This window comes from Pristiophorus japonicus, unplaced genomic scaffold (genome assembly GCF_044704955.1).
Source record: "Pristiophorus japonicus isolate sPriJap1 unplaced genomic scaffold, sPriJap1.hap1 HAP1_SCAFFOLD_458, whole genome shotgun sequence".
NCBI lineage: Eukaryota > Metazoa > Chordata > Chondrichthyes > Pristiophoridae > Pristiophorus > Pristiophorus japonicus.
Window position 1 is genome coordinate 34,642 of NW_027254361.1, and position 144,179 is coordinate 178,820.

The 144,179-nt window shown below is 46.9% G+C and overlaps 1 pseudogene; it reads left to right on the forward strand.

Moving 5' to 3' along the window:
- Nucleotides 1-50,559: 50,559 nt before the first annotated feature.
- On the forward strand, nt 50,560-117,486 carry LOC139252346 (equilibrative nucleobase transporter 1-like; annotated as a pseudogene).
- Nucleotides 117,487-144,179: the final 26,693 nt, after the last annotated feature.

Here is a 144,179-nt window from a genome sequence, read left to right on the forward strand (position 1 = left end):
CAACATTCAGGAAGGATAGAATAAAAGGAAAAGGAGGTGGGATAGCATTGCTGGTTAAGGAGGAGATTAATGCAATAGTTAGGAAGGACATTAGCTTGGATGATGTGGAATCTATATAGGTAGAGCTGCAGAACACCAAAGGGCAAAATACGTTAGTGGGAGTTGTGTACAGACCTCCAAACAGTAGTAGTGATGTTGGGGAGGGCATCAAACATGAAATTAGGAGTGCATGCAATAAAGGTGCAGCAGTTATAATGGGTGACTTTAATATGCACATAGATTAGACGAACCAAACTGGAAGCAATACGGTGGAGGAGGATTTCCTGGAGTGCATAAGGGATGGTTTTCTAGACCAATATGTCGAGGAACCAACTAGGGGGGACGCCATCTTCAACTGGGTGTTGTGTAATGAGAGAGGATTTATTAGCAATCTTATTGTGCGAGGCCCCTTGGGGAAGAGTGACCATAATATGGTGGAATTCTGCATTAGGATGGAGAATGAAACAGTTGATTCAGAGACCAAGGTCCAGAACTTAAAGAAGGGTAACTTTGAAGGTATGAGACGTGAATTGGCTAGGATAGATTGGCGAATGATACTTAAGGGGTTGACTGTGGATGGGCAATGGCAGACATTTAGAGACCGCATGGATGAACTACAACAATTGTACATTCCTGTCTGGCGTAAAAATAAAAAAGGGAAGGTGGCTCAACCATGGCTATCAAGTGAAATCAGGGAGAGTATTAAAGCCAAGGAAGTGGCATACAATTTGGCCAGAAATAGCAGCGAACCCAGGGACTGGGAGAAATTTAGAACTCAGCAGAGGAGGACAAAGGGTTTGATTAGGGCAGGGAAAATGGAGTACGAGAAGAAGCTTGCAGGGAGAACATTAAGACGGATTGCAAAAGTTTCTATCGATATGTAAAGAGAAAAAGGTTAGTAAAGACAAACATAGGTCCCCTGCAGTCAGAATCAGGGGAAGTCATATCGGGGAACAAAGAAATGGCAGACCAATTGAACAAGTACTTTGGTTCGGTATTCACTAAGGAGGACACAAACAACCTTCCGGATATAAAAGGGGTCAGAGGGTCTAGTAAGGAGGAGCAACTGAGGAAAATCCTTATTCGTCGGGAAATTGTGTTGGGGAAATTGATGGGATTGAAGGCCGATAAATCCCCAGGGCCTGATGGACTGCATCCCAGAGTACTTAAGGAGGTGGCCTTGGAAATGGCGGATGCATTGACAGTCATTTTCCAACATTCCATTGACTCTGGATCAGTTCCTATCGAGTGGAGGGTAGCCAATGTAAACCCATTTTTTTAAAAAGGAGGGAGAGAGACAACAGGGAATTATGGACTGGTCAGCCTGACCTGAGTAGTGGATAAAATGATGGAATTAATTATTTAGGATGTCATAGAAGCGCATTTGGAAAGAGGTGACATGATAGGTCCAAGTCAGCATGGATTTGTGAAAGGGAAATCATGCTTGACAAATCTTCTGGAATTTTTTGAGGATGTTTCCAGTAGAGTGGACAAGGGAGAACCAGTTGATGTGGTATATTTGGACTTTGAGAAGGCTTTTGACAAGGTTCCACACAAGAGATTAATGTGCAAAGTTAAAGCACATGGGATTGGGGGTAGTGTGCTGACATGGATTGAGAACTGGTTGGCAGACAGGAAGCAAAGAGTAGGAGTAAATGGGTACTTTTCAGAATGGCAGTCAGTGACTAGTGGGGTAACGCAAGGTTCTGTGCTGGGGCCCCAGCTGTTTACACTGTACATTAATGATTTAGACGACGGGATTAAATGTAGTATCTCCAAATTTGCGGATGACACTAAGTTGGGTGGCAGTGTGAGCTGCGAGGAGGATGCTATGAGGCTGCAGAGTGACTTGGATAGGTTAGGTGAGTGGGCAAATGCATGGCAGATGAAGTATAATGTGGATAAATGTGAGGTTATCCACTTTGATGGTAAAAACAGAGAGACAGACAATTGTCTGAATGGTGACAGATTAGGAAAAGGAGAGATGTAACGAGACCTGGGTGTCATGGTACATCAGTCATTGAAGGTTGGCATGCAGGTACAGCAGGCGGTTAAGAAACCAAATGGCATGTTGGCCTTCATAGCGAGGGGATTTGAGTAGAGGGGCAGGGAGGTGTTACTACAGTTGTACAGGGCCTTGGTGAGGCCACACCTAGAGTATTGTGTACAGTTATGGTCTCCTAACTTGAGGAAGGACATTCTTGCTATTGAGGGAGTGCAGCGAAGGTTCACCAGACTGATTCCTGGGATGGCGTGACTGACCTATCAAGAAAGACTGGATCAACTGGGCTTGTATTCACTGGAGTTCAGAAGAATGAGAGGGGATCTCATAGAAACGTTTAAAATTCTGATGGGTTTTGACAGGTTCGATGCAGGAAGAATGTTCCCAATGTTGGGGAAGTCCAGAACCAGGGGTCACAGTCTAAGGATAAGGGGTAAGCCATTTAGGACCGAGATGAGGAGAAACTTCTTCACCCAGAGAGTGGTGAACCTGTGGAATTCTCTACCACAGAAAGTTGTTGAGGCCAATTCACTAAATATATTCAAAAAGGAGTTAGATGAAGTCCTTACTACTCGGGGGATCAAGGGGTATGGCGAGAAAGCAGGAATGGGGTACTGAAGTTGCATGTTCAGCCATGAACTCATTGAATGGCGGTGCAGGCTAGAAGGGCCGAGTGGCCTACTCCTGCACCTATTTTCTATGTCTATGTCTATGTCTAAGATCATGGCTGATATTCTACCTTCCTACACTATCCACATATCCCTTGATTCCCTGAATATTCAAATATCTATCAACCTCGGTCTTGAATATACTCAACTACTGAGCCTCCATAGCCCTCTGGGGTAGAGAATTCCAAAGATTTACCACCCTCGGAGTGAAGAGATTTCTCCTCATCTCAGTCCAAAATGGCCAACCCGTTACTCTGAGACGGTGACCCCTGTTTCTAGACTCCCCAACCAGGGGAAACATGCTCCCTGCATCTACCCTGTCAAGTCCTGCAATAATTTTTTATGTTTCAATGAAATCCCCTTTCATTCTTCTCGAGAATATAGGTCGAGCGTACTCAATCTCTCTGCATAGGACAATCCCCCCATCCCAGGAGTCAGTCTGGTAAACCATTGTTGCACTCCCTCTAAGGGAAATATATACTTCCTTCAGTAAGGAGATCCAGGGGGCAAAATTGTCCTCCGACCGAAAGGGTTCGCACTCACTGATCTTGAAGTCGAACGAAATTCAGTTCTTTGATTTTTTTTCTGGTTGGGGTGGTTTTTGGGGCAGCTGCGGGGCGGAAGTACACTTGGAGCAGAGCGGACATCACTCAAAGTCATCAGTGTTGTGTTGATGCGTCACAACGTCCCTCCCCTTCAGTTAAAGGGGAAGGCCGCTGTGAGCTCTGCACTAAGTTTAATTTGGCCCATTGGGCCACCAGGGAGGGTTCTGGCCGGGCCAGCCGCCCGGTACCCAAGAGGGTTGCCGGGCTGCCTGCTGGAGGCCCGGCCAAACCCGTGGCTGCCATTGTCGGGCCGAACTTGTAATCGGCCGACAATTGAAATAAAATGGCGGCAGTGGCAGAACGCCCTCCCCTTTAAGGGTGGACGCACTGCCCAGCCACACTCAGCTTCCTGGAGGAGAACGCTGTCGGGGGCATCGAGCGATGACCGATCCGCTCCTGCGGACAATTTCCCGCCGGGCAATTACCCACGTGGGGTGGAAAAGGGTTGCTGCCGGTGGGTGGGGTTTGGAGTGGACCAACACCGCTGGTAAACAAATGGAGGGCAATTTCATAAATGTAGTTGAATCCTTGCCCACGAGGCGGTGAGTCCTTACTGACCCACGGCCGCCTCTTCAATGTGATCATGTCTCAAAGAAAAGGGACAATTTCAGCCCCAAAACATAGAAACATGGAAAGTAGATGCAGGAGTAGGCCATTCGGACCTTCGAGCCTACACCACCATTCAATAAGATCATGGCTGATCATTCACCTCAGTAGCCCTTTCTTGCTTTCGCTCCATACCCCTTATTCTCTTCAGACCGAAGAGCCATATCTAACTCCCTCTTGAAAATATCCAATGAACTGGCATCAACAACTCTCTGCGGTAGGGAATTCCACAGGTTAACAACTCTCTGAGTGCAGAAGTTTCTCCTTATCTTCGTCCTAAATGGCCGACCCCTTATCCTTCGACTGTGTCCCCTGGTTCTGGACTTCCCCAACATCGGGAACATTCTTCCTGCATCTAACCTGTCCAGTCCCGTCAGAATTTTATATATTTCTATGAGATCCCCTCTCATCCTTCTAAACTCCAGTGAATACAGACCCAGTTTATCCAATCTCTCCTCATATGTCAGTCCTGCCATCCAGGGAATCAGTCTGGGAGCCTTCGCTGCACTCCCTCAATAGCAAGAAGGTCCTTCCTCAGATTAGGAGACCAAAACTGAACAAAATATTCCAGGTGAGGCCTCACCAAGGCCCTGCACAACTACAGTAAGACCTCCCTGCTCCTATACTCAAATCCCCTATCTATGAAGGCCAACATACCATTTGCCTTCTTCACCGCCTGCTGTACCTGCATGCCCACTTTCAATGATTGATGTACCATGACACCCAGGTCTCGTTGCACCTCCCCTTTTCCGAATCTGCTGCCATACAGATAATATTCTGCCTTCGTGTTTTTGCCACCAAATTGGATAACCTCACATTTATCCACATTATACTACATCTGCTATGCATTTGCCCACTCACCTAACCTGTCCAAGTCACCCTGCAGCCTCTTAGCATCCTCCTCACAGCTCACACCGCCACCCATCTTAGTGTCATCTCCAAACTTGGAGATATTACACTCAATTCCTCCATCTAAAATCATTGATGTATATTGTAAATAGCTGGTGGCACCCCACTAGTTATTGCCTGCCATTCTGAAAAGAACCCGTTTATCCCGACTGTCTGCTTCCTGTCTGCCAACGAGTTCTCTATCCACGTCAGTACATTACCCCCAATACCATGTGCTTTAATTTTGCGCACCAATCTCTTGTCAGGACCTTGTCAAAAGCCTTTTGAAAGTCCAAATACACTACATCCACTGGTTCTCCTTTGTCCACTCTACTAGTTACATCCTCAAAAAATTCTAGAACATTTGTCAAGCATGATTTCCCTTTTATAAATCCATGCCAACTTGGACCGATCCTGTCGCTGCTTTCCAAATGCGCTTCTATTTCATCTTTAATAATTGTTTCCAACATTTTCCCCACTACTGATGTCAGGCTAACCGATCTATAATTCCCCGTTTTCTCTCACTACTTTTTAAAAAAGTGATGTTATGTTAGCTACCCTCCAATCCATAGGAACTGATCCAGAGTCGATAGATTGTTGGAAAATGATCAACAATGCATCCACTATTTCTCGGGCCACTTCCTTAAGTACTCTCGGATGCAGACTATTAGGCCCCGGTGATTTATCGGTGTTCAATCCCATCAATTTCCCCAACACAATTCCCCACCGAATAAGGATTCCCTTCAGTTCCTTCTTCTCTCTAGACCCTCGGTCCCCTAGTATTTCTGGAAGGTTATTTGTGTCTTCCTTTGTGAAGACAGAACCAAAGTATTTGTTCAACTGGTCTGCCATTTCTTTGTTCCCCATTATAAATTCACCTGAATCTGACTGCAAGGGACCTACGTTTGTCTTCACTAATCTTTTTCTCTTCACATATCTATAGAATCTTTTGCAGTCATTTTCTATGTTGCCAGCAAGCTTCCTCTCATACTCTATTTTCCCCCTCCTAATTAAACCCTTTGTCCTCCTCTTCTGAATTCTAAATTTCTCCCAGTCATCAGGTTTGCTGCTTTACCTGGCCAATTTATATGCCTCTTCCTTGGATTTAATACAATCCTTAATTTCCCTTGTTGCCACGGTTGAGCCACCTTCCCCATTTTACTTTTACTCCAGACAGGGATGTACAATTGTTGACAATTAAAACTGTACACAATGCTCCAGGTGCCGTCTCACCAGGGCCCTATATAATTGTAGTAAGATGTCTAGCCAACATAACATTTGCTTTTTTAATTGCTTCCTGTACCTGCAGGTGAACTCTCTGTGATCCGTGTACAAGGAGACCCAGGTCCCTCTGAACACCAACATTTCTCAATCTCTCACCATTTAAAAAATACTCTGCTTTTCTATTTTTCCTACCAAAGTGGATAATTTTGCATATCACCACAATTGTGGCAAATGTACTGCCATTCAATACTGTCTTACTTTCTCTCTCCTTTCTTTCTCTCTCACTCTCTCCCTCCCTTTGTCTCTCCCTCACTTTCTTTTTCTCTCTCTCTCTCACTACCCATATCACTTTTGCTGAAATACAGAACATTCGGTGGAGCTATCGAAAACATGAACGAGAGACGATAAAAATATAACACAGCTCATTAATGCTGAAAGCTACTGGGCCCCACAGATGAAAATATTTGTCATATTACTTTTGCAAAACTTCCTTAAGATTCAAATAAATTCCCTTCCCAAAATAGTGATATTCCAACCCCAACCGCCCATATAACCGCCCGTGCATTGCTGCACTGATGCAGAGGCAGTACTGAGGGAGTGCTGCACTGTCGGAGGGGCAGTACTGAGGGAGTGCTGCACTGTCAGAGGGGCAGCACTGAGGGAGAACTGCACAGTCGGAGGGGCAGTACTGAGGGAGAGTTCCACTGTCGGCGGTGCTGTACTGAGGGAGCGCTGCACAGTCAGAGGGGCAGTACTGAGGGAGCGCTGCACTGTCGGAGGGGCAGTACTGAAGGAGTGCTGCACTGTCAGAGGGGCAGTACTGAGGAAGCGCTGCACTGTTGGTGGGACAGAACTGAGGGAGTGCTGCACTGTTGGTGGGACAGTACTGAGGGAGTGCTGCACTGTTGGTGGGACAGTACTGAGGGAGTGCTGCACTCTCTCCCTTTATCCCTCTCCCTTCCTCTCTGTCCCTCTCCCTCTCGCTTCTTCCTTCTCTCTCTCTCTTCATCTCGCTTGTCCTCATGCTTGATTTCTCTCTCTCTCTCTCTCTCTCCCTCCCTCCATCTGTTGATCGCTCCCACTCTCACTCTTGCACTTTTTCCTTGCGTTCGTTCTCGCTCTCCCTCACTCCCCCACCGCAACCCCTCCCTGGACACTCTCTGGTGCCATCCCTCGCTTTGGGGTTGCTGGAGTTGTGCAGTGGGATACAGACATTGGAGAAATATTCATCCTTCTTCAGTATGAAGACAAGCCCAGCCAAAGATCACGACCGTGAAGTTGATACACTCGAAGAGCACAGTGGTGGCTAAGGTCAAATACCGATTAATCCTCTCATTCAGTGGGCCCATTCACCCAAAGTCCACGAGTGATTCACGCCCGTGTGCGTTCCTTCCCCTTCCTATATTAGGCTTAAGCTAATCCCTTCTCCTGTGGGAAACCAGCCAATCTATCAACACTGTTATCTCCATACCTTTAACTGGTGCCCACCCAGGGACACCAATGTTAGTGAGTTTCTCCGTGGTTACCTTCACAACAAACGGTTGTTAGTCTGACCACAGTAACTCTGTTAATGCTTCACGCACCTGTGGTTTTCAGAATAACAAGCTTTATTACAGTGACAGATTTGATCTTCTAATTTTATGAAATGTATATTTTTTAATTAATTCCTGGAATGTGGGTGTTGCCCGTCTCTAATTGCCCTTGAGAAGGTGGTGCTGAGCTGCAGTCCTTCATTTAAAAAGTCAATCTATTCCAGCATCTCTTTCTTTTAGCATTTTTCATCATGGAGCAAATGTGAGAGAATGGAACTTAATCTTGACTCCAGACATGAACAACAGGACGAGGGAACAGGAGGAAGGTTTGGCCTAACCACTTACTGTACTATAAACAAAGCTTGTAGCATAGGGGCAAAGTGTGAAAAGATTAGAAGCTGCAGCCTCGGCCAAGCGTACAACCTACATATTGCGTAAGCACAGGCCAAGGTTGTATTACAGTATAAGAATAGAACCAGGAGGATGGGAGCTGATCAACCCAGGACTTGTGTTTTTCTCTGAGATCAGAGAGTGTTGTCGGAGATAGTCGGAGCCTGGGAACCAGGTTTTATTATTTGCATATCATTTATTATAAACGGAAGGACAAATGAGTCATTGTAATAAAGTTGTTATGATAAAATCACAGAAAAGCAGAAAGTAAATTTGAAAGACAGAGGAAACAAGGGCTGGAAAATAGACAACAAGTGAGTTAGGCACCAGTAAATGTTATATACTTCAGTGCAAGGAGTATAGGGAATAAAGCAGATGTCCTGAGAGCAAAGATTGACACTTGGGAGTACGATATTATAGCTATTACTGAGACATGGCTGAAAGAATGGTAGGTATGGCAGCTCAACATTCCTGGTTACAGGGTTTTCAGCTGGGATAGAGAGGGGGAATAAAAAAAGGCAATATTAATTAAAGAAACAATTACATCTGTGAGAAGGAATGATATGTTAGAGGGGTCATCAAATGAGACCATATGTGTAGAATTGACGAACAAAAAAGGGGTGATCACACTACTGGGAGTATACTATAGACCCCCAAACAGTCAGAGGGAGATAAAAGAACAAATATGTGGGCAAATGGCTGCAAAGTGCAAAAACTATAGAGCTGTAATAGTGGAGGATTTCAACTACCCGAATATTAACCGGGAAAAAAGTAGTGTGAATGGTACAGAAGGTGCAGAATTCCTAAAATGCATTCAGGAGAAATTCTTTAGCCAGTATGTAACAAGCCCAACAAGGGAAGGGCAGTTCTGGACTTAGTTTTGGGGAATGAAGAGAGGCAGGTGGAAGGGCTATCAGCGGGAGAGCATTTTAGTGCCAGTGATCATAATTCAGTAAGATTTAGGGCAGTTATGGAAAAGGACAAAGGTGGTCCAGAAATAAAAGTTCTCAATTGGGTTAAAGCCAATTTTGCTGAGCTGAGATGGGATTTGGCCAAAGTGGACTGGAAATGGCTACTTGATGGTAAATCAGTGTCAGAGCAATGGGAGGCATTCAAGGAGGATATCCTGAGGGTAGAGAGCAAGTATGTTCTCCTAAACAAAAAGAGGGTGGGGCTAACAAATCTAGAGTCCTCTTGATGTCAAGGGACATGCATGGTAAGATAAAGAAAAGCAAGGAAACTTATGACAGATAGCGAGAAATCAATACTGCAGAAACTCTAGCGGAGTATAAGAAGTGCAGGGGTGAAATTCAAAAATATATCAGGAAAGTAAAGAGAGAGCATGAAAGAATGTTGGCAAGTAAAATCAGGGAAAATCCAAAGATGGTTTATAAATACATTAAGAGCAAGAGGATAACTAAAGAAAGAGTGGGGCCTATTAGAGAACATAAAGGAAATCTGTGTGTCGATGCAGAAGATGTGGGGATGGTTCTTAATGAACACTGTGCATCTGTTTTCACAAAGGAGAGGGGCGATGCAGACTTTCCAATGAGGGAGGAGGGGTGTGAAATATTAGCTGAGTTAAACCTAGTGGGAGAGGAAGTGTTGCAGGGCTTAGCAGCTTTGAAAGTGTATACATCCCCGGCCCGGATTAAATGTATCCCAGGCTGTTGAGAAGCAAAAGAGGAAATAGCAGAGACTCTGACCATCATTTTCCAGTCCTCTCTGGCAACAGGTGTGGAGCCAGAGGACTGGAGGACTGCTAATGTTGTACCTTTGTTTAAAAAGGGAGAAAGAGATAGACCGAGTAATTACATGCCAGTCAGTGATGGGAAAATTATTGGAAAAAATCCTGAGGGACAGGATAAATCTTCATTTGGAAAGATATGGATTAATCAAGGACATTCAGCATGGATTTGTGAAGAGAAGGTCGTGTCTGACAAACTTGATTGAATTTTTGGAGGAGATAACCAGTCGGGTCGATGAGGGCAGTGCATATGATGTAGTGTATATGGATTTTAGCAAAGCTTTTGATAAGGTCCCGCATGGCAGACTGGTCATGAAACTAAAAGCTCATGGGATCCAGGGCAAAGTGGCAAGTTCGATCCAAAATTGGCTTTGAGGCAGGAAGCAAAGGGTAATGTTTGATGGGTGCTTTTTTGACTGGAAGGCTGTATTCAGCAGCGTTCCGCAGGGCTCATGTCTGGGTCCCTTGCTTTTTGTGATATATATCAATGGTTTGGAATGAAATGTTGGGGGTATGATTAAGAAGTTTGCAGATGAAACTAAAATAAGCTGTATGGTTGATAATGAAGAAGAAAGCTGCCGACGGCAGGAAGATATCAATACACTGGTCAGGTGGGCAGAACAGTGGCAAATGGAATTCAATCCAGATAAGTGTGAGGCAATGCATTTGAGGAGGGCAAATTAAGGAAAGGGGAAATATATTAAATGGTACAACATTGAGAAATGTAGAAGAACAGAGGGAACTTGGAGTGCAGGTCCACAGATCCCTGAAGGTAGCAGACCAGGTAGATAAGGTGGTTAAGAAGGCATATGGAATACTTGCCTTTATAAGTTGAGGCATGGAATATAAGAGCAAGGAGGGGTTGCAATAACTGGTTAGGCCACAGCTGGAGTACCGTGTGCAGTTCTGGCCACCACATTACAGGAAAGATGTGATTTCACTGGAAAGGGTGCAGAGAAGATTAACCAGAATGTTGTCAGTACTGGAGAATTTTGGCTGTGAGGAAATATTGGAGATGCTGGATCTGTTTTCTTTGGAACAGGGTAGGCTGAGCAGAGACCTGATTGATGTGTATAAAATTATGAGGGGCCTGGATAGAGTGGATAGGAAGGACCTGATTCCCTTGGCAGAGGGGTCAACAACCAGAGGGCATAGATTTAAAGTAATTGTGGGGAGGTTCAGAGGAGGAAAGCAGGAAACTATAGACCAGTTAGCCTAAAATCAGTCGTTGGGAAAATGCTGGACTCCATTATTAAGGAAGCAGTATCAGGACATTTGGAAAAGCATGATTGTATGAAAGGCAAATCATATTTGACAAATTTGTTGGAGTTCTGTGAGGATGAAATGAGCAGGGTGGATAAGGGCGAACCAGTGGATGTGGTGTATTTGGATTTCCAGAAGGCATTCGATAAGGTGCCACATAAGAGGTTACTGCACAAGATAAAAGCTCATGGGGTTGGGGTAATATATCAGCATGGATAGAGGATTGGCTAACTAACAGAAAGTAGAGAGTCGGGATAAATGGATCATTTTCCAGTTGACAAACAATAACTAGTGGGGTGCCGCAGGGATCGGTGCTGGGGCCTCTATAATTTACAATCTATATTAATGACTTGGATGAAGGGGCCGACTGTAATGTAACCAAGTTTGCTGATGATACAAAGACGGGTGGGAAAGCAATTTGTAGGGAGGACACAAAAAATCTGCAAAGGGATATAGACAGGCTAAGTGAGTGGGCAACAATTTGGCAGATGGAGTATAATGTGGGAAAATGTGAGATTATCCACTTTGGCAGAAATAATAGAAAAGCAAATGTAAATAAATGGAGAAAAATTGCAAAGTGCTGCAGTACAGAGAGACTTGGGGTTCCTTGTGCATGAAACACAAAAAGTTAGTATGCAGGTACAGCAAATAATCAGGAAGGCAAATGGAATGTTGGCCTTTATTGCAAGGAGGATAGAGTATAAAAGCAGAGAAGTCCTCCTACAACTGTACATGGTATTGGTGAGGCCACACCTGGAGTAATGCGTACAGTTTTGGTCTCCGTATTTAAGGAAGGATATACTTGCATTGGAGGCTGTTGAGAGAAGGTTCAGTAGGTTCATTCTGGAGATAAGGGGGTTGGCTTATGATGATAAGTTGAGTAGGTTGGGCCTACACACATTGGAGTTCAGCAGAATGAGGTGATCTTATTGAAACATACACGATAATGAGGGGGCTCGACAAGTTGGATGCAGAGAGGATATTTTCACACATAGGGGAAACTAAAACTAGGGGACATAATCTCAGAATAAGGGGCTGCCCATTTAAAACTGAGATGCGGAGAAATTTCTTCTCTGAGAGTTGTAAATCTATGGAATTTTCTGCCCCAGAGAGCTGTGGAGGCTGTGTCATTGAATATATTTAAGGCGGAGATAGACAGATTTTTCAGCGATAAGGGAGTAAAGGATTATGGGGAGCAGGCAGGGAAGTGGAGCTGAGTCCATGATCAGATCAGCCATGATCTTATTGAATGGCGGAGCAGGCTCGATGGGCTAAATGGCTGACTCATGGTCCTATTTCTTATGTTTTTATGTTCTTATGTTCTTATGTTCTCGGAAATAAGAGGGATAATCTCTTCACACAGAGGGTGGTGGGGGTCTGGAACTCACTACCTGAAAGAGTGGTAGAGGCAGAAAGTCTCAACGCATTAAAAAAATACTTCGAGGTGCACTTAAAGTGCCGTGACCTACAGGGCTACGGACAAAGAGCTGGAAAGTGGGATTAGTCTGGATAGCTCTTCATCAGCCGGCGCGGACACGATTGGCCAAAATGGCCTACTTCCTGCTGTAAGTTTCTATGTTTCTATGACTCAAGGAAGTTATGATGAACATTATAAAACACTGGTTCGACTTCAACTGGATTATTGTGTCCAATTCTGGGCAGCACACTTTTGGAAGGATGTGAATGCCTTAGAGAGGCTGCAGAACAGATTTACGAGAATGGTTCCAGGGATGAGGAACTTAGTTACGTGGATAGACTGGAGAAGCTAAGGTTGTTCTCTTTACAGCAGAGAAGGTTGAGAGGAGATCTGATAGAGGTATTCAAAATCATGATGGGTCTAGACATAGTACATACTGTTCCCATTGGTGAAAGAGTTGAGAACCAGAGGACACAGATTTAAGGTGATTGGCGAAAGAACCAAAGGCGAAATGAGGAAAAACCTTTTTTTGCAGAGAGTAGTTAGGATCTGGAATGCACTGCCTGAAATGATGGTGGAGACAGACTCAATCATGGCTTTCAAAAGGGAATTGGATAAGAACCCGAAGGAAAAGAAATTGCAGGACTACGGAGAAAGGGTGTGGGAGTGGGACTAGCTGAAGTGCTCCTGCAGGGAGCCAGCACCGGCTCGATGGGCTGAATGGCCTATTTCTGTGCTGTGACCATTCTATGATTCTATGACGTCAGACCAGTGATCAAGGTTAGTGAATGCATTTTCAAAAACCGTCTCCTGCCAACTGCACCACTTGCCTCACGCACTGCTCAATGCACGACTCCCCCACCCCTCACTCCAACTCAGCTCCCCATCTCTCACTGACCAGCAATCTCCACCAAACATGAGGGACCCCTCACATTCTTAGCTTCACCTTACCCCTTGGAGGAGACAACGTGGCCATTTTTGGCAGGGGAATGGCTGAGCCCTTGGCCAGCAATGGGCCTGAATAAATACAAGATGCTTGCATCCTGATATCCTCTTTCTCACGTTCCACTTCCCACTCATCCCACAATATCTTCTGATGTACAAGCTGCGCATGGTGTAAGCATGTATCCCTTGCTTTCTCACCCTCCCCGATTCAATGACGGATCGGAGCCGCCGATCCCTCCAGGTTGTTAATTCACCTCAGAATTGTTTTTTTAAAATAACAAGTACGACTGTGCAGCTTTCGCTTTTGCAAACGGAACGAGATTTAAGTATCTGCTTTTCTTTGAAGGAGAGTTTTTAAAATATGTATAAATATATAAACACACATATATTGGAGGCCACAGGAGGTGCAGCACATATGGATTGGTTAATGGGGTAAGTCGAGCGATTCCTGATTAATTCGCTCTTGTTTTGAGTTTTAATCTATTTTGCAAGAACAGCGCAACGAACCGGAAGCATTCTGCGCTTACACACTGCCGGCTCATCACGGGATCTGGTTCGGTGAAAAAATTAAAAAGCCAGGAAGGGAAGGGGCTGGTGAGAAAAGGCCAGAAAGGGAAAGGGCTGGTGAGAAAAGGCCAGAAAGGGAATGGAAGGGGCTGATGAGAATAGGCCAGGAAGGGAAGGGGCTGGTGAGAATAGGCCAGGAAGGGAAGGGGCTGGTGAGAATAGGCCAGGAAGGGAAGGGGCTGGTGAGAATAGGCCAGGAAGGGAAGGGGCTGGTGAGAATAGGCCAGGAAGGGAAGGGAAGGGACTGATGAGAATAGGCCAGGAAGGGAAGGGGCTGGTGAGAATAGGCCAGGAAGGGAAGGGGCTGGTGAGAATAGGCCAGAAAGGGAATGGAAGGGAAGGGACTGGTGAGAATAGGCCAGGAAGGGAATGGAAGGGGCTGATGAGAATAGGCCAGGAAGGGAAGGGGCTGGTGAGAATAGGCCAGGAAGGGAAGGGGCTGGTGAGAATAGGCCAGAAAGGGAATGGAAGGGGCTGATGAGAATAGGCCAGGAAGGGAAGGGGCTGATGAGAATAGGCCAGAAAGGGAAGGGGCTGGTGAGAATAGGCCAGGAAGGGAAGGGGTTGGTGAGAATAGGCCAGGAAGGGAAGGGGCTGGTGAGAATAGGCCAGGAAGGGAAAGGGCTGGTGAGAATAGGCCAGAAAGGGAAGGGGCTGGTGAGAATAGGCCAGGAAGGGAAGGGAAGGGGCTGGTGAGAATAGGCCAGGAAGGGAAGGGGTTGGTAAGAATAGGCCAGGAAGGGAAGGGGCTGGTGAGAATAGGCCAGGAAGGGAAGGGGCTGGTGAGAATAGGCCAGAAAGGGAAGGGGCTGGTGAGAATAGGCCAGGAATGGAAGGGAAGGGACTGGTGAGAAAAAGCCAGTAAGGGAAGCTGGAAATTGAAATAAAGACAGAATGCTGGAAATACTCAGCAGGTCAGGCAACATCTCGAGCCATTTAGGACTGAGATGAGGAGAAACTTCTTCACCCAGAGAGTGGTGAACCTGTGGAATTCTCTACCACAGAAAGTTGTTGAGGCCAATTCACTAAATATATTCAAAAAGGAGTTAGATATAGTCCTTACTACTAGGGGGATCAAGGGGTATGGCGAGAAAGCAGGAATGGGGTACTGAGGTTGCATGTTCAGCCATGAACTCATTGAATGGCGGTGCAGGCTCGAAGGGCTGAATGGCCTACTCCTGCATCTATTTTCTATGTTTCTATGTTTCTAAACACTAACTCTGTTTCTCTCTCCACAGATGCTGCCTGACCTGTTGAGTATTTGGAGCATTTATTTTCTTATCCGAGCCCTTCATTTACCATTCAAAGCTTTGCGAGCATTAAGTCACACTCCCTTCACACTTTAACAACATCTTAAATGTATTGCACCAAACAGCAACTTGAATAAAATTCAAAGAAACACTCCATAATCTGAAATCGCACTTACTAGAAAGCCATGTGTGTCCCTTTAAGAAGTGCTCACAGTCGCACTGCAGTTCTTCAATACGTGGTTAATACAGGGTGTTGTGGCATGCCTCGAGTTCAAAATCACAGTCTTGCATCAATCAGGTGTTGCACTCCGATCTACCCTTTTGAATTTGAGAGATGAATGCTGGCGATGCCCGCCACTACAGATCAAGAGTTACTTAAACTATGTTGATGTTCCTTGGGCAGTAAACTGTATGACATGTATGACTTGTAAACTCATAACCATTATAGGGAATTCATACTTTAAGGTGGATAAGAGCAAATAAGGATTGAATAATTGAGTGTGATTAAGGTACCTGTGGTGTGTTATGATGACAGCGTGAATATGGTTGTTAAGCTCATATTAATGACAGAATGGTGTCCCCAGTAATAAGAGATTTAAGGAAAACTTTTGTGCTTTAATGAAAAGAGTTTGGACATTTTAAATTAAAGAGACTGGTGTGGATTTATCTTGACGGACGTTTACATTCTACCACTGTTGAAATACACAATTTTTAAAAAAAATGGATAAAAAGCAGCTTTGGAGAATTACAAAGTTACAATTTGAACAGTTAATACACGTTTTTAATTTCACTCCTGCCCAGCTTCAGGGGTTTTCACAGTGAACAAGTAATCAATTTCTTACTTCTATTTGCTACATTGGATTGCTGAAAGTAAAGACAGGCTGTATTTGGTTTTTAAGTATCAGCTCGAAGCGATACCGTGATGCTCACTACTGCAAAAGTTCTTGTTAAGCAAGTTCTTTCGCGGTGGGGAGTTCAAGGTGATAGACAGTGATAATGGAGCGTGACTTGTGGGCTCGGTCTTGAACAGAATAAATAGGCGGTCAAGAAATGTTGTATCAGAACAAAAAACATAATAAGGAACAACTGATTTCAAAGGCAATTACATGTTTTATGATTAGAGGTTTTTAATTAATCAGATCAAAACGGGGTTCAATGATTGGTTCCCAAATTTTATATTAGACCAACAAATGAAAATCTGGAAATCAACTGGGAATATGGTTTGGTGTAAGGATCAACGATTCCGATTGGTGTATGATGCCAGAAAGCCTTGCAAACAACGGGACATTATTTCGGAGAGAGTAAAATTCCGTTTCCTGATACACATCACTAATTACGGGAATTATTGCTGAGATAATTTACTGATGGGACTGTATCTAGCCTCTACTTTAATGGACAAGCAGGAATGTATTTATCAATAATTTTAAAGTTAATTTTTGGAACAGAAGATAGATTTTAATATAATTTCTTAAAGCATGTTTTTATGCCCTCTGTAAAACACAACTCAAATGTTTCGACAAGATACAAAACCAATCGTGATTATCAAATGAGCTCTGACAAAATATCTTTCTGTCTCTTAGTGACAAAAGTAAAATGAGCTGGCACAAACAAGGCAGCAAACAGTGGCTATATTTACTTTGAATTCAATGGTGCCTGAGGGCTCAAGGCACTAAACTTCATGACTGAAATCAGCCATTTCATGATCTGCTCCTGTTCCCCATTTAGAAGCTGGATTAGGACAGACAGAGTTAAGCAATGACCTGTAATCTAGGTGCCCACTCCGATCACTGTTGAACGGACTGAATGACTCTCAGCATCTTCAGGTGGATCTGTAGTCGAAGCAGCGAGTTCAGATCATTTTATAATGTTTTCTGAAAATGTTTTTAATACATTAGACAGGAACACAAAACTTAAAAAAAAACAGCAACTAATTGATCCTGGAATTGTTTCTTCGTTCCAGCATTGTGATGGATTTAGAAATCATGAACTCTCTGAGTGTCGGCTCCAGGGAAGTCTGAACACCCGGGGCAGCTATTGTTTAATGATTCCAGCTCTCACACTGTAAGGCTGATAAATTCCCCAGTAGTACAGGTTTGTATTCATGACATAGAATTACATAACATGGACAGCACAGGATCATACCATTCAGTCCAATAGGTCTATGCCAGTGTTTATCCTCCTCTCAGCCCTACTCAACAAATGCACCAACGTCAGATTTCTCGTTCAGGCCAACATCCCCAGCATGAAGCACTGACCACGCGCAATCAGCTCTGTTGGGTGGGCCACATCGTCCACAAGCCTGACAGGAGACTCCCAAAGCAAGTGCTCTACGTGGATCTTTGACACGGCAGGCAAGCCCAGAGGTGGGCGGAGAAAACATTTCAAGGACATCCTCAAAGCCTTCTTGACAAAGTGCAACATCCCCACTGACTCCCAGGAATCCCTGACCCAAGACCGCCCAAAGTGGAGGAAGAGCATCCGGGAGGGTACTGTGCACCTCGAGTCCCACTGCTGAGAACAAGCAGAAAACAAGCGTAAACAGCGGAAGGAGCATGCATCAATCCAGGCTCCCCACCCATTCTTTCCTTCAACCACTATCTGCCCCACCTGTGACAGAGACTGTAGGTCCTGCATTGGACTCCTCAGTCACCTGAGACCTCGCTTTTAGAGTCATCTACTCCGAGGGACTGCCTATGATGATGATGATGATTCACCTACCCCTGTCAGCATAACCATCAACTCCTTTCTCCCTCATGTGTTTGTATAGCTTCCCCTGAAATGCATCAATGCTATTCCCCAAAACCAGTCCTTGTGGTAGCGAGTGCCACATTTGAATTATGTTGAATGGGTTCTGAGTACAGAAAATGCTCTGGGAAATACTTCACTGTTTCAGGGAAGTATATGAATCTGTTCTAGGAAGGTATACTGGAAAGTAAATGAATGTGGTATGTTAAAGTGATCCGATCCTCGGAGGTCGATCCAGGGCGGTCCGCTCCCTGACCCCGGGGAGTGGGAAGTATCTGATCCGGGGCGGTCCGCTCCCTATCCCCGGGGAGTGGGAAGTATCTGATCCGGGGCAGTCTGACCCCTGACCCCGGGGAGTGGGAAGTATCTGATCCAGGGCGGTCTGATCCCTGACCCCGAGGGGGGAGGGTATTTCCGATCCTGGGAGGTCGATCCGGGGTGGTCCGATCACTGACCCTGAGCGGGGGAGGGGGGGGAGCGGGGTGTGGTGATCCGGGAGGGTCTGATCCCTGACCCCGGGGAGCGGGTGATCCAATCCTGGTGGGTCGATCCAGGGCGGTCAGATCTCCAACTCGAGGGTCTTTGTATTGGAGCTGGGTCTGATGAGGGGGGGCTTGTGGAGATGGGGTGAAGCACTCCTGCTCCTCCTGGCCCACAAGCAGTGCTGTAAAGGCACTTTGGCCTCGATTTTCCACATTCACAATTTCTGGCGCCCACATACGACACCGTACATTTTTTTCCCCCCGTTTGTGTAAAAACTCGCACTTTCCACAAAGCAGACGTTATTTTTAGCACCATGCTACCCTATGACAATTCTGGGGCGGAGCTTGTGGTGTGCGCTGAAAAATCACTGCGCATGCGCTGGGGAAAAAAATCACTTTCTGCATGAGACGGGTCTACCTGGTCTGGATCACCAGTGGGAACCCACTGCTGGCAGAGGTGGATTTGCAGATTGAACCAAGTTGCAGTCGAGTTAATGCATTGCCCATTACCCCGAGAAGCCGCGCACAGCTCAAAAGGAAGTGGCATGTCCTTGAACCTTGGAGTGGCAATAATTAATATTTTTATTTAAATTGATTTAAATTTAGATTTATATTTATGCACTGCAATAACATTTGTAAATGTGACTAATGTGTGTATGTATGTGCAGCAAGACCCTCTCTTAAAATGTTCTATTTTCATCTTTGCAGAAGATGGTGTCACAGATCATCCGAGAACGGTCAAAAACTGGAGGAGGTCCGGCAAGTATGCTGCAACTAAAGCCGTGCGACAGAGGATCGCTGATCTGATTAAACCCCACAGGAGACGATCAGCAACCAACGTGGAAGCTGGGTCCAGATTACCAAGAGAGGGTAAGCCCTGCAAATTGCACAGTCTGGGTTGGCTAAATGTTAAGTACTGACTGGGCTGGCTACACTTCCGCTTCCTCCCCTGCTGCTAACCAAACATCTGCTCTGTTATGTTTTGCAGATGTTGAGCATCAGGAAGAGACAGAAGATGCACCTGAAGTAGAAGAGCATGATCAGGAAGCTGTCAGTCCAGATATTGTTCATCCTAGTGAGTGGGCAAAACGTTGGCGGATTGAGTATAATGTTGGAAAGTGTGAGGTCATGCACTTTGGCAGAAAAAAAAAATCAAAGAGCAAGTTATTATTTAAATGGAGAAAGATTGCAAAGTGCTGCAGTACAGTGGGACCTGAGGGTACTTGTGCATGAAACATAAAACGATAGTATGCCGGTACAGCAAGTGATCAGGAAGGCCAATGGAATCTTGGCCTTTATTGCAAAGGGGATGGAGTATAAAATCAGGGAAGTCTTGCTGCAGTTGTACAGGGTATTGGTGAGGCCACACCTGGAATACTGCGTGCAGTTTTGGTCTCCATATTTAAGAAAGGGTATACTTGCTGTGGAGGCATTTCAGAGAAGGTTCACTAGGTTCATCCCGGGGATGAGGGGGTTGACTTATGAGGAAAGGTTGAGTAGATTGGGCCTCTATTCATTGGAATTCAGGAGAATGAGAGGTGATCTTATCGAAAAGTATAAGATTATGAGGGAGCTTGACAAGGTGGATGCAGAGAGGATGTTTCCACTGACAGGGGAGACAAGAACTAGAGGGCATAATCTTAGAATAAGGGGTTGCCCATTTAAAACTGAGATGAGGAAAAATTTCTTCTCTCAGAGGTTTGTGGATCTGTGGAATTCACTGCCTCAGAGAGCGGTGGAAGCTGGGACATTGAATAAATTTAAGACAGAAATAGACAGTTTCTTAAACAATAAGGGAATAAGGGGTTATGGAGAGCAGGCAGGGAAATGGACCTGAGTCCATGATCGGATCAGCCATGATCGTATTAAATGGTGGAGCAGGCTCGATGGGCCATATGACCTTCTCCTGCTCCTATTTCTTATGTTCTTATATACATCAGGAGAATGAAGGGCGGCAGGAAGACCCCGATACTGAGATGGTTACACTGGAACTGGAGCTGGTGAACCCCTCGAGGATTCCAAGTTCTTTCCTGAGCGAATCAACCGACACGACATTTCAAAGTATACTGTTTGAGGCTGCGGGTCACAGTGTGTCGAAGCAAACCACACCTGAGAGACGACAGAGGAGGGCGGGAGGGAGAGCTGAACCTGAAATAGAGGATGCAGGGAACATAGGACAGCTTGTGGGGATGAGTGGGGAGAGCGAACGAGATTGCTTCTGCACATCATGGATGGGGTGAGGGTAGAATTAGCAGGACTAGCACTTGAAGTAGCAACACTGGCTGGAGGAATGGGTCGGGTGAGGGGAGAATTAGCGGGACTAGCACTTGAAGTAGCAACACTGGCTGGAGGAATGGGTCGGGTGAGGGGAGAATTAGCGGGACTAGCACTTGAAGTAGCAACACTGGCTGGAGGAATGGGTCGGGTGAGGGGAGAAATTGTGGGACTGTCATTAGAGGTAGCAACACTGTTGGGACAGATGAGGGAGGGGATGTCAGAGGTAGTAGCAGCAATAAGGGGGCACACCCAGACTGTCATTGCGACCACTAACATTCTAACTCCCAGACCAAAGTCAGGGGTTGGTCCACAGGCTGAAGAAGAGTGCGAAGAGGAACCCGGCCCTTCCACAATGACGTCAGCCAGCTCTGTCCCTGTCAGAGCCCACCAACAACAATCACGCTGTCGGAAAGTAAACAGAAAATACCTCGGGGTCGGGAATGGTGGGGGTGGGGGGTGCGAGTGGGGTGTGGGGGGGGGAGAGGAAGCCTGAAAAAACGGGCATGGGACAGGGTAGAGGCAACAACAAGGGCAGGAGTGGTGCACAGCGCTAAGGGGGAGGAGAGATGGCTTGTTTGTTGGTTTGTTGTTTCTTCATTGAAAAGGTATTAAAGTTATTAAAGTTAAAAGTTAAGTTAAGTACAACTGTACTGTACAAACGTTTAATAAATTATTTGTTTTTTACATTTAACCAAATCCTATACATTATTTTTTGAATACAACACCAGAAAATCTTTCTTGATTTTGTCACTGATTTCACAGGACACATGGACTCCTTCTGTGTTATAACCACCCTGGGTAAAGTTCAGGAAACTATTTCATTAACTTGAGCAGCTTGAGTCATCTTTACAAGACACGTTTTAGAAACATAGAAACATAGAAAATAGTTGCAGGAGTAGGCCATTTGGCCCTTAGAGCCTGCACCACCATTCACTAAGATTATAGAAACATAGAAACATAGAAAATAGGTGCAGGAGTAGGCCATTCGGCCCTTCGAGACTGCACCATCATTCAATATGATCATGGCTGATCATTCCCTCAGTACCCTTTCCTGCTTTCTCTCCATACCCTTTGATCCCCTTAGCCGTATGGGCCATATCTAACTCCCTCTTGAATAAGTCACTCCACAGCCTCTTAGCGTCCTCCTCACAGCTCACACCACCACCCAGTTTAGTGTCATCTGCAAACTTGGAGATATTATACTCAATTCCTTCATCTAAGTCATAATGTACATTGTAAATAGCTGGGGTCCCAGCACTGAGCCTGCAGCTCTCCACTAGTCACTGCCTGCTATTCTGAAAAGGACCCATTTATCCTAACTCTCTGCTTCCTGTCTGCCAACCAGTTCTCTATCCACATCAGTATATTACCCCCATTACCATGTGCTTTGATTTTGCACACCATTTTCTTGTGTGGGACCTTGTCAAAAGCCTTTTGAAAGTCCAAATACACCACATCCACTGGTTTTCCCTTGACCACTCTACTAGTTACATCCTCAAAAAATTTGAGAAGATTTGTCAAGCATGATTTCCCTTTCATAAATCCATGCTGACTTGGACAGATCCTGTCACTGCTTTCCAAATACACTGCTATTTCATCCTTAATAATTGATTCCAACATTTTCCCCACCACTGATGTCAGGCTCACCGGTATATAATTACCCACTTTCGCTCTTCCCCCCTTTCTTTCTCTCTCCCTCCCTTTTACTATGGCTGATCATTCACCTCAGTACCCCTTTCCTGCTTTCTCTCCATACCTCTTGATCACTTTAATCATAAAGGCCATATCTAACTCCCTCTTGAATATATCCAATCAACTGGCATCAACAACTCTCTGCGGTAGGGAATTCCACAGGTTAACAACTCTCTGAGTGAAGAAGTTTCTCCTCATCTCAGTCCTAAATGGCTTACCCCTTATCCTTAGACTGTGTCCCCTGGTCCTGGACTTCCCCAACATCAGGAACATTCTTCCTGCATCTATCCTGTCCAGTCCCGTCAGAATTTTATATGTTTCTATGAGATCCCCTCTCATCCTGCTAAACTCCAGTGAATACAGGCCCAGTCGATCCAGTCTCTCCTCATATGTCAGTCCTGCCATCCTGGCAATCAGTCTGGTGAATCCTTGCTGCACTCCCTCAATAGCAAGAATGTCCTTCCTCAGATTAGGAGACCAAAACTGAACACAATATTCCAGATGTGGCCTCACCAAGGCCCTGTACAACTGCAGTAAGACTTCCCTGCTGCTATATTCAAAACGCTAGCTATGAAGGCCAACATACCATTTGCCTTCTTTACTGCCTGCTGTACCTGCATGCCAACTTTCAATGATTGATGTACCATGACACCCAGGTCTCGTTGCACCTCCCCTTTTCCTAATCTGCCAACATTCAGATAATATTCTGCCTTCGTGATTTTCCCACCAAAAGTGGATAACCTCACATTTATCCACATTATACTGCATCTGCCATGCGTTGCCCACTCATCTAACCTGTCCAAATCACCCTGCAGCCTTTTTGCGTCCTACTCACAGCTCACACCACCTCCCAGCTTAATGTCATCTGCAAACTTGGAGATATTACACTCAATTCCTTCATCCAAATCATTAATGTATATTATAAATAGCTGGGGTCCCAGCACTGAGCCCTGCAGCACCCCACTAGTCACTGCCTGCCGTTCTGAAAAGGACCCATTTATCCCGAATCTCTGCTTCCTGTCTGCCAACCAGTTCTCTCTCCATGTCAGTACATTACCCCCAATATCATGCGATTTGATTTTGCACACCAATCTCTTGTGTGGGACCTTGTCAAAGGCCTTTTGAAAGTCCAAATACACCACATCCACTGGTACTGCCTTGTCCCCTCTACCAGTTACATCCTCAAAAAATTCTAGAAGATTTGTCAAGCATGATTTCCCTTTCATAAATCCATGCTGACTTGGACCAATCCCATCACTGCTTTCCAAATGTGCTGCTATTTCATCTTAATAATTGATTCCAACCTATTCCCCACTACTGATGTCAGGCTAACCGGTCTATAATTACTCGTTTTCTCTCTCCCTCCTTTCTTAAAAAGTGGTGTTACATTAGCTACCCTCCAGTCCAATGGAACCAATCCAGAGTCGATAGACTGTTGGAAAATGATCACCAATGCATCCACTATTTCTAGGGCTACTTCCTTAAGTACTCTGGGATGCAGACTATCAGGCCCCAGGGATTTATCGGCCTTCAATCCCATCAATTTCCCGAACACAATTTCCTGCCTAATAAGGATTTCTTTCAGTTCCTCCTTCTCACTAGACCCTCGGTCCCCTAGTATTTCCGGAAGATTATTTGTGTCTTCCTTCTTGAAGACAGAACCAAACTATTTGTTTAACTGGTCTAGCCAATTCATGCCTCATACCATCAAAGTTATCTTTCCTTAAGTTCAGGACCCTAGTCTCTGAATTAACTGTGTCACTCTTCATCTCAATAAAGAATTCTACCATATTATGGTTGCTCTTCCCCAAGGGGCCTCGCACAACAAGATTGTTAATTAGTCCTTTCTCATTACACATCACCCAGTCTAGGATGGCCAGCCCTCTAGTTGGTTTCTCGACATATTGGTCTCGGAACCTATCCCTAATACACTGCAGGAAATCCTCCTCCATCGTATTGCTACCCGTTTGTTTAGCCCAATCAATATGTATATTAAAGTTGCCCATGATAACTGCTGTACCTTTATTGCACGCACCTAATTTCTTGTTTGATGCTGTCCCCAACCTCACTCCTACTTTGGTGGTCTGTACACAACTCCCACTAGCGTTTTCTGCCCTTTGGTATTCTGCAGCTCCACCCATACCGATTCCACATCAGCCAAGCTAATGTCCTTCCTTACTATTGCATTAATTTCCTCTTTAACCAGCAACGCCATCCCATCTCCTTTTCCTTTCTGTCTATCCTTCCTGAATGTTGAATACCCCTGGATGTTGAGTTCCCAGCCTTGGACACCCTGGAGCCATGTCTCCGTGATGCCAATTACATCATATCCGTTAACTGATATCTGCACAGTTAATTCGTCCACCTTATTACGAATACCCCTCGCATTGAGGCACCGTTTTCTGGCATATTTCCAGAGTTACTCCTGTTTTTCTAGGCCGGAAATGCACCAGAAATATTTTGCCAAAGTTTCCACGATGTATAATTGGAATTTGGCACCATGCAGCGTGTCCAGTTACCTTGGGGTGTGGAGCCTGCCGTCTGTGCCAAAAAACAAAGCTGCATCTTCTGCGCATGCGCAGAAAAAAAAGTTACATTTTTGACGTTCGTTCCAATGGACGCACATGCTCAGTACAGCTCGGATTTGGCAATTGGCCATTTTTAAAGAGCCAGTTGTGTGTGTGAGAAGGACTGCTGTATAAGAGCATTGGGAAAATCACAGCTGGAGCAGTACAAGATGCAACGCAGTACAAGGACCAAGAATTTCTTGCAGGAAGAAGCAGAGACACTAGTTACTGTGATTGAGAACAGATGGCTGAAGCTGGACACCAGCACAAGTCACATAAAGGTTCCACCCAAAGAAATTATGAAATGCTGGAACCAATTTTGTCGGGGGTGGTGTGGGGGTCAGGTTCACTTCTGATCTTCTGAGTGGTTCGAATTGCTCCCACTCCCTCGATTCTGACTTTGGATTTATTTAGGGATGTGACAAAGTGCAGAAGACAACTGGTTTTGGTGCAAGAAACTTTGATTTTATTCAAGAAAGAAAAATACAATATTTAATGTATTGTCAAAATCTTACAATCTCAAAATAGGGAACACTTTAATACACACACAAGAAGAGATAGAGCAGAAGAACACCTCCCACCTCCCACTCCTTATATCTAGCTAAATTAGACTCTAGGGCAACAGGGATAATGCTCACTAATCCTTCCTTTGATAATTAGGGCTGTTTCACGGTTTCGGGGTTCACTGGGTTTTGTTGGTTCTGCTTGCTGTACCCCGAACTTAGTAGAGGACTTCTGGCTGTGTTTTCATCAGTTGGGGTGTGTCCGCCGATGCGGTAGGGCACATTTTGGATCTATGGGGTAAGTACCCACTTTTCTCTTGCAGAGGTAGGGTTTCGGGTTACTTTAGGTAAAGTTTTGCCTGTTTGTAGGTCAGGAACAGATTGTAGATTGGAAAACTTTTGAATCTCAGGTTTTCTTCCGAGTTGGTTCTGGTCGAAATCTGTCGGTTGCGGTGGCTCAATATTACCAAGTTGGTTGTTGGTAATGGTTTGTTGATAGTTTCGTGAGGCTCTTGTTGCTGTGATGTGTCCGATGATGTCTGGGGTCACTGAAGACTGACTTCTTCTGCCTTGGCTGTGAAGATCTGTGGTAACCTACTGACCGTAAAACCGGACCTCAATTATACTTTGAGAGGCCTCCTAATCTGTGCGCCAAATCAAGCCCGGTTCTCTGTTTAAGTTTTGGCGGGCTCGTTAATTTTGGTGGACCCGTTAATGGTAACTCAATTAAAAATGTGTTAATTGTTGAAATTATCTTTTGGTTTCGAGTCACAATTGTTAAAGTTAGTTTTTGGTGTCGAGTTGTCTGCCTGGGTCCGAGCTTTCTATGCAGGCCGGAAAGGTGATTAGCATTATGCATGAGTTGGATGGGTTCTGTGCTTGTACTGAAACTGTACTTCCTTGGGTCGATTGTTGAAATGTTAATGTCTTCTAGGGGGCAGGTTTGAGGGTAAACAGTTCCCCAGCCAATTTGATTAGCTCCAATATCCCCAGACAGCTTGATTAGCTCCAATATCCAAACTGGCATTACAGAGTTTGAACACACCCCTGGTCTTGCAGCCGTTTCCTCACAGACCCAACATGCACCTTTTAAAATCCCAAAGTTTATTTTAAAAGAGTCCAAAAATGATCCTTCCTGAGGGTTTCTTCAAGCATGGGGGAATCTTTGAATTTTGAGAAAACTTACAGTCCCCCCTGTGACACTCTACATGCTCGAGTGTCATGCTGAGTGAGCAAAATTCCTGATTCCTGAGAGCCAACATTCCCCTGTAACATACCTAGCTAAACCCAAACGTATATTCCCCTCTGAAATGTATTGCTGTTTATAGGTAAATTCAGTCATAAGTTACATTACAGCATAGAGGGGGTCCAACGCCCCTCCATGACTCCAATTTATAAAAATACACAGTAAAACACACCAAGTTCAAACTTTTTAACACTTGACCTCTGTGTTTTACAGCAGGTGGAATCTAAACCGGACCTCACTGGGTGACTGTGATTTTTCTGCAGTGTCCTATCATATTTTGTGTTTCCCTCCATGATACAATCCTCAAGTTCAGCTTGGGCTCGTCCAGCACCCTCTGGTGCCGGAGCCGGCGACCTCTGCCTCTCACCCTGCAGGTAGTACACCATAGATAAAGAGTAATCGCGAGCTGGCAGATAACTAAAATGTGGGAAGCTATTCTAATTCCGGCAGGGCCCTCTACATTCTGAAAATATCCCACCAGGGTGGAACTGTGATCTCCAAAATCTTGCCCCCTATCTCAACTGTTTTTTGTTCTTGAGTATAGAAATGTTTCCGTGATACTTCTACAGCTTTCAGTAGGGCGGGAAGATGTTTGGGTAGAGGGGGGATTTCGTAATCAAAATGTGTAACACAATCCTGCAGGTTTGTGATGTTTTCACTCACAGTGAGGTGAACAGTGGAGGGTTCAGGAATGGGGACAATCCGTTCCTGGGCCACTTGAACTTCTGCCTCAGGTTTAAAGCAGAAACTGCTGTCACTTACCGGACACCAGAAGTGTTGTCCATGTTGGTAGTGAGGCGCACTTGTGGTGACACAATATGTCCCACCCCCTATGTATGCTACCTGTGGAGGGACCTGGTCTTGTGTCATTACCTCCATGGTACAGTTGATAGGCTGTGCACCAGCAGCTTTAAACCCGCACTGTGGCTTGGAATAGGCATTCAAGTGCTGGGGGCACAGTATTATGTGTGCACCCCGGCTCCGGCACCCGGAGATGTCAGTACCTGTCATAGCGTGCTCCCACTTTATGACATAGAGTGGGACCGCTGTGAAATAAACATGTGCACTCCCTTGAATGACCCCAATGTTCTCCACCCTGTATAATGGTGCGGGTCGGGCTGTCCCACCCATGACTGGCATCCTCACTGCTATTCCCATGATAGTGTGATTGGAACGCCTACAATCCACTGGGACAGGGTAGGTTTCAGAAGCTAGATGGAGCTGACACGGGTTTAGAGAATTAAGGGGGTGGAGAGCTGCGAGTTGCTTGTTGCAGGAGGGGACCAAATCTTGCTTTAAATCCTCCAGCTTGTTACGGCCCTTGCCCAATAACCATGCCCCGTACAGCACACACACCTCATTCCTCGTAGCCTGATCTGAGGCATTCCTATCCTCCCGTATAAGTGCATTTACTGTCTTTCCAGCTCAGCAATAATCTCCTTTAAATGGACCGTCATAACCTGATGCTCATGTAGTTCTGAGCCTACCACTATCTCTTCCCTTAGGACCTTCTGTAGTTGTTTTTTTTCGATCATTTATTTGCGTTTGCAGTTCTATATTGTTCATGCTATTTATCACAGATGATCCTGTATTATATGCAGTAAAAATGTTGTTCCAGGTTCCCCTCCTTTGTCTCCCCATGCCCATAGTGTTCCCAGCGCATAGGGTGTATAGATCTGCTTTGTCTACGTTGCCGAAATCTAACTCGTAAAATTTCTTCAACATTTCTCTGAGTGGGGCCTGGTATAGCTGCTCCATTTCCTTCGGGTACCATGTAGGTAAGTGTACTTCTGTAAGGTTTAAGATGACACGAAGCTACTGCATAGTGTACCCTCTGGGATCGATGTCACCTCTGTGACCCAGACTCATCCCCATGATAGCTCTGGCACTCGAGTGTTCCTCGGACTCCCTGAGGTCTGCCTCCAGTGACTCGACTTACATAAGAACATAAGAACATAAGAATTAGGAACAGGAGTAGGCCATCTAGCCCGTCGAGCCTGCTCCGCCATTCAATAAGATCATGGCTGATCTGGCCGTGGACTCAGCTCCACTTACCCGCCCTCTCCCCGTAACCCTTAATTCCCTTATTGGTTAAAAATCTATCTATCTGTGATTTGAATACATTCAATGAGCTAGCCTCAACTGCTTCCTTGGGCAGAGAATTCCACAGATTCACAACCCTCTGGGAGAAGAAATTCCTTCTCAACTCGGACTTTCTTGTCCAATTGCTGGATCTATCGGTGTAAGCAGACTAACCATATTGCTTTCTCCACAGAGCGCTTACGGTCCTTACTCTCAGTCCATTTGGCTGCAGCGTCCAGAGGACGCTCAGCGCACAATAGGTTCAGAACCCATTTCCTTGTTATACTGACTTACTTGAATATGTAAGAGGAAATTGTCTCTTCCATTTTGCTTCTTTCCTCAAAAACAGTGTCTACTGCATCGCACCCTTTTGACCACGCTCCTACCTGGCTCGCCATTGTGGGGGGTGGTGGGTCTGTCAGCTTGCCTTCCTGACCCACAGCGATTGCGAGTCGCTCCCACTCCCTGGTTCTCGAGCTTGGATTTATTAATCAGGATGTGATAAAGTGCAGCAGACAATCATTTTGTACAAAGAAATGTATGGTTTTTATTCAAGAAGAATGAATACACCTTTTATTAAAACTGAGAAAACTTATCACGTTAAATGAGAGAAAACTTATCACTGTAATGGGGAATCCTTTACTAAAACACAAGAGAATACACAGCAGTACAACACCTCCCACCTCCCAATTCCCCTATCTAACTAAGTTAGGCTCTGGGGCTTCAGGGACAATGCTCACCAATCCTTTCTTGACAGTTGGTAAAGGGACGCGGTTTCAGGGTTCGTTGGATTTGGTCGATTCTGCTAGCCGTACCCCGAACGTAGGAGGGGACTTCTTGCTGCATGTTCCTCAGTTGGGTGGTACGGCGCGTATTACCTCTATGGGGTAAGTACCCACTTTCTTCCTTCAGCAGTAGGTTTTAAAGTTCTTTTAGGTAATGTTTTACCCGTTGGTAGCTCAGGGATAGCTTGTAGAGTGGAAACAGCTTGCGAGTCTTCGGGTTTTCATCGAGTTAACTTTGGTTTTGAAATCGTTGGTCACGGTGGCTCAATATTACCAATTTGGTTGCTGGTAATATCTCTGTGATTGCTTCGTGAGCCTCTTGCTGCCATGGCGTGCTTGGTGTCCTGGTCACTGGCGATACTGTCTTGCTTGATGTTCTGAGGAATCGGGTTAATGAAGCTGGTGTGCTGATCTTGAAGTCTGCCAGGTCTGAAGCATACAAAGCTGGTGTAGAAGCAAAGTATAGTCCTGACTGTAAAACAGGCCTCAATTATACCCATAGAGGCTTCCTTATCTGCGCGCCAAATCAACCTTGGTTCTTTGTTTAAGTTTTGGTGGGCTCGTTACTGGTAACTGGATTGAAAATGTGTCAATTGCTGGAATTATCTGTGGGTTTCGAGTCACAATTGTTAAAGTTAGTTTCTGGTGTTGAGCTTCCTGCCTGGGTCCCAGCTTTCTATGCAGACCGGACAAGTGATAAGCATTATGATGTGTTGGATGGGTTTTGTGCTTGGATTTGAAAATGTACTTCCTTGGGTCGATTGTTGAAATGTAAATGTCTTCTAGGGGCAGGTTTTGAGGGTAAAACAGTTCCCCAGACAATTTAATTCACTCAAATGTCCCCAGACAGCTTGATTAGCTCCAATATCCAAACTGGCCTTTTAGAGGTTGAACCCACCCCTTTTCTTGCAGCCCTTTTCTCACAGACCCAACATTCACCTTAAAAATCCCAAACTTGGTTAAAACTCGTAGATTTCTTCCATAAGCATTTTAGGATCCCAAACTTTCTGCTTAATAGACCCAAATCGAATTTCCTTTTCAATGAGTCCAAACACTGGGGGGCGGTTCCACAAATTTTGGAATCTTGCAGTGGCATCATACACCAATTGGAATCTTCGCCCCTTACAACAAACCATATTCCCAGTTGATTTCCAGATTTTCATTTGTTGGCTGAATATAAAATTTGGGAACCAATCATTGAACCCCTTTATGATCTGATTAATTAAAAATCTCCAATCATACAACATGTAATTGCCTTTGAGATCAATTGTTCTTTGTAGTCTTTGTTGTTCTGACATAATGTCTCCTGTCTGCCTATTTATTCCGTTCATGACCAAGCCCACAAGTCACGTTCCATTATCACTATCGATCACCTTGAACTCCCCACCTCGAAAGAACTTGTTCAACAAGAACTTTTGCAGTAGTGAGCATCACGGTGTCGCTTCGAGCTGATACTTAAAAACCAAATACAGCCTGTCTTTACATTCAGCAATCCAATGTGGCAAATAGAAGTAAGGAGTTAATTACCCACTTTCTTCCTTCAGCAGTAGGTTTTAAAGTTCTTTTCGATAATGTTTTATCCGTTGGTAGCTCAGGGATAGCTTGTCGAGTGGAAACAGCTTGCGAGTCTTCGGGTTTTCATCGAGTTAACTTTGGTTTTGAAATCGTTGGTCGTGGTAGCTCAATATTACCAATTTGGTTGCTGGTAATATCTCGGTGATTGTTTCGTGAGCCTCTTGCTGCCATGGCTGTGAATATCCCTGAAGCTGGGCAGGAGTGAACAAGAACAAGTCAAATTAAAAACGTGTATTAACTGTTCAAATTGTAACTTTGCAATTCTCCAAAGCTGCTTTTTATCCACTTTTTTAAAAATTGTGTATTTCAACAGTGGTAGAATGTAAATGTCCATCAAGATAAATCCATACCAGTCTCTTTAATTTAAAATGTCCAAACTCTTTTCATTAAAGCACAAAAGTTTTCCTTAAATCTCTTATTACTGGGGACACCATTCTGACATTATTATGAGCTTAACAGCCATATTCACGCTGTCATCATAACACACCACAGGTACCTGAATCACATTCAATCATTCAATCCTTTTTTGCTCTTATCCACCTTAAAGAATGAATTCCCTGTAATGCTTATGAGTTCACAAGTCATACGACCAAGGATCATAAACATAGTTTAACTAATTCTCCATCTGCAGGGGCGGGCATTCATCTCTCAAATTCAAATGGGCAGATCGGAGTGCAACACCTGATTGATGCAAGACTGTAATTTTGAACTCGAGGCATGCCACAACACCCTGTATTAACCACGTATTGAAGAACTGCACTGCTGCTGTGAGCACTTCTTAAAGGGACACACATGGCTTTCAGGTAAGTGCGATTTCAGTTATTGCAGTGTTTCTTTGTATTTTATTGAAGTTGCTGTTTGGTGCAATACATTTCAAATGTTGTTAAAGTGTGAAGGGAGTGCGACTAGATGTTCGCAAGGCTTTGGATGGTAAATGAATACCTCGGATAAGAAAATAAATGCTCCAAATATTCAACAGGTCAGGCAGCATCGATGGAGAGAGAAACAGAGTTAGTGTTTCAGGTCGAGATGTTGCCTGACCTGCTGAGTATTTCCAGCATTCTGTCTTTATTTAAATTTCTAGCATCCAGTCCTGGCCTTTTCTCACCAGCCCCTTCCCTTCCCTTCCTGGCTTTTTCTCACCAGCCCGCTCCCTTCCCGGTTTTTTAATTTTTTCACCGGACCAGATCCCGTGATGAGCCGGGGACACCATTCTGACATTAATATGAGCTTAACAACCATATTCATGCTGTCATCATAACACACCACAGGTACCTTGATCCAGTCTTTCTTGATATGTTAGTTCCGCCATCCCGGGAATCAGTCTGGTGAACCTTCGATGCACTCCCTCAAAAGCAACAACGTCCTTCCTCAAGATAAGAGACCAATACTCCAGGTGTGGCCTCACCAAGGCCCTGTACAACTGTAGTAACACCTCCCTGCCCCTGTACACAAATCCCCTTGCTATGAAGGCCAACATGCCATTTGCTTTCTTAAGCGCCTGCTGTACCTGCATGCCAACCTTCAATGACAGATGTACCATGACACCCAGGTCTCGTTGCACCTCCCCTTTTCCTAATCTGTCACAATTCAGATAATAGTCTGGCTCTTTGTTTTTACCACCAAAGTTGATAACCTCACATTATCTACATTATACTTCATCTGCCATGCATTTTCCCACTCACCTAACCTATCCAAGTCACTCTGCAGCCTCATAGCATCGTCCTCGCAGCTCACACTGCCACACAACTTAGAGTCATCCACAAATTGGAGATACTACATTTAATCCCCTCGTCTAAATTATTAATGTACAATGTAAACAGTTGGGGCCCCAGCACAGAACCTTGCGTTACCCCACTAGTCACTGACTGCCATTCTGAAAAGTACCCATTTACTCCTACTCTTTGCTTCCTGTCTGCCAACCAGTTCTCAATCCACGTCAGTACACTAACCCCAATCCCATGTGCTTTAACTTTGCACATTAATCTCTTGTGTGGGACCTTGTCGAAAGCCTTCTGAAAGTCCAAATACACCACATCAACTGGTTCTCCCTTGTCCACTCTACTGGAAACATCCTCAAAAAATTCCAGAAGATTTGTCAAGCATGATTTCCCTTTCACAAATCCATGCTGACTTGCACCTATCATGTCACCTCTTTCCAAATGAGCTGCTATGACATCCTTAATAATTGATTCCATCGTTTTACCCACTACCGATGTCAGGCTGACCGATCTATAATTCCCTGGTTTCTCTCTCCCTCCTTTTTCAAAAAGTGGGCTTACATTGGCTACCCTCCACTTGATAGGAACTGATCCAGAGTCTGTGGATTGTTGGAAAATGATTGTCAATGAAAGCGCTATTTCCAACGCCATCTCTTTAAGTACTCTGGGATGCAGACCATCAGGCCCTGGGAATTTATGGGTCTTCAGTCCCATCAATTTCCCCAACATAATTTACCAACTAATAAGGATAACCCTCAGTTCCTCCTTCTGACTAGACCCTTTGACCCCTTTTATGTCCTCTTTAGTGAATAACGAACCAAAGTACTTGTTCAATTGGTCTGCCATTTCTTTGTTCCCAGTTATGACATCCCCTGATTCTGACTGCAGGGGACCTACATTTGTCTTTACTAACCTTTTTCTCTTTACATATCTATAGAAGCTTTTGCAGTCCATTTTAATGTTCCCTGCAAGCTTCCTCTCGTACTCTATTTTCCCTGCCCTAATCAAACCCTTCGTCCTCCTCTGCTGAGTTAAAGTCAACCATGATAACTGCTGCACTTTTTTGCATGCACCCCTAATTTCCTGTTTGATGCCCTCCCCAACATCACTACTACTGTTTGGAGGTCTGTACACAACTCCCACTAGCGTTTTCTGCCCCTTGGTATTCCGTTGCTCCACCCATACCGATTCCACATCATCCAAGCTAATGTCTTTCCTTACAATTGCCTTAATTTCCTCTTTAACCAGCAATGCCACCCCGCCTCCTTTTCCTTTCTGTCTATCCTTCCTAAATGTTGAGTACCCTTGGATGTTTAGTTCCCAGCCTTGGTCACCCTGGAGCCATGTCTCCGTGATGCCAACCACATCGTATCCGTTAACTGCTATCTGCACAGTTAATTCGTCCAACTTATTCCGAATACTCCTCGCATTGAGGCACAGAGCCTTCAGGCTTGCCTTTTTAACACACTTAGACTCTTTAGAATTTTGCTGCAAAGTGGCCCTTCTTGTTTTTTGCCTTGGGTTTCTCTGCCCTCCACTTTTACTCATCTCCTTTCTGTCTTTTGCTTCTGTCTCCAATTTGTTTCCCTCTGTCTCCCTGCATTGGTTCCCATCCCCCTGCCATATCAGTTTAAATCCTCCCCAACAGCACTAGCAAACATTCCTGCTTGGACATTGGTGCCGGTCCTGCCGAGGTGCAGACCATCCGGTTTGTACTGGTCCCACCTCCCCCAGAACCGGTTCCAATGCCCCAAGAATTTGAATCCCTCCCTGCTGCACTACTGCTCAAGCTATCCTGCGATTCCTACTCTGACTAGCACGTGGCACTGGTAGCAATCCCGAGATTACTACTTTTGATGTCCTACTTTTTAATTTAGCTCCTAGTTCCTTAAATTCATCTTGTAGGACCTCATCCCATTTTTTACCTATATCGTTGGTACCAATGTGCACCACGACAACTGGCTGTCCACCCTTCCTTTTCAGAATGTCCTGCACCCGCTACGAGACATCCATGACCCTTGCACCAGGGAGGCAACATACCATCCTGGAGTCTCGGTTGCGGCCGCAGAATCACCTATCTATTCCCCTTACAATTGAATCCCCTATCACTATCGCTCTCCCACTCTTTTTCCTGCCCTCCTGTGCAGCAGAGCCAGCCACAGTGCCATGAACTTGGCTGCTGCTGCCCTCCCCTGATGAGTCAACCCCTCAACAGTACCCAAAGCCACTGTTCTGCCCACCTGACCAGTATATTCTTATCTTCCTGCAGTCTGCAGCTTTCTTCTTCATTATCAACCACACAGCTTATTTTAGTGTCATCTGTCAACTTCTTAATCATACCCCCAACATTCTATTCCAAGTCGTTGATATATATCACAAAAAGCAAGGAACCCAGCATTGAGCCCTGTGGAATGCTACTGGATACAGCCTTCCAGTCAAAAAAGCACCCATCAACCATTACCCTTTGCTTCCTGCCTCTAAGCCAATTTTGGATTGAACTTGCCACTTTGCCCTGGATCCCATGGGCTTTTACTTTCATGACGAGTCTGCCATGTGGGACCTTATCAAAAGCTTTGCTACAATCCATATACACTACATCATATGCACTGCGCTCATCAACCCTCCTTGTTATCTCCTCGAAAAATTCAATCAAGTTCGTCAGACAGGACCTTCTCTTAACAAATCTATGCTGAATATCCTTGATTAATCCATATCTTTCCAAATGAAGATTTATCCTGTCCCTCAGGATATTTTCCAATACATTTCCCACCACTGACTGGCCTGTAATTACTCGGTCTATCCCTTTCTCCCTTTTTAAACAAAGGTACAACATTAGAAGTCCTCCAGTCCTCTGGCTCCACACGTGTAGCCAAAGAGGACTGGAAAATGATGGTCAGAACGTCTGCTATTTCCTCTTTTGCTTCTCAACAGCCTGGGCTACATTTCATCTGGGCCTAGGGATTTATACACTTTCAAAGCTGCTAAGCCCTGCAATACTTCCTCTCTCACTATGTTTATCTTATCTAATATTTCACACTCCTCCTCCCTCATTGGAAAGTCTGCATCACCCCTCTCCTTTGTGAAAACAGATGCAAAGTATTCATTAAGAACCATCCCCACATCTTCTGCCTCTACACATAGATTTCCTTTATGGTCTCTAATAGGCCCCACTCTTTCTCTAATTATAGAAACATAGAAACATAGAAAATAGGTGCAGGAGTAGGCCATTCGGCCCTTCTAGCCTGCACCGCCATTCAATGAGTTCTTGGCTGAACATGCAACTTTAGTACCCCATTCCTGCTTTCTCACCATACCTCTTGATTCCCCTAGTAGTAAGGACTTCATCGAACTCCTTTTTGAATATATTTAGTGAATTGGCCTCAACAACTTTCTGTGGTAGAGAATTCCAAGGTTCACCACTCTCTGGGTGAAGAAATTCCTCCTCATCTCGGTCCTAAATGGCTTTCCCCTTATTCTTAGACTGTGTCCCCTGGTTCTGGACTTCCCCAACATTGGGAACATTCTTCCTGCATCTAACCTGTCTAACCCCGTCAGAATTTTAAACGTTTCTATGAGGTCCCCTCTCATTCTTCTGAACTCCAGTGAATACAAGCCCAGTTGATCCAGTCTTTTTTGATAGGTCAGTCCCGCCATCCCGGGAATCAGTCTGAAGAACCTTCGCTGCACACCCTCAATAGCAAGAATGTCCTTCCTCAGGTTAGGAGACCAACACTGTACACAGTACTCCAGGTGTGGCCTCACCAAGGCCCTGTACAACTGTAGCAACACCTCCCTGCCCCTATACACAAATCCCCTAGCTATGAAGGCCAACATGCCATTTGCCTTCTTCACCGCCTGCTGTACCTGCTTGCCAACTTTCAATGACTGATTTACCATGACACCCGTGTCTCGTTGCACCTCTCCTTTTCCTAATCTGCCGCCATTTAGATAATATTCTGCCTTCACGTTTTTGCCAACAAAGTGGATAACCTCACATTTATCCACATTATACTGCATCTGCCATACATTTGCCCACTCACGTAACCTGACCAAGTCACCTTGCAGCCCCTTAGCATCCCCCTCACAGCTCACACCACCATCCAGCTTAGTGTCATCTGCAAACTTGAAGATAATACACTCAATTCCTTCATCCAAATCATTGATGCATATTGTAAATAGCTGGGGTCCCAGCACTGAGCCCTGCAACACTCCACTAGTCACTGCCTGCCATTCTGAAATGTAACCATTTATCCCGACTCTCTGCTTCCTGTCTGCCAACCAGTTCTCTATCCGCGTCTGTACATTACCCCCAATGCCATGTGATTTAATTTTGCACAACAATCTCTTGTGTGGGACCTTGTTAAAAGCCTTTTGAAATTCCAAGTACACCACATCCACTGGTTCTCCCTTGTCCAATCTACTAGTTACATCCTCAAAAAATTCTAAAAGATTTGTCACGCATGATTTACCTTTCATAAATCCATGCTGACTTGGACTGATCATATCACTGCTTTCCAAATGCACTGCTATTTCATCTTTAATAATTGATTCCAACATTTTCCTCAGTACCGATGTAACGCTAACCAGTGTATAATTCCCCGTTTTCTCTCTCCCTCCTTTTTTAAAAAGAGGTGTTACATTAGCTACCCAGCAGTCCATAGGTACTGATCCAGATTCGATAGCCTGTCGGAAAATGACCATCAATGCATCCACTATTTCTAGGGCCCCTTCTTTAAGTACTCTGGGATGCAGACTATCAGGCCCTGGCGAATTATCGGCGTTCAATCCCATCAATTTCCCGAAGACAATATCCTGACTAATAAGGATTTCCTTCAGTTCTTCTCGCTAGATCCTCTGTCCCCTAGTATTTCCAGAAGGTTAATTGTGTCTTCCTTCGTGAAGACAGAGCCAAAGTATTTGTTCAATTGGTCTGCCATTTTTCTGTTCCCCATTATAAATTCACCTGATTCTGACTGTAAGGGATCTATGTTTATCTTCACTAATCTCTTTCTCTTCACATATCTATAGAAGGTTTTGCAGTTAGTTTTTATGTTCCCTGCAAGCTTCCTCTCATACTCTATTTTTCCCCTCCTAATTAAACACATTGTCCTCCTCTGCTGGATTCTAAATTTCTCCCAGTCCTCAGGTTTGCTGCTTTTTCTTGCCAATTTATATGCCTCTTCCTTGCATTTCACACTATCCCTAATTTCCCTTGTTATCCACAGTTGAGCCACCTTCCCAGTTTTATTTTTACTCCAGAGAGAGATGTACAATTATTGAAATGCATCCATATGATATTTAAATGCCTGCCATTGCCTATCCACCATCAACCCTTTAAGTATCATTCCTAAGTCTAATCTCGCCAATTCCCGTCTCATACCATGAACATTACCTTTCCTGAAGTTCTAGACGCTAGTCTCTGAATTAACTGTGTCACTCTCCATCTTAATAAAGAATTCTACCATATTATAGTCACTCTTCCCCAAGGGATCTCGCACAACAAGATTGCTAATTAGTCCTTGCTAGTTAGTTCCTCGACATATTGGTCGAGAAAATCATTCCTAATACACTCCAGTAAATCCTCCTCCACCGTATTGTTATCAGTTTGGTTAGTCCAATCTACATGTAGATTAAAATCGCCCATGATAACTACTGTACCTTTATTGCACGCATCACTACTTTCTTGTTTGATGTTGCCCCCAACCTCCCTACTACTGTTTGGTAGTCTGTACACAACTCCCACTAGCGTTTTCTGCCCTTTGGTATTCTGCAGCTCTACCCATACAGATTCCATATCATCCAAGCTAATATCCTTTCTTACTATTGCGCTAATTTCCTCTTTAACCAGCAATGCTACCCCATCTCCTTTTCCTTTCTGTCTATCCTTCCTGAATGTTGAATACCCCTGGATGTTGAGTTCCCAGCCTTGGTCACCCTGGAGCCATGTCTCCGTGATGCCAATTATATGATATTCGTTAATAGCTGCCTGTGCAGGTAATTCATCCACCTTGTTAAGAATACTCCTCGCATTGAGGCACAGAGCCTTCAGGCTTGTTTTTTTTAACACACTTTGTCCCTTTAGAATTTTGCTGTAATTCTGCCCTTCACTTTTACTTTTCTTCTTTCTATCTTTTGCTTCTGACTCCATTTTATTTCCCTCTGTCTCCCTGCCTAGGTTCCCACCCCCCTGCCATATTAGTTTAACCCCTCCCCAACAGCACTAGTAAACACTCCCCCAAGGACATATGTTCCGGTCCTGCCCAGGTGCAGACCGTCCAGTTTGTACTGGTCCCATCTCCCCTAGAACCGGTTCCAATGTCCCAGGAATTTGAATCCCACCCTCCTGCACCACTGCTCAAGCCACATATTCATCTTAGCTATCCTGCAATTCCTAATCTGACTAGCACGTGGCACTGGTAGCAATCCAGAGATTACTACCTTTGAGGTCCTGCTTTTTAATTTAATTCCTAGCTGCCTAAATTCAGCTTGCAGGACCTCATCCCATTTTTTTACCTATATCGTCTTTACCTATATGCACCATGACAACTGGCTGTTCACCCTCCCCCTCCAAAATGTCCTGCAACCGCTCTGAGACATCCTTGACCCTTGCACCAGGGAGGCAACATACCATCCTGGAGTCTCGATTGTGGCCACAGAAACGCCTATCTATACGCCTTACAATAGAATCCCCTACCACTATAACTCTCCCACTCTATTTGCTGCCCTCCTGTGCAGCAGAGTCACCCATGGTGCCATGAACTTGGCTGATGCTGCCCTCCCCTGATGAGTTATGCTCCACAACAGTACACAAATGGTGTATCTGTTTTGCAGGTTGATGAGCACAGGGGACCCCTTCACTACCTTCCTTCCACTGCCCTTCCTGTGGTCACCCATTCTCTCTCTGTCTTTGTAACCTTTGTCTACGGTGTAACCAACTCACTAAACATGCTATTCACGATATCCTCAGCATCGCGGCTGCTTCAGAGTGAATCCATGCGCAGCTCCAGTGCCGCAATACTGTCTGTCAGGAGCTGCAGCTGGATACACTTCCTGCATATGTTGTTGTCATGGACGCTGGAAGTGTCCCTGAGTTCCCATATAGCACAGGAGGAGCATGACATGTGTCTGGGCTCTCCTGCCATAACTTAACCCTTAAATTAACATAATTTGGCAACAATGATAAAGGTTACCTATTGATAAAAGAAAAGAAAAAGAAGAAAAACTGCTCACCAGCCAGTCACTTACCCCCTTGGCTATTACGTCACCCTTCGATTTCTTTCTAATATTTTTTGCAGTTCTCTCCCTGCTCCAACTGGATCCTCATCCACGCTGCCGCTCTCCGAGTGTTGGGCCTTTTATAGGCCTCCAGACTCACCGCGCCTCCTCCTCGACCCGCTAACATTGGTGTCCCTGGGTGAGCACCAGTTAAAGGTGGGAGATGACAGTGTTAATAGAGTGGCTGGTTTCCGACAGGAGAATGGATTAGCTTAAGCCTAATATTGGAAGGAGAAGGAAAGCACACAGGCGTGAATCACTGTGGACTCAGGGTGAATGAGACCGCTGAATGAGAGGGTTAAGCGGCATTTGATCTTTGCCACCACTGTGCTCTTCGAGTGTATCAGCTTCACGGGCATGATCTTTGGCTGGGCTTGTCTTCATACTGAAGAAGGATGAATATTTCTCCAACCTCTGTATCCCACTGCACAACTCCAGCAACCTCAAAGCGAATAATGGCACCAGAGAGTGTCCGGGGTGGGGCGGGGGGCGGCGGTGTCGGGAGGCGGTGAGGGAGAGCGAGAACGAACGCAAGGAAAAAGTGCAAGAGTGAGAGTGGGAGCGATCAAAGGAGGGAGGGAGGGAGAGAGAAATCACGCATGAGGACATATAGAACATAAGAACGTAAGAATTAGGAACAGGAGTAGGCCATCTAGCCCCTCGAGCCTGCTCCGCCATTCAACAAGATCATGACTGATCTGGCCGTGGACTCAGCTCCACTTACCCGCCCGCTCCCCATAACCCTTAATTCCCTTATTGGTTAAAAATCTTTCTATCTGTGATTTGATTACATTCACTGAGCTAGCCTCAACTGCTTCCTTGGGCAGAGAATTCCACAGGTTCAAAACCCTCTGGGAGAAGAAATACCTTCTCAACTCAGTTTTAAATTGGCTCCCCCGTATTTTGAGGCTGTGCCCCCTAGTTCTAGTCTCCCCGACCAGTGGAAACCACCTCTCTGCCTCTATCTTGTCTTAAGGGAGAGGAAGGGAGAGAGAGAAGGAAGAAGCGAGAGGGAGAGGGAGACAGTGCAGCACACCCTCAGTCCTGCCTCCTCCAACAATGCAGTGCTCCCTCAGTACTGTCACTCCAACAGTGCAGTGCTCCCTCAGTACTTCCCTTCCGACAGTGCAGTGCTCCCTCAGTATTGCCTCTCCGACAATGCAGTGCTCTCTTATTACTGCCCCTTTGTCAGTGCAGCACTCCCTCAGTACTGCCCCTCTGAAAGTGCAGCACTCCCTCAGTACTGCCCCTCTGACAGTGCAGCACTCACTCAGTACTGCCCCTCTGACAGTGCAGCACTCCCTCAGTACTACCCCTCTGACAGTACAGCACTCCCTCAGTACTGCCCCTCTGACAGTGCAGCACTCCCTCAATACTGCCCCTCTGACAGTGCAGCACTCCCTCAGTACTGCCCCTCTGACAGTGCAGCACTCCCTCAGTACTGCCCCTCTGAAAGTGCAGCACTCCCTCAGTACTGCCCCTCTGACAGTGCAGCACTCACTCAGTACTGCCCCTCTGACAGTGCAGCACTCCCTCAGTACTGCCCCTCCAACAGTGCAGCACTCCCTCAGTACTGCCCCTCTGACAGTGCAGCACTCCCTCAGTACTGCCCCTCCGACAGTGCAGCACTCCCTCAGTACTGCCCCTCTGACAGTGCAGCACTCCCTCAGTACTGCCGCTCTGACAGTGCAGCACTCCCTCAGTACTGTCCCTCTGACAGTGCAGCACTCCCTCAGTACTGCCCCTCTGACAGTGCAGCACTCCCTCAGTACTGCCCCTCTGACAGTGCAGCACTCCCTCAGTACTGCCTCTGCGTCAGTGCAGCAATGAATGGGCGGTGCTGAATCACGCACTGATATGGGTGGTTGGAGTTTGGATTATCACTATTTTGGGAAGGGAATTTATTTGAACTTTAAGGAAGTTTTGCAAAGGTAATATGACAAATATTTTTATCTGCGGGTCCCTGTATCTTTCAGCATCAATGAGCTGTTTTTTATTTTTACCGTCTCGTTCATGTTTTCTATAGCTCCATCAAATGTTCTGTATTTCAACAAAAGTGATATGGGTAGTGAGAGAGGGAGAAAAAGAAAGTGAGGGAGAGACAAAGGGAGGGAGCGAGGGAGAGAGAAAGAGAGGAGAGAAAGAAATCAAGTATTGAAGGGCAGTACATTTGTCACGATTGTGGTAAAACACAAAATTATCCACTTAGGTAGGAAAAATAGAAAAGTAGAGTATTTTTTAACTGGTGAGAGATTGGTGTTCAGAGGGAGCTGGGTGTCCTTGGACACGGATCACTGAAAGTTCACTTGCAGATACAGGAAGCAATTAAGAAAGCAAATGGTATGTTGGCTAGACATCTTACTACAATTATATAGGGCCCTTGTAGACGGTACCTGGAGCATTGTGTACAGTTTTGGGGCTGAAATTGCCCCTTTTTCTTTAAGAGACGTGACCACATTAAAGAGGCAGCAGGGGGACAGTCAGGACTCATTGCCTCGTGAGCGAGGACTCACCAACATTTATGAAATTGCCCTCCATTTGTTTACCAGCGGTGTTGGTCCGCTCCAAACCCCACCCACCGGCGGCAACCCTTTTCCACCCCGCGTGGGAAATTGCCCGGCGGAAATTGCCCGCAGGAGCGGATCGGCCGTTGCTCGATGCCCCCGACAGCGTTCTCCTGCAGGAAGCTGAGTGTGGCTGGGCAATGAGTCCGTCCTTAAAGGGGAAGTCGCTCTGCCGCTGCCGCCATTTTATTTCAATTGTCAGCCGATTACAAGTTCGGCCCGACAATGGCGGCCACGGGTTTGGCCGGGCCTCCAGCAGGCAGCCCGGCAACCCTCTTGGGTACCGGGCGGCTGGCCCGGCCAAACCCTCCCTGGTGTCCCAGTGGACCAAATTAAACTAAGTACAGAGCTCACAGCGGCCTTCCCCTTTAACTGAAGAGGAGGGATGTTGTGACGCATCAACACAACACTGATGACTTTGAGTGATGTCCGCTCTGCTCCAAGTGTACTTCCACCCCGCAGCTGCCCCAAACACCGCCCCGACCAGAAAAAAAATCAAAGAACTGAATTTCGTTCTCCTTCAGGATCGGCGAGTGCGAACCCTTTCAGTCGGAGAACAATTTTGCCCCTTGATCTCCTTACCTAAGGAAGTATATACTTGCCATAGAGGGAGTGTAACAGTGGTTTACCAGACTGATTCCAGGGATGGGGGGATTGTCCTGTGGGGAGAGATTGAATAGACTAGGTGTATATTCTCTAGAGATTAGAAGAATGAGAGGGGATCTCATTGAAACATAAAAAATGATTGCAGGACTTGACAGGGTAGAGGCAGGGAGGATGTTTCCCCTGGCTGGGGAGTCTAGAAACAGGGGTCACCGTCTCAGAATAAGGGGTTGGACATTTCGGACTGAGATGAGGAGAAATCTCTTCACTCCGACGGTGGTAAATCTTTGGAATTCTCTACCCCTGAGGGCGATGGAGGCTCAGTAGTTGAGTGTATTCAAGACGGAGATTGATAGATATTTGAATATTAAGGAATCAAGGGATATATGGATAGTGTAAGAAAGTGGAGTTGATCTAGAAGATCAGCCATGATCTTATTGAATGGCGGAGCAGGCTCGAGGGGCCGAATGGCCTACTCCTGCTCCTAATTCTTATGTTCTTATGATTTTCCTCCCATGGGCGAATGATCATTTTCAGAAAGTACAATCGAGCCCATGGAATTCTTTCCAACAATGTTGCAGGAGACTTGGCAACGTTTTCAGATGGACTTTCTTGGCACATCACTGATATTACATTCTTCTGCATAGATTATTGTTATTGATGTACTTTGGGATCATTAGCACTAGATGGTGGCACTGGGAGGCCATTGGGCTGCACCAAGTGTGTGCAGCCCAAGTATAAAAGGCCAGCCATTTTGTATATTAGTCACTTTGGGCCTTAATAAAGCAGAGCCAAGGTTATACCTCTTGGAGTTAAACAGTACTCAGTCTAACAGTTACAGCATACACAACATTTAGCGATGAGGCAACAAGAACCTTTGTCTACAAAAATGAGCACAATTGGATTGTTGGAGTGATTTGTGGAAGGAGAAGATTGAGCAGACTTTGTGAGCTGTTTGAGCCAGTTCTTCATGGCCAACAAAATGGAGGAGGTCGGCGACGCAGATCGGCGCCAGGTGGTGTTCCTCGTGGTTTGCGGTTCAACAATTTATGGTCTGATAAAGAATCTACTCCTGTTTGTGAGTCCAACAGAGAAGACATATGAAGAATTGTGTACACTGGTACAGGACCACCTTAAGCCAGACAAAGGCATCATCATCTCAAGATACAGATTTAAACACACGTTCGCTCAGAGGGCCAGAATGCGGCAGAATTTGTTGCTGACCTGTGACATCGAGCGGGACCGTGTAAGTTCGGGGCTGTGTTGGCAGACATGCTGCGGGACTTCTTTGTCGTCGGCATGAACCACGAGGTGATCCTGCGTTAGCTACTGGCGGTGGAGACGTTGGACTTGAATAGGGCCATCATGATCTCTCAGTCATGCATGACGACGGATAGAAGTCTAAAGCAGATATCAGTGAAAAATTGAAACTCAGGAAGTACTGTAAATATGATTGATTCGGCGTTCGGCAGAGCGACACATGGCAGGGCCTACCTGACTGCGTATGTGAAACCTGTGGCTGCCCAAAGTCCGCCAGCGGGAATGAATCTGATTTCTCCGTGTTGGCATTGTGGGGGAAATCACCGGCACCAGCAGTGCTGATTTAAGCAATATAGTTGCAAAGGTTGTCTGAGAGTGGGGCAAGTGTCTGCAGATGAGCAAGCGTGCTGCAACAAACCATGTGGAGGATGATGGTCAGAAGTGCGGATCCAGATACGCAATCCATGATACCAGAGGAGGAAGTGTATGGACTGTACTCATTTCTAACGAAGAGCAAACCAATAATGATCAACATGAAATTTAATGTGGTACTGGTATCGATGGAACTGGACATGAGGGCGAGTCGATCGATAATGAGCCAGAGGGCATTCAACAAGCTGTGGGACATTAAGGCTGTGAGGCCCAGGCTGATTCCAGTCACTACCAAGTTGCACACGTACACCAAAGAACTCATAACGATGATTGGCTTTGCCACATTTAAAGTGTCGTATGACAGTGCGGTTCATGAGTTACTGCTGTGGATTGTCCCAAGCAACGGCCCAATGCTGTTCGGCAGGAACTGGCTTGAAAAAATATGATGTGACTGGAATGACGTCAAGGCATTGTCGTCGGAGGAAGATACATGTGCCCAAATATTGAAAAAGTTCCCCTCACTGTTCGAACCAGGCATCAGCAACTTCACGGGAGCCAAGGTACAGATCCACGTAGACTTGGATGCAAGGCCCATCCATCATAAAGCTCGGCAATTCCATATATGATGAGGGAGCAGGTCGAAATCGAACTGGACAGACTCCAGCATGAAGGGATCATATCACCGGTTGAATTTAATGAATAGGCCAGCTCCATTGTTCCTGTGCTGAAAAGTGATGGCACAGTCAGAATCTGTGGAGACTTCAAGGCTATGATCAACAGGGTTTCGAAACAGGATCAGTACCCATTACCGAAGGCTGATAACTTGTTTGCAATGCTAGCCGGGGGGGAAGTCGTTTACCAAACTGGACTTGATGTTGGCCTACTTGAAACAGGAGCTGGTCGAGAAGTCGAAGAGACTTCCATGCATTAACACGCATAAAGGACAGTTTATTTATCACAGGTGGAATTCGCTCGGCTGCAGCAATATTTCAGAGGAACATGGAGAGTCTACTGAAGTCCGTTCCCAGAACCGTCGTGTTCCAACTTGACATCCTGATCACAGGTCGTGACTCCGAGGAGCTTCTGAACAACCTGGAAGAGGTTCTACATCGTCTGGACAAAGTGGGACTCAGACTGAAACGCTCGAAGTGCGTCTTCATGGCACCAGAGGTTGAATTCCTGGGGAGGAAAATTGCTGCTGACGGCATCAGGCCCACGGACGCAAAAACCAAGGACATCAAGAATGCACCCAGGCCGCAGAATGTGACGGAGCTGCGTTCTTCCCTGGATCGACTCAACTACTTCGGTAACTTCCTATCTAAATTGAGCACCGTATTAGAACCATTGCACATGCTGCTAAAAAAAGGCGTCCACTGGGTGTGGGATGCGTCTCACGACAGAGCTTTTGAGAAAGCCACTAATCTGCTTTGCTCTAACAAGCTGTTGGTACATTATGACCCATGTAAACATTTAGTATTGGCCTGCGATGCTTCGTCATATGGAATTGGTTGCGTACTCCAACAAGCTAATGAGTTGGGTAAACTTCAACCAGTCGTGTATGCTTCAAAAAGTTTGTCTAAAGTGGAAAGAGCCTACAGCATAGTAGAGAAAGAAGCACTAGCCTGTGTGTATGGGGTTAAAAAGATACATCAGTACCTGTTTGGTCTTTGGCTTGAACTGGAGACAGATCACAAGCTGCTCATTTCACTGTTCTCTGAAAACAAAGGTATCAATACCAATGCTCCATCGTGCATCCAGAGGTGGACGCTGACATTATCCGCTTACGATTATGTCATTCGCCATAGACCTGGCACCGAGAATTGTGCCGATGTTTTGAGCCATCTGCCGTTGCCCACACCGGAGGTGGAAACACCACAACCGGCGGACCTATTGTTAGTTATGGATGCTTTTGAGAGTGAAGGATTCCCTGTCACGGCTCAACAAGCTAAGACCTGGACCATCCATGACCTGATTTTATCGGTGGTGAAGAGTTGCATCCTCAAAGTTGATTGGTCTGCCATACCCAAGCAAATGTGCGAGGAGACCAAACCTTACATTGGTCGTAAAGACGAACTGTCTATTCAGTCCTGTTGTTATGCCCAAGAAAGGGAGAGAGAAATTTGTGCGTGAGCTACATAGCACACATCCCGGCATTGTAATGATGAAAGCCATCGCCAGGTCTCATGAATGGTGGCTAGGAATTGACTCTGAGCTGGAATCATGTGTGCATCAGTGCAACACTTGCATGCAGCTCAGCAAAGCACCAGCGGAACCACCGCTGAGTCTGTGGTCGTGACCGTCCAAACCATGGTCCAGGATCCACATAGACTTTGCAGGTCCATTCCTGGAGAAGATGTTTTTAATTGTGGTGGATGCATATTCGAAGTGGATAGAGTGTATAATCATGCCATCCAGTACATCCACAGCTGCCATTGAGAATGTCAGTGTCATGCTTGTGACACATGGTCTGCCTGACATGGTTGTTAGCGACAACGGATCGTGCTTCACCAGTCAGGATTTTCAAGAGTTTATGAAACTCAATGGTATCAAACATGTAAAGTCAGCACCGTTCAAACCTGCATCCAATGGACAAGCAGAACGTGCTGTCCAAATCATAAAGCAGAGTATGAAGCAAGTAACCCAAGGGTCACTGCAGACCCACCTATCATGCATACTGCTTAGTTACAGGACAAGACCACACGCGCTTACCGGGGTCTCACCGGCTGAACTAATGGTGAAGAGAGGTCTTAAGACCAAGCTATCTCTTGTACACCCTGACTTGAATGATCATGTTGAATATAGAAGATAAAGTCAGCACAGGTATCACGATCGCACTGCTGTGTCACGCGATATTTCTGTAAATGATCCTGTATATGTTCTGAATTATGGTCAGGGTCCCAAGTGGATCGCTGGTACTGTCATGGCCAAGGAGGGCAACAGAGTATTTATTGTCAAGCTCAAAAATGGCCAAACATGCGGGAATCATATGGATCAGACAAAGCTGCGGCACACAGACGAACTGGAACAGTCGGAGGAAGAGACAATCAATGACCAACCAACCTACCCCCAGTCATCAGAGCACTCAGTGGTCATCAGTGAATCAGGACTTTCAATCACTGACATGTTCAATGAAAATAGACTTTCAATCCCTGACATGGCCATTGCCACTCCCATCAGGTCAGCCACCCAGCCAACAGTCACAACAGACTCTGAACACTCACCCAAGGCTGGAGTTGAACTGAGATGGTCAACCCGAGAGGGTAAAACACCGGACCATCTCAATTTATAAAAGACTGTGTTAATATCTCAGAGGTGGGTATTGTCATGTATGTACTTTCAGGATCATTAGCCACTAGATGGCGTCACTGTTGGAGGCCATTGGGCTGCACGCATATGTGTGCAGCCCAAGTATAAAAGGCCAGTCATTTTATATATTATTCATTTTGGGCCTTACTAAAGCAGAGCCAAGGACATACCTCTTGGAGTTAAACAGCACTCAGTCTAACAGTTATTGAATACACAACAATTATTATCTACCATAATTTCTTCTTATCTCACCACATTTATTTTTGTTTTGATTTTGAGGGCTGTATAATTTGCATTTTAGATTTTACGGAAGTAGTCAGCAAATTATAGATTAATGAGGAAGAGTTTTCCGCAAGTGTAACAAAATATTTACAGCACAGAAAATAGTCATTGGGCCCAAAAGGTCCATGCCAGTGTTTATGCTCCACACGGGCCTTCTCCCACCACACTTCATCTCACCCCATCAACTTATCCTTCAATTGCTTTCTAACACTTGTGATTATCCAGCTTCCCCTTTTTGTATCTCACCTCAATCATGAGTTCCTCATTCTCACCCCTCCCTGGGTAAAATTGAAAATCACTGAACAGGATTCTCCGCATTCCTTTCGGAGTGTAACCAACGTCTGACGTCTCATGAGGGTGGGACAATACTGGGAGAGTCAGTACTGAGTGAACGCTGTCCTGTCGGAGGCTCAGTAGTGAGGGAACACTGCACTTCGGAGGGTCAGTACTGAAGGAGCATTGCCCTGTCGGAAGGTCAGTACTGATCGAGCGCTGCCGTGTCGGAGGGTCAGTACTGAGGGAGCTCTTCCCTGTCGGAGGGTCATTACTGAGGGAGTGCTGCACTTTCGGAGGGTAGGTACTGAGGGAGCACTGCACTGTTGTAGGGTCAGTACTGAGGGAACGCTGCACTATCGGAGGGTCATTACTGAGGGAGCACTGCACTGTTGTAGGGTCAGTACTGAGGGAGCACTGCACTGTTGTAGGTTCAGTACTGAGGGAACACTGCATTGTTGTAGGGTCAGTACTGAGGGAGCACTGCACTGTTGTAGGGTCAGTACTGAGGGAGCACTGCATTGTTGTAGGGTCAGTACTGAGGGAGCACTGCATTGTTGTAGGGTCAGTACTGAGGGAGCACTGCACTGTTGTAGGGTCAGTACTGAGGGACGCTGCACTGTTGTAGGGTCAGTACTGAGGGAACGCTGCACTATCGGAGGGTCATTACTGAGGGAGCACTGCACTGTTGTAGGGTCAGTACTGAGGGAGCACTGCACTGTTTTAGGTTCAGTACTGAGGGAGCACTGCATTGTTGTAGGGTCAGTACTGAGGGAGCACTGCACTGTTGTAGGGTCAGTACTGAGGGAGCACTGCATTGTTGTAGGGTCAGTACTGAGGGAGCACTGCACTGTTGTAGGGTCAGTACTGAGGGAGCACTGCACTGTTGTAGGGTCAGTACTGAGGGAGCACTGCACTGTTGTAGGGTCAGTACTGAGGGATGCTGCACTGTCAGAGGGTCAGTACTGAGGGACGCTGCACTGTTGTAGGGTCAGTACTGAGGGAGCACTGCACTGTCGGAGGGTGAGTACTGAGGGACGCTGCACTGTCGGAGGGTCAGTTCTGAGGGAGCACTGCACTGTCGGAGGGTGAGTACTGAGGGAACACTGCACTGTTGTAGGGTCAGTACTGAGGGATGCTGCACTGTTGTAGGGTCAGTACTGAGGGAGCACTGCACTGTTGTAGGGTCAGTACTGAGGGAGCACTGCACTGTTGTAGGGTCAGTACTGAGGGACGCTGCACTGTTGTAGGGTCAGTACTGAGGGAGCACTGCACTGTTGTAGGGTCAGTACTGAGGGAGCACTGCACTGTCAGAGGGTCAGTACTGAGGGAGCACTGCACTGTCAGAGGGTCAGTACTGAGGGAGCACTGCACTGTCAGAGGGTCAGTACTGAGGGAGCACTGCACTGTAGGATACGCTGTCTTTCGCGATTTTAAACCAAAGCTCCATCTATCCCCTTGGGAGGACATAATAGAACCTATGGCCATTATTGGAAGAAGATCAGGGAATGAGGTTTCTCCCGTGTCCTGGGACCCAATATTTATCCCTTAACCAACATCAATATGAACAGATTATCTGGTCATTGATCACATTGCTGTTTGTGGGTTCTTGCTGTGTGCAAATTGGCTGCGGCATTTCCTTCATTACAACAATGACTACACTTCAAAAAGTAGGTCATTGACTGTACAGCGATTGGGATGTCCTGAGGTGGTGAAAGGCACTGTAGAAATGGGAGCTCTTTCTTTCAGGCACTGGATCAGGAACCTCCCAGGTTATCAAAGGGCATTTTACAAGACTCGGGGTCAATGGCACCGTTGAACAAGAAGGCCAAGCGGTATTTGACCTTTGCCACCGGGCTCTTCGAGTGCATCAGCTTCACGGGCGTGATCTTCGGCTGGGCTTCCCTCATCTTCGTCCTGAAGAAGGAGGAATATTTCTCCGACCTCTGTGTCCCACTGCACAACTCCAGCGACCCCGGCGCGAGGAATGGCACCAGTGAGTATCTGCGGGATGAGGGAAGGGAGGGGGTAGGGGAAAGAGGGAGAGAGAGTGACTGAGTTTGGAATGGCACCAGTAAGTGTCCGAAGGGAGGGAGATAGAGGGACAGAAAGAGAGAGGGACAGAGAGAGAGGGACAGAGAGAGAGGGCAACAGAGAGAGAGAGTGACAGAGAACGAGAGAGAGAGACAGAGAGAGAGAAAGGGGTGACAGAGAGAGAGGGACAGAGAGAGAGGAGGAGAGAGAGTGAGCGAGAGGGACAGAGAGAGACAGAAATACAGAGAAAGAGAGAGAGAGAGGGACAGAGATTGAGAGAGGGACAGAGAGAGTGAGGGAGGGAGAGGGCCAGAGAGAGACAAACAGAGAGACAGAGAGAGAGAGAGAGACACAGAGAGAGAGAGAGAGGGAAACAGAGAGAGAGAGAGAGAGAGAGAAATGGGTGACAGAGAGAGGGACAGAGAGAGAGTGAGGGAGAGAGAGAGACACAGAGAGAGAGAAAGAGAGAGAGAGAGAGAGGGACAGAGAGAGAGAGAAAGTGGTGACAGAGTGAGAGGGACAGAGAACGAGAGGAACAGAGAGAAAGAGCGAGCAGGACAGAGAGAGAGACAGAAAGACAGAGAAAGAGAGAGAGAGGGACAGAGAATGAGAGAGGGACAGAGAGAGAGAGAGTAAGGAGTGATGGAGGGAGAGGGACAGAGAGAGAGAGAAACAGAGAGAGAGGGGGAGAGAGAGTGAGGGAGAGGGACAAAGAGAGAGACAGAGAAAGAGAGAGAGGGAAAGAGAGAGACAGGGGTGACAGAGAGGGACAGAGAGAGAGAGGAACAGAGAGAGCGAGGGAGAGGGACAAAGAGAGAGACAGAGAGAGAGAGAAACTGAGAGAGAGAAAGGGATGACAGATCGAGAGAGGGACAGTGAAAAAGAGTGACAGGGAGAGAGGGACAGAGCAAACTATGTCGGTATGAGGGGTGACTTGGCTAAGGTAGATAGGGAAACTACATTAAAAGATATGATGGTAGACAAGCAACGGCTAGCATTTAAAGATCTAATACATCATTTACAACAAATATACATTCCTTTAAGACACAAAAACCTCACAGGAAAACTGGTTAAACATGGCTAACAAGAGATGTTAAAACTAGTATTAGATCGAATGAAGAGGCTTATAATGGTGCCAGAAAGACTAATAAGCCTGAGGATTAGGAGGATTTTAGAATTCAGCAAAGAAGGACCAAGAAATTGATCTGGAAAGAGAAAAAGAATATGGGAGTAAATTAGGAAGAGACATAAAAACAGATCGTAACCATTTCTATAGGTATGTAAATAGGAAGAGATAAGTGAAGGGAATGACATAGGTAGAAAGAGGGGTGAGGTCCTGCAGGCAGAGTTTAGGGAGCTAGGAGAAAGATTAAAAAGCAAGATCTCAAAGGTAGCAATCTCCGGGTTACTCCCGGAGCCACGTGCTAGTGAGTACAGAAATAGGGGGATAGAGAAGATGAATACGTGGCTGGAGAGATGGTACATGCGGGAGGGCTTTAGATTCCTGAGGCATTGGGACTGTTTCTGGGGGAGGTGGGACCTGTACAAGCCGGACAGGTTGCTCCTCATTATACCCACGACCAATATCCTCGCGGGAGGTTTTGCTATTCTTATTGGGGAGGGTTTAAATTAGCTTGGCAGGGGGATGGGAACTGGAGAATAGATTCAGTGGGGAAGAGAAGTAAAGCTGGAATTGGGCAGCAGAGTAGTAGAAGTAGAAAGTGAATTTGGAAGATAGATGAAACATGGGCTGGAAAATAGACAAAAGGGTAGTTTGGCAATACTAAATGTGATATACTTCAATGCAAGGAGTATAGGAAATAAGGCAGATGAGCTGAGAGCACAGATTGACACTTGGCAGTATGATATTATAGCTATTACTGAGACGTGGCTGACAGAAGGATAGGTATGGCAGCTGAACTTTCCTGGTTACAGGATTTTCAGACAGGATAGAGAGGGGGGTAAAACAGGAGGGGGTGTCGCAGTATTGATTAAAGAAACAATCACATCTGTGGGAAGGGATGATATGTTAGAGGAGTCATCAAACGAGGCCATATGGGTTGAATTAAAGAATAAAAAAGGGGCGATCACAATATTGGGAGTGTACTATAGACCCCCAAGCAGTCAGAGTGAGATAGAAGAACAAATATGTGGGCAAATTGCTGCAAAGTGCAAAATCTATCGAGCTGTAATAGTGGGGGATTTCAACTATGCCCATATTAACTTGGAAAAAGGTAGTGTGAATGGTACAGAAGGTGCGGAATTCCTAAAATGCATTCAGGAAAAATTATTTTGCCAGTACATAACAAACCCAACAAGGAAGGGTCAGTTCTGTACTTAGTTTTGGGGTATGAAGAGGGGCAGGTGGAAGGGGTATCAGTGGGAGAGCATTTTGGTGCTCGTGACCATAATTCAGTAAGATTTAGGGTAGTTATGGAAAAGGAAAAAGGGGGACCAGTGAAAAAAGTTCTCAACTGGGGAAAAGCCAATTTTGCTGAGCTGAGATGGGATTGGGCCAAAATGGACTGAAACTGGCTACTTGATGGGAAATCAGTGTCAGAGCAGTGGGAGTCATTCAAGGAGGAGATCCTGAGGGTACAGAGCAAGTATGTTCCACTAATAAAAGGGTGGGGCTAACAAATCTAGAGCCCTCTGATGTCGGGGGACATATCGAGTAAGATAAAAAAAAAGGGAAGCTTATGACAGATACGGAGAACTCAACACTGCAGAAACTCTAGCGGAGTATAAGAATTAAAAAAGATATCAGGAAGTCAGAGAGAGAGAATGAAAGAATGTTGGCAGTAAAATCAGGGAAAAGCCAAAGATGTTTTATAGATATATTAAGAGCAAGAGGATAACTAGAGAAAGAGTGGGGCCTCTTAGAGACCGTCAATGAAATCTGTGTGTAGAGGCAGAAGATGTCGGTAAGATATATAATGAATACTTTGCATCTGTGCAGCAGCTCAGAGTGGGAAAACCGAGTTTGGTGAGTGGGAGAGTTTCAAGGGTTTGGAGGCTGGTGGCAATTGCTAGTCGCCTCTCAGTAAGATTAACAGTTAAATATTTAGCATTCTTTCAGGCTGAGGTAGAGACAAACTAGCAAGCTAGCTCTCCAGTAGTTTGCTAAATAGCCAGTTAGTTAAAACTAGTTAAAACCGGTTTTTGAGCAGCTGACCAGTGGTGACTCATCTGAGCCACAAGCAATTTAAAAATCGAGGGCACGTGCTGTTAGCTCGGAGTGCAGCAGCTCAGAGTGGGAAAACAGGGTTTAGTAAGTGGGAGAGTCTGGTGAAGTGGGGGCGGGAGGTTTTGCTTTGCCTTGTTTTTCCTAACTTTTTCCGCAGAGCGGCGACGTACCTGAGCCGGAGCAGACCGAGGCCCGAGGGTGGGAATAAAAGCCACAGCAGACATAGAAACATAGAAAAATAGGTGCAGGAGGAGGCCATTCGGCCCTTCGAGCCTGCACCACCATTCAATGAGATCATGGCTGATCATTCACCTCAGTACCCCTTTCCTGCTTTCTCTCCCTATCCCTTGGTCCCCTTAGCTGTAAGAGCCAAATCTAACTCCCTCTTGAATATATCCAATGAACTGACATCAACAACTCTCTGCGTTGGGAATTCCACAGGTTAACAACTCTCCGAGTGAAGAAGCTTCTCCTCATCTCAGTCCTAAATGGCCTACCCCTTATCATTAGACTGTGTCCCCTGGTTCTGGACTTCCCCAACATTGGGAACATTCTTCGTGCATCTAATCTGTCCAGTCCCGTCAATTTTAAATGTTTCTATGAGATCCCCTCTCATTCTTCTAAACTCCAGTGAATACAGGCCCCGACGATCCAGTCTCCCTTCATATGTCAGTCCTGCCATCCTGGGAATTAGTCTGGTGAACCTTTGCTGCACTCCTTCAATAGCAAGAATGTCCTTCCTCGGGGTTAGGAGACCAAAACTGAACACAATATTCTAGGTGAGGTCTAACCAAGGCCATGTATAACTACAGTAAGACCTTTCTTCTCCTATACTCAAATCCCCTAGCTATGAAGGCCAACATACCATTTGCCTTCTTCACCGCCTGCTGTACCTGCATGCCAACTTTCTATGACTGATATACCATGACACCCAGGTCTCGTTGCACCTCCCCTTTTCCTAATCTACCGCCATTCAGATAATATTCTGCCTTCGTGTTTTTGCCACCAAAGTGCATAACCTCACATTTATCCACATTATACTGCATCTGCCATGCATTTGCCTAATCACCTAACCTGTCCAAGTCACCCTGCAGCCTCTGAGCATCCTCCTCACAGCTCTCACCACCACCCAGTTTAGAGTCATCTGCAAACGTGGAGATATGATACTCAATTCCTTCATCGAAATAATTAATGTATATTGTAAATAGCTGGGGTCACAGCACTGAGCCCTGCAGCACCCTATTAGTCACTGCCTGCCATTCTGAAAAGGACCCATTTATCCAGACTCTCTGCTTCCTGTCTGCCAACCAGTTCTCTATCCACATCTGTACATTACTCCCAATACCATCTGCTTTAATTTTGCACATCAATCTCTTGTGTGGGACCTTGTCAAAAGCCTTTGAAAGTCCAAATACACCACATCCATTGGTTCTCCCTTGTCCACTCTACGAGTTACATCCTCAAAAAATTCCAGAAGATTTGTCTAGCATGATTTCCCTTTTACAAATCCATGCTGACTTGGACCGATCCTGTCACTGCTTTCCAAATGCGCTGCTATTTCTTCTTTAATAATTGATTCCATCATTTTCAGTCTAACTGGTGTATAATTCCCCGTTTTCTCTCTCCCTCCTTTTTTAAAAAGTGGTGTTACATTAGCTACCCTCCAGTCCACGGGAACTGATCCAGAGTCGATAGACTGTTGGAAAATGATTACAAGTGCATCCACTATTTCTAGGGCTACTTCCTTAAGTACTCTGGGATGCAGATTACCAGGCCCTGGGGATTTTTCAGCCTTCAATCCCATCAATTTTGCAAACACAATTTCCAGCCTAATAAGGATTTTCTTCACTTCCTCCTTCTGACTAGACCCTCGGTCCCCTAGTATTTCCGAAAGGTTATTTGTGTCTTCCTTCGTGAAGACAGAAGCAAAGTATTTGTTCAACTGGTCTGCCATTTCTTTGTTCCCCATTATAAATTCAGCTGATTCTGACTGCAAGGGACCTACGGTTGTCTTCACTAATCTTGATCTCTTCATATATCTATAGAAGCTTTTGCAATTAGTTTTTATGTTCCCAGCAAGGTTCCTCTCATACTCTCTTTTCCCCCTCCTGATTAAAGCCTTTGTCCTCCTCTGCTGAATTTTAAATTCCTTGTGGTCCTCAGGTTTGCTGCTTTATATAGCCAATTTATATGCCTCTTTCTTGGATTTAACACGATCCTTCATTTCCCTTGTTAGCCATGGTTGAGCCAGCTTCCCCATTTTAATTTTACTCCAGACAACGATGTTCAATTATTGAAGTTCATCCATGTGATCTTTAAATGTTTGACATTGCCTATCCACCGTCAATCCTTTAAATATAATTCGCCAGTCTATTCTAGCCAATTCACGTCTCATACCATCGAAGTTACCTTTCCTTAAGTTCAGAACCCTAGTCTCTGAATTAACTGTGTCACTCTCCATCTTAATAAAGAATTCTGCCATATTATGGTCACTCTTCCCCAAGGGGCCTCGCACAAGAAGATTACTAATTAGTCCTTTCTCATTACACATGACCCATCTAGGATGGCCAGCCCTCCAGTTGGTTCGTCGATATATTGGTCTAGAAAACCATCCCTAATACACTCTAGGAAATCCTCCTCACCGTATTGCTACCAGTTTGGTCAGCTCCACCCATACAGATTCCACATCATCCAAGCTAATGCTCTTCCTTACTATTGCGTTAATTTCCTCTTTAACCAGCAATGCTACCCCACCTCCTTTTCCTTTCTGTCTATCGTTCCTGAATGTTGAATACCCCTGGATGTTGAGCTCCCAGCCTTGGTCACCCTGGAGCCATGTCTCCATGATACCAATTATATCATATTCGTTTTTAACACACTTTACTGCCTGCGCAGTTAATTCCTCCACCTTATTACAAATACGTCTCGCATTGAGGCACAGAGCCTTCAGGCTTGTCCTTTTAACACACTTTGCCCCTTTAAAATTTTGCTGCAATGTGGCCCTTTTTGATTTTTGCCTTAGGTTTCTCTGCCCTCCACTTTTTCTTTTACTTTTCTTCTTTCTATCTTTTGCTTCTGCCCCCATTCTATTTCCCTCTGTCTCCCTGCCTAGTTTCCCATCCCCCTGCCATATTAGTTTAACCCCTCCCCAACAGCACTAGAAAACACTCCCCCTAGGACATTGGTGCCGGTTCTGCCCAGGTGCAGACCGTCCGGTTTGTACAGGTCTCACCACCCGCAGAACCGGTTCCAATGTCCCAGGAATTTAAATCCTTCCCTTCTGCACCATTCCTGAGCTATCCTGCAATTTATCTCAGCTATCCTGCAATTCCTACTCTGACTAGCATGTGGCACTGGTAGCAATCCTGAGATTACTACCTTTGAGGTCCCACTTTTTAAACTAGCTCCTTAAAATCAGCTTGTAGGCCCTCATCCAGTTTTTTACCCATATCTTTGGTACCTATATGCAGTACGACAACTGGCTGTTCACCCTCCCTCTCGAAAATGCCCTGCAGCCGTTCTGAGACATCCTTGACCCTTGCACTCGGGAGGCAACATACCATCAGCATACAGCCAGTGTGATCTCCTGGACTAGTTTTGATCACCTGGTTGGATCGGAGAGGAATTTTCCCAGATTTTTCCGCAATTGGCCTGGGTTTTTTTCTGGTTAATGCCTCTCCCAGGAGATCGCATGGCTCCGGGTGAGGAGAACCCTGTGTGTGACATCACAGGTAATGCAGGTAAGTGATTGGTTGTGATTGTGGGCTAAGTTTTTCTTTTAAATTAATATATAGCATATAACTAAATACTAAAAACTGACCTTTACTTGTTTAACTAATTTGATAAACTATATAGGGTAAATACTTGATTAACGCTAAACTAATTAATTAAATAAATTAATGGGAAAACAGAAGATGTGTTGTTGCTGCAATATGTGTGAGGTTCTAGAAGTTTTGGTCGAGGGCGACTACATCTGCGGTAAGTGTCTGCGGCTCCGGGTTGAGGAGCTGGAGTCCGAGCTGCAGACATTGCGAGACATGAGAGAGGGAGAAAGTTACTTGGACCTGTTGCTCCAGGAGGCAGCCACACCCTCTAGATTAAATACTTTAGAATTGACACATGGTCAGGGACTGGAGCATGTGACTGCGAGTGAAGCAGGTAAGGGGATCCAGGAGGTAGTATTGCAGGAGCCTCAGTCCCTGCACTTGTCCAATAGATTTTAGGTTCTTGCAACACTTGTGGATAAGTGTGCAGACTGCGGGGTGGACAAGCAGATTGACCAAGGTACCGTGGTGCAGAAAGCCATTCAAGTGCGGGGAGTAAAGAGGCAGGTGGTTGGAGAAGGGGACAGTATAGTTAGGGAGATAGATCGGGTTCTCTGCAGCCGAGAGTGTGCATCCCGAAGGCGATGTTGCCTACCTGGTGCCAGGGTAAAGGACATCTCCTCCGCCAGGCCGGAGGAGAACTTGGAGTGGGAGGGGGAGCATCCAGTTGCCGTGGTACATGTAGGTACCAATGACATAGGTAGGATTAAGAAAGAGGTTCTGCTGAGAGAGTTTGAACATCTAGGGACTAAATTGAAAAGCAAAACCACAAAGGTAGTAATCACTGCATTATTTCCTGAGCCACAAGCAAATTGGCATAGGGTCAATAGGAGGGGCAGTATTGAGGGAGCACCGCACTGTTGGAGGGCCAGTACTGTGGGAGTGCCACATTGTCGGAGGGGCATTACTGAGGGAGTGCCACACTGTCAGAGGGGCAGTACTGAGGGAGTGCGACACTGTCAGAGGGACAATACTGCAGGACAGCCACACTGTTGGAGGGGCAGTTCTGAGGGAAGGCCACACTGTCGGAAAGTCATTACTGAGGGAACACCAGACTGTTGGAGGGTCCGTCTTTCATATGAGACATTAAACCAAGGCCCCAGTCTGCCCTCTTATTTGAAGAAAAGTTCCCACAGCCACTATTGGAAGAAGAGCAGGGGCAGTTCTGCCCAAGGGATAGGGACAATATTTATCCCACAACCAATATCACAAAAAAACAGATGATCTGGTCATTAATCACGTTGCTGTTTGTGTGGACTTGCTGTGTGAAAATTGGCTGCCATGTTTTCTACATTGCAACAGTAACTACACTTCAAAAGGACTTCAGTTGGGACGGCTTGAGTTGGTGAAAGGCGCTGTAGAAATCGATGCTCTTTCTCTGTCTGTCTCACTCACTTTCTCGTCCTTTCTTTCTCTCTCTCAGTGGACTGTGATTGGCAGGATGAGCGCTTCACCCTCATCTTCACCCTCGCCTCCTGCACCATCAACTTTGTGGCCTTCCCCAGTGGTTTACTGTTTGACCACTTTGGTACCATGGTAACCCATGTCCTGGCCATGTAATTACTTGCCCTCTTCTGGGCTTTTGGGTTGTTAGAGGTTGATATGACTTGACACAGTCAGTAGAAGAGAAACAATTAAGACAGAAAGAGAATCATGATAGAGGTAGAGTAAGAGAGTGATGTGTAATATTGAATCAGAAGGTTAGAGTGAAGAACCATCACCATAAATGGTTAAAGTGGTTACCAGGAATATTAAAGATATATGGTCCTCGCACATATTTGATGATGGAAATGTTAGGTTTGTTCATATTGAAGGAGCTGAAAGTTGAAATGATTCGATTATTTCTGATGAGTCAGATAGTCTTGTTATAAGTAGAGTACCAATAGCAAATCCTACATCTGATGTACTGGAAACAAGTCCAAGAGAAAGTCAGAATTTAAGTCTGAGTCAGGCAGGCAGACAGTCTGAAGTTGTACAGAGTTCAAATGTAGATCAAGGGCATCTCTTGAAGAAAAACTCTCCTCAGGCTCAGCCTAGAATGAGTCTAACTGCAACACCAAGTTTGGAGAGCGAAGGTATCCTCATCGAAACAGAAACCCCTGGTTAAGTTTGATTTGTAAATATGGTAAACTAAGTCCATGGGGCTGAAATTGCTCCTTTCCTTTTGGCCTTTTAACACCGGAAAGTGGCGGCCACACTGGGGAGTGCAATGGCCGCTGACTTTTCGTGTAATGGCCGCCATGATCAAAATTCCGCTTCTGTGCTATCCCGGTGGTGACCCGCTCCCCCCCACTGCTCCGCTGTTGCCGATCCGTGCTAAGTACATCATCACAGTGTGTACCGTCGATCTACTCCCCGCCCCGCCCCCATCAACGGCGAAATTCTGCCGTGAAAACTTACGGCCCGCCCGGTGGTACCAAAGCAAGCTTTTTTGTGGTGGTCCAGTGAGGCTGAGGCCTTCTGTAATGGTGGCACAGCTCCCCTTAAAGGGGAGGACCTACTGCTGCTGCCGCCATGTTTTTTATTTTGTCGGACGACTGCCATGTCGGCCCGACAATTATTCCTCCAGGTTCGGCCGGGCCACCAACAGACAGCCTGGCACCCCCTCTTCAGTGCCAGGCCGCTGGTCCTGCAGAAACCCAACCTAGAGGCCCGGTGGACCGAAGTTTAAAGATCGCGCAGGCTCTCACCTTTAAGTGAAGGGGAGAGCCGTGGTGATGTGGCATTGTGCTGACCTCATCACCGGGACCACTCCACAGCTCCCCCCCCCGCAACTTCCCCCCTCTAGTCTTGTCACCGCCGCATATCCGCCCCCATTAAGTGCAACTTCCAGATCCAAGTGAAAAAAACAAAGAGCAGAATTTTGTTCAAGAGGCGACCTCACTCACCATGGCGGTAAAAAACATAGAAACGTGCTGTGTACGCCATGTTTCGGGCGTGGGTAAATTTTGGCCCGAATATCTTTGATGTGTATAACCATGCAAGTTATGTATGATGATTATTTTGTTATGATTAATTACTCATTAAGGGGGGAGAAGTATAATGTAGCTCCCCATAGTGGACTACTGTGTAAATACAACTGCTGATGTATATTATAAAAGCATCATGTTCTTGTAGTCCGTGTGTTTGTGATGTCACAAAGAAGATATCAGAGGTTCAGAGGAGGTTTACCGGGAATGAGGAACTTCAGTCATGTGGAGAGATTGAAGAAACTGGGGTTGTTCTCTTTCGAGCAGAGAAGATTGAAGAGAGACCAAATCGAGATACAGTTTGATTGCTGTTTTGATTTGTTGTCAGTGTAAACTCTGAGAATAGTTCCCCGAATAAATCCAAAAAACACTGTGTGCATTTATTGGAGCAATTTATGACTGAACTATATACTTTCACCACCTCAGGATGTCCCAAAACACTTTAAAACTAATGAAGTTCTTTTGAAGTGTAGTCACTGTTCTAATGTAGGAAACGTGGCAGTCAATTTATGCACAGCAAGCTCCCACAGAGAGAAATGCAATATGACCAGACACCAACTGTATTTTTAGTGATGTGCGTGAGGGATAAATATTGGCCACAGGATTCCGGGGAGAATTGCCCTGTTCTTCCAGTACCAGCTATGTCCACTTCGGAGGGCGGAAGGGACATTGGTTTAGCTTTTTATTTGAAAGAGGGCATCTCTAACAGTGCAGCTCTTCCTCAGTACTGCCACTCCCATAGTGCAGCGCTCCCTCAGTACTGCCCCTCCCACAGTACAGCACTCCTTCAGTACTGCCCCTCCTACTGTGCAGCACTCCCTCAGTGCAGCACTCCCTCAGTACTGCCCCTCCTACTGTGCAGCACTCCCTCAGTGCAGCACTCCCTCAGTGCAGCACTCCCTCAGTACTGCCCCTCCCTCAGTGCAGCACTCCCTCAGTACTGCCCCTCCCACAGTGCAGCGAACCCTCAGTACTGCCCCTCCCACAGTGCAGCGAACCCTCAGTACTGCCCCTCCCACAGTGCAGCACTCCCTCAGTACTGTCCCTCCCACAGTGCAGTACTCCTTCAGTACTGCCCCTCCCACAGTGCAGCGAACCCTCAGTACTGCCCCTCCCACAGTGCAGCGAACCCTCAGTACTGCCCCTCCCACAGTGCAGCGAACCCTCAGTACTGCCCCTCCCACAGTGCAGCGAATCCTCAGTACTGTCCCTCCCACCATGCAGCACTCCCTCAGTACTGCCCCTTACACAGTGCAGCACTCCCTCAGTACTGCCTCTCCCACACTGCAGCACTCCCTCAGTATTGCCCCTCCCACAGTGCAGCACTCCCTCAGTACTGCCCCTCCCACAGTGCAGTACTCCTTCAGTACTGCCCCTCCCACAGTGCAGTACTCCCTCAGTACTGCCCCTCCCACAGTGCAGTACTCCCTCAGTACCGCCCCTCCCACAGTGCAGCACTCCCTCAGTACTGCCTCTCCCACAGTGCAGCACTCACTCAGTACTGCCTCTCCCACAGTGCAGCACTCTTTCAGTACTGCCTCTCCCACAGTGCAGCACTCCCTCAGTACTGCCCCTCCCACAGTGCAGCACTCCCTCAGTACTGCCTCTCCCACATTGCAGCACTCCCTCAGTACTGCCTCTCCCACAGTGCAGCACTCTTTCAGTACTGCCTCTCCCACAGTGCAGCACTCACTCAGTACTGCCTCTCCCACAGTGCAGCACTCTTTCAGTACTGCCTCTCCCACATTGCAGCACTCCCTCAGTACTGCCTCTCCCACAGTGCAGCACTCCCTCAGTACTGCCCCTCCCGCAGTGCAGCACTCCCTCAGTACTGCCTCTCCCACAGTGCAGCACTCCCGCAGTACTGCCTCTCCCACAGTGCAGCACTCCCTCAGTACTGCCCATTCCACAGTGTAGCACTCCCTCAGTACTGCCCCTCCGACAGTGCAGCACTCCCTCAGTACTGCCCCTCCCACAGTGCAGCACTCCCTCAGTACTGCCCCTCCCACAGTGCAGCACTCTTTCAGTACTGCCCCTCCCACAGTGCAGCACTCCCTCAGTACTGCCTCTCCCACAGTGCAGCACTCCCTCAGTACTGCCTCTCCCACAATGCAGCACTCCCTCAGTACTGCCCCTCTCAGAAACATAGAAACATAGAAAATAGGTGCAGGAATAGGCCCTTCGGCCCTTCGAGCCTGCACCGCCATTCAATGAGTTCATGGCTGAAAAGGCAACTTCAGTACCCCATTCCTGCTTTCTCGCCATACCCCTTGATCCCCCGAATAGTAAGGACGACATCGAACTCCTTTTTGAATATATTTAGTGAATTGGCCTCAACAACTTTCTGTGGTAGAGAATTCCACAGGTTCACCACTCTATGGGTGAAGAAGTTTCTCCTCATCTCGGTCCTAAATGGCTTACCCCTTATCCTGAGACTGTGACCCCTGGTTTCGGTCTTCCCCAACATTGGGAACATTCTTCCTGCATCTAACCTGTCGAAACCCATCAGAATTTTAAACGTTTCTATGAGGTCCCCTCTCATTCTTCTGAACTCCAGTGAATACAAGCCCAGTTGATCCAGTCGTTCTTGATATGTCAGTCCCGCCATCCCGGGAATCAGTCTGGTGAACCTTCGCTGCACTCCCTCAATAGCAAGAATGTCCTTCCTCAAGTTAGGAGACCAAAACTGTATACAATACTCCAGGTGTGGCCTCACCAAGGCCCTGTACAACTGTAGTAACACCTCCCTGCCCCTGTACTCAAATCCCCTCGCTATGAAGGCCAACATGCCATTTGCTTTCTTAACCACCTGCTGTACCTGCATGCCAACCTTCAATGACTGATGTACCATGACACCCAGGTCTCATTGCACCTCCGCTTTGCCTAATCTGTCACTATTCAGATAATAGTCTGTCTCCCACAGTGCAGTGCTCCCTCATACGGCCCCTCCCACAGTGCAGTGCTCCCTCAGTACAGCCCCTCCCACAGTGCAGCACTCATTCAGTATGGCCCCTCCCACAGTGCGGTGCTCCCTCAGTACTGGCACTGGGACAATGACGATAGGTTTAGAGAGGGCACAGGAGACAATGGGATAAGGGAGAGCATTTTCAGTGGGAGGGACAGTGTCCTGGGGCCAAGATTGATCAACATCACTAAAAAAAGCTGATCATTATTTGTACATATGTAAACCCGTTAATACCTTGTTTAACCACCGGAGGGCTCATCCCCTGGAGTCCCAAGGGATCCCACAATCCCTTGGGAGCACCTGTACATAAGGAGGCCTCACAGGCTGTAGAGGCATTCTGGAGATCTGTAATAAAGGACTGCGGTCACACCTTACTTTGAGCTCACAGTATCTGGTCAGACTCTTTATTCAATACATAACAATTATCACATTGCTCTTTGTGGGAGCTTGCTGTGCACAAATCGGCTGCTGTGTTTCCTACATTACAATAGTGGCTGCACTTTAAAAAGCACTTACAGAATCATAGACTGATACAGCACAGAAGGAGGTCATTTGGCCCATGCTGCCTGTGCTTTGAAAGAGCTGTCCGATTTGACCCATTCCCTGCTCTTTCCCCATAGTCCTTCAAGTATTGATCCAATTCCCTTTTGAAAGTTGTTGTATCTGCTTCCACCGTCCTCAGGCAGTGCATTCCAGATCATAACAACTCGTTGCTTAATTTTTTCCCTCATGTTGCCTCTGGTTCTATCACCAATGACCTTAAATCTGTGTCCTCTGGTTCCTGACCCTCCTTCCATTGGAAACAGTTCCTCCTTATTTATTCGATCAAAACCGGTCATCATTTTGAACATCTCTATCAATTATCCTTTTAACCTTCTCTGCTCTAAGGAGAACAACCCCAGCTTCTCCAGTCTCTCCAAATAACAGAAGTCTCTCATCCCTGGTACCATTCTGGTAAATCCCCCCTGCGCCCTCTAGTGCCTTGACATCCTTCCTAAAGTGCGGTGCCCAGAATTGAACACAAGGCTCCAGCTGAGGCCTAACCAGTGGTTTATGAAGGATTTAGCAATAACTTCTTGCTTTTGTACTCTGGGTCTGTTTATCAAGTACTTCATTGGCTGTGAAGCGCTTTGGGTCGTCCTGAGGTGGTGAGAGACATTGAATATCTTGGAGCTCATTCCTTTCAGGGGAAGGGGAGGTGAATGTGGGGACAAAGGAGTTTAAACTAAGCTCTGATTTTTATCTCCACAGATTCCTCCACACCACCGCGACTCTGATCATCGCCTTCTCCACTGCTGGTAAGTCTAGCCCCTCCCCCTGTCAGAACCCAGTGAGGTCCCACACATGGTCCTTCAATACCTACATAGAATTACGTAGCATATACAGCACAGAAACAGGCCATTCAGCCCAATCAGTCCATGCCGGCTTTTGTGCTCCACTCCAGCCTCCTCCCATCCTTCCTCATCTAACTCTATCAGCATTATAAAAGTTGGATAGAGTGAAGGATAGAGCACCAGTCCTTAGTTACTGACACTTTTTCCATGTTGATTTCAGTGTTTGATGGCTGGTTCCATCTCCCCAATAGAAAAGGGGAGGAGTCCCACGTGGAGTGACCTCCACTGGGGAGCCCCGCCTCTTCCCGAGGGCAAGATGGCCCGCCAAGGCGTGTCCGGACAGCAGACGAGGAAGACAAAGTGGAGAGTGTGCAAGAGCAGCCCGTACAGGAAACCCCTCCGTGCAGAGTGGAAAAGCACGGCAGAGATCTCCAAGAGACGGTTCAAGCTGTGAGGCGCCGGATCCCAAGGGAGGATTCGAGCCCTGGTGCCGATGAGAAAACATGGACGGGATCGGTCCACACACTTGAGCCTCCTCGACACGCCTCGTGGAGTCAGGGCTAAGTGCCTCTTTTAGCGTCTCGATGGCTTTGGCCATGGACCAGATACCGTGCCACGACATGCGCTGTGCCAACTCTTCATGGAACATCCAGCCCGCTCCTCCTTTATCCAATAGGCCCCTGACTCTGGTCACCTTGCCAGCTAGTGTCTTTCCCTCTGCCAGCCACGTGACACGCGGACGTGGAGGCACGGATTCCTGAGCAGCAGCTCCCGGAGTATAGCCATCACTCCTGACGGGGGAGAACTCCGGCTGGAGGTGACAGCTTTGCAGATCCTGATCATTACATGGTAAAAGACAGGCAGCTCCTGCAAGGAGGCCCAGCCACACCCCAGATTTATTGGCAATAGCTGAGTGCTATAATTGAGGCCATGCAGCTAGCGGAAGAAATACGTCGCCAGCGCACACCATCTGGGAAGATCCCTGATGTACAGATATCTCTACAGGGTCTGAAGACGGAAGGTCGCAGCCTGGGTACACACCCACACCAGCGCCTGACCGCCCTCTCTAAGTAGGAGACTGATAACATGGCACAGACCCAATGCTTCCCTTTGATCCTGAAGTCAACAAGCATCTTCTGAATCTTGGCGACTGATACGTCCTTACTACACAGTATAAATGCACACGAGGCCCATGCTTGAGAGAAGGTCAGTCTGTGACCTGTCCTTTATTCCTTAGCACTCAAGTGATAAAGGTGGGTGGAGCTTCCCCTTTTATACCTGAAAGTCCAGGTTAGGAGTGTCTCCCACCTCGTGGTCAGTGTTCTCACGGTGTACAACTTAGGTCAGTTTATACATGGGTTACAATGCTGGTTGAATACATGACATCACCTCCCCCACCCCCCAAAGTCTGATTGGGATCACAGGTTTGCGGCAGATTTGTCCATTGGTAAGTTTAACTACCAGAATCCTATTTCCCTCTTTGGCAACCACAGTGCCTGCGAGCCATTTGGGCCCTGCAGCGTAGTTGAGGACAAAATCAGGATCATTTACATCAATACATCGCGCCCTCACATTCTTGTCATGGTAGTGATATTGTGACCAACGCCTGCTCTCGACAATTTATTTCATGGTGGTGTGTATAAGGGATAATCGGTTTTTGAGCATCCTTTTCATTAGTAGCTCTGCGGGTGGAACCCCTGGGGGCGAGTGTGGTCGGGTTCTATAGGCCAACAGGAGGCGTGATAAGTGGGTTTGTAGGGAACCCCCTTGGAATCTGAGCATCCCCTGTTTGATTATCTGCACTGCTCGTTCTGCCTGGCCGTTTGAGGCCGGCTTGAACGGTGCCGTTCTAACATGGTTAATTCCATTGCCTACCATGAAGTCCTGGAATTCAGTGCTTGTGAAGCACGGGCCATTGTCACTGACCAAGATGTCCGGTAGACCGTGGGTGGCAAACATTGCCCGTAGACTTTCTACCGTGGCAGAGGATGTGCTTGAATTTAAAATGTCACACTCAATCCATTTGGAGTAGGCGTCTGCTACAACCAAAAACATTTTCCCCATGAAAGGACCTGCGTAGTCCACATGGATGCGTGACCAAGGCTTGGCGGGCCATGGCCAAGGGCTAAGGGGGGCTTCCCTGGGCGCATGGCCCAGCTGGGCACACGTGTTGCACCTGCGAACACAAAGTTCCAGATCTGCATCTATCTCTGGCCACCAAACGTGTGACCTGGCAATTGCCTTCATTGTGACAATGCCCGGGTGCCCATTGTGGAGTTCTCTGATGAACACCTCTCTACCCATCTGGGGCATGACTACGCGGTTTCCCCACAGTAGGCAATCGGCCTGAATCGAGAGTTCATTCTTGCGCCTGTGAAATGGTGTTCTTCCGTATCGTAACCCGTAATGAGTATGTTGTCCTGAAAAACCACCGTCCCTGGAATCGACTTGAGGAGGCTTTCCATATTTCGTTGGAAGATCGCGACGGCCGAGCGAATCCTGAACGGACATTTGTTGTACTCAAACAACCTCTTGTGTGTCGTGATGGTGGTCAGCTTCTTCGACTCACTCGCCAGCTCCTGGGTCATGTAAGCTGAGGTCAGGTCCAATTTTGAAAAAAGTTTGCCCCGGATAGCATCGCAAAGAGGTCCTCCGCTCTCGGTAGCGGGTACTGGTCTTGGAGTGACACCCGATTGATGGTGGCCTTGTAATCGCCACATATCCTGACTGACCCATCTGCCTTGAGCACCGGCACAATTGGGCTCGCCCAGTCACTGAATTCGACTGGTGAGATGATGCCTTCCCTCAGCAGGCGGTCCAATTCGCCTTCTATCTTTTCCCGCATCACGTACGGCACCGCTCTGGCCTTGTGGTGTACTGGCCTGGCGTCCGGGTTTATGTGAATCACTACCTTGGCCCCCATGAAAGTGCCAATGCCGGGTTGAAATAATGAGTCAAATTTGTCCATGACCTGTGAGCATGATACTCGCTCCACAGAGGAAATTGCATTGACATCGCCCATTTCCAGTTCATGACAGCAAGCCAACTCCTCCCCAGTGGTGCGGGACCGTCCCCTGGGACAATCCAGAGTGGCAACCTGTTCTCCGAGTCTTTGTGGGTCACGACTACCGTGGCGCTGCCCAGCACCGGAATGATCTGCTTTGTGTAAGTCCGTAGCTGTGCGTCAATCGGCGATAATTTTGGCCTCCTGGCCTTGGATGCCCACAACTTTTCGAACTGTTTGATACCCATCAGGGACTGGTTGGCACCTGTGTCTAACTCCATTGATATTGGGATGCCATTGAGGAGCACTTTCATCATTATCGGTGGCGTCCTGGTGTAAGAACTGTATACATGCTCCACATGAACTCGCTGAACTTCCGCTTCCAGCGATTTCCCCCAGTGTCCATTTCTGCAATTTCTGCAGGTATTTTACTCATCTCTGCAAAATCCGGCTGAATGTATGCCTCCACGCCTCCAGCATGAGTTGCGGTTTGAAACAAAAGGTCCCTTGCCAGTCGATCGTCCCTGACTGCCCCTGTTATTGTCCTTGAGTGCACCATTAACAGGTGTTGATGGCCCCATTACTGGCCGCATTGGCGTGAATCGCTGTTCAGCTTGCCATTGTCTCTGTCGAACTCCCCCTCTGGGTTCGACTACATGTTGGGGCATGCCTGACTGCCCTTGTCTGCCTGGAGAACTGTGTGCTGCTTTAACAATGTTGAATCTCTGTCCCAACCATTCCTTAACACAGTATCTCTCGTCTGTTCTGCTAGTGGCCATGCTCGCATGGTTTAAATCCCAGTTTCTTGTCGCCATTGATACGTCCTTACTACACAGTATAAATGCACACGAGGCCCATGCTTGAGAGAAGGTCAGTCTGTGACCTGTCCTTTATTCCTTAGCACTCAAGTGCTGAAGGTGGGTGGAGCTTCCCCTTTTATACCTGAAGGTCCAGGTTAGGAATGTCTCCCATCTAGTGGTCAGTGTTCTCACGGTGTACAACTTAGGTCAGTTTATACAATGGTTACAATGCTGGTTGAATACATGACAGCAACAGATTCGGGGGAGGGGCGGGGGATGTATCAAAGTGACCAACCAGTACCACAACATAGCGGCCATCAGTTGGTTTATGACCAGCGCCCTACCCCTGTAGGACAGCACTTGGAGCAGTCCTGTCCAGCGCCCTCGGTGAGCAGTGACTTTAGCCTCCAGCACTTGCCAGTTTGCCAGCCAGGCTTCCTCAGCAGGGCTAAGGTAAACTCCCAGGTTGAGGAGATGAGTTGTACTCCAGGTATAATTTCTGAGCTCCTCCCACCACTGACTGACCAGGAGTGCGGAACATTTCTCCCAGTTGATCCTCACAGAGGACGCGGCAGATTAGACCCGCTGGCACTCGCGCAACCTCCGCAAGACAACGGCATCCGTGACCATGAGGAGCACGTCAGCGACGTAAGCCGAGAGCACGACCTCGACGCCCGGCCCTTGGAGAGACAGTCCCATAAACATCTTCCGCAAAAGATGCAGGAAAGTCTCCAGACAGAAAGCATGGAACTGGCCAGACAAGGGGCATTCCTGACGGTCCCATATCCCGAAGCCAAGGGACGCTGTCAAAGACCCGCTGAATTTAATCAGACACTCCACGCAAGTCAGTTCGAGTTTAAAAAAATGTGTCCTGAATCTGAATGTGCGCATGAGCTGAATGTATCCTGAAGAGGCACTCGTGATCCATCCTGTTGAAAACCTTCTCCTGATCCAGGGAAAGGAATGCCACCGACAGACCAGTCCTCTGGGAATGGTGGACCAGGTCCCGAACCAGATGGATGCTGTTGTGGATGGTCCGGCCCTGATCTGTGTAGAACTGGTCGGGGTGGATCATTTGGGACAGCATGGTGCCAAGGCAAGCAAAGACTTGTCGTTCGTGCTGAGGAGGGAGACCAGGCACCAGATCTTCAGTCGGGGCAAATTTTCACTCTTGGGCAGCGGTATGATGACTGCCCTGCACTGAGAGAGGAATATCACCCCGGCCTCCAGACTTTCCCCAGGACTCACAGGTAGTTGCCCACCACCGCTCACCCAAGAACATCCCAGAACTCCACGGTCTGACCGTCCAGCCCTGGGGACTTGCCCCTCGAGAATGGGCTGAGGGCACCGGCCAGCTCCCCCAGGCTTAGTGGGGCATCGAGCTGCTCACCACCCTTCGGGCTGACCTTCGGCAGGTCCTCGCACAAAACAATGCGAGCAACCTCGATAGGACGGATCCGCAGAGAACAGAGCAACATAGTAGATACGGGCCTCGGCACTGATGCCCTTCTGATACGAGGCGAGGGATCTGTCGCTGGCCAGTGGCCCCAAGAGCTGCTAACGGAACCCCCCTCCCTCTTTTTCCATTGAGTAGAAGAAGGGCGCCCAATATTTATCCATCAACCAACATCACACTAAAACAACCAGCAGATCTGGTCATTTATCAGGTTGCTGTTTGTGGGAGCTTGCTGGGCACAAATTGACTGCTGGATTTCCTACATTACAATAATGTTAAGATAAAGTAATTAATTGGCTGTGAAGATTTTGGGACGTCCTAAGGTGGTGAAAGGCACTGTATAAATGAAAGTTCTTTCTCTCTTTCTCACACTCCCTCTCCCCCTCTGTTGCAGCTTCAGCAGCACTGTTGTTCCCTGCACTCTGTCTGATGGCAGTGGGAGGAAGGTGTTTTTTCATAACAAACATTCAGGTAATGTAGAATTGTGTGTGATAGAGCATGAAGTGTACTGAGAAAGTGCTGCACTGTGAGAGGGGCAGTACTGAGGGAGTGCTGCACTGTCAGAGGGGCAGTACTGAGGGAGTGCTGCACTGCCAGAGGGGCAGTACTGAGAGAGTGCTGTACTGTCAGAGGAGCAGTACGGAGAGAGTGCTGTACTATCAGAGGGGCAGTACTGAGAGAGTACTGCACTGTCAGAGGGACAGTACTGAGAGAGTGCTGCACTGTCAGAGGGGCAGTACTGAGAGAGTGCTGCACTGTCAGAGGGGCAGTACTGAGAGATTGCTGCATTGTCAGAGGGGCAGTACTGAGAGAGTGCTGCACTGTCAGAGGGGCAGTACTGAGGGAGTGCTGCACTGCCAGAGGAGCAGTACTGATAGAGTGCTGCACTGTCAGAGGGGCAGTACTGAGGGAGTGCTGCACTGTCAGAGGGGCAGTACTGAGAGAGTGCTGCACTGTCAGAGGAGCAGTACTGAGGGAGTGCTGCACTGCCAGTGGGGCAGTACTGAGAGAGTGCTGCACTGTTAGAGGGGCAGTACTGAGGGTGTGCTGCACTGTCAAAGAGGCAGTACTGAGAGAGTGCTGCACTGTCAGAGGGGCAGTACTGAGGGAGTGCTGCACTGTCAGAGGGGCAGTACTGAGAGAGTGCTGCACTGTCAGAGGGGCAGTACTGAGGGAGTGCTGCACTGTCAGAGGGGCAGTACTGAGGGACAAAGGGTGTTAAGAAAGCAAGCCTGAAGGCTTTGTGTCTTAATGCAAGGAGTATCCGCAATAAAGTGGATGAATTAACTGTGCAAATAGATGTTAACAAATATGATGTGATTGGGATTACGGAGACGTGGCTCCAGGATGACCAGGGCTGGGAACTCAACATCCAGGGGTATTCAACATTCAGGAAGGATAGAATAAAAGGAAAAGGAGGTGGGGTAGCATTGCTGGTTAAAGAGGAGATTAATGCAATAGTTAGGAAAGACATTAGCTTGGATGATGTGGAATCTATATGGGTAGAGCTGCAGAACACTAAAGGGCAAAAAACGTTAGTGGGAGTTGTGTACAGACCTCCAAACAGTAGTAGTGATGTTGGGGAGGGCATCAAACAGGAAATTAGGAGTGCATGCAATAAAGGTGCAGCAGTTATAATGGGTGACTTTAATATGCACACAGATTGGGCTAGCCAAACTGCAAGCAATACGGTGGAGGAGGATTTCCTGGAGTGCATAAGGGATGGTTTTCTAGACCAATATGTCGAGGAACCAACTAGCGGGGAGGCCATCTTAGAGTGGGTGTTGTGTAATGAGAGAGGATTAATTAGCAATCTCATTGTGTGAGGCCCCTTGGGGAAGAGTGACCATAATATGGTGGAATTCTGCATTAGGATGGAGAATGAAACAGTTAATTCAGAGACCATGGTCCAGAACTTAAAGATGGGTAACTTTAAAGGTATGAGGCGTGAATTGGCTAAGATAGATTGGCGAATGATACTTAAGGGGTTGACTGTGGATGGGCAATGGCAGACATTTAGAGACTGCATGGATGAATTACAACAATTGTACATTCCTGTCTGGCGTAAAAATAAAAAAGGGAAGGTGGCTCAACCGTGGCTATCTAGGGAAATTAGGGATAGTATTAAAGCCAAGGAAGTGGCATACAAATTGTCGAGAAATAGCAGCGAACCTGGGGACTGGGAGAAATTTAGAACTCAGCAGAGGAGGACAAAGGGTTTGATTAGGGCAGGGAAAATGGAGTACGAGAAGAAGCTTGCAGGGAACATTAAGGCGGATTGCAAAAGTTTCTATAGGTATGTAAAGAGAAAAAGGTTAGTAAAAACAAACGTAGGTCCCCTGCAGTCAGAATCAGGGGAAGTCATATCGGGGAACAAAGAAATGGCAGACCAATTGAACAAGTACTTTAGTTCAGTATTCACTGAGGAGGACACAAACAACCTTCCGGATATAAAAAGGGTCAGATGGTCTAGTAAGGAGGAGAAACTGAGGGAAATCTTTATTAGTCGGGAAATTGTGTTGGGGAAATTGATGAGATTGAAGGCCGATAAATCCCCAGGGCCTGATGGACTGCATCCCAGAGTACTTAAGGAGGTGGCCTTGGAAATAGCGGATGCATTGACAGTCATTTTCCAACATTCCATTGACTCTGGATCAGTTTCTATCGAGTGGAGGGTAGCCAATGTAACCCCACTTTATAAAAAAGGAGGGAGAGAGAAAGCAAGGAATTATAGACCGGTCAGCCTGACCTCAGTAGTGAGTACAATGTAAACAGCTGGGGTCCCAGCACAGAACCTTGCGGTACCCCACTAGTCACTGCAGCGCATTTGGAAAATGGTGACATGATAGGTCCAAGTCAGCATGGATTTGTGAAAGGGAGATCATGCTTGACAAATCTTCTGGAATTTTTTGAGGATGTTTCCAGTAAAGTGGACAAAGGAGAACCAGTTGATGTGGTATATTTGGACTTTCAGAAGGCTTTCGACAAGGTCCCACACAGGAGATTAATGTACAACATTTAAGCACATGGGATTGGGGGTAGTGTGCTGACGTGAATTGAGAACTGGTTGTCAGACAGGAAGCAAAGAGTCGGAGTAAATGGGTACTTTTCAGAATGGCAGGCAGTGACTAGTGGGGTACCGCAAGGTTCTGTGCTGGGACCCCAGCTGTTTACATTGTACATTAATGATTTAGACGAAGGGATTAAATGTAGTATCTCCAAATTTGCGAATGACACTAAGTTGGGTGGCAGTGTGAGCTGCGAGGAGGATGCTATGAGGCTGCAGAGTGACTTGGATAGGTTAGGTGAGTCGGCAAATGCATGGCAGATGATGTATAATGTGGATAAATGTGAGGTTATCCACTTTGGTGGTAAAAACAGAGAGACAGACTATTATCTGAATGGTGACAGATTAGAAAAAGGAAAGCAACGAGACCTGGGTGTCATGGTACATTGGCATGCAGGTACAGCAGGCGGTTAAGAAAGCAAATGGCATGTTGGCCTTCATCGCGAGGGGATTTGAGTACAGGGGCAGGGAGGTGTTGCTCCAGTTGTACAGGGCCTTGGTGAGGCCACACCTGGAGTATTGTGTGCAGTTTTGGTCTCCTAACTTGAGGAAGGACATTCTTGCTATTGAGGGAGTGCAGCGAAGATTCACCAGACTGTTTACCGGGATGGTGGGACTGACCTATCAAGAAAGACTGGATCAACTGGGCTTGTATTCACTGGAGCTCAGAAGAGTGAGAGGGGACCTCATAGAAACATTTAAAATTCTGACGGGTTTGGACAGGTTGGATGCAGCAAGAATGTTCCCAAAGTTGGGGAAGTCCAGAACCAGGGCTCACAGTCTAAGGATAAGGGGTAAGCCATTTAGAACCGAGATGAGGAGAAACTTCTTCACCCAGAGATTGGTGAACCTGTGGAATTCTCTACCACAGAAAGTAGTTGAGGCCAATTCACTAAATATATTCAAAAGGGAGTTAGATGAAGTCCTTACTACTCGGGGGATCAAGGGGTATGGCGAGAAAGCAGGAAGGGGGTACTGAAGTTTCATGTTCAGCCATGAACTCATTGAATGGCGGTGTAGGCTAGAAGGGCTGAATGGCCTGCTCCTGCACCTATTTTCTATGTTTCTATTTTCTATGTTTCTTAGGAGAGAGAGAGAGAGATGGCTGCAAACTGCTGTCTCTTATACCCGAAAAATACTTCTGAATTCTCGCACCAAAAACCAGTCCTTTGCCTGAGGCAGTCCAACCAACAGCAATGAATCAGCTCTTCGGCCTGTGCCTTTGTTACTGGGCTCTTCCTGGGGATAAAGGCTCCATCGTCTGGGTGGCCAAATGGCTTACTTTGACGTATGGTTCCCGCGCTCCGGGGCTCTCAGTCATTTCGATGGCTTGAGCATGACCAGTTTACCTGATCTCTCACTGATGGGTTCCCATTACATGACAAAGGGTCCTGCATCAGTCACCTTCCTACGATTTCAGCCATTGACCCATCCCCGCCCACCTGATGTGGATTCCTGTGGAACATGTCTGGACTTATCCCAATCCTCTATCTGCTCTTCTGCAGTAACAGAAAATATGGAAAAGCAATGTCCAAAACTTAAGTCCAAAATGTTTACGCTGATGCTGTCGATGTTTCCTCCGATTCTTACCTGTGGTGCAGTGTGTTTGGGTGGAGTGTGTGAGTGAGTGAGTGAGTGTGGTGCAGTGTGTTTGGGTGGAGTGAGTGAGTGAGTCAGTGTGGTGCAGTGTGTTTGGATGGAGTGTGTGAGTGAGTGAGTGTGGTGCAGTGTGTTTGGGTGGAGTGTGTGAGTGAGTGAGTGTGGTGCAGTGTGTTTCAGTGGAGTGTGTGAGTGAGTGAGTGTGGTGCAATGTGTTTGGGTGGAGTGTGTGAGTGAGTCAGTGTGGTGCAGTGTGTTTGGATGGAGTGTGTGAGTGAGTGAGTGTGGTGCAGTGTGTTTGGATGGAGTGTGTGAGTGAGTCAGTGTGGTGCAGTGTGTTTAGGTGGAGTGTGTGAGTGAGTGAGTGTGGTGCAGTGTGTTTAGGTGGAGTGTGAGTGAGTGAGTGTGGTGCAATGTGTTTGGGTGGAGTGTGAGTGAGTGAGTGTGGTGCAGTGTGTTTGGGTGGAGTGTGTGAGTGAGTGAGTGTGGTGCAGTGTGTTTCAGTGGAGTGTGTGAGTGAGTGAGTGTGGTGCAGTGTGTTTGGGTGGAGTGTGTGAGTGAGTGAGTGTGGTGCAGTGTGTTTGGATGGAGTGTGTGAGTGAGTCAGTGTGGTGCAGTGTGTTTGGATGGAGTGTGTGAGTGAGTGAGTGTGGTGCAGTGTGTTTGGATGGAGTGTGTGAGTGAGTCAGTGTGGTGCAGTGTGTTTAGGTGGAGTGTGTGAGTGAGTGAGTGTGGTGCAGTGTGTTTAGGTGGAGTGTGTGAGTGAGTGAGTGTGGTGCAGTGTGTTTAGGTGGAGTGTGAGTGAGTGAGTGTGGTGCAGTGTGTTTGGGTGGAGTGTGAGTGAGTGAGTGTGGTGCAGTGTGTTTGGGTGGAGTGTGTGAGTGAGTGAGTGTGGTGCAGTGTGTTTAGGTGGAGTGTGAGTGAGTGAGTGTGGTGCAGTGTGTTTAGGTGGAGTGTGAGTGAGTGAGTGTGGTGCAATGTGTTTGGGTGGAGTGTGAGTGAGCGAGTGTGGTGCAGTGTGTTTGGGTGGAGTGTGAGTGAGTGAGTGTGGTGCAGTGTGTTTGATGTGCCTGCCATAGTTGAATAGCTGTCAGTGCCTGCAAGGTGTGATATGTGGATGTGAGTTTTGCAGCCATGGTACGGTTGTGAGTGTGAAGTGAAGCTCTGAATGTGAGGTATGAGTGGTGAACGGTCGAGATTGTTGGTAGGTGAGTGATGGGGTGTGGTGTATTGAGCACTGTGAGGCTTGTGGTGCAGATGGTGGGATATGACATTTGCTGAAGCCTTCATTCCCCTTGACCGGCCGTGTGAGGTCATTAAACTTTTATCGGCACTAGATCCAGTTCCGTGGCATGGCACTGTTGGCCGTGACGTACGCAGCTACCTCTTGCCAGTGGGTTTTAATGGCTTCCTGCCACCCTGCGGGAACAGGAACCCACCTTCTCTCCTGTGCCAATACCAATGCCGCGAGACCCTCGGGCTCATTCTCCGTGTTGTTGCTGAGCCATGTCTCCAACTTCACTTACAATGAGGTGCTGCTGCATCATCGCACCTCCCCTTTAAGTAATGGAGAGAGACCAGGCCAAACATTACTGGCCATGAGACTGCGCCCGATATTGACCCACTTGTTGAGCACTAAGCCAACCAGCAGTGCGTTTACTGCTGAGATCAGCTCTCCAATCATGTAAATGAGCAGGCAGCACAAATTTTGCCTGCTGCCTGCACCACTTTGAATTGCTGCAGCCAAATTGCACTGGCCCATGACACCGCCCGTTTTCAGGCCATATCCAATTTCTAGACCTCGGCATCTTTTGTATAAATAAAACTCACATTCCAATCTGAATGGAGGCTGTGTGGTGCCATCTGCTGGCATAATAGGGTATGACACATAAAGATCACAGGATGCAGCCTGGGCCTTTTCCTGCTGTGTGTGTGTGTGTGTGGGGCTCTGTACCACACCGACTGTGATCAGCTGACTCAGCACAGGCCGGGCATGGAGCCTGGGCCCTTGCTGCTGTGTGTGGCCCAACTAACGATGGATCTGTTTGGGAGCGGCTTCAAGGGCACATAGAGCTCCAGTGACTGTTTTTGTTGTGTCTGATCCCCAGGTTGGAAACTTATTTGGGAACAAACGATCCACAGTTATCACACTGTACAATGGAACCTTCAATACCTCATCTGGCGTGTTTCTGCTGGTCAAGGTGAGAGGTGCAGGTCGCAAACTAGCTTATAAAAACAGATGGATTCAAACTGTACTCACTGCCTGGCTTAACATCCAGCTCAGAGGACCAGAGGGTGAAAGGTCAGGGCCTGACCTACTGACCCCACCCAGTGTTATCCATCAGAGAGAGGAGCCCTTCACTCCCTCTGTCTGGGGGAGAGGGGAGAGGGAGAGGAGAGAGTTCTGGCTGTAGAGAGAGAGAGAAGAGAAAGAGAGGGGGCGAAGAGGGAGAGAGAGGTGGAGAGAGAGAGAGAGAGAGAGAGAGGGGGCACACGGAGAAAGAGAGGGAAGGGTTCAGTGTGAGATCAGGGAGGGTGCGGGGTGAGGGGTATGGGAGAGAGAGAGGGGAGGGTACGGAGTGAGGGGTGTGGGAGAGAGGGGAGGGGTCAGTGTGAGATCAGGGAGGGTGCGGGGTTAGTGGTGTGGGAGAGAGAGAGGGGAGGGTGCGGAGTGAGGGGTGTGGGAGAGAGAGAGGGAAGGTGCGGAGTGAGATCAGGGAGGGTGTGGGGTGGGATAGGGGAGAGATAAAGGGGGAATGAGGGGCGAGAGATAATGGGGGTGTGGGGGGAGAGATAAAGGGGGAGTGGGTGGAGAGATAAAGGGGAGAGTGCGGAGTGGTGTCAGGCGAGATCTGCTGTTAATGGTCACCTCTTGTTTTATTGCGTCCCACCCTTTCTCCCTGTAGGTGTTGTACGAGGCTGGCTTCTCCCTGAGGCCCATGTTCCTGTTCATCAGCTGCCTGAGCTGCTTGCACATCCTGCGTACCTGCCTCCTGCTCCCCCGCACACACATTCCCTATCCCCTGCCTGAGGAGTACAGCTACGGGTAAGGAGGGCAGGCAGAGTGAGTTACAGCATGGAATCTAATCCAGGGGTTTGGGGGATTATATAGAATAACAAATACCTGGGAGTGAGTTATAGGCTGGGATCTAATCAAGGTGCTCGGTGTGGTTTATATATAGAATACAGGTACAACGTCCCGAATCCGGAAACCTCGTCACCGAGGCCATTCCGGTTTTCGGGTTTTTCCGGATTTCGGAGAAGAAAATCCGACGTTCCAAATCCAGACACCCCTGGGCCGAGTTTCGGGTATTTCTGGATTTTGGAGACAATCCGACGTCCCAAATCCAGAAATATAATACAGAAAATTGCTGTAACTATATTACAGTTGTAAGGTGACCAGGACTGGGAACTGAATATTCAGGGATATTTGACAATTCGGAAGGACAGACAGAAAGGAAAAGGAGGTGGGGTAGCACTGTTAATAAAAGATGAGAACAGTGTGTTAGTGAGAAACGATATTGGTTCAGATGATCAAGATGCTAAATCAGTTTGGGCGGAGATAAAGAATAATAAGGGGAAAAAGTCGCAGGTGGGTGTAGTCGATAAGCTCCCTAACAGTAGCTACACTGTTGGATGGAGTATAAATCAAGAAATAATGGAGGCTTGTAATAAAGGAACGGCAATAATCATGGACGATTTTAACGTTCATATTGATTGGACAAGGCAAATTGTCTAGGGTAGCCTTGAGGAAGAGTTCATAGAGTGTATCCAGGATAGTTTCCCTCAACAGTACATTGCAGAACCAACCAAGGAGCAGGCTATCTTCGATCTGGTACTGTGTAACAAGACAGGATTAATAAATGATCCTTTAGGAATGAGTGACCATAACATGGTTGAATTTCAAATTCAGTTGGAGGGTGAGAAAGTTAGTTCTCAAACTAGGGTTTTGATCTTAAATCAAGGAGACTACAAAGGTATGAGGGCAGAGTTGGCTCAAGTGGACTGGGAACATAGATTAAAGTGTAGGACGGTTGATAAGCAGTGGCATCAAATTGAAAACAAGGGCATACAATGTGGCCAAGACTAGTGGGAGGCCAGAGGATTGGAAACATAGAAACATAGAAACATAGAAAATAGGTGCAGGAATTGGCCATTCGGCCCTTCGAGCCTGCACTGCCATTCAATAAGATCATGTCTGATCATGCAACTTCAGTACCCCTTTCCTGCTTTCTCTCCATACCCCTTGATCTCTTTAGCCGCATCAACAACTCTCTGCGGCAGGAAATTCCACAGGTTAACAACTCACTGAGTGAAGAAGTTCCTTCTCATCTCAGTCCTAAATGGCTTACCCCTTATCCTAAGACTATGTCCCCTTGTTCTGGATTTTGCCAAAACCGGGAACATTCTTCCCGCATCTAACCTGTCCAGTCCTGTCAGAATCTTATACATTTCTATAAGATCCCCTCTCATCTTTCTGAACTCCAGTGAATAAAGGCCCAGTTGATCCAGTCTCTCCTCATATGTCAGTGCACTTTTAAAAGCCAGCAAAGAACGACTAAAACATTGATAAAGCGAGGGATGATAGATTTTGAAAATTAACTAGCACAATATATAAAAACAGATAGTAAGAGTTTCTACAGGTACATAAAAAGGAAGAGTGGCTAAAGTAAATGTTGGTCCCCTAGAGGTGAGACTGGGGAATTAATAATGGAGAACAGGAAAATGCCAGAGACATTGAACAAATATTTTGCATCAGTCTTCATGGTAGAAGACATTAAAAACATCCCAATCGTGGATAATTAAGGGGTTATAGGGATGGAGGAACTTAATACAATCACAATCACTAATGAAGTAGTACTCGGTAAAATAATGGGACTAAAGGCTGACAAGTCCCCTGGACCTGATGGCTTACATCCTAGGGTATTAAAAGAAGTGGCTGCAGAGATAGTGGATGCATTTGTTGTAATCTACCAAAATTCCCTGCCTTCTGGGGCGGTCCCAGCGGATTGTAAAAATGCGAATGTAACGCCCCTATTTAAAAAAGGAGGCAGACAAAAAGCAGGAAACTATCGAAGAGTTAGTCTAACATCTGTCATTGGGAAAATGCTAGAATCCATTATTAAGGAAGCAGTAGCAGGACATTTGGAGAAGCATGATTCAATCAAGCAGAGTCAGCATGGTTTTATTAAAGATAAATCATGCTGGAATTCTTTGAGGATGTAACGAGCAGGGTGCATAAGGAGGAACCACTGGATGTGATGCATTTGGATTTCCAGAAGGCATTCGATAAGGTGCCACATAAAAGGTTACTGCACAAGACAAAAGTTCACGGGGATGGGGGTAATATATTAGCATGGATGGAGGATTGGCCAACTAACAGAAAGCAGAGAGTCAGGATAAATGGGTAATTTTCTGGTTGGTAAACAGTGACTAATGGGGTGCTGCACGGATCAGTGCTGGGTCCTCAACTATTTACAATCTATATTAATGACTTGGATGAATGGACCAAATGTAATGTAGCCAATTTGTTGATTATACAAAGATGGGTGGGAAAGCAAATGGTGAGGAGTACACAAAAAATCTGCAAAGGGATACAGACAGGCTAAGTGAGTGGGCAAAAATTTGGCAGATGTAATATAACGTGGGAAAATGTGAGGTTATCCATTTTGGCAGAAAAAATAGAAAAGCAAATTATAATTTAAATGGAGAAAAATTATAAAGTGCTGCAGTTCAGATGGACCTGGGATCCTTGTGCATGAAACACAAAAAGTTAGTATGCAGGTACATCAAGTCATCATCATCATAGGCAGTCCCTCGAACGAGAATGACTTGCTTCCATGAGTCCACAGGTGTTTCGATGAAGGACCCAATGTTCCAGTCCTGAACTCCAATTGAGGGGGTGGAAGATGCCTGTGCGTGAATTTTTTTAATATGTGGTGACCGTTGCACACCAGCCACCACACGGGTTTGACAGAGCTAGGTCTTGGTCCAGTTGCAAGGAGTAACCAAGACGACTGGAGACCTGCTCTGCTGCACGGACCGAGCGCACGCATATCGCCTCGGCTCTTCTGGGCTCCGTACCCTCATCTGTTGCACCTCCGCCATAATCTCTCACTGCTCCTCCGCCATAAACATTCACCGCATCTCGCCACAAACACTCGCCGCTCATCCGCCCCGACCTTCCCACTCCTCTGTACCTGGGCTCTGCCGATGTTCCTGCCAATGCTCCAAAACGGCAACCAGGGTTTGATGACGTCACCTAGGTGTCCATCTCAAAATCCTTGGAGCAGCTCGCACTGGTAATCAGGAAGGCATATGGAATGTTGGCCTTTATTGCAAGGGGGATGAAGTATAAAAGCAGAGAAGTCCTGCTATAACTGTACAGGATATTGGTGAGGTCACACCTGAAGTATTGCGTACAGTTTTGGTCTCCTTATTTAAGTAAGGATATACTTGCATTGGAGGCTGTTCAGAGAAGGTTCACTAGCATGAGTCCGGAAATGAGGGGGTTGACTTATTAAGATAGGGGTTGGGCCTATACATGTTGGAGTTCAGAAGAATAAGAGGTGATCTTATCGAAACATATAAGATAATGAGGGGACTCGACAAGGTGAATGCAGAGAGGATATTTCCACTCATAGGAGAAACTAAAACTAGGGGACATAGTCTCAGAATAAGGGGCCGCCCATTTAAAACTGAGATGTGGAGGCATTTCTACTCTCAGAGGATTGCAAATCTATGGAATTCTCTGCCCCAGAGAGCTGTGGAGGCTGGGTCATTGAATTTATTTCAGGCGGAGATAGACAGATTTTTGAGTAATAAGGGAGTAAACGGTTATGTGGAGCGGGCAGCGAAGTGGAGCTGAGCCCATGATCAGATCAGCCATGAACTTATTGAAATTAGGGCAGGCAACAAGGTAGGTTTTAAGGAGAAACTTGAAGGAGTAAAGAGAGGTAGAGAAGTGGAGAGGTTTAGGCAGGGAGTTCCAGAGCTTAGGATCTAGACAACAGAAGGCATGGCCACCAATGGCTGAGCGATTATAATCAGGGATGCTCAAAGAGAACAGAATTAGTGGAGCGCAGATATCTCGGGGGGTTGTGGGGCTGAAGGAGATTAAAGAGATAGGGAGGGGCGAGTGCCATGGAAGGATTTGAAAACGATGAGAATTTTAAAATCAAGGCATTGCTTAATGGGGAGCCAATGTTGGTCAGCGAGCACAGCGGTGATGGGTGAGCGGGACTTGGTGCGAGTTAGGACACTGGCAGCCGAGTTTTGGATCACCTCTAGTATACGTAGGATAGAATGTAGGAGACCAGCCAGGAGTGCGTTGGAATAATCAAGTCTAGAGGTAATAAAGGCATGGGTGAGCTGCGGCAAGGCCGGAGACAGGCAATGTTACGGAGGTGGAAATTGTTCATTTTAGTTATGCAGTGGATATGTGGTCGAAAGCTCATTTCAGGGTCAAATATGACACCAAATTTGTAAACAGTGAGATTCAGCCTCAGACAGAGGAAGGGGAGAGGAATGGAGTTAATGGCTAGGGACCGGAGTTTGTGGCAGGTACTAAAAACAATGGCTTTGGTCTTCCCAATATTTAATTGGAGATAATTTCTGCTCATCCAGAACTGGATGTTGGACAAGCAGTCTGACAATTTAGAGACTGTGGAGGGGTCGAGGGAAGGGAAGTGAGGTAGAGCTGGGTTTCATCAGTGTACATGTGAAACTGTGGCTGTGTTTTCAGATGATGTCGCCAAAGGGTAACATGTAGATGAGAAATAGGAGGGGGCCAAGGATAGATCCTTAGAGGACACCAGAGGTAATGATGCGGGGGCAGGAAGAGAAGCCATTGCAGGTGATTCTTTGGCTACAATTAGAAAGATAAGAATGGAACCAAGCAAGTGCAGGCCCACCCAGCTGGACGACGATGGAGAGGCGTTAGAGAAGGATAGATTGGTCAAATGTGTCAAAGGCTGAAGACAACTCAGGAAGGAGGAGCAGGGATGTAATTTGTGACTTTGATGAGAGCCGTTTCGGTACTGTGGTAGTCATGGATACTGGATTGGAGGGATTTAAACATGGAATTGAGGGAAAGATGGGCACGGAGTTGGGAGGCGACAACACGTTCAAGAACTTTGGAGAGGAAAGGGAGGTTGGCGATGGGGTGGTAGCTTGCAAACAAAGTGGGGTCAAGGGTTGTTTTTTTTGAGGAGAGGGGTGGTGACAGCAGATTTGAGGGAGAGGGGGACAGTACCTGAGGAGAGAGAACCGTTAACAATGTCAGCTAACATGGGAGACAGAAAAGGAAGTTGGGTGGTCAGCAGTTTGGTGGGAATAGGGTCAAGGGAGCAGGAAGTGGGTCTCATGGACAGGATGAGCTCAGAGTGGTCATGAGGAGAGATTGGAGAGAAACTGGAGAAAGATGTGAGGACAGGAGGGATCCTTAGAGGAAGTTTGGCCCACTGGGCTAGGGGAAGGAAAGCAGAGGTGGCTGAACGGACGGTCTCAAACTTAGAGGCAAAGAAGTCCATGAGCTCCTCACACTTATTGTCAGAGGTGGAGGTGGAGACTGGGGAGAAGGGTTTAAAAAGACGGTTAGCAGTGGAGAATAGAAGCCGGGGTTTAGCTTTACATTTCAGAAGATTCTGGAGTCGTGAGCAATTTTGGCAGATGAGAGCAGGACACGATTATGCTTTATCTGGTCCAGCCAGATCTGGCGGTGAATGGTTAAACCAGTTGTCTGCCACGTCTGTTCAAGTCTACGTCCCTTGGACTTAAGGGAGCGAAGATCAAGTCTGTACCACGGGGAACGGCCAGGGTGAGAATAATTGTTTTATAGCTGTGTCTATTTGTCCTAACTGAAAATCAGCCGTTTCTCTAATTACTCTCCATTTTCATATCACCTATTGCTGATTGGTCCCCTTGGAGGATAAGCCACAGCCTGAAGTTCCTTTGGAATGTGTAATTGGAACCATCCAGCCCAAGTTCTGAGTGACCTTCCAATTTGTAATTCGATCCATTTTGAGTTCAGAAGCCACTGAGGATAGATCTCCCCAAAAGTCTCCAAGTTCCAACCGAAGTCCCTTGCCTCAGCGTAAGTGCTGCCTCCACCAGCTGAAGACTCTTGCCCCAGCACATGTGATACCTCCCACAGCTGAAGCCCTGACCCAGTGCAAGTGCATCCCTCCGCCAGCTGAAGACTCTTGCCCCAGCACATGTGCTACCTCCCACTGCCAAGTTCCAGCCGAAATTGCTTACCCCAGTGCAAGACCATACCCCCACATTGCCCAACGCCCCCCCCCCCCCACTGCCCCCATAGGTGGGGCATTGTGAGCAGATTGTTAAGGGATTTATTGGGTGTGAAGTCAATAGTGACAGTGTCGTGACTTATTGATTTCAACCACCGAACGATATCCCTTGTAACACTCGCACCGAGCTTGCAGGCACCAGGGACTTGGAAGAACCAGGGCTCAGCGAGCGACGGGTTCAGAGGCTCGGCGGATGCGTTCGGCTGTAACGTGGTGTTGGACACATGCGCAGAAAAGGCTAAGAGACTTAGAAACAGAGAAAATAGGTGCAGGAGTAGGTCAGTCGGCCCTTCGAGCCTGCACCGCCATTTAATAAGATCATGGCTCATCATTCCCTTAGTATCCCTTTCCTGCTTTCTCTCCATACCTCTTGATCGCTTTAGCTGAAAGGGTCATATTTAACTCCCTTTTGAATATATCCAATGAACTGGTATCAACAACTCTCTGCGGTAGGGAATTCCACAGGTTAACAACTGTCTGAGTGAAGAAGTTTCTCCTCATCTCAGTTCTAAATGGCCTACCCCTTATCCTAAGACTGTGTACCCTGGTTCTGGACTTCCCCATCATCGGGAACATTCTTCCCGCATCTAACCTGTCCAGTCCCGTCAGAATCTTATAAGTTTCTATGAGATCCCCTCTCTTCCTTCTAAACTCCAGTGTATAAACACCCAGTTGATTCAATCTCTGCTCATGTGTCAGTTCCGCCATCCTGGGAATCAGTCTGGTGAATATTTGCTGCACTCCCTCAATAGCAAGAACGTCCTTCCACAGATTAGGAGACCAAAACTGAAAACAATATTCCAGGTGAGACCTCACCAAGGCCCTGTACAAATGCAGTAAGACCTCCCTGCTCTTATACTCAAATTCCCAAGCTATGAAGGCCAACATACCATTTACCTTCTTCACAGCCTGCTGTACCTGCATACCAACTTTCAATGACTGATGAACCATGACACCAAGGTCTCATTGCACCTCCGCCTTTCCTAATTTGCCGCCATTCAGATAATATTCTGCCTTCATGTTTTTGCCTGCAAATTGGATAAGATCACATTTATCCACATTGTACTGCATCTACCATGCCTTTGCCCACTCACCTAACCTGTCCAATCATCCTGCAGCCTTTTAGCATTCTCCTCACAGCTCACACCGCCACCCAGTTTAGTGTCATCTGCAAACTTGGAGATACTACACTCAATTCATTCATCTAAGTCATTAATGTATGTTGTAAAGAGTTGGTGTCCCAGCACTGAGCCCTGTGGCACTCCACTAGTCACTGCCTGCCATTCCGACTCTCTGCTTCCTGTCTGCCAACCAGTTCTCTATCCATGTCGGTACATTACCCCCAATACCATGTGCTTTGATTTTGCACACCAATCTCTCATGTGAGACCTTGTCAAAAGCCTTTTGAAAGTCCAAATACACCACATCCACTGGTTCCCCTTTGTCCACTCTGCGAGTTGCATCCTCAAAAAATTCCAGAAGATTTGTCAAGCATGTTTTCCCTTTCATTAATCCATGCTGACTTGGACTGATCCTGTCACTGCTTTCCAAATGTGCTGCTATTTTATCTTTAATAATTCGTTCCAACATTTTCCCCACTACTGATGTCAGGCTAACCGGTCTATAATTACCCGTTTTCTCTCTCCTTCCATTTTTAAACAATGACGTTACAATAGTTACCCTCCAGTCCAAAGGTACTGATCCAGATTCGATAGACTGTTGGAAAATGATCACCAATGCATCCACTATTTCTATGGCCACTTCCTTAAATACTCATGGATGCAGACTATCTGGCCCCGGGGATTTATGAGCCTTGAATCCCATCAATTTCCCTTACACAATTTCCCGCTTTATAAGGATATCCTTCAGTTCCTCCTCCTCACGAGACCCTCGGTCCCCTAGTATTTCCGGAAGGTTATTTGTGTCTTCCTTCATGAAAACAGAACCAAAGTATTTGTTTAACTGGTCTGCCATTTCTTTGTTCCCCAATAAAAATTCACCTGAACCTGGCTACAAGGGACCTATGTTTGTTTTCATTAATTTTTTTCTCTTCACATATGTATAGAAGCTTTTGCAGTAAGTTTTTATGTTCCCAGCAAGCTTCCCCTCATACTCTATTTTCCCCTTCATAATTAAACCCTTTGTTCTCCTCTGCTGTATTCCAAAATTCTCCCAGTCCAAAGGTATGCTGTTTTTTCTGGCCAATTTATATGCCTCTTCCTTGGATTTAACATTATCCTGAATTTCCCTTGTTAGCCATGGTTGAGCTACCTTCCCCGTTTTATTTTTACTCCAGCCAGGGATGTCCAATTGTTGAAGTTCATCCATGTGATCTTTAAATGTTTGCCATTGCCTGTCCACCGTCAACCTTTTAAGAATCACTAGCCAGTCTAGTCTAGCCAATTCACATCTCATACCATTGAAGTTATCTTTCCCCAAGTTCAGGACCCTTGTCTCTGAATTAACTGTGTCACTCTCCATCTTAATAAGGGTGTTAAAAGAACAAGCCTGAAGGCTTTGTGTCTTAATGCAAGGAGTATCCGCAATAAAGTGGATGAATTAACTGTGCAAATAGATGTTAACAAATATGATGTGATTGGGATTACGGAGACGTGGCTCCAGGATGATCAGGGCTGGGAACTCAACATCCAGGGGTATTCAACATTCAGGAAAGATAGAATAAAAAGAAAAGGAGGTGGGGTAGCATTGCTGGTTAAGGAGCAAATTAAGGCAATAGTTCGGAAGGACATTAGCTTGGATGATGTGGAATCTATATGGGTAGAGCTGCAGAATACCAAAGGACAAAAAACGTTAGTGGGAGTTGTGTACAGACCTCCAAACAGTAGTAGTGATGTTGGGGAGGGCATCAAACAGGAAATTAGGGGTGCGTGCAATAAAGGTGCAGCAGTTATAATGGGTGACTTTAATATGCACATAGATTGGGTTAACCAAACTGGAAGCAATACGGTAGAGGAGGATTTCCTGGAGTGCATAAGGGATGGTTTTTTAGACCAATATGTCGAGGAACCAACTAGGGGGGAGGCCATCTTAGACTGGGTGTTGTGTAATGAGAGAGGATTAATTAGCAATCTCGTTGTGCGAGGCCCCTTGGGGAAGAGTGACCATAATATGGTGGAATTCTGCATTAGGATGGAGAATGAAACAGTTAATTCAGAGACCATGGTCCAGAACTTAAAGAAGGGTAACTTTGAAACTTTGAAGGTATGAGGCGTGAATTGGCTAGGATAGATTGGCGAATGATACTGAAGGGATTGACTGTGGATGGGCAATGGCAGACATTTAGAGAACGCATGGATGAACTACAACAATTGTACATTCCTGTCTGTTGTAAAAATAAAAAAGGGAAGGTGGCTCAACCGTGGCTATCAAGGGAAATCAGGGATAGCATTAAAGCCAAGGAAGTGGCATACAAATTGGCCAGAAATAGCAGAGAACCCGGGGACTGGGAGAAATTTAGAACTCAGCAGAGGAGGACAAAGGGTTTGATTAGGGCAGGGAAAATGGAGTATGAGAAGAAGCTTGCAGGGAACATTAAGACGGATTGCAAAAGTTTCTATAGATATGTAAAGAGAAAAAGGTTAGTAAAGACAAACGTAGGTCCCCTGCAGTCAGAATCAGGGGAAGTCATAACGGGGAACAAAGAAATGGTGGACCAATTGAACAAGTACTTTGGTTCGGTATTCACTGAGGAAGACACAAACAACCTTCCGGATATAAAAGGGGTCGGAGGGTCTAGTAAGGAGGAGGAACTGAGGGAAATCCTTATTAGTCGGGAAATTGTGTTGGGGAAATTGATGGGATTGAAGGCCGATAAATCCCCAGGGCCTGATGGACTGCATCCCAGAGTACTTAAGGAAGTGGCCTTGGAAATAGTGGATGCATTGACAGTCATTTTCCAACATTCCATTGACTCTGGATCAGTTCCTATGGAGTGGAGGGTAGCCAATGTAACCCCACTTTTTAAAAAAGGAGGGAGAGAGAAAACAGGGAATTACAGACCGGTCAGCCTGACATCGGTAGTGGGTAAAATGATGGAATCAATTATTAAGGATGTCATCGCAGTGCATTTGGAAAGAGGTAATATGATAGGTCCAAGTCAGCATGGATTTGTGAAAGGGAAATCATGCTTGACAAATCTTCTGGAATTTTTTGAGGATGTTTCCAGTAGAGTGGACAAGGGAGAACCAGTTGATGTGGTATATTTGGACTTTCAGAAGGCTTTCGACAAGGTCCCACACAAGAGATTAATGTGTAAAGTTAAAGCACATGGGATTGGGGGTAGTGTGCTGACATGGATTGAGAACTGGTTGTCAGACAGGAAGCAAAGAGTAGGAGTAAATGGGGACTTTTCAGAATGGCAGGCAGTGACTAGTGGGGTACCGCAAGGTTCTGTGCTGGGGCCCCAGCTGTTTACACTGTACATTAACGATTTAGACGAGGGGATTAAATGTAGTATCTCCAAATTTGCGGATGACACTAAGTTGGGTGGCAGTGTGAGCTGCAAGGAGGATTCTATGAGGCTGCAGAGCGACTTGGATAGGTTAGGTGAGTGGGCAAATGCATGGCAGATGAAGTATAATGTGGATAAATGTGAGGTTATCCACTTTGGTGGTAAAAACAGAGAGACAGACTATTATCTGAATGGTGACAGATTAGGAAAAGGGCAGGTGCAAAGAGACCTGGGTGTCATGGTACATCAGTCATTGAAGGTTGGCATGCAGGTACAGCAGACGGTTAAGAAAGCAAATGGCATGTTGGCCTTCATAGCGAGGGGATTTGAGTACAAGGGCAGGGAGGTGTTGCTACAATTGTACAGGGCCTTGGTGAGGCCACACCTGGAGTATTGTGTACAGTTTTGGTCTCCTAACCTGAGGAAGGACATTCTTGCTATTGAGGGAGTGCAGCGAAGGTTCACCAGACTGATTCCCGGGATGGCGGGACTGACCTATCAAGAAAGACTGGATCAACTGGGCTTGTATTCACTGGAGTTCAGAAGAATGAGAAGGGACCTCATAGAAACGTTTAAAATTCTGACGGGGTTAGACAGGTTAGATGCAGGAAGAATGTTCCCAATGTTGGGGAAGTCCAGAACCAGGGGACACAGTCTAAGGATAAGGGGGAAGCCATTTAGGACCGAGATGAGGAGGAATTTCTTCACCCAGAGAGTGGTGAACCTGTGGAATTCTCTACCACAGAAAGTTGTTGAGGCCAATTCACTAAATATATTCAAAAAGGAGTTGGATGAAGTCCTTACTACTAGGGGAATCAAGGGGTATGGTGAGAAAGCAGGAATGGGGTACTGAAGTTGCATGTTCAGCCATGAACTCATTGAATGGCGGTGCAGGCTAGAAGGGCTGAATGGCCTACTCCTGCACCTATTTTCTATGTTTCTATGTTTCTATGTAAAGAATTCTACCATATTATGGTCACTCTTCCTCAAGGGGCCTCACACAACAATTAATTAGTCCTTTCTCATTACACATCACCCAGCCTCGGATGGCTGGCCCTCTAGTTGGTTCCTTGATATATTGGTCCAGAAAACCATCCCTAATACACTCCAGGAAATCCTCCTCCAACGTATTGCTACCAGTTTGGTTAGTCCAGTCAATATGTAGATTAAAGTCGCCCATGGTAACTGCTGTATCTTTATTGCACACATCCCTAATTTCTTGTTTGATGCTGTCCGCATCCTCATTACTACTATTTGGTGATCTGTACACAACTCCCACTAGCGGTTTCTGCCCTTTGGTATTCCATAGCTCCACCCATACAGATTCCATATCATCCAAGCTAATGTCCTTCCTTACTATTGCATTAATTTCCTCTTTAACCAGCAACGTCACCCCACCTCCTTTTCCTTTCTGTCTATCCTTCCTAAATGTTGAATACCCCTGGATGTTGAGTTCCCAGCCTTGGTCACCTGGAGCCATGTCTCCGTGATGCCAATTATATCATATCGGTTAACTGCTATCTGCGCATTTAATTCGTCCACCTTATTCCGAATAATCCTCGCATTGAGGCACAGACCCTTCAGGCTTGTCTTTTTAACACCCTTTGCCCCTTTAGGATTTTGCTATAATGTGGTCCTTTTTGCTTTTTGCCTTGGGTTTCTCTGTGCTCCACTTTTACTTTTCTTCTATCTATCTTTTGCTTCTGCCCCCATTCTACTTCCCTCTGTCTCCCTATATAGGTTCCTATCCACCTGCAATATTAGTTTAACCCCTCCACAACAGCACTAACAAACACTCCCCCTAGGACATTGGTTCCAGTCCTGCCTCGGTGCAGACCGTCCAGTTTGTACTGGTCCCACCTCCCCCAGAACCAGTTCCAATGTACCAGGAATTTGAATCCCTCCCTTCTGCACCACTCCTCAAGCTACGTAGTCACCTGAGCTATCCTGCAATTCCTACTCTGACTAGCATGTGGCACTGGTAGCAATCCTGAAATTACTACTTTTGAGGTCCTACTTTTTAATTTAGCTCCTAGCTCCCTAAATTCGTCTTGTAGGACCTCATCCCATTTTTACCTATATCATTGGTACCTATATGCACCATGACAACTGTATGTTCACACTCCCTCTTCAAAATGTCCTCAACCCGCTCCGAGACATCCTTGACCCTTGCACCAGGGAGGCAACATACCATCGTGGAGTTGGAATTGCGCTGGGGGAGGGGCGGAGTCGGTGATATTTTCCTAACTCTTGCGTTGGGAGACACATGTGCAGAAGGGAGACTTAGTACAAATAGCTACTCCGTTGTTTCAACAGGGACGAGAGCATCAATGGTGGTGGTGAGGGTGTGAATTACAAACTGGAATCTAATTGAGGAATTTGGGGTTGTTTATATAGAGCATAACAGATACCCCGGAGTTTAACAGGCTAGAATCTAATCGATGATCATTTATATATAGAATAACAGAAATTCTGGGAGTGAATTACAAGCTGGAATCTAATCGAGGGGTTTGAACAGTTTATAAATAAAACCAAGAGTAAGTTAAAGGCTGGAATCTAATTGCGGGGTTTGCGGGTGTTTATATATCGCACAACAGATACTCCAGAGTGTTACAGGCTGGAATCTAATCAATGGGTTCAGATGGTTTATATTTAGAATAACAGATACCCCGGGGTGGGTGTTAATTGAAAGAATTAGACGCTGTATTTAACGAGGAATTTCTTGCTTTGTTCGGACAGGATGATTTGTGCGAAGTTTGAATTGAAAACCTTCTCCTGCGTGGAAGGGACTGAGAGCCAGAGGAAGCCTTACGGAGGGATGGATGGAGATAGGAGCGAGACAAGGGAAGAGACAGAAGGAGTCAGGGGAGAGAGAAGGGAAGAGACAGAAGGAGACAGGGGGGAGAGAAGGGAAGAGACAGAAGGAGACAGGGGAGAGAGAAGGGAAGAGACAGAAGGAGACAGGGGAGAGAGAAGGGAAGAGACAGAAGGAGACAGGGGGGAGAGAAGGGAAGAGACAGAAGGAGACAGGGGAGAGAGAAGGGAAGAGACAGAAGGAGACAGGGGAGAGAGAAGGGAAGAGACAGAAGGAGACAGGGGGGAGAGAAGGGAAGAGACAGAAGGAGACAGGGGGGAGAGAAGGGAAGAGACAGAGGGAGATAGCGGGGAGAGAAGGGAAGAGACAGAGGGAGACAGGGGAGAGAGAAGGGAAGAGACAGAAGGAGACAGGGGGGAGAGAAGGGAAGAGACAGAGGGAGATAGCGGGGAGAGAAGGGAAGAGACAGAGGGAGACAGGGGAGAGAGAAGGGAAGAGACAGAAGGAGACAGGGGGGAGAGAAGGGAAGAGACAGAAGGAGACACGGGGGAGAGAAGGAAAGTGACAGAGGGAGATAGCGGGGAGAGAAGGGAAGAGACAGAGGGAGACAGGGGAGAGAGAAGGGAAGAGACAGAAGGAGACAGGGGGGAGAGAAGGAAAGTGACAGAGGGAGACAGGAGCGAGAGTCACGAAGAGATGGAGATAATTGATGGTGTGAATCCCCGGTTGCTTGGACCAAGAGGTGAGAACATCTTCCCCCTCCGCGCCCACCTCCCCTATCCCTCTACCCCTCCTCCTCACCTTCCCCATTCCCCTTCTCTCTCCATCTCCCCTCCCTGTCACATTCTCTCTTCCCTCTCCCAATCCCCTCCATCCCCCTCTCTCCCCCTCTCTTCTCACTCTCCCTTTCAACTTTCCTGTCCCCCTCTCCCCCACTCCAGTTCCTCCCTCACCCACTCCTCTCTCCCCCATTCCTCTCCCCTCTTCACCCTTCTCCCTTACACCTTCCCACTTTACCCTCTCCTTTCCTCTCCCTTTCCCCTTCCGCTCTTTCTTTCCCCCTTTCCCACTCCCTTTTCCCCTTCCGCATTTCTCCCTTCCCCCTTTTGATTGCACCCTTTCCTTTTCCCCTCACCCCTTCCCATTCTCCCCTTCCCTCTTTCCTTTTCCCCGATCACCCTTTCCCCTTCCCCTTCCCTTTTACTACCCTTCCCTTTCCATTTTTCCCTTTCCCCTTGTCTCTCCATTTCCCCTTCTCTCTTCCCCTCTTTTCCATGTAGGCTCCTTTGTTTTATTTGTGGAGGCATAGGCCGAGAAATCCATCTCTGCTGGTGGTGCACAATGGCGGTATCGGACCGGCCCCCCGTTACACGCAGACCCTGGAATTCAGGTCCATTTCAGCCCGAGAGGAATTTCTAGGCCAGAGAGTTCAAAAGCAAGGAAGTTATTGCTAAACCTTGGTTAGGGCTCAGCTGGAGTATTGTGGCCAATTCTGGGCCCCACACTTTAGGAAGGATGTCAAGGCCTGAGAGAAGGTTAAGGGGAGATTTACCAGAAGGGTTCCCGGGATGAGGGACTTCAGTTATGTGGAGACTGGAAAAGCTGGGGTTGTTCTCCTTACAGCAGAGAAGGTTAAGGGGAGATTTGATGGAGATATTCAAAGTCCTGAAGGGTTTTGATTGAGTAAATAGAGAGAAACTGTTTCCACAGGCAGGAGATGGGTAACCAGAGGGCACAGGTTTATGATAATCGGCAAAAGAACCAGAGGGAAGATGAGGATAATTTATTTTTACACTGTGAGTCGTTGTGATCCGGAATGCGTTGCGTGAAAGGACGGTGGAAGCAGATTCAATAATAACGTTCAAAAGGGGAATGAGATAAATACTTGAAGGGGAACTCCATTTGCAGGGCTATGGGGACAGAGCAGAGGGGAAGTGGAACTAATTGAATGGAATCTTTCAAAGTGCCAGCACAGGTAGGATGGGCCGATTGGCCTCCTTCTGTGCTATAAGTTAGGGTGGGAAAGGGCGAGGATTTCCAGTCGGCCGCCCTGGTCGAAATTGTTCTGTGAAATGTCTGAAGACTGCGATACATTTTTCCTTGGCTAATTCTTGCTCCATTTAACTCTTTGTTTCTCCTCCCCTCCCACTACAAACTCGGAGGCAGAAGGGAATGAGGAGGAGATTCCCTCCTTCAGGAGCTGCATCTTCTCCAAGCTCTTCCTCACTCACATGCTTTGGCTCTCCATCATGCAGCTCTGACTCAACCTGTTCATCGGCACCCTGAACCCCATGCTCAGCCTGCTCGCCAGCGGTGACTCCAGACAAGGTAAGGGGCAGAGGTCACTCGCTGATTATAGGGAGGGGAGAGGGGTAGAAGGGGAGAGGGAGAGAGATGGTGAGGGGGAAAGGGGGGAGAGAAAGGAGGAGAGAGAGAGGGGGAGAGAGAGAGTGAGGGGGAGTGAGGGGGGGGGAGAGTAAAGAAGGGGAACAAGGTGAAGAGTGATACAGGGAGAGAGGGGGAGGGGTGAGGGGGATAGTCATGGGGGAGAGTGCGGGGAGACACAGGGAGAGAGGGGAGTGGAGGATAGAAAGAGAGGGGAGACAGAGGAAGAGAGAGAGAGAGAGAGAAGGGGAAGAGTGAGGGAGGGACAGAGTGGGAGAGAGAGAGAGAGAGGTGGAGACAGGGAGGGTGGAGAGTGGGAGAGGAGGGAGAGAGGGGAGAGGGGGAGGGACAGAGAGAGGGAGTAAGGGAATGGGAGAGAGAGAGAGGGGAGAGAGAGGTAGGGGAGAGAGAGGAGAGATGGAGGGAGGGCAGAGAGAGAGAGAGAGAGATGGAGGAGGAGAGAAATCTGGAGGTCGAGAGGGAGATGGAAGGGAGGGAGAGAGAAGAAGGGAGAGAGGAGATGGATGAGAAAGCAAAGAGAGGGGGAGAGAGAGGAAGGGAGAGGGAAAGGAGAGGGGAGAGAGAGAAAGGGATGAGGGAGAGACAGAGGGTGAGTGGCGAGGGAGGGGAAGAGGGAGAGCGGAGGGAGAGTTAAATGGGGGAAGAGAGAATGGGGGAGTGGAGATTGGGGGAGAGGTGGGGAGAACGAGTCGGGAGAGAGAGAGGGAAAGGAGAGAGAAGTTGGTGAATGAGCCTTTGTTCACTCCCAGCCCGATCACATCTCAGTGAGGTGAGGTGTCCAGGGAGCAGATGGGGTGTGAGGAGCAGGGTCACCTGTCTGTCTCTCTCTCTCCCTCTCTCTCTCCCTCTCTAAGGCACAGAGCAGTAAAGGCCCAGGCTCCATCCCCGACCTGTGCTCAGTTAGCTAATCTCACACCCTGTGTGGTACTGAGCCCCACACACACAGAGCAGGAGAGGCCTACACAACCCCTGTGATGTCATTGCATGGGCGCCAACCTCTGTGATGTCATCGCGTGGGCTCCAACCCATGATGTCATCACGTGGGCGCCAACTGTCATCGCGTGGGCAAAAACCCCTGTGATGTCATCACATGGGCGCCAACCCCTGTGATGTCATCGCATGGGCACCAACCCCTGTGATGTCATCGTGTGGGCGCCAACCTCTGTGATGTCATCGCGTGGGCGCCAACCTCTTTGATGTCATCACGTGGGCTCCAACCTCTGTGATGTCATTGGGTGTCTCCTTGTCTGTCGATTTTCCTCTCGTATCCCAATCCGCATGTCATATCCCAATCCACACCTTGTATTCCAATCCGCACCTCGTATCCCAATCCACACCTCGTATCCCTATCCGCATCGAGACTCGAATCCCAATGCACACTGAGACTTGAATCCCAATGCATACCGTGACTTGTATCCCAATCCACACCTCGTAGTCCACTCCGCATTGAGACTCGAATCCCAATCCGCACCTTGTATCCCAATCTGCACCGAGACTTGTATCCCAATCAACACTAAAACTCACATCCCAAGTTGTGTGTCTATCTGTGGGAGAGCAGGATTTGGCTTCACCATTCTAAATCCCACTCCCTCATGTGTGGGACTCATCCCAAACGACACCTCAGGAAAAAAAATCACAAAATATTGAGCAAAAAAGCAGCAAAATGTTGTTTGATTCTAACTATCTGCCTCTGTCTGTTTCTCCCTCTTTACCTCTCTCTCACTCTCTCCCTGCCTCTCTCTCACTGACTCCCTGCCTCTCTCTCTCTCTCTCTGTCTCTCTCTATGTCTTTGTCTGTCTCTGGTTTCCATCTTTGTCTCTGTCTCTCTGTGTCTCTCTGTCTGTCTCTGTCTCTCTCTGTCTGTCTCTGTCTCCCTCTGTATCTCTCTCTGTCTCTCTCTGCCTCTCTCTCTGTCCTTGTCTCTGTTACTCTCTCTGTCTCGTTCTGTCTCTGTTCTCTCTATGTTTCTCTCTCTGCCTTGGTATCTGTAACTCTGTCTCTCTCTATATCTTTTTCTGTCTCTGCCACTCTCTGCCTATCTCTCTCTCTTTCTCTGTCTCTATGTTTCACTCTCTGTCCTTGTCTCTGTCACACTATCTCTCTCTTTCTGATTCTGTTCTCTGTATTTCTCTCTCTCTCTGTCTCTTTCTCTTTCTCTCTTTTTCCATGTGCCTCTCTCTCTCTATCTCTATCTTTTCTCTATGTCTCTCTCTCTCTGTCCCTCTCTCTCTCTCTCTCTTCAGTCAGCAGGTTTACAAACGCGTTTGCCTTCACACTATTGTGTGGTATTCTCTGCGCCCCCTGGAATGGGCTAATCATGGACCGGCACAAAGGCAGAGCCCAACCTTCTGATAATGTCTCAGCTGTGAACACACAGTCGATCCCAGTCTCAGGTAATCCAGCTGTGAACACACAGTCGATCACAGTCTCAGGTAATCCAGCTGTGAATACACAGTCGATCCCAGTCTCAGGTAATCCAGCTGTGAACACACAGTCGATCACAGTCTCAGGTAATCCAGCTGTGAACACACAGTCGATCCCAGTCTCAGGTAATCCAGCTGTGAACACACAGTCGATCCCAGTCTCAGGTAATCCAGCTGTGAACACACAGTCGATCCCAGTCTCAGGTAATCCAGCTGTGAACACACACCTGTCCCAGGTACACAAACCTCTGATCTCTGGGGCCAGGGATCAAATTCAGCCCCAGACAATTGGAGATGAAGGGCTCCTGTGACTCTGTTTTTGGGACAGTTGGGGTATGGGGGATTTGGGGGAGTCTCTCACTCTCTGGGACAGTTTGGGTACGGGCGATTTGGGGGAGCCTCTCTATTACTGGAACAGTTGGGGTACGGGGGATTTGGGGGTGCCTCTCTATCTCTGGGACAGTTGGGGTACGGGCGATTTGGGGGAGCCTCTCTATCTCTGGGACAGTTGGGGTACGGGCGATTTGGGGGGAGCCTCTCTACCTCTGGGAAAGTTGGGGTACGGGGGATTTGGGGGAGCCACTCTCTGGGGCAGTTGGGGTATGGGGGATTTGGAGGAGCCTCTCTCTCTGGGACAGTTGGGGTAGAGGGATTTGGGGGGAGCCTCTCTCTGGGACAGTTGGGGTATGGGGGATTTGGGGGCAGCCTCTCTCTCTGGGACAGTTGGGGTATGGGGGATTTGGGGGAGCCTCTCTCTCTCTCTGGGATGGTTGGGGTATGGGGGATTTGGGGGGAGCCTCTCTATCTCTAGGATGGTTGGGGCACGGGGGATTTGGGGGAGTCTCTATCTCTGGGAAAGTTGGGGTATGGGGGATTTGGGGGGAGCCTCTCTACCTCTAGGATGGTTGGGGTACGGGGATTTGGGGGAGTCTCTATCTCTGGGACAGTTGGGGTATGGGAGATTTGGGGATCCTCTCTATAGAAATTTTAAGGGGGAGACTTTCGCCGTATTTTTTGGGCGTTTTTTATGAGAGAAACCGCCCGGCGAAAGTTTGCCACTTACCTTTTGAATGGGACCGCCCAGATCGCGACATGACCGCTGGGATCAAAACCTGTGTGCACCGCCGAGGGAAGTGCCCGGGCCTAAGTTTGGCCTCAATGGAAGCCCATCCAGATCGCTGAGGGAACTGCCCACAGAAAGCTGCTTTTTCAGCCCGGTAGGTGAGTACTCTGCAAAGAAAGGTGAGTTAAAGATTCTTTCGTTTTTTTTAATTGTAAAACGGCGATTAGCTTTAAAACTGTCTTGGGTATGTTTTTTTACTTTTTATTTTTTAATATTGTAATGTCTGTAAGCTTGTAATGTTTGTAGCTCCACACTGTGGATGTGGACGTATTGTGTACTGCAAGTGCATAGTTAATCATTAAGCAGAACGAGGCAGTTTCCGGGGTCTTCCGAGAGAGCTGCCTCCATGTTAGGAGCTGTGTGTGTTGTGCTCTGTGAATATATCACATTTGGCAACTGAGATGGGATTTTTCGGATGATTTAAAGCTTAATTTTTGTTGGTGAAGGATTCAGCCAGCCGACAGAGAGACTTTGGAAGTTTCTGTCTTTGGAAAAAAGCTACAAAATCCGAGGTAAACTACAGCACATGGTGTGAACAGCTAAAGATTAAAATGGCAGGTGTATTGGGACATTTGTGTGAGTATAGACACGACCGGAAACATTTTAAAGCGTACGTGGATCAGCTAGAAATGTATTTCACTGCAAATAACATAATCGAAGTTCCAGACAATGCAGTCCAGAACCAGGCTGTGTTGGAACGTAAGAGTGCGATCTTCTTATCCAAGGCAGGTCTGGCATTATACGAAACCCTTGTAAATCTGCTTGTGCTTAACGAGCCAAAAGACACAATGCTTAAAGAGATTTTAACGAAGCTGGAGCAGCACTATAACCCCAAACCGTTAGAAATTGCTGAAAGCTATCGTTTTGGGATTCGGAGTCAAAAGGCTGATGAAAGTATTGGTGATTACATCATAGCATTAAAAAAGCTATCGATGCACTGTAATTTTGGACACTTTCAAAACCGAGCATTATGGGATCGTTTTGTTTGTGGGGTGAAAAATGATGCGATCAGAAGGAAGTTATTGACAACAGATGACTTGACTTTTGAGAGCATGGCCGAACAATATTCCTGAGAATTAAATAATGATTACGGTTGTCAGTCAACCGAGGTAAATCACCTGCAGGTTCAAAGTAAAAGACGGGCATGGCCGAATGTCTCAGAAACTGGAAATTCTACCAGAGCGTCGAAGTCATGCGATAGGTGCTTGGGATAACACATTGCTCAAAGTTGCCCATACATGAAGGCAGAGTGTTTCTTCTGCAGGAAGACTGGGCATCTTGCGAAGGCACGCCGACTGAAGGGTAAACCAGCTTTTAAAGCTATGAGTCCAGCGTTCAAAGCTATGAGTAGAAATCCAAAGAGACTACATAGCATGGAAGAACAGCAATAGGACGAGGAGATGTTAGAGTTACACGTCATCAGAAGCACGAGGTTAACGGACAGCGATTCGGAAAGCATCAAAATCCACATAGCTGTTGCGGGATTCAAGATACCAATGGAAATTGACACGGGTGCATCCGTGAGTGTAGTAGCGGAGTCACTGTACTACGACAAATTGCATGATTTCCAACTGAAGAAATCCAAGATAGAGCTGTAAGGCTACTCGGGAGAGAAAATTCCTGTGGTAGGTCGTATCACCATACCGGTGAAATATAAAGATCAATTTCAGAACTTGCCTCTAATAGTAGTGAAAGGAGACAAGTCTGCCTTACGAGGAAGAAATTGGTTGAGCTCACTGAAGCTGGATTGGAGTAAGATTTTCTGTGTGGAAGCGAGATTTTCATCAACGGAAGAGGTTATCAAGCAGTATCTGAAGGTGTTCTGCGAAATGAGCAGTCCGATCCAAAGTTTCAAGGCGGGTGTCAGGGTACAGAAGGACACTAGATCGGTTTACTACAAGCCACGTTCCATACCATAAGCACTCAAGGAGAAAGTTGAGCAAGAAATCAAAAAAGTAGAGACTGAGAACATTATTTGTAAGATAGATCGATGTAATTCGGCTACACCCATTGTTGTTGTACCTAAGTCCGATGGCAAGGTAAGATTGTGTGGTGATTATAAAGAAACCGTAAACCAGGTTCTAGAGGGTAATGTCCCCAATACATTGCCGAATATAAAAGATTTGTTCACAACACTGACAGGTGGTCAGATCTTCTCAAAACTGGATCTTACGAATGCCTGCTTCCAGCTTGAACTAGATGAGGAGTCCAAGTCATGTTTGACTATCAATACTCATCTAGGCCTATATCAATTTAATAGGCTACCGTTTGGAGTGTCTTCCGCCCCTGCCATATTCCAAGGTGTGATGAACCAGATTTTGCAAGGTATTGAAGGGGTAGTATGTTATTTGGATGACATACTAATTTCAGCACCAAATAGGCAAATTCATAATAACATATTGAATGAAGTCCTCAAACGGCTAGAGAAGCACAAAGTACGAGTGTCTGCTCGTAAGTGTGAGTTATTTAAAAACTCAGTGGAGTACTTAGGGTACAGAGTAGACAAAGATGGTTTACATCCAACCATGGAAAAATTGGATGCAATTAGAAATGAACCCACTCCCAGGAATGTCACTGAACTTCGTTCATTCTTGTGTCTTTGGAACTATTATGGGAAGTTCATACCAAATTTGGCTACATTATTACATCCACTGAATGAACTTTTGAAAAAACAGGCCCATTGGAAGTGGCCAAAAGAATGCAATACAGCATTCAAGAAGTGTAAAAGCAAATTGGTAGAGAGCACCATGTTAGTTCACTATGACATATCTGAGGAGATTAAGCTAGCATGTGATGCCTCTCCGTATGGATTTGGGGCAATAATCTCTCATGTATTAAGTAGTGGGGAGGAGAGACCAATTGCTTTTGCTTCACGCACTCTCAGTGCCAATGAGAGTAATTATGCGCAAATTGAAAGTGAAGCTTTGGCATTAATTTTTGGGGTCAAGAAGTTTCACAAATACTTGAATGGTCGTAAGCTTACCATCGTTAAGGACCATAATCCCCTAACAGCAATCCTCCATCCAAAGTCCCCAGTTCCAACCTTAGCTGCAGCCCGAATGCAGAGATGGGCTTTGACTTTGTCAGCATATACATATGATATTGAATACAGACGATCAGCTGATCACAGTAATGATGATGCAATGTCTAGATTGTCTTCCCCATCACAAGTTACACCCGATAGGGAAGAAGTTTTTTATTTTTCATACATTGATGAACTGCCAGTCACAGCTGAAGAGATTGGTAGAGCAACCAAACGTGACCCAGTGATGTCAAAGGTGTATGAGTATATTGCAAATGGATGGCCAAACCAGATAACAGCCAAAGATACACATCCATTCTTCATTCGTAGGAATGAATTATCAGTCGATAAAGATTGTATCATGTGGGGTGCAAGAGTGGTTATACCAAATAAATTCAGTTCCAAATTATGAGGAGACCTCCATGACCAGCACCTCGGAATGTGCTTGACCAAGATTTTTGCACGCAGTTATTTATGGTGGCCAGGTCTTGAAAAAGATATAGAGTACATCGTGAGGCAGTGTACAACATGTCAATCGGTAAGCAAGCAACCACCACCAGTACCATTACAGCCATGGAAATAGCCTCCCAGGGTGTGGCAAACGCTACATATTGATTTTGCTGAGTTAGAAGGACAATTGTTCATTGTGAATTATAGCTATTCGAAGTGGGTTGAGGTGTTTCCAATGTGGAAAATAACAACAAGTAAAACCTTGGACATTTTGCGAAAATTATTTTCTGCATTTGGCCTCCCTGAAGAAATTGTTTCGGATAATGGACCACAATTTCGTTCAGAAGAATTTGCACAATTCACGAACAAAAATGGTGTGAAACATACCAAGGTTCCACCATACCATCCTGCTTTGAATGGTGCAACAGCGCGCAATGTACAAATTATAACACGTGCCCTCATAAAACAAATGTTAGATCCTAATCCAAGGAAACAACAGTTGTCATTGGATCATAAATTGGCTAATGGTTTGATTACATATCGAAACACTCCTCATACAACTACTGGTAGGACACCAGCAGAGTTGTTTCTCAAATGACAGCCACGAACCAGATTCTCGTTGTTAAAGCCAAATTTGGCACAGTCCGTAGAAGAGACACAATTAAGACAGAAAGAGAATCATGATAAAGGTAGAGTAAAAGAGAGAAATTTGAAATTAAGGCAGAAGAGGAGAGTGAAGAACCATCATCATAAATGGTTAAAGTGGTTACCAGGAAGAGTGGTGAAGATATGTGGTACTCGCACATATTTGATGAAGATGTTTGATAATGGACAGGTTAGGTTTGTTCATATTGATCATATTTACCTACAGACAGGGAAGGAGTTGAAGGTGGGAATGATTCAATTATTTATGACTCATCAGACAGTTTTGATACACCAGTAGCAAATCCTAAAGTCAATGTACTGGAAACAAATCCAGGAGAGAATCAGAATGAAAATCTGAGTCCGAGTCGGGAAAACAAAGAGCCTGAAGTTAGAGTGAGTTCAAATGAAAATCAAGGACATTCCGTGGGGGAAAATGTTCCTCCGGATGAGCCTCGAATGAGTTTAGATTCGACACCATGTTTGGAATGTTTTGTTTGAAAGTGAAGGTATCCTTTTCGAAACAGAAAACAAGTGGTGAAGTTAAATTTGTAAATATGGAAAAAAATAAGTTTATATCCTGTGTTATGTATAAACATGAAAGTTATGTATGATGGTTGTTGTGATGGCTTCTTCATTAAGGAGGGAGAAGTGTAATGTCTGTAAGCTTGTAATGTTTGTAGCTCCACACTGTGGATGTGGATGTATTGTGTACTGCAAGTGCATAGTTAATCATTAAACAGAACTAGGCAGTTTCCAGGGACTTCCGAGAGAGCTGCCTCCATGTTAGGAGCTGTGTGTGCTGTGCTCTCTGAATATATCACAAATATAGCCTCTTTTTTAATTTTAAATGTACTTAATTCATTATTAATCTCATCATTCAATGATGTAGAAACATAGAAACATAGTAATTTGCAGCGCAGTAGGAAGCCATTTCGGCTCACCGTGTCCGTGCCGGCCGACAAAGAGCCACACGGCCCTTGGTCAGCAGCCCTGAAGGTTACATATAAACCTATGAACAATAATCAATGGCGAAAGGTAAATAGCATCCGGCCCAACCAGCCCGCCCCACAAAACTGCAATATTCCATGCATCATAACATTTTTAACTCCACCCCACCTGGAGGCATGCGATCTCCTGGGAGAGGTAAAAAAACAGAATAAAAACCCAGGCCAATTGGGGAAAGAAAATCTCGGAAAATTCCTCTCCGACCCATCCACGTGATCGAAACTAGTTCAGGAGATCATTCTGGCTGTATTCAATTCCCTGAAGTACTTACCATCGTATCTGCGCCATCCAACAGAGGTTATCCAGTCTAATCCCACTTACCAGCTCTAGATCCATAACCTCCACCTCAAGTGCCCATCCAAGCATCTTTTTAATGTGGTGAGGGTTTCTGCCTCTACAATCTTTCCAGGTAGTGAGTTCCAGACCTCCACAATCCACTCCGTGAAGAAGCTTCCCCTCAAATCCCCTCTCAACCTTTCACCAACCACCTTAAACCTATGCTCCTTGTAATTGACACTTCCACCAAGGGAAAGAGGCCCTTGCTATCCACTATATCTAGGCCCCTCAAAGTGTCATACACCTCAATGAGGTCTTCTCTCAGCCTCCTCTGTTCCAATGAGAAAAAACCCAACCTATCCAATCTGTCCTCATAGCGAAGTTTCTCCATTTCACGCAGCATCCTTGTAAATCTCTTCTGCACCATCTCCTGTTACAATCAGGTCCTTTCTATAATACGGCGACCAGAACTGCACACAGTACTCCAGCTGTGGCCTAACCAGGGTATTATACAATTTAAGCATAACCTCCCTGCTCTTGTATTCTATGCCTCGGCAGCGAAAGACAAGCATTCTGTGTGCCTTTTTAGCAGTATCGGCATTGCCCCTTTCCTTTGTGAAAACATACACAAAGTATTTATTAAGAACCATATCAACATCTTTCACCTCCACACACAGATTACCTTTGGCCTGCTACTTTCAGGGATCTGTGGACAAGCACTCTAAGTCCCTATGTTAATTTACATTTCTAAATGGCCTTCCGATTAATGTGTATGCCCTTTCATTATTAGCCCTCCCCAAGTGCATTATCTCACACTTTTCTAAATTAAATTCCATTTTCCACTGTTCTGCTCATCCGACCAATAGATTGATATCCTCCTGCAGGCCATGACTTTCCTCTTTAGTATCAACCACACAGCCAATTTTAGTGTCATCTGCAAACTTCTTAATCGTATATTCAAATCTAGATCATTAATGTGTACCACAAAAAGCAAGGGACCCAGTACTGAGCCCTGCGGAACTCCACTGGAAACATCCTTCCAATCACAAAAAGATCCATCAACCATTTGCTTCCGACCTTTAAGCCAATTTTGGATCCAACTTGCCACTTTGCCCTGGATCCCATGTGATTTTACCTTTGTGACCAGTCTGCCGTGTGGAACCTTATCAAAAGCTTTACTAAATCCTTATACACTATGTCGTATGCACTACCCTCATCGACCCTCCTGGTTACCTCCTCAAAAAATTCAAACAGATTAGTCAAACACGATCTTCCCTTAACAAATCCATGTTGACTGTCCCTGAGTAATCCTTGCCTTTCTAAATGTAGATTTAATCTGTCCTTCAGGATTCTTTCCAATAATTTTCTCACCACTGAGGTTAGGCTAACAGGCCTGTAATTATCCGGCCTATCCCTTTCTCCCTTCTTAAACAAGGGTACCATATTAGCAGTCCTCCGGCACCATGCCTGAATCCAAAGAGGACTGGAAAATGATGGTCAAGGACTCTGCTATTTCCTCTTTTGCTTCGCTCAACAGCCTGGGATGCATTTCATCCGGGCCTGGGGAATTATCCACTTTCAAAGCTGCTAAACCCCTCCATACCTTCTCTCTCACGATGTTTAATTCAGCCAGAATTTCACACTCCTCCTCGATAGCAGTATCGGCATTGCCCCTTTCCTTTGTGAAAACAGACACAAAGTATTTATTAAGAACCATACCAACATCTTTCACCTCCACACACAGATTACCTTCATGGGGCTCAAATTTCCCCAGGAGATGCCCCGCTTTTTTTGGTGCAAGTAGCTTTTTTTGGAGTAACTTAAAAATCGCAAATTTCCCCATTTAACCTGCTCCAGTGTAAGTCAGTTAGTTAGGTTTTTTATTAGTTTAGTTTTTTTTCTCCAAAAGGAGGCATTACCAGCCACTTCCACCTCTTTTGGCCATAGAAGCAAATTTGGCCAGCTAAGAGTTACTCCAAACTAACTTAGGCCAGTGTATGTGGCCACTTTTGTAGGCACAGAAAACCTTACGTACATATAAGAAATCAGCACAGGTAGCTCGAGATGGGGGTGAGGGGGTGGGGGGGGGGGTGGGGACAGGTGAGTTAGAGGATTCTAAAGCACTAAATACCTTCACAGCATCAGCACAACATCACGATATCTTCAGCACAACCTCTTCACAACATCATCAAAAATAAAGGAAAGACAAATCAGTTACTGAAAATAGAGCAGTCCTGCCTTGCTGACTGCAGAACGCTTCGGCTAGCCCTTCAGCTGGGGCGAGGGATGGCAGGCACACATGACTGTAGGGGTGAGGGTTTGTTTTTCTTTTACAGTTGTTCCTCAATGTTGTGTGGTGATAATGGAACATGATTCAGTCTTAATGCAAAATATATTTTATTGGAAAGTTTACAATGCACTTCAACAACAACAGCAACAATAGCAACAACAGCAAAGAAAGGCTGCACCCATCCCTCACCCACATCTCGGGGAAAGTGCACTTCCTCATAGGGTCGGTGATGGTGGTGGGGGGATTGGGGGCCCGACTTGTGTCTCACCGGTGGCTGGTGCGTGAATTGAAATGGGAGTGGCATTTGAGTATCTGGCCTTTGTGCCCTTATTGTAGCAGCTAGTTCCCTCATGACATCTGCCATCGTTTGCACACCCTCTGAAATGCCTGCCCTCAGTTTCCGTCTCAGTGCTGATATTTCTCCTGACAGTGTCGCTACCTCATCACACACCCCACTGACGGTCGCCACGAGTGATCTTGTAAGAACATTGGTCTACTTATCCAATGACATAACCTGATTAACTTCTGATGAAGGCTAGATCTCAGGAGAGACTGGTCGGCTTCTCCTTCCCCTCGCCATGGGTCTGCCTAGTGACACCCCTCCAGTGTGAGGCGCAGGCTGGGACGGTGGAGCACTGGGTGTTCCAACATGCATTTCACCACCGCCACTGGGACCCGCAACCTCGGAAGGTGTGAAACCATGGAATGTCGCCGTGGAGCTCATGGAGGTTTCTGGCAGTGTGCTGCCCTGTACTATGGACTGATCCATATCACGATCAGCATTCTCCCGTGAACATATTTCCATGGACCGCTCCTCCCCTCACTTGCCTTGGTCTGGAGAGCACACATCTGGATCTTCAGGTGGATCTTCAGGATGTTCAGGATTGTCTTCTTCTTCTGCAAAATACAACAGAACAGTCAAATGCTGAGCAACACAGGATGGGGCAGGATGGGTGGCATGAATAGTCTTATGCGTATCAGGCCAGTCAGCAGGTTGATTTGAAGGGTGACAATGATTTTAATGACTCACCCTCACCCTCGCGTGTGGGTCCAGCTTGTGCACAGCTGATACTTTTTCTGCAGGTGCGACTCAGCAGGGCAGCTACCCTTTGTTCTAGGGGTGATAGTTGGTGCAGATTTGACGGTCCTCCTCCTGTTTTAAGTCTTTCCCTTTTGTTGTGGGCCAATTTCTTCTGCAAAGATGAAAATACAACATTTCACACATGGTGCACTTCTGATGGTGGGACTTATACAGATGGTCACGTTTACAATTGCAATTACATTTAAAGGTGAAGATATTACTTACACTCACTACTTGACCAACGTCCTGCCATTTCTTTTTGCACTGGCTTTCAGATCTTGCGGTATTCACTCCTGCGGAGTATTCTTCTGCAACTAGGTTCCATCGTCTTCTCATTTCTTTGGGTGGAACTTTTGTGAGACTACTCTTACTGATATCCAGCTCCAGCCATTTGTCAGTGACAATGACAGTGACTAGTTTCTCCACTTCCTCATGGAGGAAATTCTTTGTTCTTGTTGCACACTCTTACGTCATTGGTGTATTGGACTTACACTTGAAAAATCACAGTTCTCACCTTTCTTCCACCTATGCAACAGTCTTTTCTACTCCCTCAGCCACCCAAAAATCACTATTCACACCTTACCTTTATATATGGTCCATTGCCAATGATGCTGAGGCACTGAGGACGCTGTCCCTTTAATTGGCCGATTGCCCAGCTTCCTGCTCCATTGCGCATGCGCGCACGCTGAAACGGACATGCGTCCCCCTGTTGGCACGTGAAGAGATGCTGGCCCAAGCCCCGCCCCCATGCCGGCTGCGCTGAGCATGCACGGTAGAAGCTCCGCCCCCACCCCCCGCAGGCTCTGCAGCGCCACGCCACTGGACCAGAACAATAAAGGAGCGGCCAAATTAAAAGGTAAATTTTTGCCGCGTTTTTTGTCCCACAAAGTCGGCGTACCATGGCTAACTACGCCGCTCTAGGCAGCTGGGGAAATTTGGGCCCATTGTCTCGAATAGGCCTGACCCTTTCTTTAGTTATCCTCTTGCTCAATATATTTATAGAGCATCTTTGGCTTTTCCTTGATTTTACTTGCCAAGAATTTTTCATGCTCTCTCTTAGAATTCCTAATATCATTTTTCAATTTACCTCTGAACTTTCTACATTCCTCCTGAGATTCTATAGTATTTAAGCTTCCCTTTTTTTCCTTATCCTCCCCTGTAAGTCCCTAGACATCCTGAGGGTTCTAGAATTGTTACACGCACCCTTTCTCTTTAATGGCACATGTTTGGCCTGAGCTTTCCGGATCTCCTCCTTGAATGCCTCCCACTGTTCCGACACAGATTTACCTTCAAGTAGCTGTTTCCAGGCCACTGTGGCCAATTCACCTATCAACTTAGCAAAGTTAGCTTTTCCTCAATTGTGGACTTTTATTCCTGGTCTATCCTTGTCATTATCCATAACTACCTTGAATCTGACTGAAATATGGCTACTGGCACCTAAGTGCTCTCCCATTAATACTCCTTCCACCTGCCCAGCTTCATTCCCCAAAACTAAATCCAGAACCGCCCCCCTCCCGTGTTGGGCTTGTTACATACTGACTAAAAAAGTTCTTTTGAATGCATTTTAGTAATTCCACACCCTCTATACACATCACACTATATTTGTCCCAATCAATATTTGGATAGTTGAAATATCCTATTATTTCTGCCCTATGGTTTTTAGACTTTACAGAAATTTGCCGACATATTTGCTCCTCTATCTCCCTCCCACTGTTTGGTAGTCTAAAATACATGCCGAGTGTGATTGCCCCGTTTATATTTTTCAGTTCAACCCATATGGCCTCATTTGATGATCCCTCAAACACATCATCCCTCCTCACAGCTGGAATAGTTTCTTTAATCAATACTGTGACCCCACCCCCATTTTACCCCCCTTTCTGACTTCTCTAAAAATCCTGTAACCAGGAATATTGAGCTGCCAAACCTGCCCCTCCTTCAGCCATGTCTCTGTAATGGCTATAATGTCATACTCACAAGTGTCTACCTGTGCTCTCAGCTTATCTGCCCTATTCGCTATACGCCTTGCATTAAAGTTTAGACCATTTGACATGGAAAGACCTGCTTGATTGCTACTTACTAACCTGTGTTTCCTCTGTCTTACAGATTCGCTTTCTGCATTCTTGCTTTCAAATTTCAGCTTTACATCCTTCGCTATTGAATTTGTTCTCAGGTTCCCATCCTTCTGCCGAACTATCTCTCGGATGGTTGGGATATGGGGGATTTGGGGGAGCCCCTCTCTCTCTGGGACAGTTGGGGTACGGGGGATTTGGGGGGAGCCTCTCTCTGGGACAGTTGGGGTATGGGGGATTTGGAGGAGCCTCTCTCTCTCTGTGACAGTTGGGGTACGGGGGATTTGCGGGGAGCCTCTCTCTCTGGGACAGTTGGGGTATGGGGAATTTGGGAGGAGCCTCTGTCTGGGACAATTTGGGTACGGGGATTTGGAGGAGTCTCTCTCTCTCTGGGACTGTTGGGGTACAGGGGATTTGTGGGGGCTTCTCTCTCTCTGGGACAGTTTGGGTACTGGGGATTTGGGGGAGCCCCTCTCTCTGGGACAGTTAACGTACAGTGGATGATATTGGGGAGTCGCTCTATCTGGGACAGTTGGGGTACGGGGTATTTGGGGGGAGCCTCTCTCTCTGGGATAATTTGGATACAGGGGATTTGGGGCAGCCCCTCTCTCTGGGAGAGTTGGGGTACAACGGGTGATATGGGGGAGCCCCTCTCTCTGGGACAGTTGGGGTACAGTGGGTGGTATGGGGGAGCCCCTCCCTCTCTCTGGGATGGTTGGGGTATGAGGGGGATTCGGGGATGTGCTGAGCCCAGATTAAGTGTTTTATTTTCTCCTCTTTCTCGTCCCCCCTCAGATTCCACCGTCTCACAGAGACTGGCTGACATGAAGTCAGCGGTGCTCTCGCTCACTATCACAGTCACGCAAAGCATCCTGTTCTCTATCAGTGCCGCTATCCCCGTGCTGAAGGTCCAGTATCTGACCTTCATCCTGCAGTTGGTCAACAGTTCATTCCTGTACGGAAGTCACACTGCATTCACCGCCATCACGTAAGTCAGCCCACGATATCCAAGGAAGGGAGACCCCATTCGGGGGCCAAAGTGCGTACCGGTACATCTGGGATTGTGAGACAGGGAGCTAGAAATTCATTAACGCCCGGCTGGAGCGTCAACTTTAGAAAAGTTGTAAGTTTAGCGCCAGGCGCTAATCAACCTCCACGCCCGCGAAATTGAGTCTCTGCACTGAAAGAATGCAGGGGAGCGCTAAATCAGGCGCTAATTGCGTAGGTGAGTGGCGTTAGGCTTCAAGCGATAACGAAAATGAGGTGTGGTGTAATTGGCATTGGTGAAGGCACCTTCCAGCCATTAGAAGAGAGGGCGACTGGAGTCTGCACACCAGCCCTCAATGAATCAGGGAATGCAAAAACATAGAAACATAGAAACATAGAAAATAGGTGCAGGAATAGGCCATTCGGCCCTTCGAGCCTACACCACCATTCAATATGATCATGGCTGATCATGCGACTTCATTCCTGCTTTCTCTCCATACCCCTTGATCCTTTCAGCCGTAAGTGCCACATCTAACTCCCTTTTGAATATATCTATGAACTGGCCTCAACAACTTTCTGTGGTCGAGATTTCCACAGGTTCACAATTCTCTGAATGAAGAAGTTTCTCCTCATCTTGGTTCTAAATGACTTACCCCTTATCCTTAGACTGTGACCCCTGGTTCTGGACTTCGCCAACATCGGGAACATTCTTCCTGCATCTAACCTGTCCAATGCCATCAGAATGGCGATATGCTGTCGGATGAAGTTCAAAGTCCTTTGATGGCCCACAACACGAAGCAGCATTTATCTGTCTGCAGATACATCATGCGCTCACTTGCCGCATAACTTTAGAACGGAAGCACATCCCTTTAAGTAGCGCCCCGCCAGCCACCAGCTGACTGGTTTATGCCTCCGCTCGCTGTCGCTGTCGGTGCGAGGCGGTAAGGCGGGGGGTGCTACTGAAGTTTGCAGATCGGGCGCTCAGCGAGCGTTGCACACTCATTGACGTCATCATCTGCATGGGGAAAAGTGCCGAGGCACTAACTGTTAGTGCCATCCTCCAAGGCAATCTGCCGTGTCCCCCATGGAAAGTCAGCATCCTTCCAGCAGCCATGCTGCAGCCACTGGGGCAGCACTGTGTAGGAGCACTAGGACAGGCAAAGGACAAAATACAGAAAATAAGGGAATGCACAAGGGTTATTAGTTGACATTGAATGTAATATTAGAATTAATCATAAAATATGTCAGGAATTTTTTTGTGGTGATTTTCATTTTGGCATTTTGCCCAAGAGGACGCTATGATGTTCCGTGACAGAGGGATGGTAAGGTGGGGAAGTGTTGATCAACGGGGATCTGGGGTTTCAATCCAGGGAACTGGAATTTGATTATGTGCTCATGGTCAGCCCAGCCAGAAGAGAGATTTGCAGGCTGACTCCTCCCATTTCCCTTTTTCTCTTCCTCTTCCTCCTGAGGTTGTCACAGAACCCGTGGTGGAAAGGGCTGTGCCCTCATGATGGCCAAGTTTTGGAGGATGCAGCAGACCACCACAAGTTGGGACACCCGCTCCGATGAGTACTGGAGCAGTCAAGAAAGCAGAACCATTGCTTGAGCTCCCCAAAGGTCTGCTCGATTAAGTTCCTCGTGGCAGCATTGCTGTCATTATATGATTGCTGGCCACGAGTAGTGGGATTGAGGAAGGGATTCATCAGCCGGGGGTAGAGCGGATAGCGCTTGTTGCCTAGCAGCCATCCTCGGGTTTGACATGGTGGCTGGAAGATTCCTGGTACAGCGGACTGGCACTGGATGAAGACATCATGAGTGCTGCCAGGATAGCGGGCATTCACCATCTTGATGTGTTTGGCGTGGTCGCACACCAACTGTACATTAAGAGAGTGGTAGCCTTTGCAGTTATGTGACAGCTCAGCATTGACATGCCTCATGCACAAATCCACGTGGTAGAGCTGCGAAACACCAAAGGGCAGAAAACATTAGTGGGAGTTGTGTACAGACCACCAAACAGTAGTAGGGAGTTTGGGGATGGAATCAAAAGGAAATTAGGGACGCGTGCAATAAGGGTGCAGCAGTTATCATGGCTGACTTTATTCTGCATATTGATTGGGCTAACCAAACTGGTAGCAGTACTATGGAGGAGGATTTCCTGGAGTGTATAAGGGATGGTTTTATAGACCAATATGTCGAGGAACCAACTAGAGAGCAGGCCATCCTAGACTGGGTCTTGTGTAACGAGAGAGGATTAATTAGCAATCTGGTCATGTGGGGTCCCATGGGAAGAGTGACCATAACATGATAGAATTCTTCATTAAGATGGAGAGTGACATAGTTAATTCAGAGACTAGGGTCCTGAACTTAAAGAAAGGAAACTTCGACGGTATGAGATGTGAATTGACTAGGATAGACTGGAGAATGATACTTAGAGGGTTGACGGTGGATAGGCAATGGCAGACATTTAAATATCACATGGCTGAACTACAACAATTGTACATCCCTGTGTGGCATAAGAATAAAAAAAGGGAAGGTGGCTCAATCGTGGTTAACAAGGGAAATTAGGGAAAGTGTTAAATCCAAGGAAGAGGCACATAAATTGGCCAGAATAAGCAGCAAACCTGAGGACAGGGAGAAATTTAGAATTCAGCAGAGGAGGATTAAGGGCTTAATTAGGAGAGGGAAAATAGAGTATGAGAGTAAGCTTGCAGGGAATATAAATACTGACTACAAAAGCTTCTATATATATGTGAAGAGAAAAAGATTAGTGAAGACTAATTTAGGTCCCTTGCAGTCAGAATCAGGGTGATTCATAATGGGAAACAAGGAAATGGCAGACCAATTGAACAAATACTTTTCTTCTGTCTTCACTAAGGAACACATGAATAACCTCCCAAAAATACTGGGGAACCGAGGGTCTAGCCAGAATGGGGAACTGAGTGAAATCCTTATTAGTCAGGAAATGGTGTTCGGGAAATTGAAGGGACTGAAGGCTGATAAATCCCCAGGGCCTGATAGTCTGCATCCCAGAATATTTAAGGAAGTGGCCCTAGAAATAGTGGATGCATTGGTAGTCATTTTCCATCAGTCTATAGACTCTGGTTCAGTTCCTATGGCCTGGAGGGTAGCTAATGTAACCCCATTTTTTTAAAAAGGAGGGAGAGAAAACACGGAATTATAGACTGGTTAGCCTGACATCGGTAGTGGGAAAAATGTTGGAATCAATTATTAAAGATGTAATAGCAGCGCATTTGGAAAGCAGTGACAGGATCGGTCCAAGTCAGCATGGATTCATAAAAGGGAAATCATGCTTGACAAAGCTTCTAGAATTTTTTTAAGATGTAACTAGTGGAGTGGATAAGGGAGAACCAGTTGATGTGGTGTATTTGGACTTTCAAAAAGATTTTGACAAGGTGCCACACAAGAGATTAGTGTGCAAAATTAAGGCACTTGATATTGGGGTCAATGTATTGACGTGGATAGAGAACTAGCTGGCAGACAGGAAGCAAAGAGTGGGAATAAACGGGTCCTTTTCAGAATGGCAGGCAGTGTCTACTGGGGTGTCACAGGATTCAGTGCTGGGACTCCAGCTATTTACAATATACATTCATGATTTAGACAAAGGAATTGAATGTAATATCTCCAAGTTTGCAGATGACACTGAGCTGGGTGGCAGTGTGAGGTGCGAGGAGGATGCTCGGAGCCTGCAGGGGGACTTGGACAGGTTAGGTGAATGGGCAAATGCATGGCAGATGCAGTATAATGTAGATAAGTGTGAGGTTATCCACTTTGGTTGCAAAAACAGGAAGGCAGATTATTATCGGAATGGTGACAGATTAATAAAAGGGGCGGTGCAACGAGACCTGGGTGTCATGATACATCAGTCATTGAAAGTAGGCAATACAGGTACAGCAGGCAGTAAAGAAGGCAAATGGCATGCTGACCTTCATAACGAGGTGATTTTAGTATAGGAGCAGGGAGATCTTACTGCAATTGTACAGGGCCTTGGTGAGACCACACCTTGAGTAATGTGTGCAGTTTTGGTCCCCTAATCTGAGGAAGGACATTCTTGCTATTGAGGGAGTGCAGCAAAGGTTCACCAGACTGATTCCCGGGATGGCAGGACTGACCTATAAAGATAGACTGGATCGACTAGGCTTATATTCACTGGAATGTAGAAGAATGAGAGAGATCTCATCGAAACATGTAAAATTCTGATGGGATTGGACAGGTTAGATGCAGGAAGAATGTTCCCGATGTTGGGGAAGTCCAGAACCAGGGGTCACAGTCTAAGGATAAGAGATGAGCCATTTAGGACCGAGATAAGGAGAAACTTCTTCACTCAGAGAGTTGTGAACCTGTGGAATTCTTTACCACAGGAAGTTGTTGTGTCCAGTTCGTTCGATATATTCAAAAGGGAGTTAGATGTGGCTGTTACGGCTAAAGGGATGAAGGGGTATGGAGAGAAAGCAGAAATGGGGAACTGAAGTTGCATGATCAGCCATGATCTTATTGAATAGTGGTGCAGGCTCGAAGGGCCGAATGACCTACTCCTGCACCTATTTTCTATGTTTCTATGTTTCTATGTGAGAAGACAGTGAAGTCCCTTCTACTGGAGTTCAGAGCCTCTGTGACCTAGTAGATGTAGCGATGGATAGCAAACTGTGAGATGTTAGCGCTGACATCTGTTCCAGCCCAGAAGAATCAGTTGGGGAAAAATTCAGGGCCAAGTCACCTTGAGGGCCACTGGCAGCAATGTCGTCGCCCCGATCTCAGGCTGCAGGTCTGGATGTTGGAGGTGGCAGAAATCTGTGACTACATCCTTGGTGACACGGAGCCTCCCAACACACTGCTCCTGGTTTAGGTGTAGGAATGAGAAGTGCTCCCTGAAGACACTCGGTGGGTAAGGCCTCTGCTGACAGCCCTTCTCCCCCTCCTCCACCTCCCATTGTGGGCAGCTTGTCTTTGCTGCCACTGCTCCATCTCCATGTTATGCTGCAGTGTGAGGGGGACTACAGGTAGAGCCCCCTTGACTGGCAGCAAGTGGTGTATTCAGAGGCCTTCCAGTTCCAACCAATGCCTTCCCATGTCCAGCAGCACTCCCTGCATACTTTAACAATGTTATAAATGTCTTCCAACAAGCCAGTATTGATATGAACACTGCAAGAGCCAGTACAAGAGAAATAATCAACTGACCACAGTGACTACACTTCAAAAGTACTTCATTGGCTGTAAAGCGCTTTGAGAAGTCCGGTGGTCGTGAAAGGCGCTATACAAATGCAAGTTGAATGTTTCCCTTTAAATAGCGCTGGTGGGGTCCCTCGTGCAGCTGATCACATGTCCAGCTGTGCGTGTTTCGGAGAACCATTGTTTGGGACGGCGATGTCCAAAATGGCAGGTCATGCATCAAATCAGCATTGCACGCTGACTGACGTCACGATCTGCCGACTCTGCACACGGCCTGCACACGCTCGTCCTGCCCGTGTTATCGCTCGCACCAAGATGGCGACCAGTGTGGGCCACGCCGGAAGTGGGTGGAAGCGAGGCAGCCGCCATTTTTTCCCCCTAACCCAAACCGGCCTTAACTGCCGGCGCTAAGGTGCCAAATTTCAGGGCCCAGGAGTTCATTCAGACTCCAATACTCATTGTTAGATCTGGTATTCTGAGACCAGGAGTCCATTCAGACTCCCCACACACACACACACAGGTAAATCTGGGACCCTGAGACCAGGAGTTCATTCAGACTCCCCACACATACACACACAGGTACATCTGGAGCCCTGAGACCAGGAGTCCATTCAGACTCCCCACACACACAGACACACACACACACACAGGTAAATCTGGAGCCCTGAGACCAGGAGTCCATTCAGACTCCCCACACACACACTATGATTAGAGAAGATGGTTCCAATTGTGGGAAGGGCGCAAAACTAGGAAATCATCAATCGAAAATTGTCACAAATAAATCCCGTAGGAAAGGAGAAACATCTTTACCCAGAGAGTAAAGAAAAGAAAAAGAAAGACTTGGATTTATATAGCGCCTTTCACAACCACCAGACATCTCAAAGCACTTCTCAGCCAACGAGACCTGGGTGGCATGGTACATCAGTCATTGAAGTTTGTCATGCAGTTACAGCTGGTGGTGAAGAAGGCAAATGGCATGTTGGCCTTCATAGCTAGAGGATTTGCACATAGGAGCAGGGAGGTCTTAATACAGTTGTACAGGGCCTTGGTGAGGCCACACCTGGAATATTATGTTCAGTTTTGGTCCCCTCATCTGAGGAAGGGCGTTCTTGCTATTGAAGGAGTACAGCGAAGCTTCACCAGATTGATTCCTGGGATGGCAGGACTGACATATGAGGAAAGACTGGATGAACTGGGCTTGTATCCACTGGAATTTAGAAGAATGAGAGGGGATCTCATAGAAACATAAAATTCTGATGGGATTGGACAGGTTAGAGGCAGGAAGAATGTTCCTGTTGCTGGGGAGTTCCAGAACCAGGGGTCACAGTCTAAGAATAAGAGGTAACCATTTAGGACCGAGATGAGGAGAAACTTCTTCACTCAGAGAGTGGTTAACCTGTGCAATTATCTACCACAGAAAGTTATTGAGGCCAGTTCATTAGATATATTCAAAAGGGAATTAGATATGGCCCTTACAGCCAAAGGGATCAAGGGATCTGGAGAGAAAGCAGGAAAAGAAAACTGAGGTTGAATGATCAGCCATGATCTTATTGAATGGCGGAGCAGGCTCGAAGGGCCGAATGGCCTGCTCCTGCACCTAATTTCTATGTTTCTATGTTTCTATGGAGTGCAGTCACTGGTGCAATGTAGGAAACGCGGCAACCAATTTACACACAAGCAAGCTGTGTGGAACTCGCTACCAAATAGCAGAGATACATTTAAGGGGAAGCTAGATAAACACATGAAGGAGAAAGGAATAGAGGGATATGTTTGACGGGGTGAGATGAAGAGGGGTGGGAGGAGACTCAAATGGAGTATAAACGCCGGCATGGACCAGTTCGGTCAAATGGTCTATTTCTGTGCTGTCGACCCGATGTAATTCTCTGAACCTCCTCCTCTCTCTCTGCTTGTTCCCTGCAGGTTCCCTCCTCGCCACTTTGGGAAGGTCTATGGACTGCTACTGGCTCTTGCGGGAATTGTAAATCTGCTCCAGTACCCTTGCTTCATTCTGGTCAAGGGACCCTTGCACGGTGACCCCTTGTATGTGAGTATCGGGAGGTCCGGGTCTCCCTGTGATCTGTGCCAGACAGTCACGGGTACAGTGAGATAGAGAGAGACAGTAGGCTTTATAAATAGAGGCATAGAGTACAAAAGTCAGGAAGTTATGCTAAACCTTTATAAGACATTGGTTCGGCCCCAGCTGAAGTACTGCGTCTAATTCTGGGCACCACACGTTCGGAAAGACCTGAAGGCCTTGGGGAATGCAGAAGAGATTTCGGAGAATCTGGAAAAGCTGGGGTTTTTCTCCTGAGAGCAGAGAAGGCTAAGAGGAGATTTGAAGAAGTGTTGAAAAACCTGAAGGGTTTACATAGAGTAAATAAAGAGGAACTGTTTCCAGTGGCTGAAGGGACCGGAGGGACAGATTGGTAAAAGAACCAGAGGCGTCTGAGCAAACATTTTTTTCCACAAGTGGTTAGGATTTGGAATGCACTGCCTGGTAGGGTGGTGGATACAGATTCAAAAGTAACTTTCAAAAGGGAATTGGATAAATACTTAAAATGAGAAAAAATTGCAGGGATATGGGGTAAGAGCGGGGAGTGGGACTAACTGGATTGCTCTTCGAAAGAGCTGGCACAGACTCGATGGGCCGAATGGCCACCTTCTGTGCTGTACTATTCTATGATTCTATGATAAGGGTTTGAGATTGCTGTTGCCTGAACACAAACTCTCTGTTTGCCTTTTTTTGTCCCTCGTGACGCAGTTGAACATCGGATTAATCGTCCTGGTAACCTTGACATATGTCCATCCCATCAATGTTTACCTGCACTGCCGACGGGAAACCCAGCAGAGAGGCACAGTGAAGCACTACCGAGTCGAAGTGCCAGGCTTGGGAGAGACGGACGATCAACCTGTGTCGGGAAACGATATCTGAGCTGGACATCTGCTTGGGGTGGGAGGTGTCGGGGATGGTGTCAAGTGGGGGTGGGGTGGGGAGTGTTCTGGAGTGGGTGTGGGCAGGTGTAGTATGGGGGCTCATGGTTAGAGGGGTGCTCTGTACAGGTGTGGGTTTGTGAGCATGTAAGTTGGGAGATGGAGGGGGTTGGGGTTGGGTGTGTGGGGTATTGGGGTGTGGGTTTGGGGGCTGTAGATTGGGGCGTCGGGGGCCAGGGTTGGGGGGTGTATGGGGTGTTGGGGTGTTGGTTTGGGAGCATGTAGTTATGGGGGTTGGTGTTGGAGGGGATGTGGGGTGTTGGGGTGTGAGTTTGCAGGGGTGTAGGTTGGGGAATGGGGGGGTCAAGTTGGGAGGATGTGAGGAGTTGGAGTGGGTTTGGAAGGGTGCAGGTTGGGGAAGGTCAGTGTTAGGGGGATGTGGGGTGTTGAGGTGTGGGTTTGAGGTGGTGTAGGTTGGGGCTGGGGGTGTGTGGGGTGTTGAGTTGTGGGTTTGGGGGGGTGTAGGATGGGGGTGGGGGGTGGGGGTGTGTGGGATGTTGGGGGGTGGGTTTTGGGGGGTGTAGGATGGGGGAGTTGGGGGGTGTTGGGGTTGAGTTTTGAGGGTGTAGGATGGGGGAGTTGAGGTTGGGGGGTTTTGGGGTGTAGGTTAGTGGGGTGTAGGATGGGGGGTGGGGGTGTTGGAGTGTGGTTATGGGGGTGTAGGATGCGGGGTGGGGGTGTTGGAGTGTGGTTTGGGGGGTGTAGGATGGGGGTGGGAGTGTTGGAGTGTGGTTTGGGGGGTGTAGGATGGGGGTGTTGGAGTGTGGTTTGGAGGGTGTAGGATGGGGGTGTTGGAGTGTGGTTTGGGGGGGTTTAGGATGGGGGGTTGGGGTGTTGGAGTGTGGTTTGGGGGTGTAGGATAGGGGGTGGGGTTGGGGGATGTTGAGGTTTTGAGGTGTGGGTTGGGAGGGTGTAGGTTGGGAGGGGTGAGGGTAAGCAGGGGTGAAGTTTGGTTTCAAGCAATTCCCAAACAAATCATTTACAAAAAAGATCAATTGGAAACAGTGCTGTTTCCCGGGATCCCGGAGAATGAGATCTTTTCTTCAGAAGACCGGGTCAGAGACAGATTATGGACAATGTTAATTCTTTATAAGCAAACATTTTGTTTTAATCTGTGGGATTATCCAATGCAAATAGTCCTCTTCTCCCCTCCTTCCCTCCCCTCTCTCCTTCTACCCTCCTCTCTCCTTCTCCCCTCCTCTCTCCTTCTCCCCTCCACTCTCTCCTTCTCCCCTCCCCTCTCTCCTTCTCCCCTCCTCTCTCCTTCTCCCCTCCTCTCTCCTCTCCTCCCCTCTCCTTCTCCCCTCCCCTCTCCTTCTCCTTCTCCCCTCCTCTCTCTTTCTCCCCTCCTCTCTCCTTCTCCCCTCCTCTCTCCTTCTCCCCTCCTCTCTCCTTCTCCCCTCCTCTCTCCTTCTCCCCTCCCCTCTCCTCCTCCCTTCCTCTCTCTTCTTCTCCTCTCCCCTCCTCTCTCCTTCTCCACTCTCTCCTTCTCCCCTCCCCTCTCCTCCTCCCTTCCCCTCTCTCCTTCTCCTCTCCCCTCCTCTCTCCTTCTCCCCTCCTCTCCCCTTTTCCCCTTCCCTCTCTCCTGCTCTCATTCCCTCTTTCCTTCTCCCCTCCCTCTCCCCTTCATCCCTCCTCTTTCTTTCTCCCCTTCCCTCTTTTTCTTTCCCGTTCCTTCCCTCTCTCTCTCTCTCTCTCTCTCCTTCCAAGGGACTGAATGTAATGTAGCCAAGTTTGCTGATGAGACAAAGATGAGAGGAAAAGCAATGTGTGAGGAGGATACAAAAAACCTGCAAAAGGACATAGACAGGCTAAGTGAGTGGGCAAAAATTTGTCAGATGGAGTATAATGTTGGAAAGTGTGAGGTTATGCACTTTGGCAGAAAAAAACGAAGAGCAAGTTATTATTTGAATGGAGAAAAATTGCAAAGTGCTGCAGTACAGCAGGACCTGGGGGTACTCGTGCATGAAACACATAAGGTTGTTATGCCAGTACAGCAAGTGATCAGGAAGGCCAATGGAATCTTGGCTTTTATTGCAAAGGAGATGGAGTATAAAAGTCTTGCTACAGTTATACAGGGTATTGGTGAGGCCACACCTGGAATACTGCGTGCAGTTTTGGTTTCTATATTTAAGAAAGGATATACTTGCTTTGGAGGCAGTTCAGAGAAGGTTCACTCGATTGATTCTGGGGATGAGGGGGTTGACTTATGAGTAAAGGTTGAGTAGGTTGGGCTTCTACTCATTGGAATTCAGAAGAATGAGAGGTGATCTTATCGAAATGTATAAGATTATGAGGGGGCTTGACAAGGTGGATGCAAAGAGGATGTTTCCACTGTTAAGGGAGACTAGAGCTAGGGGGCATAATCTTAGAATAAGGGGCCGCCCATTTAAAACTGAGATGAGGAGGAATTTCTTCTCTCAGAGGGTTGTAAATCTGTGGAATTCGCTGCCTCAGAGAGCTGCGGAAGCTGGGTCATTGAATAAATTTAAGACAAAGATAGACAGTTCTTAACCGATAAGGGAATAAGAGATTATGGGGAGCGGGCAGGAAAGTGGACCTGAGTCCATGAGATCAGCCATGATTTTATTGAATGGTGGAGCATGCTCGAGGGGCCGTATGGCCTACTCCTGCTCTTATTTCTTATGTTCTTATCTCCCCTCTCTCTCTCCTACTCCCCTTCCCCCTCTTCTTTTGTTCTCCCCTCCATCTTCCCTCCTCTCTCTACTTCTCCATTTCCCCTCTCCTTCTCCCTTCCCCTCTTCTACTTCTGCCCCTCCTCTCTCCTTCCTTTGCCTCTCTCCCCTTCCCCCTCTCCTCCCTCCTCACTCTCCTTCAATGTCCTCTCTAATTCCCCTTCCCCCTCTCTCCTTCTGCTCTGCTTGTTCTTTCCTCTCTCTCCTTCTCCCCTTCTATCCTTCTACCCTTTCCCCTCTCCTTCTCTCTTTCCCTCTCTCCCTCTGCTCTCCTTTTCCCCACCTATCTTTTCTCCACCATCCCCCCTCTCAATGTCCCCTCCCCCTCTCTCCTTCCCTTCGCCTCCTTACTTACTTGCCAGGTTCATTATACCTTTTACGCTGCATGATCAAGGTCTCCACAATTGTTAGAGGTTTTGTACTGTTCCCATTAAAGAATTTCCCTTTTAAGGGTGCCAGAAGTGGTGCCTGCAATGACACCAGAGTGTTTTGCAGGAGTACATTTCCCTTTTAAGGATGCCAGAAAGGGCACTGCTGCAGGAAGAAGTGTCACACCAGTTATCTGCGAAATGGATTTCCTTTTTAAGGATGGCAGTGTGGGGCCCACAGAAGCAACAGTGTTCTTTATGAAGAATACCTGAACGCAATGTGCAGAGTGTACGGCTCCCTGTAGAGGACAAGCAACTCACAACAAGTCAAAATAATGGCTAGTGTGCTTAAGATTAATGTTTGGTTGGTTTGAGTGTTTAAGAGCAGTGTTGGTTGGTAATAAGTGAAGTGAATTATCAATCATATTACTGTCTCTACCTGTGCAAATGTGTTTAAAGGATAAGGAAGGAATTATCCAACAATTGTAATGTAGGGAAAAACTGCAGCCAAATTGTGCACAGCAAGCTCCCACAACAGTAATATGATCACTGACCAGATAATCTGTGTGTTTTTATGATGTTGATTGAGGAATAAATATTGGGCCCAGGACACCAGGGAGAACTCCACTCTTCCACGGGATCTTTTACGTCCACTGTCATGTATTTAACCATCTTGCAATGATATAGTCATGTAACTGTAACTCATGTACACGGTACAGGTACACGGTACCTGTACCCTAGAAATGCACACCCTGACCACAGGGGGTGAACTTGCAGGAGACACTCCTCACCTGGGTTTCCAGGAATAAAAGGGGAGGTCCCACCCAGGGTCAGCACTCCTTGGTCCTGGCAATAAAGGTGAAGGTCACAGAGTGACTGTGTCTGATATATCTATGCTTCGTGTGAGTTTGTATTAAGGTGCAAGGACACTACATTTGGTGATGTAAAACGGGATTCACCAAACCACGAGGATGGCCACCGGTGGCACAGAGGAATGTTACTGTGTGGATGAGGACTGGGACGACTTTGTGGAAAGACTCCAGCAGAGCTTTGTCACAAAGGACTGGCTGGAAGAGATAGCGGCTGACAAGCGGAGGGCGCATCTACTGACCAGCTACGGACCACAGACCTATGCGCTGATGGAAGACCTGCTCGCACCCCAAAAGCCGGCGGACAAGTCCTTTGAAGAGCTCAGCCAGCTGATCAGTGAGCATCTCAAGCCAGCGAGTAGCGTACACATGGCACGGCACCGGTTCTACTCTCACCGGCGTCGGGAGGGACAAAACGTCTCGGACTTCGTGACGGAACTGTGGCGCTTGGCCAGTCTCTGTACGTTCTCCGATACCTGCAGGTGGGAGATGATAAGGGACTTTTTCATCAAGGGCATTAATCATGCCGGCATTTTCAGGAAGCTCATAAAGACTAAGGACTTGACTTTAGAAGGGGCGGTGCTGATAGCTCATACCTTTATGGCAGGGGAAGAGGAGACTAAGCTAAGTTATGCGCGCAGCCCTGGTCCAAATAGTGGCGACGGACCAGGGAGTTAACATGGTGAACGCGGCTCGGGACCCCGCAGGCAGGCAAGGGCATTTTGAAACCGCCCAGGCAGCAACAGGCTCTAGGGTCGGCTCGCAACAAGGACAATGGAAAGGGGATCGGCAATACACGCCATCTCGAGGAACAATGCGTCCCACGATGGGACCATTAACACCCACCATCAGAGTGCTGAGAAACAGCCAAATGGGCAATCAGAGAGGAATGCCTGGTAATAGTCCTTTTGTTAACAGCAATCTCAATCTCAGCTCATGCTGGAGGTGCAGGGGTAGACACACTGTGAAAAGCTGCAGGTTCCAGCAATATATCTGTAGGATTTGTAATGTCAGTGGACACTTGGCCAGGATGTACAAAAAGGCAGTAGTGAGGCTAATCTCTGAGACAGAGGAACCAGACGAGGGGTCTGCAATGCAGGATGAGGCCTAGGGTAAAGCCATAGATGCTGAAGTTCAGCGGGTTCATGTGGCTGATGTCCACAGCTCATACACCAAAACGCCACCCATGACGATGAATGTCTTACTGAATGGCATCCTGGTGCACATGGAGCTGGATACAGGAGCAAGCCAGTCATTCATGAGCGCCCAATAAATTGAGAGTCTATGGCCACACAGAGCTAGCAGACCCAAACTGGAACACATTAAGACGCAGCTATGAACGTACACCAAAGAGATCATCCCAGCGCTGGGCAGTGCAAATTTGGTGGTAACACATAATGGATTACAGAACCGACTGCCACTCTGGATCGTTCCGGGAAATGGCCCCGCGCTTGTGGGGAGGAGTTGACTAGCCGAGATGAATTGGAAATGGGGGGATGTGCTCGCCATTTCATCCGTGGAGCGAAGTTCATGCTCACAGGTCCTGCAAAAATTCGGGTCACTGTTTCAACCCGGTGTCGGAACGTTCAAGGGCACTAAAGTAGTGATACGCATCACTCCGGACGCCAGACCAGTGCACCACAAAGCCAGAGCGATGCGTGAAAAATTTGAATGTGAACAGGACAGGCTGCTCAGAGAGGGCTAATTTCAGCCGTTGAATTCAGCAACTAGGCAAGTTCCATCCTTCCCATCCTCAAAGCAGATGGCTCGGTCAGGATTTGTGGCGACTACAAAGCCACCATTAACCGAGTATTGCTGCAAGACCAATACCCGCTCCCGAGAGTGAAGGACCTTTTTGCTACACTGGCAGGTGGCAAGCTGTTCACGAAGTTGGACCTCACTTCGGCCTACATGACTCAGGAACTGGCTAAAGAAGCCAAGCTTCTGACCACCATCACGACACACAAGGGATTATTTGTCTACAACAGGTGTCCATTTGGCATTCGTTCGGCAGCAGCTATCTTTCAGAGAAACATGGAAAGTTTGCTCAAATCCATTCCTGGAACAATCGTATTCCGAGACGACATTCTCACAATGGGTAGAGACACCGAAGAACATCTCCACAGCCTGGAGGAGGTGCTACGCCGATTGGATCGGGTAGGCTTGCGGCTGAAAAAGGTCAAGTGTGTGTTTTTGGCCCCAGAGGTCGAGTTTTAGGGCAGGAGGGTTGGCTCAGACAGGATCCGGCCCACTGAATCAAAAACGGAGGCGATCCACTGGGCACCCAGGCCCGGCAACACGTAGGAGTTGCAAACATTCATGGGACTTTTGAACCATTTCGGGAACTTTCTGCCGAACTTAAGCACATTGTTGGAGCCATTACATGCTCTTGCGTAAAGGTTGTGAATGGTTTTGCGGGGGACTGTCAAGAATGGGCTTTCAATAAGCCGAGGAGCCTGCTGTGTTCCAACAAACTGTTGACTTTGTATGACCTCTGTAAAAAACTGGTCTTAACATGCGATGCATCAACCTACAGGGTTGGGTGTGTGTTGCAGCAGGGTAACGATGACAGTCGACTCCAACCGGTGGCTTACGCCTCCAGGTCGCTCTCCCAGGCAGAGCGTAGATACGGCATGGTCGAGAAGGAAACACTCGCGTGTGTTTACAGTGTGAAAAAGATGCACCAGTTCCTTTTTGGTAGAAAGTTCGAGCGAGAGACAGACCACAAGCCGTTAACATCCTTATTGTCCGACAGCAAGGCTGTCAACGCCAATGCGTCAGCTCGCATACAGTGCTGGGCCCTCACGCTGGCTGCGTATGCCGACACCATACAGCACCGGCCAGGCACCGAAAATTGCACTGACGCGCTCAGCAGGCTCCCACTGGCCACCACCGAGGGGGCGTTGGAGCAGAGCACCGAAATGCTCATGGCCGTTGAGGCTTTTGACACTGCGGGCACCCCCATCACAGCCTGCCAGATCAAACTCTGGACTAACAGGGACCCCCTCCTATCCATGATAAAGAAATGTGTCCTGACTGGGGATTGGGCGCCCGCACACAGGGCGTGCCCCGAGGAAGTCAAACCATTTCAGAGACGGATGGATGAGCTCTCCATCCAAGCCGACTGCCTGCAATGGGGCAGCCAGGTAGTCATGCCCCAGAAAGGAAGGGAAGCATTCATCAGGGAACTCCACAGTGAGCACCCTGGCATCGTGTTAATGAAGGCCATTGCCCGGTCACATGTATGGTGGCCAGGGATTGACTCAGACCTGGAACATTGGGTTCGCAGGTGCACGACATGCCCGTGGCCCTGGCCCACCAGACCATGGTCACGTATTCACGTCGACTATGCGGGCCCGTTCATGGGGAAAATGTTCCTGATCGTTGTCGATGCATACTCGAAGTGGATCGAGGGCATCATATTGAATTAGTGCATGACATCCATCACTGTGGAGAGTCTGCTTACGGTTTTCGTGACCCATGGCTTGCTGAACATCCTGGTCAGTAACAATGGCCCGTGTTTCACCAGCCATGAATTCCAGGAGTTTATGTCGGGCAATGGTATCAAACACGTCCGGACAGCGCCGTTCAAGCCGGCTTCCAATGGTCAAGCGGAACGAGCGGTCCAAGTCATAAAACAGGCATGCTACGCATTCAAGGACCCTCCCTTCAGTACCGCCTATTGCGCCTCCTGCTGGCCTACAGGTCCCGCCCGCACTCGCTCATGGGAGTCCCGCCAGCGGAACTCCTCATGAAACGCATGCTAAAGACGCGCTGTCCCTCATTCACCCAGCCCTGGCAGACATTGTTGAGGGCAAGCGCCAGTCCCAAACCTAGCGCCATAATCGAAACTCAAGGGGGAGGTGTATAGAAATAGATGACACAGTATTTGTTCTTAACCATGCTTTGGGACCCAAGTGACTTGAGGGCACCGTAATTGGGCAAAGAAGGAAATAGAATCATGGTGGTCCGACTAAACAATGGGCAGATATGCTGCAAACACTTGGAGCAAGTAAAGAAAAGGTTCAGCATAGACACGGAGGAACCTGAAGAAGAGCATGAGATGGCACCCACACCACTGCTAGCAATGAGCAACAAAGACAGCCATCAGCATGCACAGTCCCTGCGACCAGCCCGGACAGGCCGGAATCACCTCACGTGACAGAGACGTGTGCCGAGGCTCAGCCACCAGAGCCACAACTGTGTCGCTCCACGAGAGAGCGTCGACCACCTGACAGACTTAACCTCTGAAACAAAAAGACTGAAGGGGGGAGGTGATGGCATGTATTTAACCATCTTGCAATGACATAGTCATGTAACTGTAACTCATGTACACGGTACCTGTACCCTAGAAATGCACACCCTCACCACAGGGAGACTTGTGGGAGACACTCCTCACCTGGGTTTCCAGGTATAAAAGGGGACATCCCACCCAGGGTCAGCACTCCTTGGTCCTGGCAATAAAGGTGAAGGTCACAGAGTGACCATGTCTGATATATCTATGCCTCGTGTGAGTTTGTATTAAGGTGCAGGGACACTACATCCACCAGAGAGGGCAGTCCCCTCGACTACATTTGTGCAGTGAATTGTTCCCAGAGCGGGGTGGGAACCTGAGAGTAGATTCAGAAGGAAAAGAAGAAAAGCTGGAAATGAAAGGTAGAAAATTAGTAAACGAGTTTGGAAGTCAGAGAAAATGAAGGCTCGAAAATAGACAACAAAGGAGTTTGGCCATGCTAAATGGTATATACTTCAATGCAAGGAGTCGAGGGAACAAGCAGATGAGCTGAGGACACAGATAGACACGTGGGAGTATTATATTATAGCTATTACTGAGAAACGGCTCAAAGAAGGGCAGGAATGGCAGCTCAACATTCCTGATTACAGGGTATTCAGACTAGGGGGTTAAAATATTGATTAAAGAAACAATTACAGTTGTGATGAGGGATGATATGCATGAAGGATCATCAAATGAGACAATATGGATCGAATTGAAGAACAAAAAAGGGGCAGTGACATTGCTGGAAGTGTACTATAGACCCCCAAACAAGAAGTGCAAAAACAATGGGGCAGTAATAGTGGGGAATTTCAACTACCCTAATATTACCTGGGATAGAATTGGTGCAAAAGGTATAGAGGGAGCAGAACCTTTTTCACCAGTGCATAGCAAGGCCAATAATAAAGGGGGCGGTTCTCAAAGATTCATAGATTCTAGAAGTTTACAGCACATTTCGGCCCACCTGCAGGTTACGGCACTTCAAGTGCACATCCAAGTATTTTTCAATGTGGTGAGGGTTTCTGCCTCTACCACCCTTTCAAGCAGTGAGCTCCAGACGACCAAAATCGTCTGTGTGAAGAAATTTCCACTCAGTTCCCTCTAATCCTTCTACCAATTACTTTAAATTTAATGTCCCCTGGCTGTTGACACCCCCGCTAAAAGAAACAGGCCCTTTCTATCTACTATATCCAGGCCCCTCATAATTTTATACACCTCAATGTGGTCGCCCCTCAGCCTCCTCTGTTCCAAGGAAAACAAACCCAGCCTATCCAAACTGTCCTCATAGCTAAGGTTCTCCACTCCCGGCAACATCCTCATAAATCTCCTCTGTACCCTCTCCAGTGCAACCACGTCCTTCTTGTAATGCTGCAGGGTGTTTTGTGTGCTCCGTGTCTCTATGACTCTCCCTTGAGTCGACCCATGCTTTAAAACTCCCCGGTTTGAGTTGTTTCCCTTTGGACGGCAGGAGCTTTTGCCAATAGTTCCTGCCTAGCCCGTTGATTAGCGGGTAATCCCACACAGAGAGAGACCAAGGTCAGATAGGTCTTCTCCTATGTCCGATACGCAGCATCCCCAGCGGGATTACTGTGTAACCCGGCCGTGAGCGGATGCCACCCGGTTGGTCTTCCGAATTATACCGCGAACCACAAGCCCCACAACCCCCAAGTTCGGACACAAGGAGTTACTATGGATAGATTATAATTGACTCTGGCAAAACGCAATGGTTCAGGTTGGTCAAAGATCGATTCCTTTTATTACACTCACAAAACGACAACCCCTACTCCTCTCGCTTATGGCTTAAAGAGTAGGTGACTGTGGACACTAGCTTAAAACCTCAGACCAAATACCCAGCCTGTCAGTTACGCCAAACCAACCCCCTTCCTAGAATCTAAGTCTAGATAATAGAAAGCCTTCTAACTAAACCCCTCTCCTGGTTTGGTCAGAACCCACACTTGGAAGCCTCCTCACACACACACATGTGAGCCTGCATCTTGGACACCTGCAGTTCCTCAGCAGCCAAACACACTGGTGGTCTTGGGGATTTCCAGAGGTGTATGCTGGATATAATTACCAGCCCTTGTCGTTGATTCATGCGGTCCCGGGTCCGTTCGACTCTAAAGACAAAACCGTGCAAATAGAGGCGTGCGATGAGGCCTAGAGTGTTACATTCAGGTGTTACAGCGAAGCACTCACTTTGGGCGTTCCTGGAGAGTTGACGGACGCGTAGCCACGTGGGGAACACCGTTCCAGATGGTGGAGAAAAGTAAGCACTGAATCCGCCAAAGTTCAGTATCTTTATACCCCATATAATACACAAAACTGACTGGGCAGTTCCTGGTTACCATGGTCGCAGAGATGCTAGTTGGTCTTCCTGGTGACGTCTCTGTCCTGGATTGGTCAACTTGATGAAAACAATGGTAGGCCATTTCTGTAGATAAGCAGTTCTCGAAGTGCAAACTGTTTGGTGAGTTCTTGACTGCTCCTTCACTGAAAGAGTCCAGAGGTGTTACAATTGGCCTGCAAACCTCATTGTCCATCCAGACATCCCGGACAAAAGGTGTCTTTCCACAAATCACACAAAGTTCAAAATGAAAGCTCCTGCTATCAGTCCTTTTTAAAGTCCAAATGTTCAAACTCAATTTTGAAACACAGCCCATGTGCGTCTCCATTTTAAAAGGGTACAGATCCATTTTAAAAGTCCAAAATTCCTTCCGGCCCATACACACAGTGATGATGGCACTGGCCAAATCCTACAGCTCACTGTGGAAGCTAGGGCACGGAATGTACTCTGGGTGGCATCTTCAATATTCATCACCAAGACTGGCTCAGTAGTACCAACGTTGACAGAGCTGGCTGAGTCCTGAAGGACATCGCTGCCAGACTGGGTTCACGATGGGTGGTGAGAGAACAAACACAAGGAAAAATCCTACTTGATCTCGGCCTCACTTCTTCCATCGCAGATGCATCTGTGCATGACAGTATTGGTAGCAGTGACCACTGCACAATCCGTGTGGAGAAGAAGTCCCATCTTCACAGAGAGAACACTCATTCATCGTATTGTTGGCACTATCACCGTGCTAAAAGGGATAGATTAAGAACACTTCAGCAGCACAGAACTGGGTATCCATGAGACTGAAGGATATGCCAGCCAATGAGGTTATGGATTGTGGTGGAATACAATTCTGCTGCTGACATCAGAAGCAACAGAATTGTATTTCACCACAATCTATAACCTCATGGGCTGGCATATCCTTCACTCTACCATTACCATCAAACCAATCCTGGTTCAATGAGGAGTGTTGAAGAGCATGCCAGGAGCTGCACTAGCTGTACCTGAAAATCAGATACCAACTTGGTGAAGCCACAACACAGGACTCTAGGCATGCTAACCAGCGGAGGCAGTAGGCTACAGACAGAGCTAAGCAATCCCACACTCAATGGATCAGATCAAAGCTCTGCAGTCCTGCCACATTCAGTCATGAATGATGAAGGACAATAAAACAACTAATGGGAGGACGAGGCTCCATGAACATCCCTATTCTCAACTGTGGCACAGCATGTGAGTGCAAAAGACAAGGCTGAAGCCTTCGCAATCATCTACAGCCAGAAATGCCGTGTGCATGACCAATCTTGGCTTCCTCCTGAGGTCCCACCATCATCACAGATGCCAGTCTTCAGCCAATTCGATTCACTCAACGTGATATCAAGAAACGGCAGAGCGCAGCGGATACAGCAAAGGCTATGGGCTATGACAACATCTTGGCTGTACAGTTGAAGGTCTTTGCTCCAGAACTAGCCGCACCTCTAGCCAAGCTAATCCAACAGTCAGTTATCCCCCATCAGCCATTCCTCAATCCGCAGTGAAGTGATGCGGGCTGTCATCGGCAATGCTATCATCAAGCAGCACTTACGTACAATTAACCTGCTCACTGATGCTCAGTTTGGTTTCCGCCAGGAACTCTGCTCCTGACCTCATTACAGCCGTGGTCCAAACATGGTCAAACGAGCTGAATTCCAGAAGTGCGATGAGAGAGCCTGCCCTCAATATCAAGTCACATTTGTGCGGCATCAAGGGGCTCTAGTAAAACTGAAGTCAATGGGGCTCAGGGGGAAACCTCTCTACTGGATGGTGTCATATCTAGCACAAAGGAAGATTGTTGTGGTTGTTGGAAGGCAATGTCCTCGTTATTACAATTTAACACTTTCCTTCCTTCTGTTTTTCCTTCCTTCCTGCAGGGTCAAATTTAATCTGTCTATAATTCAGATCTTACCATTGATCAATACGTCAGTGCTATTTATCTTTGTCCTATTTGGTTTCCAATACCTGGGAGTTCGGGAGCAGTGGGAGTTTGAGGAGGCCAGCTGGTGCAGACGCAGGGGCAGAAGGTAAACAAAGAAGTAGAAAGAAATCGAAGGGTGACGTCACAGCCAGGCTGGTAAGTGATTGGCTGGTGGATTGGTGAGTATATAATCTTTTTTTTCTTCTCTTTATTTCCTTATCAGTAGGTAACCTTTGACATTGTTGCCAAATTAAGTTAATCTCAGGGTTAAATCATGGCAGGAGAGCCCAGACCCATGTCATGCTCCTCCTGTGCTACGTGGGAAGCCAGGGACGCTTCCAGTGTCCCTGATGACTACATGTGCAGGAAGTGTATCCTGCTGCAGGTCCTGACAGACCACATTGCGGCACTGGAGCAGCGCATGGATTCACTCTGGGGCATCCGCAATGCTGAGGATGTCGTGAATAGCACGTTTAGTGAGTTGGTAACACTACAGGCAAAGGTTACTCAGGCAGATAGGGAATGGGTGACCATCAGGCAGAGCAATGGAAGGAAGGTAGTGCAGGGGTCCCCTGCGTTCATCTCCCTCCAAAACAGATACACTGTTTTGGGTACTGTTGCGGGGAATGACTCATCCGGGGAAGGCAGCAGCAGCCAAGTTCATGGCACCATGGGTGGCTCTGCACACCGGAGGGCAGGAAGATGAGTGGGACAGCTAAAGTGGGAGGGGATTCTATCGTAAGGGGAATAGATAGATGTTTCTGTGGCCGCAATTGAGACTCCAGGATGGTATGTTGCCTCCCTGGTGCAAGGGTCAAGGATGTCTCGGAGCGGCTGCAGGACATTTTAGAAGGGGAAGGTGAACAGCCAGTTGTCGTGGTGCATATAGGTAACAATGATATCGGTAAAAAAACAGGATGAGGTCCGACAAGCTGAATTTCGGAAGCTTGGAGTTAAATTTAAAAGCAGGACCTCAAAGGTAGTAATCTCAGGATTGCTACCAGTGCCACGTGCTAGTCAGAGTAGGAATTGCAGGATAGCTCGGATCAATTCGTGGCTTGAGGAGTGGTGCAGGAGGGAGGGATTCAAATTCCTGGGACACTGGAACCGGTTCTGGGGGAGGTGGGACCAGTACAAACCGGACGGTCTGCACCTGGGCAGGACTGGAACCAATGTCCTCGGGGGAGTGCTTGCTAGTGCTGTTGGGGAGGGGTTAATTTAATATGGCAGGGGAATGGGAACCTATGCAGGTAGACAGAGGGAAGTAAAATGGGGCAGAAGCAAAAGATAGAATGAAGAAAAGTAAAAGTGGAGGGCAGCGAAACCCAAGGCAAAAATCAAAAAGGGCCATGTTACAGCAAAAGTCTAAAGGGACAAAGTGTGTGAAAAAGACAAGCCTGAAGGCTCTGTGCCTCAATGCGAGGAGTATTCGTAATAAGGTGGATGAATTAACTGCGCAGGCAGCTAGTAACAAATATGATATAATTGGATTACGGAGACATGGCTCCAGGGTGACCAAGGCTGGGAACTCAATATCCAGTGGTATTCAACATTCAGGAAGGATAGACAAAAAGGAAAAGGAGATGGGGTAGTGTTGCTGGTTAAAGAGGAAATTAACGCAATAGTAAGGAAGGACATTAGCTTGGATGATGTGGAATCTGTATGGGTAGTGCTGCGGAATACCAAAGGGCAGAAAACATGAGTGGGAGTTGTGTACAGACCACCAAACAGTAGTAGTGAGGTGGGGGACAATATCAACCACAAATTAGGGATGCATGCAATAAAGGTACAGCAGTTATCATGGGCAACTTTAATCTACATATAGATTGGGATGACCAAACTGATAGTAGTACGGTGGCGGAGGATTTCCTGGAGTGTATTATGGATGGTTTTCTAGACGAATATTTCGAGGAACCAACTAGAGGGCTGGCCATCCTAGACTGGGTGATATCTAACGAGAAAGCCCTAATTAGCAATCTTGTTGTACGAGGCCCCTTGGAGAAGAGTGACCATAATATGGTCGAATTCTTTATTAAGATGGAGAGTGAAACAGTTAAATCAGAGATTAGAGTCCTGAACATAAAGAAAGGGTACTTCGACAGTATGAGACGTGAATTGGCTCGGGCTCGAATAGACTGGCGAATGATACTTAAAGAGTTGCCGGTGGATAGGCAAACATTTAAAGATCACATCGATGAACTTCAACAATTGTACATCCCTGTCTGGAGTAAAAATAAAACGGGGAAGGTGGCTCAACCGTGGCTAACAAGGGAAATTAAGGATAGTGCTAAATCCAAGGAAGAGGCATATAAATTGACCAGAACAAGCAGCAAACCTGAGGACTGGGAGAAATATAGAATTCAGCAGAGGGGGAAAATAGAATATGAGAGAAAGCTTGCCGGGAACATAAAAACTGACTGCAAAAGCTTCTATAGATATATGAAGAGAAAAAGATTAGTGAAGACAAACATAGGTTCCTTGCAGTCAGAATCAAGGGAATTTACAATGGGGAACAAAAAAATGGCAGACCAATTGAACAAATACTTTGGTTCTGTCTTCACGAAGGAAGACAAAAATAATGTTCCGGAAAAACTGAGTGTCTAGCGAGAAGGAAGAACGAAAGGAAATCCTTATTAGTCAGGAAATTGTGTACGCGAAATTGATGGGACTGAAGGCCGATAAATCCCCAGGGCCTAATAGATTGCATCCCAATGTTCTTAAGGAAGTGGCCCTAGAAATAGTGGATGCATTGCTGATCATTTTCCAACAGTCTATCAACTCTGGATCAGTTCCTATGGACTGGAGGGTAGCAAATGTGACACCACTTTTCAAAAAAGGAGGGAGAGAAAACAGGAAATTATAGACCGGTTAGCCTGACATCAGTAGTGGGGAAAGTGTTGGAATCAATTATTAAAGATGAAATAGCAGCGCATTTGGAAAACAGTGACAGGATCGGTCCTAGTCAGCATGGATTTATGAAAGGGAAATCATGCTTGACCAATCTTCTAGAATTTTTTGAGGATGTAACTGGCAGAGTGGACAAGGGAGAACCAGTGGATGTGGTGTATTTGGACTTTCAAAAGGCATTTGACAAGATCCCATACAAAAGATTAGTGTGCAAAATTAAAGCACATGGTATTGGGGGTAATGTATTGACATGGATAGAGAACTAGCTGGCAGACAGGAAGCAGAGAGTCTGGATGAACGGGTCCTTTTTAGAATGGCAGGCAGTGACTAGTGCGGTGCCGCAGGGCTCAGTGCTGGAACACCAGCTATTTACATTATACATCAATGATTTAGATGAAGGAATTGGATATAATATCTCCAAGTTTGCAGAAGACACTAAGCTGGGTGATGATGTGAGCAGTGAGGAGGATGCTAAGAGGCTGCAGGGTGACTTGGACAGGTTAGTTGAGTGGGCAAATGCATGGCAGATGTGGATAAATGTGAGGTTATCCACTTTGGTGGCAAAAACATGAAGGCAGAATATTATCTGAATGGCATCAGATTAGGAAAAGGGGAGGTGCAACAAGACCTGGGTGTCATGGGACATCAGTCATTGAAGGTTGGCATGCAGGTGCAGCAGGCGGTGAAGAAGGCAAATGGCATGTTGGCCTTCATAGCTGGAGGATTTGAGTATCAGAGTAGGGAGGTCTTGCTGCAGTCTTGGTGAGGCCACACCTGGAATATAGTGTTCAGTTTTGGTCTCCTAATCTGAGGAAGGTTGTTCTTGCTATTGAGGGAGTGCAGCGAAGGTTCACCAGACTGATTCCCGGAATGGCAGGACTGACATATGAGGAGAGACTGGATCGACTGGGCCTGGATTCATTGAAGTTTAGAAGAATGAGAGGCGATCTCATAGAAACATATAAAGTTCTGACGGTACTGGAAAGGTTAGATGCAGGAAGAATGTTCCCGATGTTGGGGGAGTCCAGAACCAGGGGACACAGTCTAAGGATAAGGGGTAATCCATTTAGGACCGAGATGAGGAGAAACATCTTCACTCAGGGAGTTATTAACCTGTAGAATTCTCTTCCACAGAGAGTTTTTGATGCCAGTTCTTGACATATATTCAGGAGGGAGTTGGATATTGCCCTTATGGCTGAAGGGATCAAGGGGTATGGAGAGAAAGCAGGAAAGGGATACTGAGGTGAATGATCAGCCATGATCTTATTGAGTGGTGGTGCAGGCTCGAAGGGCAGAATGGCCTGCTCCTGCACCTATTTTCTATGTTTCTATATTTCCATGTTTCTGTGTAACAGGCCTCATATGTGTTAGTCTGGAATTGACTGTTACTCCTCTTGAGCTGCAGCATTCAGGATGAATTGTGGACAACAAATATTTCTGACACATGTATCTGGAATGAATATTCCACCATGTTCTGGTGAACCTCATTTGCTCAGAATCCAGTTGCTCAAAGCTTTACATTTCCTGATTCTTTCCGTCACCATCTCTTGCGTCGAGTGACTGAAAGTCTTTTGCGCCAGAGCTGCCATTGCCTCCCTCCACAGGGGATCTCCAGCATTTCTCGATCTGCTACAGCCCAGCACCAGGTCTGGGTAAGGTGGATGTTGCTGAGTGTCACTGTACAAGTCCTACCTCTTTGGTGTCACTCTCCTGTCACTTGTCCAGTACTGGGAATGTACTGTCAGGTAATGTGTGACATCTGAAGGACAGTCCTGGTCTTCAAAGAAGAGCTGAAATAAAATAATTGAAGAGGTCAAAGATGGTAATTTCCTTCGGCTTGATGTCACACACCTGCAATATTCCAACTGTACCCACAAGAAAATTATAAATTAGGCTGGGCGCGGACAGGGGTTCCTCTCTAGAGGTTGCTGATTTACCTGCAGAGGTAGTGTCGCACCATCCCAGGGTCAGCTCCTGTGACTGGGATCTTTTCTGCTCTCATGCTGATCTCTGTGTGTATACGGAATGTATCTGAGTTCAGGGAAGTACTGGGTATATGACAGAAATAGTCAATGAAGGTATCAGCCAGTCTCAGTTAAATGCAGAGTAAAACTCCCTCTAAACTGTCCCATCAAACACTCACAGGACAGGTACAGCACAGGTTAGATACAGAGTAAAGCTCCCTCTAACTGTCCTATCAAACACTCCCAGGACAGAGAGAGCCCAGGTTAAGTACAGAGTAAAGCTCCCTGTACACTGTCCTATCAAACACTCCCAGGCCAAGTAGAGCATGGGTTAGAAACAGAGTAAAGCTCCCTCTACACTGTCCAATCAAACACTCCCAGACCTGGTATAGCGTGTGTTAGATACAGAGTATAGCCTTCCACTGCACATGACCATCTAACAATCCCAGGCCAGGTACAGCACGAGTTAAGCTCTCCCTAAATTGGTTCATCAAACACAGCCAACTGAGATACACAGCAATTATTAAATTCAGCGTACAGCTCCCTTGACACTATCCAATGAAGCACACCAGCTCAGGTACAGCATGGGATCAATAGAGAATAAAAATCCAGCTACATGTAAATGTCATGCAGTCCCAGGTATGGGCCAGCTTTACATATGAGTTAAGCTCTGTTGGATTTGCTGCATCAAAGGCGGACCCTTATGGCATCGATCGAAGAAGCTCCCAGTAGATGGTTAGACTCTCACCTTGGCAATATCCTGGACTGATGGGATCCTCAGTAAAGTTCCTCACCTTTACAATCATTGTTGAGGCTTCATGTTTTATCCCATCATTGACATTGAGGGTCTTGGTCCCAGCAGATCTGCTCTGTGAATCCAGTGACATTTCTCCAGTCCCAGTTCGTGTGATGATGATTCGAATCCTCTCTCTCCACATTCCTCAGATACTATTCACTCCAAGAACATTTTAATATAAAATTAATATTCATTCTAGAATCTGTAATTGGAATACAGTCGGACTATTTTAGTGACTATGATTATTTTTAACGTGAATATATTGGTAATTAATGACATTTGGTTGAACTTACCTTAATATTAAATTGTTCTTTCCTTTCCCCTATTTATATGGACTAAACTCACTCACAGTGTCAGCTGCCAAGTGCAGCTCCTCCCACAGTGACTCCCACTGATGCTGTGTAACCAGGAGCGGAAACCTGTCTCCAGGTGACATCACAAAGGAGCCCAACCCCCTCCCACTCAAGGTACTCCAGGGTCACATGACCAGGCTCTGCTCCTGGTGTGCAGTCTCACTGAGCATGAACGCAGGTTGTACATTCAGTCCCATCTCCAAACCTGCTGCCATATACTGAGATTCCCCAAATTACCACTTCTAAATTATGCCTTGCATCCTCCAAATGTGACATCCTATTATTCAATGTCCGCCATGTCTACCTCTTGCTTATGCACCAATGTCTCCACTTTCTTTAAATTTTGTCTCTCTCCTGCAATGGCAGAGAGAGACAATTTGTGGAAATTGTGTTTGGGATGAGGCAAGGTTATTACAACATCCTTTATGCTCTGAAAGAAGTCTATCACTGAAACAGGAAAGGCATTAGAGGCAATATGTGGAGGAATCTTCAGGGGTGTCAAGGAGTGGAATCATCGGAGCATTAATTGGAAGGTGCATCCTGGGCAATAATGGAGTAAAGCTCCCTCTGTACTATCCCATCAAACACTCCCAGGCCAGATACAGCATGGGTTAGACACAGGATAAAGTTACATCTACCCTGTCCAATCAAATAGTCCCAGCGCATTTACAGCACGGGTTAGATACATTGTAAAGCTCCATTTCCCCTGTCCCATCAAACACGCCCAGGGCAGGTACAGCACGGGTTTGATAGAGTAACGCTCCCTGTACACTGCCCCATCAAACACTCCCAGGGCAGGTACAGCGCGGGTTCGATAGAGTAACGCTCCCTCTACAGTGTCCCATCAAACACACCCAGGGCATGTACAACACGGGTTAGATGCTGAATGAATCTCTGTCCAAATTGGTTCACACAATATACCAACTCAGATCAAGCCTGTATTAAATGCAGCATACAGCTCCTCTGATACTGTGTATTAAAGCACACCAGGCCTGAAATTCAGTACCACTGGAAAGCTGGTGCTCCCCCCACCTTTTTGTGGCCATGAGCACCAACATTTTTCCGTGGCTGGGCCACCCCATATTCAGCACCAAAAGTGAACAAATGGTTCCAATGCCAATGAACCCTTCCAAAGTGGATTTTTCAGCGGTGTGGCTGTCTTAATCTGAGTGTTATCACCACTGAGAAATTCAGCATGCAGGTAAGGGTTTCTAATGCCAGCTGCTCCCTGGTCTTTTTAAAGGCTGGGGTTTGCAGCAAAGCCCCTGAGGGGGGAAGGAGGTTGGAAGGAGGTTGGAAGAGGTGCAAGAGTTGTAACAGAGCCAACAGGTTCACTAATATGAAGCTGGAGACACTGATGGATGGTGTGGAGGACAGAAGAAGAATACTGTTTCCTGATGTGGGGAGACCTGGCAGACCACCAGTACATAATGCATGGAGGGAGATTGCAGGGGAGGTGTCCATATATGTGAGGACGCACCCTCCTAGGAGGGTGCTGGCCAGTCTGCACCCGGCCCTTCCAGGGTGGCGATGGGTCGACACCTCCTAGCTCTGGGGTGATGGGATCCTCCTCCTCCTCAGGTGGTACTGCTGGCTCGACCTCCAGCGACTGTCCCCTCATCATGGCCATTTTGTGCAGCATGCGGCAGACCATGACGATTATGGAGACTCGTTGAGAGTACTGCACGGTGCCACCAGAGGATCCGGAATCTCTGCTTAAGGATGCCTCTGCACTGCTCGACGATACACCTGGTGGCACAATGAGCGTCATTGTAAGCAGGCTCTGGCACTGTCCTGGGGTTCCGCAAAGGAGTGAGCAGCCACAGGGGATATCCCTTGTCCCCAAGCAGCCAACCACAATCCTGATTCAGGCCGGTGAAGACGGCGGGCACACTGGTGTGGCACAGAATGAACGAATCAATGGCTGCTCCCTCCCTTGCCCGCTGCCTGTCTGCATGGTGCTGACGGCGATGCCTTCTCCTGCGTGCCACCCTACTTCTGAGCAGGTGTACCAGGTGTCGCCCTCCCAACACTCCTCCCATCCTCAGGGTGAACCCTGCCAAGCAGCTCTCTGCAGCCCACTAAAGAGTCAGACCTGAAAGTTATACAAAAGTACAGAGCTATGTGAAAACCTCTGAGCAGCACTCAGCAGGTTTAATGGAACCAAAACAATTAATAAAACTATATCAAGAGACAAATACTGCAGACCATGGAAAATGAAATAAAAACAATAATAATAATAAAAACGTTTTCAAAAGATAAATACTGCGGATGCATGCTGAAAAATGAAATAAAATCAATAGTAAGTAATAAAACTATTTACCTTCCAAAGGGCCCCAGCGATGTCGCGTTCGAGCACCGCATCGAAAATCTCGCGGGGGCACTGCCGGGAAAAGTCCGACCGTTTCCTCGGTGAAGAGCGCTGTCCTGGTGGCTTTTCAGCAGCCTGCACGCTGCTTCCCTCTCCGCTGGAAACTTCCCTTTACAGCGGCTTCACCGTGCCCTTCCCGGCGGAGGTGAACACCGCTGAAATCCTCCCCGAGCTGAATATGGCTCGGGGAGGGAAAATTACCCAACTGCAGCGGCCCATCGATTTTCTCGATGGACTGCCCAAACTCCCCTTTGGGGACGGTGAATTTCGGGCCCACCAGCTCAGGTACTGCATTGTAAGAATACAAAATAAAACACCTTCTACATACAAGTGACAAGTATTCCCAGGTGAGGTATTGGCTGGCTTCACACACAGGTTAAGCTCGGGTCAAGTTGTCACATCAAAGGCCGAGCCTTATGGCATCTATCGAAGAAGCTCCCAGTAGATGGTTAGACTTTCACCTCAGCAATATCCTGGACTGATGGGATCCTCAGTAAAGTTCCTCACCTTTACAATCATTGTTGAGGATTCTTGTTTCATCCCATCTTTGACATTGAGGGTCTTGGTCCCACCAGATCTGCTCTGTGAATCCAGCGACATTTCTCCAGTCCCAGTTAGTGTGATGATGATTTGAATCCTCTCTCTTCACCTTCCTGAGAACTGCTCACTCCATGAACATTTTAATATAAAAATTAATATTAATTATAGAATCTGTAATTGGAATACAGTCAGACTATTTTAGTGACTATGATTATATTTAACGTGAATATATTGGTAATGAATAACATTTAATTGACCTTACCTTAATACGAAATTGTTGTTTCCTTTCCCCTATTTGTATGGACGAAACTCACTCGCAGTGTCAGCTGCCAAGTAAAGCTCCTCCCACAGTGACTCCCACTGATGCTGTGTAACCAGGGGCGGAAACCTGTCTCCAGGTGATATCACAAAGGAACCCAAGCCCCTCCCACTCTAGGTACTACAGGGTCACATGACCAGGCTCTGCTCCTGGTGTGTAGTCTCACTGGGCATGAATGCAGGTTGGACATTCAGTCCCATCTCCAAACCTGCTCCCACATAGTGAGACTCCAGGCAGAGAGCACTGACTCCCAAAATTATCACTTATAAATTATTACTCCCATGCTACAAATGTGACATCCCACTATTCAATGGTGCAGGACATTCTGAAATGGGAGGGAGAAAATCCAGTTGTCGTGGTGCATATTGGGACCAACAACATTGGTAAAAAAAGGGATGAGGTCCTACGAAATGAATTTAAGGAGCTAGGAGCTAAATTAAAAAGTAGGACCTCAAAAGTAGTAATCTCAGGATTGCTACCAGTGCCACGTGATAGTCAGAGTAGGAATCACAGGATAGCTCAGATGAATACGTGGCTTGAGCAGTGGTGCAGCAGGGAGGGATTCAAATTCCTGGGGCATTGGGACCGGTTCTGGGGGAGGTGGGACCAGTACAAACCGGACGGTCTGCACCTGGGCAGGACTGGAACCAATGTCCTAGGGGGAGTGTTTGCTAGTGCTGTTGGGGAGGATTTCAACTAATATGGCAGGGGGATGGGAACCAATGCAGGGAGACAGAGGGAAACAAAAAGGAGGCAAAAGCAAAAGAAAGAAAGGAGATGAGGAAAAGTGGAGGGCAGAGAAACCCAAGGCAAAGAACAAAAAGGGCCACTGTACAGCAAAATTCTAAAAGAACAAAGGGTGTTAAAAAAAACAAGCCTGAAGGCTTTGTGTCTTAATGCAAGGAGTATCCGCAATAAGGTGGATGAATTAATTGTGCAAATAGATGTTAACAAATATGATGTGATTGGGATTACGGAGACGTGGCTCCAGGATGATCAGGGCTGGGAACTCAACATTCAGGGGTATTCAACATTCAGGAAGGATAGAATAAAAGAAAAAGGAGGTGGGGTAGCATTGCTGGTTAAAGAGGAGATTAATGCAACAGTTAGGAAAAACATTAGCTTGGATGATGTGGAATCTATATGGGTAGAGCTGCAGAACACCAAAGAGCAAAAAACGTTAGTAGGAGTTGTGTACAGACCTCCAAACAGTAATAGGGATGTTGGGGAGGGCATCAAACAGGAAATTAGGGGTGCATGCAATAAAGGTGTAGCAGTTATAATGGGTGACTTTAATATGCACATAGATTGGGCTAGCCAAACTGGAAGCAATATGGTGGAGGAGGATTTCCTGGAGTACATAAGAGATGGTTTTCTAGACCAATATGTCGAGGAACCAACTAGGGGGGAGGCCATCTTAGACTGGGTGTTGTGTAATGAGAGAGGACTAATTAGCAATCTCATTGTGCGAGGCCCCTTGGGGAAGAGTGACCATAATATGGTGGAATTCTGCATTAGGATGGAGAATGATACAGTTAATTCAGAGACCATGGTCCAGTATTTAAAGAAGGGTAACTTTGAAGGTATGAGGCATGAATTGGCTAGCATAGTTTGGCGAATGATACTTAAGGGGGTGACTGTGGATGGGCAATGGCAGACATTTAGAGACCGCATGGATGAATTACAACAATTGTACATTCCTGTCTGGCGTAAAAATAAAAAAGGGAAGGTGGCTCAACCGTGGCTATCTAGGGAAATCAGGGATAGTATTAAAGCCAAGGAAGTGGCATACAAATTGGCCAGAAATAGCAGCGAAACCGAGGACTGGGAGAAATTTAGAACTCAGCAGAGGAGGACAAAGGGTTTGATTAGGGCAGGGAAAATGGAGTACGAGAAGAAGCTTGCAGGGAACATTAAGGCGGATTGCAAAAGTTTCTATAGGTATGTAAAGAGAAAAAGGTTAGTAAAGACAAACGTAGGTCCCCTGCAGTCAGAATCAGGTGAAGTCATAACGGGGAGCAAAGAAATGGCAGACCAATTGAACAAGTACTTTGGTTCAGTATTCACTAAGGAGGACACAAACAACCTTCCGGATATAAAAGGGGTCAGAGGGTCTAGTAGGGAGGAGGAACTGAGGGAAATCTTTATTAGTCGGGAAATTGTGTTGGGGAAATTGATGGGACTGAAGGCCGAGAAATCCCCAGGGCCTGATGGACTGCATCCCAGAGTACTTAAGGAGGTGGCCTTGGAAATAGCGGATGCATTGACAGTCATTTTCCAACATTCCATTGACTCTGGATCAGTTCCTATTGAGTGGAGGGTAGCCAATGTAACCCCACTTTTTAAAATAGGAGGGAGAGAGAAAACAGGGAACTATAGACCGGTCAGCCTGGCCTCAGTAGTGGGTAAAATGATGGAATCAATTATTAAGGATGTCATAGCAGCGCATTTGGAAAATGGTGACATGATAGGTCCAAGTCAGCATGGATTTGTGAAGGGGAAATCATGCTTGACAAATCTTCTGGAATTTTTTGAGGATGTTTCCAGTAAAGTGGACAAGGGAGAACCAGTTGATGTGGTATATTTGGACTTTCAGAAGGCTTTCGACAAGGTCCCACACAAGAGATTAATGTGCAAAGTTAAAGTACATGGGATTGGGGGTAGTGTGCGGACGTGGATTGAGAACTGGTTGTCAGACAGGAAGCAAAGAGTAGGAGTAAATGGGTACTTTTCAGAATGGCAGGCAGTGACTAGTGGGGTACCGCAAGGTTCTGTGCTGGGGCCCCAGCTGTTTACATTGTACATTAATGATTTAGACGAGGGGATTAAATGTAGTATCTCCAAATTTGCGGATGACACTAAGTTTGGTAGCAGTGTGAGCTGCGAGGAGGATGCTGTGAGGCTGCAGAGTGACTTGGATAGGTTAGGTGAGTGGGCAAATGAATGGCAGATGAAGTATAATGTGGATAAATGTGTGGTTATCCACTTTGGTGGTAAAAACAGAGAGACAGACTATTATCTGAATGGTGACAGATTAGGAAAAGGGAAGGTGCAACGAGACCTGGGTGTCATGGTACATCAATCATTGAAGGTTGGCATGCAGGTACAGCAGGCGGTTAAGAAAGCAAATGGCATGTTGGCCTTCATAGCGAGGGGATTTGAGTACAGGGGCAGGGAGATGTTGCTACAGTTGTACAGGGCCTTGGTGAGGCCACACCTGGAGTATTGTGTACAATTTTGGTCTCCTAACTTGAGGAAGGACATTCTTGCTATTGAGGGAGTGCAGCGAAGATTCACCAGACTGATTCCCGGGATGGTGGGACTGACCTATCAAGAAAGAATGAATCAACTGGGCTTGTATTCACTGGAGTTCAGAAGAATGAGAGGGGACCTCATAGAAACGTTTAAAATTCTGATGGGTTTAGACAGGTTAGATGCAGGAAGAATGTTCCCAATATTGGGGAAGTCCAGAACCAGAGGTCACAGTCTAAGGATAAGGGGTAAGCCATTTAGGACCGAGATGAGGAGAGACTTCTTCACCCAGAGAGTGGTGAACCTGTGGAATTCTCTGCCACAAAAAGTGGTTGGGGCCAATTCACTAAATATATTCAAAAGGGAGTTAGATGAAGTCCTTACTACTCGGGGGATCAAGGGGTATGGCGAGAAAGCAGGAAGGGGGTACTGAAGTTTCATGTTCAGCCATGAACTCATTGAATGGCGGTGCAGGCTCGAAGGGCTGAATGGCCTGCTCCTGCACCTATTTTCTATGTTTCTATGTTTCTAAGCACATTCCCAGGTGCTGGTCATGAAGATCTCCTAATAATCTGGACCTAAAGTTTTTTGGTATAACCACTCTTGCACCCCACATGATACAATCTTTATCCACAGACAATTCATTCCTGCAAAGGAAGTATGGGTTAATATCTTTATCTGATACCTGGTTTGGCCAGCCATTTGTGATGTAATCATACACCTTTGACATAACTGGGTCACGTTTGGTTGTTCTACCAATCTCTTCTGCTGTGACTGTCAGTTCATCAATGTATCAGGTGTAACTTGTGATTGGGAAGGCAATCTAGACATAGCATCAGCATTACTGTGATCAGCTGATCGTCTGTACTCAATATCATATGTATATGCTGACAAGATCAAAGCCAATCTCTGCATTCAGGTTGCTGCTAATGTTGGAACTGGGGACTTTGGATGGAGGATTGCTGTCATTGGCTTATGATCCATAACAATGGTAAATTTATGACCATACAATTATTTATGGAACATCTTGACCTCAAAAATTAGTGCCAAAATGTCCCTTTCGATTTGCACAAAATTACGCTCACTGGCTCTGAGAGTACATGTGTCCTTCTGTACCCTGAAGACACACTCCTTGAAGCCTTGGATCGGGCTGCCTGTTTCGCAGAACACCTTCGGATACTTCTTGATGACACCATCCTTCGACGCAAATCTCCCTTAAACACGAGAAATCTCACTCCAATTCAGCTTCAGTGATCCCAACCAATTTCTTTCTACTAAGGCAGGCTTGTCTCCTGCCAGTACTAAGAGAGGCAAACCCTGAAATTGATTCTTGTACTTCACCGGTACGGTGATACAACCTACCACAGGAATGTTCTCTCCAGAGTAGCTCTATCTTGGATTTCTCCAATGGGAAATCAAGCAATTTGTCGAGATATTGCAATTCCAGTACTACGCTCATGGATGCACCAGTGTCGATTTCCATGGGTATCCTGGTTCCTGCAACATCTACTTGGATGATGATAATTTTGGAATCGCTGTTAGATACCCTTGTGCTCCTGATGATGTGTATCTCTTCATCCTGTTGCTTTTCTTCCATGCTATGTACTCTCTGGGGATTTCAACTTAAAGCTTTGAAAGTTGGT